At 41.1% G+C, this 144,179-nt stretch overlaps 1 protein-coding gene across 1 annotated transcript; it reads right to left on the bottom strand.

The window, feature by feature from the left end:
• Window positions 1–984: 984 nt before the first annotated feature.
• On the bottom strand, window positions 985–87,165 carry SLC7A11 (solute carrier family 7 member 11; the record flags this gene model as incomplete). Its single annotated transcript, XM_080698050.1, has 12 exons — window positions 985–1,052; window positions 5,753–5,930; window positions 8,051–8,200; window positions 10,344–10,440; window positions 11,241–11,344; window positions 13,939–14,062; window positions 49,647–49,691; window positions 60,129–60,228; window positions 66,902–67,027; window positions 76,495–76,610; window positions 80,365–80,491; window positions 86,886–87,165. 12 exons carry the CDS (start codon window positions 87,163–87,165, stop codon window positions 985–987), a joined length of 1,515 nt encoding a protein of 504 aa, XP_080554176.1.
• Between the last annotated feature and the right edge of the window lie 57,014 nt (window positions 87,166–144,179).

Raw genomic sequence — 144,179 nt, forward strand, 5'->3', positions numbered from 1 at the left:
TATGAAAAAGTATAAAGGAAATACACAAACTGTCAGAATTCATCATCATCTTTAAATGGCCATGAAGTAAAAACGTTGCTCAGAATTGCTAACACCTCATAAAGATATCATGACAGGAACGGCTCTAGCATTTTGGATATTGTCTTCATTGGCGATTCCTCTTATGTTGATATTCTGACTTGGTGCAAATTATTTGTAGGAGAGGTGGTAGCTGTTCATTTAATGCCAAACTGGACACAATCTCCCCATCTAAGGAACTGAGGTGAAGAATATGAGCGGCAGAGTTTCCAGAAAATGAGTGAAGAAACATCTGACATCATAAATTCCCAAGGACTGTTCTTCAAACACAGAGGATTTGCCACAAGAACAAGAGCCCCCTACAAATTCTAATGCCATAAATGAAATCAGGCATGCCCCCCTCTGTCTTTTGTTCAAATGCTCTGGGTGTAGTTCAGGAAAGGACGAATGATATCCAAGCTGATACCAAGAAGCAGCAAAGCAATGCCAATATAACATTTCTGACCTCTTTGCCGCAATAATGACATGAACTACGTTTTTTTTTTCCAAGAAAATAGAAAACGCTTTTCACAGTATAGTCATCTACAGTATATAAAACCACTTTTATAAAACCCTTATATATACAGAAAACATCTCAGTCATCAATTTTGAAGGCCCTTAGTCATGGTAAGAGATATTTTAGAAAATGACCACTATGTTAGTAGTCTGACTCATTAGTTTTTTTCCTTATCCCCAAAAGGTGGGTACCAGAGACCCGCTAACTGTGTGAATTCATGCTACAGTAGGCTTATTAGTTTTCCTCAGCTACATGGAGTTATGACCGATTTTCTTAGAAACTAGTTTTAACACATGAAGAGATGTGAATAATAACTGGTTCCTTTAGGCCATGACCACAGTTACAATTCTCTGGATGGGCAGAAAATGAAGATCCATACTGCACCCCTGCCAAGATTTCAATGCATTAGTTCATAATTTATGACAGTCTTCTTCAGGTACAACTTCCAGTATTATCTGTAATGTTCTGGTTATTCTATCTATAAAGAAACAAAAAGGAAAAATTTAAATACGCAGGAATCAGAAGTGCATAAAAACAGCAAACATATGAATTCTTGGGGGTTGAAGACTGAAAACACGCAACCACCTATTTCATAGAGCACTTTCAAGACTTAGCTACCTCATTAGAGTCCTATCATGCTCAATTAATTTACTTGTCACTTCTGTAACTCCCCTTGATGGTTTCTCAGCACGAATACATTAATATTTTGTATTCAAATAAGGACTTTTATTCATGAGCCAGGAGATTGAAAATATTTTGAGGCAACAGGTCCAAGATATAAACAAATGCTCAAGAACATACTTCTGATGCGGTTTAAAACTGGTTTGTTCTTTAGGCACCTGTGACAATACAGCTGATTCATCTGAAGTATCAAGAGAAGAATCAGAATACAGTTTGCATTCTTGAACGTATAGTTTATTGTATTGTGGACAAATCACTGTATCTCCCAGGGCCTTTTTGTCTCAAATGTAGAGTGAGATATGTAGACTACATACTACATAGCAGTTCTCAAGGTGTGGTCCCTGGACCAGCAATATTAGACATGCATGTTTTCAAGCTCAGACCTCTCTCTACTACTTATCAGAGGATGCTGAAGGTAGAGACCAGCAATCAGTCATTCTGATAGACCCTAAAACTAAGAGCCTCTGTGACAGATGATTCCTAATGTCATTTCATCTTGACGATCCTAGAACTCTGTGGCTCCAGATTAAGGGATGCTATTGTTCACCATCTTCTCATCAATCCCTATAGAACCTTCAAGTCTCTGGGGCTCCTGGAGCAGTCTAGAGCCTACTCTCTTAGTGGGTTTAAGGCCTGGATCATCTGTCATTTGGATAGTCTTTCTCCTCCTTCATGACTTATTATCTGTAACAGTCCTTTGCAAACAATATTTAACAGCACTTAAAGAGAGATACTCTTCTCTCTTTTGCTTTATAACCATATCTCTAAAACCCAAGTTGTGTTCCTTAGCACATTCATTTTTTTTTAGTCTATATTAATTGTGAAGGGGCCAACGCAGTGCTGGCAAGTGGTAAACTCTTTGTAAATCTTTCTTGAATAAATTGTACACTTTCACAACCCACTCATTACTTGAGATCACAAGGGAACACTTGAGAGCAATTAAACAGTAATTTACAGTAAAAGGAAATGGTAAAATTATCCTATAAAATAGACTTTTATGGGAAAAGGAAAAATTCATCAATACGAAGGGAGATATGGCTTTGGTAGACAGACAAGGGGCTAAATCTATCGGATAATAGGTTAAATCCAAACAAGTCAACCACCAAAATAAAGTCTTAAGCATCTATGATGGTCAAAGAAAGCCAGGGGTTAAGGGGACATGATGCGCCAGCCCTTCCTCCCTGGAGAGGTCCTAGGCAGCCTCCTAATTGAGGTGTGGTCCCTGGACCAGTAATATAGACATGCATGTTTTCAAGCTCAATCCTCTATCTACTACTTACCAGAGGATGCTGAAGGTAGAGACTAGCAATCAGTCATTCTGATAGACCCTCTGTGACAGATGATTCCTAATGTCATTTCATCTTGATGATCCTAGAACTCTGTGGCTCCAGTTTAAGGGATGCTATTGTTCACCATTTTCCCATCAATCCCACACCACTGTTCTTGTCCAGCTTCTGGACAAGGGCATCCGGCACTAAAGCCTTGACCAAACATGTTTTGTGTTTTCTACATTCTGGGAAACCCTGTCCTTTACCTCCTTAGACATCCCACTCCCCATGTTGGAACATTCACCTGTTCCAGACAAATGGGAAGCAACTTAGAAGGGACTGCTTTGCTGGTGCCGTTCCCCTTCCCGAAAGCTCAACTTGGATTCTCTGTTCAGCACAGCAGCACATACATCAAAGGCCAAAGTCCCTCTTCTGGTTCTGTCTGCTCAATCCTTTCTCATCCTCCATTCTCCCCTCCCTAGCAATCTCAAGATTAGAATAATTTTCATCGTAATGAAATGTCCATTGGTTTGGGCCTTGGGTACCTATTGGTGTCCCACAACTTTTCTTCTAAAGCAGTGGAGTCAGATGAGCACTCCACTGAGCCAACCTAACCTCTAAGAAAAACTTCTCACCTACCCGAGAACCCTGCAGAATGTGCAGCTGTCTACAGCCATGCTTGCAATAAGGTTTATGAATTTGGATTAATCAACCTCATGTTACTACTTCTTTAAATAAAGGTAACAAATGAGTCTACAAATAGACTTTTCAGTAACTGCAACCTACAAGGCCTAATAGCAGTTGTAGTAACTTTTTGGCTTTACCTTTTATGATCAGTTGCTATTCTTGAAATGAATTGAAACAACTCACCTTGCAAAATCTAATTCACCCAGCCACACCTGGGACCAGCAAGGGAGCTGGAACCAAACTTGAGTAAATTTGTAAAGTAGTTAGTGCAAAGCCAACCTGCCCTTGAAGTTATCTTAAAAGCAGTAATGAGCTAGGTGTGGTGCTGCACGCATGTAATCCCAGTATTTGGGAGGCTGAAACAGGAGGATTGCAGGTTCAAAACCAGAGTCATAAACTTAGTGAGACTATCAGCTATCTAGCAATAACCTGTTTCAAAATAAAAAGGTCTGGGAGTGTAGCTTAGAGGTAGAATGCCCCCAGGTTCCATCCCAGTGACTCATATACACATAGAGTAACCGTAATTTCTTAAAGGCTTCCAAACTTTTTATATGCATAATCTTATTTTTTTTCCCTACAGTGAAGATCATTCGCCCCCCCTAAAAGGTGTAGGCAAGCTTAATTCTTTGAAAATGTTGCACTGCTGTCTGCCTGGAGTCCACAAAAACGTCAGGCATCCTCTAGCTCTTTCCGCACACTGTGGCAGTGTCTGCCTTCCAAGACTCTGGAGTCTCGACTCACTGTCTACAAAGACGGATGACAGTCATTCTGCTGGGGTCGCCCAGAATGATATTTTATAATAAAAGATTTTGTTTAAATCAGCCTGTCCTGTCTCTCCCTGTGCAGGAGGGAACAACTTCCTGACAACCCGCTCGGGCTCAACTGTGACTGGTAAACAAAGGTAGCCAAGTCAAACAGCAGCTGCAAGCCCCAGCACCCAGGGCAGCATCATGCTACCTCTGTGTACCGGCCCGTGTCCATGGGGTGTCCTCTCCTTTTCCCCTGAGTGAGAAGCTCGCATATCGATAAATAAGCAAATAATATAAACCACCAGCCCGGAGAATTAACCACACTGCTGCAGATGGATGGAGAGAGCTCTCTGTGTATCCGACTATCCCCTTAATTGCTGGCGCTCCTCTCACCCTGGAAACGCTAGCACACAAAAAGTGGTTCAATACTGGCATCCGGTGGCCAAAGAGATTCATCAAAACCTCAGAAAAATCTCAGCATCTTCAACTCTGATCATTTCCCGGCTGTCTGTACCGAACTGCTTTGCTCTGTTTTGCAAATGATGTTTGGTTTACCTCTCGATTTTCATGGAAACAGCCCAGGTCAGACAGATTTTGATGGACTATTATTTTCACAGGGCTAATCTACTCGTGCATGTTAGGGTGAAATAAAAGCGAAAGAATTTTACCAAACAAAGCAATTAAACCCGTCAACAAACTGTTGCAAACAAAGCCTCTCCTGGCCTCCAAGTTCACACAGAAGAGTTTTTCCTCTAACAAAAAGTACATCCGTAGGGGAGGGTTGGGCCAGGCAGCAGTTCAAGGCTCTATTGTATGTGTGTCTGTGCGTGTTTTGTTTTGGCCAAAGGCTAAGAAAATACTTGCTATTGCCTCCAATAAATATTATGAATTTTCTCTATTTTAGTGTAAGAATGCTGCCTAAGAGGAAAATCAAACAAAATTACAGAGGACGGTTGCTTTCTGCCGCTCCCTTTCAAGGGGCTATAAAGATAAAGAGTTGTAATAATCGCACTTTAAAGGCAGAATGGCCGTGCTCCCTGGTAAGACTTAATGGCATGTTTGAGAACCAAATACTCATTCTGGGACTGGTCCATTCTGGCTCGTTCCACAAATGGCTAACAATAAATTCAGAGGCCTTGGAGATGTTTAAAACAGTCGAGACAAAAAGATAGCAAAAAAAAAAAAAAGTTTCAAAATTACATGAGCAGGAAAAGACGACTCAAATAAATCCAGCCTGAGAATCATCTGTTGATGTGAGCTGACAAAGAAATGACACAGCCACGCGTGAGCAAGAGGAGAACTGATGGATGCTGATGCGAATTGGCCGACTGCATGCAGGGGGCGGGGCCTGCTTCGTGGGCGGGCCAATGAGTGTGCTCTCAGCAGGTGCGGCCCCTCCATCCCACCAGTCTTTTCTCCGGAAATGTTCTTAGCTTTACCTGGTGATCGGATGCTTTAACTGTCTATAGACACAGAGCTCACAGGGACCAGCATCCATCTGTCCTAAACGTTAGCCAACAAGTCTAACAATCCTAATAGCGAATATTTTTTTTGTTTATGTACTTATGTATTTTTGTACTGGAGCTGGAAACCACGAGTATTTTACCTCCGAGCTACACCCCCCCAGCCCTATTTTTTATTCTTTGTTTTGAAACAGGGCCTCACTGGGTTGCAAAAGGCCTAAGTAGCTGAGGCTGTCCGCGAACCTGCTCTGCCTCCCGATGCTGGGATGACAAGCGCGCGCCACCACGCCCGGCTTCACAGAAGGTTCTAGAACAGCTTCAAAGTCTTACCTGACATTCTTCGAAACCACTTGGGCTTGTTGTCCCATATGATGAAGAGATAGTAGGCGGGGACGCCGGTCAGGGTGATGAGGAAGCCGATCCCCGTGCTGAAGGGGTTCGAGTACAGGGACAGCGCGACCATGAAGAAGCAGGTGAAGGAGAAGAGAGCGGGGATGAAGAGAGGCACCTGGAGCAGAGAAGGAGAAAGAAACCACCTCAGACGCGCTCTGGAGACAGGGTCCAGGGGGGGCCGGAGCCGCCATCTGGCCACATCTGGCCACACGCTTGTCCCATGGCCAGGAGTCAGGCACCCACCTGAGTAGCAAATTCTCTTTCATGGGTCATGGAGAATGTGTTAAAGAGTCTCCTTAAATCTAATTTCACTTTTCTATTTTTTATTTGTGGAGTACCTACCAGAGATGGAACCCAGGTGCATTCTACCTCCGAGGTACACCCCAGCATTTTTTTTTCATTTAATTTAGTTGTAGGGTTTTTTTGTTGTTGTTTGTTTGTTTGTTTGTTTGTTTGTTTGTTTTTTGGGGGGTTGGTGCTGGGGATAGAACCCAGGGGCATTCTACCTTCGAGCTACACTCCAGCCCTATTTTTTATTCTTTATTTTGAAACAGGGTCTCACTGAGTTGCAGAGGGCCTCACTAAGCAGCTGAGGTTGGCCATGATCCTCCTGTCTCAGCCTCCCGAATGCTGGATTACAAGCGTGTACCACCACGCCCAACTTTAGTTTTAGTTTTGAAATAGTGTCTTGCTAGGTTTCCGAGAGTCTCACTACATTGCTGAGGCTGTCCTCAAACCTACAATCCACCTCTCTCAGTCTCCCAAGTACTGAGATGACAGGTGTGTGCCATCACCCTCGGCCAGTTTCACTTGTTTTTAACTTTTGGGATATGACAAAATCTAAAAAAGAGTATTTCATTAAAGATGATCTATTCCGATGGGTGTGGTGACTCACACTTGTAATCCCAGTACTTTGGAGGCTAATACAGGAAGATCGCAGGTTTGCAAACAGCCTCAACTACTTACTGAGGCCCTCTGTGACTTAGTGAGAACCTGTTTCAAAATGAGGGATAAAAAATAAGGATGGGGTGTAGCTCAGAGGTAGAATTCCCCTGGGTTTCATCCCCAGTACCACAAAAAATAAAAATACAAAAAGATGATCTATTCAAATTATTTTACTAAGTAAGTGCCATTATGATTTATGCTTTTTATTTTAAAAGATTGGTTCTTTGACACTTAGGACCAGAATCCACTCTAACGTGGTGTCCCGAGCCCCAGCAGCTGGTCACAGGCTCCAGGCTCGGGGTGAATTGACTTTCTGTTGAGATTCACAAGAAGAACTGACAGGGAGAAAGCAGGCCAAGTCCTATTCAACCGCTAATAAAGATGCTGCCAGTGTCAGGGATGAATATAATTAGAAACAAATTCTGACAACATGACTGACAACATTATCTTTGCTGTTTCTTAAAAGCAAATAAAGAGTGAGGTCAAATCAATCCCTGAGTGTTCAAGGCTGGAGCAGATGACATTTCTATTCTCCAGCCCCTTCACAGGAAGCCTTAGTCATGGTAAATGGTCATTCTATAACCTGATAAATTAATAGATCTCCTCTTTCCTGTGTATTTTACATCTCTTTTCCTTTTAGAGTGTGCAATGTAAGGAATGAGGCCTTAAAATATCTATTTTGTAAAAATCAGACCCTTGTAGTTTTAAGTCCTTCTGCCCCCCCCCCCAACATGGCTATCTAAAGCTATTCAACATGGAGATAGATGAAGTATCCACCCTTTGAACATATCAGGCCACTGGTCCCATTCATAAAAAATGAACTTAAACATCCATTCATACTAAGCTCTTTTCAAAAAGGTGACACCCAAAGGTTAGTGCATCACGTTAAAAAAAAAAAAAATCTGCCAGGCGTGGTGGCACACGCTTGTAATCCCAGCGCTTGAGAGGCTGAGACAGGAGGATCGCGCAGGTTCGAAGCCAGCCTCAGCTACTTAGTGAGGTTCTCAACAACTTAGTGAGACCCTGTTTCCAAATAAAATATGAAATAGATCTGGGAGTATAGCCCGGAGGTAGAAAGCCCCTGGGTACCATCCCGAATACCATAAAAAAATTGATAAACTCTATTTTTTCTGAGTTATATAAAAAAATGAAGGCATCTACTCAAGAGTTAAGCTTTAGACTGTACAGGATGCAGCCCCTACCCGGCCTCCCCATCACCACGGTATGACAGAGGGAGGGCTGGGTGTGATGAGGAAGATTTATGTAAACCCATCAACATGCCGAGGTTACCTTGAAAGGACGGTGCATATCCGGGCGTTTGTATCGAAGATAAATCAGCCCAGCAACTGCCAGCCCAATAAAAAGCCACCTGGCGAAACTGAGGAAATTCAAAAGACTGTCGAGGTCTCCGGTGAAGAGCATTATCATGGTCAAGGGGTGCTGGGGAGAGGAGTGAAAAGACAATCTTGATGAGTTACACAGAACAGGGGTGACCAGCAAGAACACCACCACATCTTATTAATCTTTTTCAAATTACTATATATACTGATAAACCAGCATACTGATCAACACCTGGGCTCAACTAACCTTTCTTCTACAGGCTGCTCTTACGATCCCTTTTATTTAATAATTTTTGTGTGTGTGTGGCACTAGGAGTGGAGCCCAAGGGCTTTTCTACCTTCAGGTTATACTCCCAGACCTATTTTATACTTTATTTGGAAACAGGGTCTCACTAAGTTGCTGAGAGCCCCACTAAGTACCTGAGGCTGGCTTCGAACCTGTGCGATCCTCCTGTCTCAGCCTCCCAAGCGCGGGGATTACAAGCGTGCGCCGCCACACCCAGCTTTACAATCCCTTTTATACCAGGAAAGGAAGGAGAGGGCTAATATTATCATTGGCTTTGTATTCCAGTGGAATTTTACCTGGACATTCTGTTTTTTTTTTTAATTTCCTTTTACAATTAAGAGAAAAGAATGTTTTCAAAAAGTAAAAGACAGAGGTGGCACAGTGGTCTAGAATCCTAGTTCTTGGAAGGCTGAGACAGGAGGATCACAGGTTCAAGGGCAGCCTCAGCAACCTGAGGAGACTCTGTTTCAAAATAAAAAAATAAAAAGGGCTGGGTTTATAGCTGAGTGGTAGAAAGCCCCCTGGGTTTAATCTGTAGTATTACAAAAGAATAAAGAAAAAAAAAGAGAGAGAGAGGAAACTCATTACTCAAAATTGTAAAACTCAGAGGCTGAGATGATGTATAAATAATCAATACAAGCTGGGAGTGGTGGCGCACACTTGTAATCCCAATATTTGGGAGGCTGAGATAGGAGGCTCACAGTTCGCAGCCAGCCTCAGCTACTTAGCGAGGCCCTCTGCAACTCAGCGAGACCCTGTTTCAAAAAAAAGAAGAATAAAATATAGGGCAGGGGGTATAGCTCGGAGGTTGAATGCCCCTGGGTTCCATTCCCAGTACCGCAAAAGAATAAATATGTAAATAAATATAATAATAATAATAATAATAGCAATAATAATAAATACATATTAAACATGCAGCTAATTGGAAAAACCCAAGGACATCTCTGCAAATACTTTCTGATGGGCTCTTGGCTACCCACACACATGAATCACAGCCACTTTTAGGTAGGTTCGCTGTGTCTTGAATGCAAAACCTGACCTTTCCTTCCTCCGCTGTCCCTGCGCGCTTGCCATGCGTGACCCTCAAGATGAGGGGAAAAGACCGCAGCGGGTCTCTGCAGCTGCACAGGCCAAGGACAGCAAGACGGATTGCAGACTCTTAAGAGGAAAGCCCTCCGCACGGAATAGTACATTCTGTTCCCACGAGTGACGTTAACGTGTGTGCTCTGCACACAGGGTATATGCGCACTTAAAAAAAAAAGGCAGAAGGTGAAATTTCAAGGAAACAAATTAAATGCAGGGGGAGAAAAGTGTTCATTGTGGTTCATGGTACTCCTGATGGCAGATTCCAGTTGAGAAAAATGTTAACAAAATCAGAGGTAAGAATGACTGTAACACTGCCCGTGGGTGTCTGAGGGCTTTTACACCTCTCGCAGGCTTTTGTATCCCACGTTTCACAAAAAGCTTCCTCTGCAAAGAGAATTCTACGACTGAAATTTTAACTGTACGGGCCTTTTTCTTTCTTTCCTGGAGGGTTGCGCTTGAACGCGTCACTTTTAATCAGGGAATCGGCACACTATCTGGGATTTCATCAATTCCTTAAATAGTATTGTGTGCATTTTGTAAAAAGGGAGCTCAGATGAGACGAGACGCTGGGATATTTTTGGACTGTGGCTTTTAGTACTTTCAGTAAGTGGTTGGTTGGAACTTTTTACTCTATATCTTTTTTGAGGCTCACTGTCAATCAAAGGACCCACACTAATCATTTTCCTTAGACACAAACGTCTACGAGGAGTTACAGAAGGGATATAGGTAACGCCCCGAAGCAATGGGGAAACTCTTCCCTTCCAAACCCCACCAATGGAAAGATAAAGCATTAGCTAAGGTCTGTTTGAATTCTTCTCTGCTAACCTGCGATTCGAGGTCACATCTAGATATACTTATTAATATGCATTACCAAAACAATAACAGCTGGCAGAGGAGTGTGCTTGCGGACATGAATCATGGAGAGGATTTCTGGAAGGTGACCCTCTCGAGATGCAACGTAGAATAGCCTAATGGGATAGAAAAGTGAGTGGAGGTGACCGCAGAATTGATCATTCCAGAGGGGGGAAAAATCCCTGACATCCTAAAACAAACCTTCACCTTCCTCCTACCGAATCAGCTGGCATCTCTCAGCCAATTATGTAGGTTATCTTCACTTTCAGAGAAGATAGAGAAATCTGAATTCAAGACTCACCAACATGTTATATAATTCTTCGAAGAGAAGCAAAGATAATGATAGCTATCTGACACTATATAGGTCTCCCGACAGATAAAACAGCAGGAGAACGTTCTAGATTTCTAAGACTACATGTGTCGTCAACCTATTCCAACAAACACACACGCACATGAATGCACACGCACACACACGTACACACACGGCAGTTAGATTTATCCAACTGAGTTTTACTCACATCTAAACAAAAGAAACTTGCACAGCAAATAAAACCAAAGGAGATACAGATGGTGGGGTAGTGATTTCTGGTGCCTCTTACTTTACTTTTTTCCCCCCTTTCCCTTAGAAAAACAAAAGATTTTATCGCCAGTAATAAAATGCAGTTGTTAGACCCTGTAGACATACTATAAAAAATGCCACATGCCGGCCTTCGCAGTAGGCGCTGAGTAGGCAAACAGTGCCCTCTACTGGGCAGAACAGGACACGCGCTTGGTAACTGGCACCAGCTCCAGGCCTGCAGGTCTCTTTAAAAACAACCGACTTGGCGGCACTCTAGCTTTTCCTTTTAAAGTTATCCTTATCACATCCAATCTCAAAACCAGAAATGTGTTTCTGGAAATAGGCGAACCCGCTCACCTGGAGACGGCGAACACACCTCCATTCATGGAACCAAAGCAGGAGAGGGCAACGAAGATCGGAACTGCTGATGAGAAATTTCCCAGGAGCCGCTCCGAGAAGGTCTGGAGAAAGAAAAGCGGGACGTAAATTAATGCTTTGCGAGAAAGTGGAATAAAATGAAACAATTTAGGCCAGATCTGCTCCGTGACTCTCCATTAGCCCGCGGAGACGTGTGTGTTTTATAATCCTTCCATCTGGTCGGGGTCAGGCAAAGACCTCAGCAAGCACCTTCCCTCTGCCTTCAGAAAGCAGTGATCCATTGACCGAGTTTATCAGCCGGGGGAGACAGAAATCCTTATGCAGAATACCTCTGGTTAGCCTAGCCTGGAAAGGCTCATCTTTTTTTTTTTTTTCTTTTTTTTTTTTTTTTTTTAGTACTAGGGATAGGAACCAGGGGCATTCTACCTCTGAGCTATACCCCCGCCCTATTTTTTATTTTTTATTTTGAAATAGAATCTCACTGAGTTTCAAAGGGCTTCACTAAGTAGCTGAGGCTGTCCTCAAATCGCGATCCTCCTTTCTCAGCCTCCCAAAAGCTGGGATTATAAATGTGCACCACCATGCCCAGCTAAGGAAAGTTTCATCTTTATAGTGAAGTAGATATTTACATTGAGAAGTATTATAAATATCTGTTTTATATACCAACTCCACTGTGGAGAGGATAAATAAGACAATGTATGTCTTGGTCATTTATCGCTTGTCGGATAGCTGGGTGCCATGGCACACACCTGTAATCCCAAGAGTTTAATAAAGGAGGATCACAAATTAGAGACCAACTCAGCGACTTAGCAACCTCGTGAGAGCTCATTTCAAAATAAAAATAAAAAGGGCTGGGGGTATATCTCAGAGGTAGAATTGCCCAGGTTCAATTCCCCATATCAAATTTTTTTTTTTTTTTTTTTTTTTTGCAGGTCTGGGGATGGAACCCAGGGGCATTTGACCTCCGAGCTACACCCCCTACCCTGTTTTTTATTCTTTATTTTGAAACAGAGTCTCACTAAGTTGCAGAGGGCCTCACTAAGTAGCTGAGGCTGTCCACAAACTGCGATCCTCCAGTCTCAGCCTCCCAAATGCTGGGATTACAAGTGTACACCACCACGCCCAGCTAAAAAAGTTTTTAAATATATTTAAGCAACTTATATCCTATAGATAAAAAGTTTTCCCAGAAAAAAAAACAACACACTAGCTGAATCTCGGATTATATAGTCTCCCTCCCCTTCAGGTATCTGTCCTAAAAAAAAATCTAGAACACAAATTTAAATCTGACAAGCCACTGGAAATACACAAGGTAAATAAAATTCTGAGAATTTCTTTATATTCAGCATTGAAAATGTTCATGAATTTCTTTCCTAAAACTACATGGGGTTTATAGGCTGCCCTTGATGTAGCTGGTGCTGTGCAATTCATGGACCAAATTACGGCCCCAAAACAAGTGCTGTCCTTTGTCTAGGAAGATGAGCTGACTGACCCTAGGCCAGTAAGCTTTGTACATCTGATTGTCTGATAGGATGTAGATCAGCAGACAGTCTTTTTAATACAGTGAACCCCTATGCAGGTTCACACAAAATGAGATAAGTAATTCCCGGTGGATACAGCCGATATGAGGTAATACTGACTATTTTAAAAGGCACTGACATTTGGTGACAGAAAGTTCAATTTTCACCCTCTACTGTTAGGAGGTCATAAGTGAACACATCCTTACAAGCTAAAGTTTTATGCAAAAAGTACATGTCACCAAAGAGCAGCCTTGTCATGTAGCCTTTTGGGGACAAAAAATGGGGCTGGTGTCACATACATTTTGGAAAATGTTGTAAAATTATGTGTATCTGCTTCTTAGGGAGTTGAATGGGCATTAGCATTTTTGATATTCTGAGTGGTGCTAAACATTTGTTTAACTTTTAATCATCTAGTATTTCCCCAGTTTATTAATATCCCAAGACTAGTGTTCAAAGGTATACCAAAAAAACAAGTGTGCACGATCCAGCTGAAAAATTCTAAGTGGTATTTTGAGGAAAGAATTTTAAGTTCACATTTGAAAAGTTTACAAGTAGGAAATAGTGCCAAACAAATTGCAGTCTCCATACCCAAACTGCATTCAGTTTAGATTCACTGTCCATTTGGCCAGTTTTTCTTATTAGAAGAATAATGCCTTAAAAAAAAAAAAAAAAAGCCGGGCGCGGTGGGCACGCTTGTAATCCCCGCTCTTGGGAGGCTGAGACAGGAGGATCGCACAGGTTCGAAGCCAGCCTCAGCTACTTAGTGAGGTTCTCAGCAACTTAGTGAGACCCTGTTTCCAAATAAAGTATAAAATAGGTCTAGGAATATAGCAAGCCTCTGGGTTCTACCCCCAGTACCACCAAAAATAAATAAATAAAAAGGCTTGATGAATTTTCAAGGTACATGTGGAAATGCTTTATAAGAAATTAGAAGCAAAAAGAAATCATATAGGATTGAGTTGTAGCCATTAAGTGAGAAATGCTTGGGTGTGCTCTAAATTTTTTAAATGTTTATTATCATTCAGATCAAGAAAAGATGACTGCGTTCCAAAACACTTCCTCCCGGAGGGACCTGCTATGAAATCGCATCAACTCATTCACCTAAATTCAAATTGGCATTTTTCTTTTTTTGGCATTATTCTTTTCCAACTTGGACTTACCACGGCCACTGCTTTTGAGAGCAGCAGTTCTTCCGCACTAATGGTTGTGAAGTAGGCCACGTTGGTTAGCACATAGCCAATGGTGACGATGACCATGGATATACAGATGGCAACGGGGATGGTTCTGAAATGCACAAGGAAATCACTGATGAGCTACCTGTGGTCAGTCATTCTCTGATACCAAAGAAGATAGCAGACTAGTGCAAAGAAGGACGCCATTGTATCTGCAGTAACTACAGGCTCGGTTGGAGTGTGTAGAAAGACTTTATCAGATTGAAGTACCACAAATTCCTTTGTAATTTAATACGGTCCACGCTGTCTCCTCTACTGCTATATCCCTAGACCGTATGTATGTGTCTTATTCTTACATCCCATAAATGCTACAGCCTTCTTTCTCAAACTTGAGTGTGTGTCAGAATCACTTGGAAGGCATGTTAAAACAAAGACTTTCTGATTTAGTAGGATTAGTATTCCTTGCAAGTCTCTAGGTGATTTCCAAGCTTCTGACCTGGGGACGCCTTGAGAACCACCGTAGCATACACCTTCCTAATACTAATTCTCGATACTAACCACCAGCCCTATGCACCTTCCTAATACTAATTCACTGCCTCGATACCTTTCTAAGACAAGTTTTAAAAAACACTTTTCATAGCCAACATTTTCCCTTCCGGTACCTTCTCTTGCCAACAAATAAGACTTGAAGAAGTCTGATAGCAAGATGCCTCTACCTTTCCAAATGATGGCAGTAATCATTTTGTATGTAACACAGGCAGCAACAGAAGTGTTGGTAATAACGATTTTGCAGTGCCTTGCTGTGAGTTCAAAGGAAGCTCAAATCCTGAGTATCTAATAAAGCCACCGTGCAGATAATCCCATAAAATTAGAGGTGACGTGCTGTGAAGTGGGGGCGGCCAGACGGTGCTGCCAGTGCGCCCTCCAGAAGCACCCACACAAATGTGCTGATGTTACATCTTCATTGAATGCTCTGGGAGAGCCAGGAAGTCACTGACCCTAATAATCTGATTCTGTGTTACCGAAACACATTGACTTGTTCTTCCCACTCTGTCTTCAACTCTCCACACAGAGCTGATCATTTTCTGAGCCCTGGTGTTTATCAGGCCTCATGGAGATTTCACCCTGCTGGGGACCACTAATGAGGACTTCAATATAATTTCTTCCAAGAAGAAAATGCAGTGGAGAACCAGGGGCGGGGGAGGCATGCCGGCCGGGCCTGTTTAGCATGCTAAGTCCCAGCTCATTACGCCCGACAGCAGCATCCCGCGAAGAGCAGGCGGACCCGGCCACTGAGCAACTGCCATTCATTAGGCTGCTTGGAGTCTGACGCGTCCCCTCGTCCCCAAAGCCCTGAGCCTTGATGGGGAGGCACATTGACCTCTAAGTTCTGGTATCCTGATGCAAAAGTAGCAGATGTTGTCCTTCCCCAGTGTGAGGAGGGTCCCGTGGACTTTTCCGTCAGCACTGCAACAGACCTTACTCGTTGTGATTGATGAATGCCAAGCCAAAGTCAAGAAAATCACCGGGCCAATGAAATATGAGGGGTGAACGGCAGGAAGCAGATTAAAGATGAGTTCTGCTTCTTTAAAGAAAAGGTCATATGTAAATGCAAAAGGACAAGAGGGCAAACGTGAAGGGATGTGCACAGCCTTCCAACCACTCACGGGATGATTTTAAAATTAGATTTGTTCAGCTCTTAGGATAGCCCCAGAAGGAGAGTAAACACTTTCCACAGAGGAAAGAGACAGAGGGAGAACAGGAGAGCAGGAGATGCTCTGTTCCTTTTAATCATATAATTTAGGTATGTGAAGTTTTCATTCGTTAAAAATAAAAAATGCCGCTGGGCATGGTGGCCCATGCTTGTAATCCAAGCATTTGGAAGGCTGAGACAGGAGGATCGTGGTTTGTGGACATCTTCAGCTACTTAGTGAGGCCCTTTGAAACTCTGTGAGACCTTGTTTCAAAAATAAAGAAGAAAAAATCGGGCTGGGGGTATAGCTCAGAGGTAAAATGCCCCTGGGTTCCTTCCCCAATAGTGCAAAAACAAAAACAAAACAAAACAAAACAAAAATAATGACATTGTGAAGTACAGTAAATTAACCTAACCTGTCCAGGGCGGACAGTACTGTGACATCATATGGTACTACAAAATATCAAGTCAGGCTCCTACCTCTTTTCTGCCTAGACACCAGGGTCTTTCTGAGGGTCGATTTCTAAGTTGATCTTAGCAGAAGACATCCTAAAAAAGTCCAAACTTCTAGGTTGTTTCCCCCTTTCTCGCTATTAAAAAACATTTATATATAGCAGCAGCTGTTGGTGCCACTGGGGGGTATCCAAACAGCATTTTATTAAGGACTTTATGGGCTTGCCCCATTGTATCCTGGGAAAATCCCTTGAGTTCGGAACATCAGCAGTGTTTCATATATGAGGACATAGAGTCTTTGAGAGTTTCAATAACCCTTCAAGGACACAAAATCATAGTCAAGGACACAAAAATGTAGTTTTACTTAAACCTGCAATCCTCCCATCTCAGGCTCTCAAGTACTGGGATTACAGCACCACCACACCCAGCCAAATCAGGGCATTTTAACCACTAAAGTGTATTTGCTCCGTCTCATTTATGTGTCCCCAAACTATCTTAGTTTTCAGGAAGATCATAGTTATTGGTTCTAAAGTTCACTGGAAAATTCTTATCAAGACTAAGTTCCTCATGGATTCACTGATGGCAGTGTGGTCTAAATGATCATGCTATGATTTTTATGACTTTCTACATCACGTGAAGTGGAATGTCAAGTAGATGTATTCAAATAGTTTCATTGTTTAGGAAATAGGTTATTATTATTTATTATTTAAAAGAAAATAGGGATTCTGTGGGTGTGTTGCCACACTTCTGTAATCCCAGTACTTTGGAAGCTGAGATAAGAGGATCACACATTTGAGGACAGCCTGGGTAACACAGTGAGACTTTCGGCAGCCTACTAAGACCCTGTTTCAAAACAAAACAAAAATTTAAAAAGGGCTGGGGTGTAGGTCAAAGGCAGAATACCTTTGGGGTTCAATCCCTGGTACCACACACACAAAAAAAAACCCAGAGATCCACTCAATAAATTTCCCTAGACAGGTTTTTATACAAAAGGAAAGTAAGTAAGCATACTTGTCAAATAATATGAGCTAGATTATTTTTAAAAATTATAGTATCAGCAGGGCGTGGTGGCGCACATTTGTAATCCCAGCATTTGGGAGGCTGAGACAGGAGAATCGTGGTTCGCAGACAGCCTCAGTTACTTAGCGAGGCCCTTTGCAATTCAGTGAAACCCTGTTCAAAATAAAAAATAAAACCCAGGCATGATGGAGTACACTTGTAATCCTAGTGCTTGGGAGGCTGAGACAGGAGGATCGCACAGGTTCGAAGCCTGCCTCAGCTACTTAGTGAGGCTCTCAGCAATTTAGTGAGATCCTGTTTCTAAATAAAATATTTTTTAAAATAGGTATGGGAGTATAGCCTGGAGGTAGAAAATCCCCTGGGTTCCACCCCCAGTACCACAACAAATAAATAAATAAATAAATAAATAAATAAATAAATAAACTAAAAAAAGACGGGGGTATAGCTCAGAGGTAGAATGCCCCTGGATTCCATCCCCGGTACCGCAAAAAGTAAATAAATAATAAAGAAAAAAGAAAAAAAGAAAGAAACAAAAAAAGAAAGAAAGAAAGAAAGAAAGAAAGTAAGTGATGGGGCTGTAGCTCAGAGTTATAATGCCCCAAGATTCCATCCCCAGTACCACAAAAAAATTATCATATAATTTTTATATATAGTATATAATTTTTATGTAATTTATATGATTTTTAGAGTATGTAATTTTTATATAGTATATAGCCAGATATAGTATATAGGTACTGGAGAGAGGCAATCGCAGGAAATGAAAATAGGAAATCAAAGAGAGAAGCGGTCTAATGTTGGTGCAGGATACGAGAGGCCTGGTGATGCCAATTTGGTCAATGTAGCTATGGGAATTGAAGCCCGTATGGCAAGACAGAGACGCGGCTGCTGCCCTTGGTCTCCACCTCAGTCTGAGGAAGGAAGCGGGTGGCTCCCTTCTCCCTGCTGTGTTGGCATAAACAGCCTTCACTGACAGGGGAGCTCCCTGACTGTTCAGAAGAGCGTGGCACCACACGCTCAGCTCCTGCGGTTCAAGCATCCAAGCCTAAGAGCCACAGCCACTGTGTGAGCTGATCGAAGCTCCGCCTCATGCCACAGAGATCTTTCTGGAGGCTTTAGATGCAGAGGGCAAATAACGATGGTTCGAAACCCAGTATTAAGGCAATGGCGCGGGATAATAAAGGGTTTTAGAGGAGGGTACCTGGAAGTTCTCCTCTTTTTCCAATGTTGGTACATGTCTGTTATGGTTAACAAACAAAACGTATTGAAAAGTCACTCAATCCTGAAGCTCTTCTGTTATGAAATTACGTGTTTTTCTTTTCTTGCAGGTCTGGGGATGGAACCCAGAAGCATTCTACCTCCGAGGTACACCTCCAGCCCGATTTTTTTTTTTTTTTTTTTTTTTGGTGGTACTGGGGTTCCTGGAAGCCCTTCTACCTCCGGTCTACACTCCCAGACCTATTTTTTATACTTTTTTATTTGGAAACAGGGTCTCATAAGCCAGCGCGCGCGGCTGGCTTCGAACCTGCGCGATCCTCCTGTCTCTGCCTCCCAAGCGCGGGGATTACAAGCGTGCGCCACCACGCCCGGCCCTCCAGCCCAATTTTTTATTCCTTATTTTGAAACAGGGTCTCACTGAATTGCAAAGGGCCTCACTAAGTAGCTGAGGCTGTCCGCAAACCGGAATCCTCCTGTCTCAGCCTCCCGAATGCTGGGATTATAAGGGTGCATCACCACGCCCGGCTAAAATTATGTGCTGTCTAATTGACCAGCAAGCCTGTGAGTTTGCCACAAGTACAAATGGTTTGCCTTAAAAAGATCTTGCATGTGGCGAGGGGTAGCTCAGGGCTAGAAAGTACCCACAAGGCCCAGGTTCCATCCCAGTGCTTAAAAAATGATCCCAAATAGTCTCTCCTAGGCTTTTAAAAGTTGGCATCTGTAACTAGTCTGTGTCACACCTGGGTAAATATTTATCTTATTTGAGAAGTCCCTGAAGCATCTGCTTAGAAGCACTTTCATTCTGACGGATGTACCTTCCCAAATGGCTCCAGTGAGGATGGCTGGTGGCTTCTATTTGTAAAATCTACAAAGCACTGGCAAATATATTTTATTTTATCCTCAGATATTAAGGCTGTTCATTTCAAAACCTTTGTAGGCTGAGATGAAAACAAACAAAATCTGCAACAATTGGCTGAAAAAGGAGGCCATACCTACCCTTTTGGGGTCTGGGGGTACTCCAGCAGCAGTCTACTACTGAGCTGCATCCTCCCACAACTATTTTTATTATTTTTTATTTTAAGACTCACTCAATTGCCCAGTCTGTCCTTAAAATTGTGTTCCTCCTGGTCTTGAATTGGCAATCCCAACTCCGAATCACTAGGATGTGTGTGTGTGGGGGGGGGGGGGGGTTTACTGAGGATGGAACCCAGGGGCCTTCTACCTCAGTGATATACCTCCAGACCTATTTTTATATTTTATTTGGAAACAGGATCTCACCAAGTTGCTAAGAGCCTCACTAAGTTGGTGAGGCTGACTTCGAACTTGCGATCCTCCTGTCTCAGCCTCCCAAGTACAGGGATTATAAGCATGCGCCACCACGCCCAGCTCGAATCACTGGGATTAAAGGGCTGCTCTACCATGTCCAGCTAATATGTCTACTTTTTATACTGTCCCTTTATTTGTGCATTATAGCCTCACACCATAACGTAAATCATGTTCACAGTGGCATACATGCACATAGCACTTGGTGCCCACCCCACGACCCTTCCCAATACAAAGTACTGACACTGATACTGGTATGTTCACATAGATACATACATTCGACGGTAGTATTTCCATTAGTGAATCTCAGTCTTCCCTTTCCCCTTCCTTTAGACTCTGCTGAGGTTTCCCTTCCATTATCTGGAGTCCCTCTGCCATTCCAGTTACTCCCTAGTTTGTGAAAACATAGTAGGAAAAACATATGACCCTTCACTTTCTGTGCCTGTCTAACCTCATTAACATAATATTCTCTAGGTCCTTCCCTTTTTTTTGCAAATGACATCATTTTGTTCTTTTTTTAATTGCTGAGTAAAATTGCATTGTTTGCATATGCCATAATTTTGTAACCCACTGTCTGATGATGGGAAACCAAGGCTCAAAGAGGCTCCGGGGTATGACCAAGGTCACAAAGTAGTGAGCCAGAGGCCTGGGCAGGTGTGAGCCTAGATCTTCCAGCTCTTGGTTCCACAAACACGATGCACCTTGGCATGAGAGCCTGGCTGTTTTGTGCCTCCTGTGCCCTAGGCACGAGGCCCCTGAGGATTTTATGTGCTGGCAGATATGTATTATATTTTATAGGAATGATCAAAGATCAGAAGACTAATTGTTCTAGCGGGACACAGTCTCAGCCAACCTTTATTTCTATGCATCTGAAAATCACCACCAATGAACCTGCATATAGCGCAGCCACAACACACACTAGTTTCCTGTGTTTTGCAGCCCTGAGACACAGCGGTGGGACAACTACTGTTTCTAGTGTTTCATTTTGGCTCTAAGTAACTATTGCTGTGAAAGCAGAGTGAAGGGTAAAGGGATTTCTGTTATTCACACAATTTAAGTAATTGTCTTATCACTTGAATTTATGGTTTCTCCAAGACTGTTTTATATCTTGAACAAAGTTTTCTGAGATTGAGATTCACACCATAGGAAGCTCGGTGTGCATTGACCCGACGGCATTTACGTCATCTTTCTGTCCTGAGCTGGGCACCAGGGCAGTCAATTCTGTTAAAAACTGACTCTTGTATATTCTGGAACCTTCTAAGAGTAGTGGATGGTGCTTCACCATTTCTATTTAAAAAGTGTGATTTTTTATTTTATTTATTATTTTTTTTTTTTGGTACTGGGGATGTGGGGATGGAACCCACAGGCCTTCAACCTCTGGCTATACTCCCAGACCTATTTTATATTTTTATTTGGAAACAGGGTCCCACCAAGTTGTTGAGAGCCTCGCTAAGTAGCTGAGGCTGTCCTTGAAACTGGGCAATCCTCCTGTCAGCCCCCATAGTACTAGGATTACATGCATGCTCTACCATCCCTGGCAAAAGAATGTGAATATTTTAACACATGTATGTTGCATTCAGAAAAACAAAAGGAAGGTCATGCATGGTGATGCATGCCTGTAATCCCAGTACCTCGGAGGCTGAGATAAGAGGATTGCAGGTTCGAGGACAGCCTCAGCTAATGGTGAGATTCTCATCAACATAGCAAGACCCTGTTTCCAAATCAGAAATCAAATTAGACTGGGGAGTGTAGCTCGAAGTTAGAATGAATGCCTCTGAGTTCAATCTCCAGTACCACACACACACATACCACACACACACAGGATTAGAAAGGGCAGGAAAATGGTAAAATCTTAATACATGAGATTCAAAAACTAAAAGAAACACCAGGAGGTATTCAGGGATGTTAAAAATTCCATTGGTTAAACTGGTGACTATTTACTACTATGTAATTAAAATACAACTCTGTCATGTCAACACAAAGTATTTATAATTATATCAAGTACCTTTGGGTTCTAAGTATTTATTTTAGAATTATACTTATTTCACATTTTCCTCACAGTGACCTACAGGCACTTTGGAGTTTCTCTACCCATCTGACCCAGAAATGACTCCAACATCTCTTCCTTCCTTTTGATCTACCAGTTGGCTTTTTGGAGAATTACTATTTATTTTACTATTTCTGCTGTCTTTTTTTTTTTTTTTTTTTTTTGGTGGTGGTACTGGGGTTCCTGGAAACCCTTCTACCTCTGGGCTACACTCACAGACCTATTTTATATTTTTATTTGGAAACAAAGTCTCTTAAGCCAGCGCAGCTGGCTTCGAACCTGCGTGATCCTCCTATCTCCGCCTCCCAAGCACGGGGATTACAAGCGTGCGCCACCACGCCCGGCTTCTTCTGTCAATTTTAATCCACCCTTCACTTCGGTCATGTGTTACAGGCATACCCACACACAAAAAGTATATTTCAAAGAAAAAGCTATTCGTGTTTTTCATACACTTGAGTTTTCTCCCATGCATTTTTACTTACTTCTGCTGACTCTTGCTCCTACCAAAGTCTCCAGAGACTTTGTATGTGGAAAAGTCCTATCTGGCTACTCTGCGATTTTCACCATTTCTTTCTAGCTGAAACTGGATTGCAAGTAAATTTATTGATATTTTTCCAAACTTGAAAAAACTAAGACTAGAATTCTAAGACTGGATTTGTGCGGATGTCTGCGGATGTATGTTTTGGTGGCATTGTCTCCTGGCCACTTAGCATGCTGGCTCTATCTCTAGATATCCACGCTGAGTGAGAAGCGAGCTATTAATTGGCTATTAAAAAAGATAAAGAAGGCTGGGTGTGGGGGCGCACGCTTGTAATCCCAGCGCTTGGGAGGCTGAGACAGGGGGATCACACAGGTTCGAAGGCAACCTCAGCTACTTGGTGAGGCTCTCAGCAACTTAGTGAGACCCTGTTTCCAAACAAAATATAAAATAGGTCTGGGAGGATCCCCCAGACATAGAAAGCCTCTGGGTTTCACCCCCAGTACCACCCAAAACAAAACAAAAATTGATAAAGAAGCCGGGCGTGGTAGCGCACACTTATAATCCCAGTACTTGGGAGGCTGAGACAGAAGAATCCAGGTTCGCTTCAGCCTCGGCTACTTAGTGAGGCCCTCCGCAGCTTAGGGAGACCCTGTCTCAAAATAAAGAATAAAAAATTGGGCCGGGGGTATAACTCGGAGGTAGAATGACCCTGGTTCAATCCCCAGCACCACACACACCAAAAAAAAAAAAAAAAAAAGATAAAAGAAACACATGTGAGGAGACATAGCAAGTAATAGAGGGGAAGGTGTGGGTCATCATTGAAAGAAAACAATATAGTAAGAGGAAGAAAAACATTCCCTGAACCTGCTCATGAGCATTCTCACAGCTGCACGGTGCGTGTTGTAACTCAATGACACTTCCTGGCCAAGGCTGAACGCAGCCATGCGAGGAGCACGTTGCCACAACAGTGCACACGGTGAGGGCACGGCTTGCTAGCACTGAACACCACCCTCTCTCTCTGCTCTTCGCCCAGCCAGGGCAAGGCTACTGGCATCTGCACTGATGTAATTCTACCCAGCTATAAAGGAGGACAAAATCATGGCATTCGCAAGAAGTTGGAAAGACCTGGAGAACATTATGCTAAGTGAGATCAGCCAAGCACAAAAAGAGAAGGGACATGTGTTTTCTCTAATACGCCCAAACTAGGGAGTATTAGGAATACCGGAGGGACTCCAGGTAATGGAGGGGAAACCTCAGCAAAGCTACAATGGAAGGGTAGGAGAGGAAGAAGGCTGAGGCTGATTAACAGAGGAGCTACATTCGAATATGGTAAAAGTGTGAATATAACGTGATCAACCTGGACGCTCATTGTTGGGGGGAGGGGATGTGGGGGAGGGGCAGGCACCAAGCACTGGGTGAATACACGCCATTGTCAATATGATTCACATTATGATGCGACACTATTGTTTACCGATAAAAAATTAAAAAACAAATTTAAAAATCCCCCCCAAAAAATAAACTTCAATAACCGTGATGTCTAATCTCTCACCAATTTTTCTTTGTCCATAGATGAAGAACTCCATATAGAGAAAAGAGAAGACAGAGAGACCTGTAGGGAGATGTAAGAAATGAACAGACACAGATTAAGAGACTGCAAAGCTGAAGGAGGCCTGTAAAATAAAAATGCACCAGGATGCATAAAGTGTAGAAAAGTTCTAGTGTAGAAAATTTCAGTAAAGTCACATAAAAAATTGGCTACCAGGATCGCTTTAAAGCCAAAGCCACAGAGAAAAATGGACGAAAATGGAAACTCACGACACAGAAACACGGGGTAATAAGCAATCAGAAACATAAATATAAGCATTTTTATCCCTTAAATACTTAATTTTTTTATTCTGCTCCTAGAATAAACTCATGACTACATAAAATTCTTCAGCAAAATGTTAGCTTGAGCGTAAATTTTCATTTGCTTGCAATTCATACTATCCCCCAAAATTTGCATTGTCTGCATCTCATTTTTTCTCATTTTCTAAAGATTTAGTGTGTGTCTCCCAGATATATTATAGCTATCCATTTTTATCATGGGCAAACACAAACATATTTGTAGGCAAGTTCTAGTGGACAAAGACAAAATTGGTTTCAAATGAAATGTTAGCAATTAAATAAGAAGATTAAATATTTTAATAGTAATAAATTAAATTCCACACTGGGGTTCAGTTCCTAATATTGTCATGTTGTTTTTACGCTGTTTCTCTCAACTTCTCATTATGGTCCACAGGATTTGGTCTAAAATACACGAAGATAATGTGACATTTGTCACAGAAGTGTTTCTGAGTTTCATATTTATGGCGGAAATAACTACCCACCAAAAATTTGTGTTCCTCTTTTCTAGAGTCTAAGTTACTCCTAAGAAGCAGCTTCCCACAGAGGGCACATTTACAGGACCAAGAGAGAGCTATAAACGTGCAGGTAGGGATGTTATTTATTTATTTATTTATTTATTTATTTATTTATTTATTTATTTGTTTATTTATTTGCGGTACTGGGGATGGAACCCAGAGGCATTATATCTCCGAGCTATACCCCCAGCCCTATTTTTTAGCCTTTTTATTTTTTGAAACAGGGTCTCACTGAGTTGCAAAGGGCCTCACTTTGTAGCTGAGGTTATCCACAAACCGCCATCCTCAGATCTCAGCCTCCCAAATGCTGAGATGACAAGTGTGTGCCACCACGCCCAGCTTGTTATTCGTTTCTGCCAACAGAATGTGAGCAGATGTGTCAACTAAAGGCTAAGAAGTTGCTTTGTTAGCCTTGCCCTGACTGGAAGTTAGAAAGCTTCTCATGACTTTAACAAAATACCTGAGAGTCAACTTATAAAGAGAGAAGGGAGATGGGCGTGGTGGCGCATGCTTGTAATCCCAGCATTGAGGAGGCTGAGACAGGAGGATCGCGGTTCGCAGACAGCCTCAGCTACTTAGTGAGACCCTGTTTCAAAATAAAGACTAAAATAAATAGGGCTGGGGGTGTAGCTTGGAAGTAGCTCACTTATCCCCGGGAGCAACAACAGACTGCTACACAAATTAAGAAATTGAATTATTTAAGGCCATTGGAATTTTGTGGTCCATCTTTTGCAGCAGATAGCATTCCCCAAATGAATCCAAGAATGAAGGACCACAAAGTATGGTTGTGAACACCTGCAATCCCAATACTCACGAGGCTGGAACAGGAAGATCACTGGTTCGAGGCCAGGCTCAGTAATTTAGCAAGACTCAGCAACTTGGCAAGACTCTGTTTCCAAAACAAAAACAAAAAGGGCTGGGGGTGTGGTGTGGTGGCAGAACACCCCTGGATGTAATCTCCAGTGTCAAAAACAGAGGGGAAAAAAAAAAAGCTGGGCATGATGGCACATGCTTGGAATCCCAGTACTTGGGAGCCGAGACAGGTGGATGGCAGGTTTGCAGCCAACTTCAGCAACTTGTGAAGCCTTCTGTAACTTATGAGACCCTGCTTCAAAATAAAGAATAAAATTGGGCAGGGAGTGTAGGTCAGAGGTAGAATCCCCGGTACTGGGTTTGATCCCCAGTACAGAGAGAGGAAGGGGTGAGTTGTATTTTTGTGTGTGTGTGTGTGTGTGTGTGTGTATGGTACTGGGGTTCCTGGGAGCCCTTCTACCTCCGGGCTACACTCCCAGACCTATTTTATATTTTTTTATTTGGAAACAGGGTCTCTTAAGCCAGCACAGCTGGCTTTGAACTTGCACAATCGTCCTGTCTCTGCCTCCCAAGTGCGGGGATGACAAGCGCGCGCCACCACGCCCGGCTCAGATGAATTGTATTTATAGTGTTGGCTTGTTAATGGTTATATAGGTCTGCATGTCCATATTTACCCTACGAGTTAAAATTTTTTCACCAAAACAAATCCTTATTTTTACTCTTACAGTAATTGAAAAGGATATAATTTTAGCAAATAAATCTAATCTTAGTAGAAAAAGTACAAAGCTAATGAAGGAGCCAATAGCTATGGCCCAGCCCAGGAATCAAAGCGGACAGTCCACACAGCGGGGCCACAGAGGGCCTGGCACGGCAGCCTCCTGGAGCCCAGGAGAAAATGGAAAAGAGAAAATAGAGCTGATGGCTGAGCACCCTGCCAGCTCAGAGAGATAATATGTCATTATCAAGAAAGTGATGGTGAGGACTCTGGAGTGGAAGAGTTGAAGGCTCCCTGGAAAGGTCAGAGGCTGGCAGAATAGTAGGGCCCATCCCAGCCCTCCTGGTCCTCTCCTCTCCTCCCATCTCCTCTCCTCTCTTCTCCTCTCCTCTCTTCTCCTCTCCTCTCCTCTCCTCTCCTCTCCTTGGGCTATCCATTTACAACGATCCATATTCCCAGCAGAAACGGAAATGTTGTGATCTTTTATCTTTCAGCTGAAAAGCAAAACCTTTTGAGGGAAAAAAAAAAAAAAGCTTCATGCATCCATTTTGTATTTACTAATGTCTTTTCTTGGACTATAAAGATTCCCAGGCAAATGTCTCTCTTGGGATGCTTTTCTCAAGTGAAGCTCTCTGTCTAGTGGGTCAGGGAATGTCTGCCTGTCACGCGCAGTGACGACTCTTACACGATCTTCCTCAAGCAGTTTTATTACCCCAGGTTCTTATACAGTTACCATTCCTCTTTAATGCTCTCTCAACGCCCTCTCAGGTAAAAACAACATCAGTCTTCTATCTCCTCCCTCATCACTCCACCAACCCTCCTTCTGGCACTCTATGTCTCTGCTGCGGCACACACCGGTCACAATGGTGGCTTTGTGAACATGTCCGTCCCAGCTCGGAGCCCAGAGCAGTCCGCCAAGGAACCGCTCTTCCTGTCCACCAACCCTCTTCTTCTCCTTCCTTAGCTCCCTTAGCTCTCGCCCGCTAGGGCATGCGCGCTTTTTAACCTTCTCCTGGGCGGGCAGGTGGTAGCACGAGGCGTTGCATCACTAATTATCCGTAAGGCGCCTGATAGGGCTCACTGCGCAGGCTCAGGGCACCGCCAGCCTCGTGAGCCTCGTGACTTGGCTGCAAGCCCAGGCGCCATCTTGAGTCCACGCTGGCAACAAGCCTGGGTGCCACCTCGGTCCTGCCGAGTGGGCCCCAACATATCTCCCTTTTTGTTTTATTAAAATAAGGCTCGGGATCGTGCCTGTCTTAGGTTGCCGACCCTCAAGGACCATTCTTACCCGTCATTGGGAGAACAATAGCATGATTGTTTCCCTGTCTTAGGTTGAAAGGTCCCGGGGACGATCTTACCCGTCACTGACTACCGATCCAGCATACTGAGCCATACATGGGGAGATAAGCCAGCTTCTAGGGCTGCCAGAGCTTGCACCAATATGCGCTGTTGTTGCAGTGCGCGTTGTCGAGTTCGCCTGATATATCCAACCATGAAACATCATGCTACCACCAACAAGAGTGCCCAGAACGCCATGCCACCCCAGTCTTTTAAAAAACCCAATGTTCCGTGTATTAAGTCCATTCATTGTTGTACTGCGGCGACTTCCACGCGGGTAGAATTAATTGCAGCGATGGATGCTCATAGCTCAATCATGGTGTGTTCAAATTCACGGCTCCAAGTTCCTAGAAGCGTCTTGCTTAATTGACGAAACAAATTGCCTGCATGGGAGAAATTCTGATACTGCACATACGTTATACATATAGTCCAGATAATTGAGCTTACTGAGCCATGCCAGCAGCCACATGTGAGGATAGAGCATTCATAGTGGTTGCAATAACTGCCACGGCCACAGAGGCCACAATTACAGCAATAAGAGCAGAAATTCCAAAGTCTCCAAGGGTGCATAGAAGCATAGCAGAAAGTCAGAAAACAGGTATCAATAAAACAACCTAAACTATCATTAACCAAGGTAAAGGAAGAGGGAAAGTAGAAATAATTCCCCAAAGATCTTAAAGAAAACAACTCATCTCTACGGTACCGAGCAGCAGTTTACAACTCTTACGTTAGGAACTAATCTTCTGACCTATCCTTTACACATTAGGCGCCTTTTCCAACTAACCTCAGGTGTCTTCCATCTATGGTGGCGGATTAGGAGAGGGAGTCGAATCAGGACCAGCCCGATTCTCTAACTTGCTTACACTAAAAAATATCCTCCTTAATGGAGCCCCCTTTGATCGGGGAAAATACAGCGCTGTCCCTCGCTTTTCCGCGAGCCTCGCTTATCCGCGAGCCTTATTTACTAAATATCCTCCTTAATGGAGCCCCCTTTGATCGGGGAAAATATCCTCCTTAATGGAGCCCCCTTTGATCGGGGAAAACACTAAAAAATATCCTCCTTAATGGAGCCTCCTCCTCCCTTTTCGGAGTCAAAGGAGTACTTACCAGCCGGCTGCCCGGGACTGCCGAGGTTCTGATCAAAGCGAAGTTCCCCGTACGGGCCACCATTTGTCGGGCGCAGTGACGACTCTTACACGATCTTCCTCAAGCAGTTTTATTACCCCAGGTTCTTATACAGTTCCTCTTTAATGCTCTCTCAACGCCCTCTCAGGTAAAAACAACATCAGTCTTCTATCCTCTCCCTCATCACTCCACCAACCCTCCTCCGTGGCACTCTACGTCTCTGCTGCAGCACACACCGGTCACAGTGGTGGCTTTGTGGACATGTCCGTCCCAGCTCGGAGCCCAGAGCAGTCCGCCAAGGAACCGCTCTTCCTGTCCACCAACCCTCTTCTCCTTCTCCTTCCTTAGCTCCCTTAGCTCTCGCCCGCTAGGGCATGCGCGCTTTTTAACCTTCTCCTGGGCGGGCAGGTGGTAGCACGAGGCGTTGCATCACTAATTATCCGTAAGGCGCCTGATAGGGCTCACTGCGCAGGCTCAGGGCACCGCCAGCCTCGTGAGCCTCGTGACTTGGCTGCAAGCCCAGGCGCCATCTTGAGTCCACGCTGGCAACAAGCCTGGGTGCCACCTCGGTCCTGCCGAGTGGGCCCCAACATCTGCCCAAGGGGAGAAGAAGGGAAAACATTCAAACGGCCTTTAGCTTCATTTCTGACACATTTTCCCCTTGGCTCTTTTCTAGATTTCTGCAGCTAAAAAAGGTTCCATTTATACCATCGCAGATGTAATTTTTTTTTTTTCTTTTTCTTTTCTGCAGTACTGGGGATGGAATCCAGGGGCATTCTACCTCTGAGCTACATCCCCAGCCCTGTTTTTTATTCTTTATTTGGAAACAGGGTCTCACTGAGTCACAAAGGGGCTCACTAAGTAGCTGAGGCTGTCTGCTAACCATGATCCTCCTGTCTCAGCCTCCAAAATGCAGGGATTACAAGCGTGCGCCACCACACCTGCCTCATACTATTTTTAAAAAATGTCTTCGGACTCCAAATCTAAAGGCTAGATCCAGTCATGTCCCCATGCCTAGCAGAAATACAGGAAATCGCTGGTCCTTCCTGGAATCATACTTTCTCAGCCGCTGAAGAGGGCACTGAATTAATGGAATCTAATGTCCATTTCCTGGAAAGCTCATTTTTAATCATTTCGGCCACTATAGCTCATCCATAAGGATTGTAGAGCAGAGTTCTTTGAGCGCTCGCTTAAGTACTTGCTCAAGTATCAGAGCTTCCTGAGACGATTTCTCCCTTTGCTTTATTACGTCTTTCAGGGAGAGAATAGAGTGCTAACTTTACAATCTCTTCTCCCATCCTCTCAAAGATGGGCTTCCGGCCTCAGCCTGGAAAGCAGCACATCAAAGCACTTTCCATTATCACAACTTCAAAGTGTCGGCCTGGCTGAAAGAAAGAGAACGATCATTACAGAAGCTAATGCAAAGGATAAGTGATCCGTCTGTACTTCCGGCATCCTAAGAAGGCACCTGTGATCAGGACAGACCACTGGGCGGCCACATACATTGACCACACTGTAACAGATGCTCCGGGAGTGCCTTCATAGGTCCCTGTGTGTACACATCTGGCTATTATAGACACTTTATTGGCTGTTTCTTTGATTATATGAATTTCATGAGAATATCTATAGTTATTTTTTGGAAGTTACTGTGGATTGCATCCATCAGCCTCGCATACACAGAGCTCGTTCACTTAGCGCATGCACACAGAGCTCATTCACTTAGTGCATGCACACAGAGCTCGTTCGTGTCCGCTTAGCGCGTGCACACAGAACTCATTCGCTTAGCGCGTGCACACAGAGCTCATTCGCTTAGCGCGTGCACACAAAGCTCGTTCGCTTAGCGCTTGCACACAGAGCTCGTTTGCTTAGCGCGTGCACTCAGAGCTCATTCATTTAGTGCGTGTACATAGAGCTCATTCACTTAGTGCGTGTACACAGAGCTCATTCATTTAGTTTGTCAAATACCTTCTATAAACTGGACATCATTATACGTAAAGGGATAAATAAGCCAGGTACAGTGGCCCGTGTCTGTAATCTCAGTATTTGGGAAGCTGAAACGGGAGGATCACAAGTTGGAGGCCAGCCTCAGCAACTTACTGAGGCCCTGTTTCAAAATAAAGACAAATAAATAAAAAGGGCTGGGGTGGAGCTCAGAGGTGGAATGTCCCTGGATTCGGTCCCCAGCACACAAAAAATAAATAAAAGTATATAAGTAAAGGTACCAAGCATGCACAAAATTCATCCTCCCGTGCCATCTAAAATTGAAACTGGGCAGCCAGGTGTGGTGGTGCACACTTGTAATCCCAGCATTTGGAAGGCCTAAACAAGAGGATCTCAGTTCACCAACAGCCTCAGCTACTTAGTGAGGCCCTTTGCAACTCAGTGAGACACTTTTTAAAAATAAAGGATAAAAAATAGGGCTGGGGGTGTAGCTCAGAGATAGAATGCCCCTGGGTTCAATCCTGAGTGCTGTAAAAATAAATAAATAAGATGGGCATGGTGGCGCACGCTTGTAATCCCAGCATTTGGGAGGCTGAGACAGAAGGATAGCAGTTCACGGGCAGCCTCAGCTGCTTAGTGAGGCCCTTTACAACTCAGTGAGACTCTGTTTCAAAAAATAAAAAGACTAAAAATTGGGGCTGGGAGTGTAGCTTAGAGGCAGAATGGCCCTGGGTTCCATCCCCAGTACTAGAGGGAGGGAGGGAGGGAGAGAGAAAGAGAGAGAGAGAGAGAGAGAGAGAGAGAGAGAGAGAGAGAGAGAGAGGGAGAGAGAGAGAGAGAGAGGTCTTTGGAAGATGTAATTTGGGAATTTTTTAATCAATCAATTAAAATATTGTTTCCAATAATGATGGGAAGAAATAAAACTGGTCAAATTTAAGTTACTTCAGTCAGACTAAGCCTCATGTTGACTCTTCCTTTCACATTATTTTTACAGCCATGAGAGAAATCCATACACACCTCCCACAAGAAGACTTTTAAAAAAAGTAAATGAAAGCTATAAAGGGGCAAGTTAAGAGACAGCTTTAACAGAAAAAAAGAAATGTTTATTCCGCCAAATCCTCGTGTGAATTTTAAATTATTAAATCTCTAAGAACACCTGATTTATGGACAGGATAACACTGCCTCTAGCCAAAATCATTTTTAATAAAAAGCAGGAAACCTCCTGAAGTTCATCTCAGATTTAATATCAAACACAGCAGCCACACATGAACATTTCCTCATAAAACACAGAAACAGCAAGGTGCAAACAGCTGGTGCCGCCAGTGGGAAGCCGAGTACAAACAAACAGTGCGTTGGGGGATTGGGACTTGCAAACCTGGGGAACCAGCCAGTGAGAAAGAGCCAGAGACAGAAAGGACATCTCTGCCAAGAAGGGACCCAAGGAAGACTCATCCCTAAAGGACCCCAGGGGCCACGCGGCACTCCCTGTCCAAATACAGCATGTCCTTAGTGACTACGGAAGGAGTCGCACGATAGTGCTCTGTTTGAATTTTTATGCATAATTTAGAGTACACCCAGTGATGGGAAAACACCAAAGTAAACAAAAGCAAGGAACGAAATAAGGTAACATTGCCATTCTCTCTCATTGTTTTTAAGAAAGGCAGCAGATATCTAAGGGAGTCCTTAAAAACACAAATCACATGTTTTTCCTATAGCCATTTTGATCAGAGAAAAAGAAAGGTGTCAAAGAGGAAAATGTGTCTAATGTATATTAGAATCTGTCTTCTGATTGTTCAGGAACTGTGTTTATTATCATTTTATAAACATAGGTGGTGGGCCGGGCGTGGTGGCGCACTCTTGTAATCCCCGCGCTTGGGAGGCAGAGACAGAGGATCGCGCTGGTTCGGAGCCAGCCGCGCTGGCTTAAGAGACCCTGTTTCCAAATAAAAAAATATATAAAATAGTTCTGGGAGTGTAGCCCGGAGGTAGAAGGGCTTCCACGAACCCCAGTACCACCAAAAAATTAAAAAATAAAATAAAATAAACATAGGTGGTAAAAGATTATGTCTCACGATTACAAATCCAAGTAGCTGGATACATTTTATAGAACTAAATTTATCACGGGTAACCCCTTGTAGGGCAATTTCAACAATCACGAGGATCATAAAGAAATATCTGGGCCTGCTTCCACTGATCCTCAGTTGCTATTTTGTCATTTGTTATTTTGTTAAAAACAGTCTGAAAAATAGCAAGTCAATTTTTGAAGGGGATGAAAAGGGTAAAAAAAAAAAAAAAGAAAGAAAGAAACCTAATGTCATACACAGGTGTTTTGGAGGCCACTGTGATTAGTTTACAGTTTCTAGGTGTGAGAGAAGAAAAAGATGCCAAGTTAATAATTAAGCATAGTACACAGAAAAAGATATTTCTGCACAATAAAGATATCGGCCACAGGCCTAGCGTATATCTTTACATGATGCAGGTTTTATTGCGGGCAGTAACGCCATGATCTTCAACTTTCAAGGAGTTGTACAGATGGTCTTCACATGCTTGAAAAGCAAATCGTGAAACTGCTTCCATGCTAGTACACTCTACTGAGTATTGATTTATTCATTAAAAAGTAATATCATTGATAAAGTGCAATAATTCATAAAAGTACAATAATATCTCTATTTTTTGAGGCACTGGGGATTGAACCCAGGGGCATTCTACCTCTGAGATACACCCTCAGCCCTATCTTTTTATTCTTTATTTTTGAAACAGCGTCTCCCTAAGTTGCAGAGGGCCTCACAAAATAGATTAGGCTGGCTGCAAACCTGTGATCCTCCAGTCTCAGCCTCCCAAGTACTGGGATTACAAGTAGGTACCACTAAACCCGGCTTTGAGTATCCTAATTTATAACATAAATATAATAAATTAAGCATCATTAAAAGGGGTAATATGACCCTTCGATAATGTTGGGGTATTGGGAAATTTGAGGAAAAATCAGGAGCCTATATTGCATCATGCTAGAAAAATCCAGTAGAGATAAAAAGTTGAATGTGAAAAAACTGGAAAAACACTTGGAAAACATGAGTGAGATTTAAATGATCTATGAAAGTAGAAAAATTATAATTATGAAGATAACACACAGCCAGGTCTGGTGGTGCACACCTGTAATCCCAGTACTTGGGAGGCTGAGACAGAAGGATCTCAGTTTCAAGACCAGCCTCAGCATCTTAACAAACCCTCAACAACCTAGCAAGACCCTGTTTCCAAAGAAAACATAAACTAGGGCTGGAGGTGTAGTTTGGAGGTAGAATGTCTCCAATAGGGCAAAAATAATTCAACCTCTAGTAGTACAAAAATAAATAAAGACAATATATGCAAATAAAAATACCGTATTTAATTATACTTAAATGTCCTATAAGCCAAAGTCAGAGAAAATTAAGATGAAAAACTGGAACAAAACACTTTGCACACAAAGAATTAATTGATATCCATAATACCCAAGGAATTCTACGGAATCACCAATATTTAATGTTTCAAATGGGAACCGCATGTAGTTTCTAAACATGGGGGGAGAATAACACTGGATAACACTGGAGATAAATAAATGCTATTAAAAATTAGATAAGTCTTTTTTCCTTTTAAATTAGAAAACTTAGGCTAGGCGTGGTGGCGCACGCTTGTAATCCCCGCGCTTGGGAGGCTGAGACAGGAGGATCGCACGGGTTCAAAGCCAGCCTCAGCTGCTTAGTGAGGCTCTCAGCTACTTAGTGAGGCCCTGTTTCCAAATAAAGTATAAAATAGGTCTGGGAGTATAGCCCAGAGGTAGAAAGCCTCTGGGTTCTACCCCCAGTACCACTAAAAGAAAAAAGAGAAAAGAAAAGGGAAAAAAAGAAAAAATTCACTAGCTTTGATAGAATAGATCTTTCCTAGTAATTTATATGTATGAAAAAAATAGTATGTACAGATTAAAATATGAAATGAATAATCCAGCATTGTTAAGAAAACATAGAAATATTTTCAATGCCTTAACACGAAAGATGAAACATTTTTATGTCTATCCAAAGAAATATGGCTATTCTAAAAAACTGTATTTTCTTAGATTTTAGTGATACAGGAAAATCCAGTGAAGTGGTAGGAAATGAAGAAAACAGGTTAGACCTCTAGGCACATAAGCAGAGTTAGAACTGAGTGTGGGATGTAGCCAGTCTACACAGCTAGGGTACACTTCATCAGGGGACAGAGCAGTGAGGACACAGCCACTATCCTGGCCTCTTTCATGGGGAAACAGAAAATAAATAAACAGGTGCACAGTCCAATGTCAATGACAGGAAGAGAAGCCTTAAGGAACATACTGCAACACATAGATGAACGGGAGCATGCCTGCTCACACAGAGAAGAAACAGTGTCCAAATTGTAACTGTGAGTACTTTCATTTGATGTGATGAAAACTCTAAGTAATTTTAAATTTCTTTTGCATGATTTTTTTCTTTTTCTTTTTTAGATAAAAAAAAGCCCTAGTCTAGCCAGGCATGGTGGCTCATGCTTATAATCCCAGATCTCGGGAGGCTGAGACAGGAAGATCATAAATTTGCCAACATCTCAGCTACTTAGTGAGGCTCTCTGTAACTTAGTAAGACTCTGTTTATAAATGAAGAATTAAAAAATTGGTCTGGGGTTATAGCTTGGAGGTAGAATGTCCGAGTTCAATCCTCACCACCACACACACACACACACACACACACACACACACACACACAAAAGCCTTAGTCTTTATTGTTGGTCCGCCAAAATATGTCATCTTTTTTTAAATACACTTTTATTAGTGTACTGCATTTTCCGGTCATAATATAGATCAGAGTTACACAGCACACACCACTTGGTGACTTTCCCACAGCACAGTTTTGGGGCCCTTTAAATTTTGGCCATCGAAAGTAAACAAAAAGAGTACAGCAAGTGCTATGGGCACAAATGTTTGCATCACTTTGAATCTCATGATTGTGTAACCTTGTAGGAGCTTATATTTTTGTAAAGGTAGCACTTCCTGAAAGCTCTAGGTGCCAGCCCCTCCCCGGCATCCCCTTCAGCCAATGGCGTAAAGATTGTGAGGCCACGCTTCCGCCAATAGGAGTCCAGCACTGAAAACAAACTCTCCAGCTCTTTTCTGCGCGGTTGTTCTTGCCTACCTAACTTTCCTGGTGGCGGGACCCCTTCACGCAAAAAGTAAGGTCACCTTGCTGAGCCCCAGTATGGCCTTTTATTACAACCCCATAGAAATTTATTTCTAACACAGGCTTCCTTCATAAACGCGAAGGTTTAATAAGCATCCAGACCTAGAGGGAAGCCTTCCCCTTGCTGCAGCTTATAGCTGAGGTCATGACTTGGCGTGAAGACACACACTTCCGAGGCTCAGAGAGCGACATCCCTGATTTCAATATTTAGTTACTTTTCCCCAACATACAGGAAGTAGAAGTTGGACTGCTTGACAATACCGCTAACAGAAAAAATTATTGTCCCCCAAAGAGATATCAAACCAATTTAGAGGGCCAGTGTATCTGTGAAGTTATTAGCAACAATAAAAAGCAGATATTTCCTTCTAATAAAGTAATATTTCAGGATTTCCTAATCATAAAGTTTCTGTTTTAATCTCGCAACCAAATGACCTTCCATAAAGGACTAGAAATAGATGACTTCCTTCCACTGGGCTAAGACCCTCTTTCATTATCTGTTTGAATTACAGCTTCAGAAAGTTGAATGCAGGCAAATGTTAATGCTTTTCCACAATTTTAAAAGCAGTCTCAAATGACACGCAGGTCACTCCTAATGATTACATTTTTCCCAGCTAATTTCAAGGCTAAAATCTCTCTCTCTCTCTCTCTCTCTCTCTCTCTCTCTCTCTCTCTCTCTCTCTCTCTCTCTCTCTCTCTCTCCCCCTCTCCCTCTCCCTCCCTCTCTCCCTCTCCCCCCCCCTCTCTCTCATTCAACAACACTAAGTGTTTGGAAAGATACCAGAAAATGATCAGGACTATAACTTGTAAACATGGACCAATTAATCTTTCTCCATGGTTTCAACTTTTTCTTTGTCTTTACAAAGAAAGGGTTGGGGAATTTGATGGTTACTTCCCCATCTAACACTAACAGTCCCGGTCTTTGCGATTCATTTCCTCAAGGTTAAATTCACTGTGGTTTTAACTATGACATGCAAGAGTTTAATAAACAACTAAGAAGATGGAAAGACCTGGAAAACATTATGTTAAATGAGATTAGCCAAACTCAGAAGGAGAAGGGACATATGTAATGCACGCCTGTAATCCCAGCATTCAGGAGGCTGAGACAGGAGGATCACAGGTTCGAGACCAGCCTTAGCAACTTAGCTAGGCCCTCAGCAAGTTAGCAAAAATTTGTTTCAAAATAAAAAATAAAATAGGACCAGGGCTGTAGCTCATAAAAAGAATGCCTGTGGGTTCAATCCTCAGCACCACTAAATAAATAAATAAATAAATAAATAAATAAGCAAAAGAAGATTAAGCCAAGCCTGGCAGTGCTCATTTGTAATCCCAGCACTTGGGGGCTGAGACAGGAGGATCGCAGGCTCTCAACCAGCCTCAGTTACATAGTGAGGGCCCCCCACAACTTAGTGAGAACCTATTTCAAAACAAAGAATAAAAAACTAGGGCTGGAGGTGTAGCTCGGAGGTAGATGCCCCTGGTTCAATCCCCAGTACCACAAAAAATAATAATAATAATAAATTGAAATATGTCTTAAAGCACTACAGGTATCTTTATACTTACATGTGTGTCACAAATCTTAAGAAAATCCCCTGAATCTACCATCAAATTAATATTCTTCAAGCACTGATGCTCATACATTAAAAACAACACAGGCCAGGCGTGGTGGCGCACGCTTGTAATCCCAGGATTTGGGAGACTGAGACAGGAGGATCGCGGATTCAGAGCCAGCCTCAGCAGCTTAGTGAAGTTCTCAAAAACTTAGTGGGACCCTGTTTCCATTAATCAACCTCAGGCTTCTTCCTCCCCTACTCTTCCTTCCTGGCTTCCGAACTAGGTCTCCATCAACAGATGAATGGATTACAAAATTATGGGAAATACACACAATGGAATTCTACTCAGCAAATACAAAATACAAAAAATACAAAATAGGTCTGGGGGTGTAGCCCAGAGGTAGAAAGTCCCTGGGTTCCATCCTCAGTACCACACACACACACACACACACACACACACACACACACCAACACCCGGTGCATGGTGGTGCATACCTGTAAGCCTAGTACTTGAGAGGCTGAGACAGGAGGATCATAGGTTTTAGGACAGTCTCAGTAACATAGCAAAGCTTTCAGCAAACTTGCAAAATGCTACTTCTAAATGAAAAAATAAGAAGGGGGGTGAGGTGGTAGCTAAGTGGTAGGATGCCCCTAAGTTTAATCTGTAGTGCCCAAAGAAAACAAAAGCAAAACATCCAAAACCTCAACATAGCTTCTGATCCCAAATCCCATTGGCTACTGGATACGATCCAAAATTCTTGTCCTGGATGCTCAGGCGCACCATGTCCCAGCATCTACATTCTCCCACCACCTGCCTCCAACTCCTTTCTAGGCCCTCCCCTTAACAGGAACAGTTCATGCATTATTCCTCCACACCAGTTCTATGGGTCTGCATACATCCACACCCTGGCTGACACATCATCTTCTTTCTGTTCCTCTTTTCTAGTTTCTACTCTTCCTCTAACTTCCTCTTCTATAACAAAGTCACTTTCTTAGTCAACCAGTAAACTCCTTGGTGTTACTCATGAGTCACTTCTGTTTCACCTCCTACAGAGAGCATAGGAGCGCGGGAGCCAGGCAGACATGGATTACAAAACCTAATCTTCTCATTCCATACGTTCATAAGACTTCGGTCAGGTGTGGTGGTGCACACCTGTAATCCCAGTACTTGGGAGGCTGAGGCAGGAGGACACGGATTCCTGGCAAGCATTAGCAATTTAGCAAGACCCTCAGTAACTTGGTGAGACTGTTTCAAAACAAAACAAAAAAATAAGACAGGGCTGGGGTGTAGCTTGGAGGTAAAATGTCCCTGCATTCTACCCAGTATTGAAAAAAATAACTTCACTCTTCTGAGCTTCAACTTTTCCCACTGCAGAATGGAGATGATATATATCATGTTATTCAAAAGAGAACGGAGCACCCCTTTTGCCCTGAAATCCATCTATGAGTCAGATTAAAAATACTGTTGACATTTTAATAAAGTCTATGTTTAAATTAGGTGAAATTCTATAAAAGCTATCTAGAAGTAAACATGTGCTTCTAGTCTCCTGTTTTGTACCAACTCAAGTAGTTTTTTTTTTTTCCTGGGAAAAGTAAAAACAACCTGTTAAAATACATGACACTGGCCACTCAGATCAAGACCTTGTTTGTCAGATTTCATGAAAACATTTCTTGGTAAGATAATGAACCTAAAAATAAAGGACTGCAGTAGAAATACAAACAGTCCATCCATTATATCAGCACAATCAGCCAACTGTGTCAGTGACAATATGGGTGTGGGAACACAAATATTGGGTTCAGAATGGGAAAAAAAATGCCAAGAAATTCATTCTGATTATGATGCATGAGCATATTGTCACCAGAGGATGGTTGGAGACGATAAAATAAAAAGCAATTCTCATCATCTTCTGAACCTTCTAACTACTAATAATTGAGTACTTCTCTGATGATACCAAACAAGTTTCCAAGCTGATTAATAGGTCATGTGTGCAGAAAAGGCCCTCCCTGCTCATGCAACAATTATGATAATCCCCTCTTTTTTTCAAAGATTAGAAAGACTTCCTAATCTTGGAAGAATATAGGTTTTGGTTGCAGATGGTGTTTGCATATTACCTGTAGAGCTCATTAACATTTTTAAATCTCACATATTTTATCCTCACAACCCCAAGAGAACCATTATATAGGGATTATTACCTTTCATTTACAAGTGATAAACAAAGATTCAGAAGCAATTTAGAGGTCTGTCCAAGGTCAAGCAGCTAGTTAAGAAGGGACAGGATTAGAATTTTGATTTCCTAAACCAGTGCTATATTGAAAGACTCCGTAGACAACCATATAGACAGAGTTCACAAGAGTGACAGAAATCTTTTCTTCACTCTAAAGTCTCAGCTTTCTTTGTTTCATAGTAGGTGATTATATTGATAATACAGTTTTGACTATGTTTATCTTTTTGGGGGGTAATGGAACCCAGGGGCATTCTACCTTCAAGCTACAGCCCTAGTCTTATTTTATTACTCTTTATTTTGAAACAGGGCCTCACTGGGTTGCAAAGGGCTACACTAAGTAGCTGAGGCTGGCCTTGAACCACAATCCTCCTGTCTCAGCCTCCCAAATACTGGGATTACAAGCATGTGCCGTGTGCCACCAGGCCCAGAAGACTTGTGTCTGTTCAAATTAAAAAGCAACTGAGTCAGTGTTTGAATGACAAGAATAAATGTATCTGAATGATTTCCGGGCCTGGCTATGATTTGGATGATCACCTGGGTGCATCTTTCTCTGGCCACAAAGATCAGCATGAGACATTATCCTACCGCAATGAGAATCTTGTGTGTGTGTGTGTGTGTGTGTGTGTGTGTGTGTGTGTGTGTGTTACTGGGGGTGAAACCCAGGGGCATTCTACCTCCGAGCTACACCCCCAGTCGTATTTTTTATTCTTTATTTTGAAACTAGGCCTCTCTGAGCTGCAAAGGGCCTCACTAAGTAGCTGAGGCTGTCCCGGAACCGCGATCCTCCAGTCTCAGCCTCCCAAATGCTGAGATTAGAATGCTGGGATTACAAGCATGCGCCACCACACCCGGCTTGCAGTGATAATCTTAACAATGAATTTGCATGAATGTCCAAGCATTAGCAGGCCACACACTAGATTTTAGTGGTCTGTCTTTTCACCAAGCATGGTCCAGAATGTAAAAACTTACTCTGAATCATCTTTGGGGCACAGTCACCTGATGTTCAAAGAGAAACATAGGGGAGTTTATTTGCATAAATGAGAACATAGATAAGGAGAAATATGAAAGTATGAATGGGGAAGTAGAAAACAATCTAAGGATCCACTGATACTTGTGACTATGGAAGGTATTTTCTTTCAGAGAAGAGCAGATCAAAAAGCTGAATCAGCCAAGTGTGGTGGCCCACACCTATCATGCCCAGATTTGAGAGGCTGAGAAAGGGAGATCACAGGTTCGAGGCCAGCTTCAGAAACTTAGTAAGATCATCAGCAACCTAGTGGGACTCTGCTTCCCAACAAAAAAAGAAAAAGTGCTGAGAGTATAGCTTGAAGGCAGAATGTCCCTGGGCTCAATCCTCAATAAAAACCAAAACAGAACAAAAGAGATGGTAACTTGGGAGTCTTCTTCTAGGGTGTAAGTTATCTAATTCTTCTTTTGGGCTATACCTATTATAGTCACAAAATTTGACCACCCAGCTTAATCCACCCAACCAATAATTTATCTAAGCTAGAGATGAGTGGCAACAACCAGAAGGGTGTTCACTGACTTAAGCAAGAGGAAAATATGGAGCTGGGCATGGTGGTGCAAGCTTGTAATCTCAGCATTTGGGAGGCTGAGACAGAATTGCAGGTTCACAGCTAGCCTCGGCTACTTAGTGAGACCCTGTTTCAAAATAAAGAATCTAAAAAAAAGGGCTGGGGGTATAGTTCCAAGGTAGAATGGCCCTGGGTTTGTTCCCAGTACTGGAAAGAAAAAATAAATGAGGAAAATACGGGCAGCCCAGTTCAAGGTGTGTGTGTGTGGGGGGGGGGGGGTATAGCCAGTTCCTTATCTTGTGTAAGAATTACTGCTGTTTAAAGAGATTGCAAATCCAGATGTGAGTGGCACACATTTGTAATCCTAGTACTTGAGAGGTTGAGATAGGAGGTTCAAAGCCCACGTTGGCAATTTATGAAGGTCTCAGCAGCTTAGTGAGACCCTGTTTCCAAATAACAAATAAAATTGGACTGAAGGTATATCTTGGAGGTAGAAAGCCTCTGGGTTCAATTCCCATTGCCAAAATTAAAAATAAATTAATTAATTAAAAGAAAGATATTGTAAAGGAAATGTGTGCCTCTGGTTAAAAAATTGGTTAGAGGATCTCTAAATTTCTCTCAAATTCTAAAATTTTGTGATTTCATCAATTCAACTCACACCCCCACTGGGGGGCTTTTATTTTTGACTTAAGGGGAAAAGATACAGAGTAAAATTTAATTATCTACTGTCGGTGCTTCTAAAATATGAGTTTATTATTATGAGCTCAAAATCAAGACTTCAACAAGAATAAAATTAGAACTCAGAAACAACTAATATGGGGGAGTGGTTAGTCGGCCTGGGCCACCCCACCCCCATGCCATTTTGGCATGGGGCTATAACTGCTTTCTGTGTTTCTATTTTCTGTATTTCTATCTTTTTAATAAACTTCTTTTTAAAAAAAGAAACAACTAATATGAAAGGAAGTAGGTCTTCTAAAAGCATTGCCCTTCAAATGTTGTCTCATAATGGGATTGGAATCCTTAAAACTAAAAAAAAAAAAAAATCTAAATGGCTCCTGCAAAGCACTTGGAGGATTAATATCTGTCTTCTTTGATTACCCCATGATAAAATATTAGGATATAATCCTATAATTTCTGCACCACTTACTTGACACTTGGGCCTTCCATGAGCAAACTGTCTTGGAGCCAAATGTATTTTTTATGCATATGCGAAGCTGAGAAATGCAAGAATTTTGATCCCAAGGTAAATCAACCACGGGTGCCATTAGTGAGACATTTTTAGACGGAACAAAAGCCAACCGGTGACCTTGTTCTCTGAACATAGCATCACCTCTTCTGTGTGGTTCCTGCCTCGGTGGCCACACCAGAATAAGAATGCTCCTGCAGCAAAACACATTTGGAAGTAAATTTGCTAAACTTTATGTCTATTTCCAGAAGAAAAGCACAAAGTCAAGTGGTTTTTGATTTGGGTGTCCATTATGTCAAGGGCTGATGAGAAGCTGTATATGTTTACAGATAATTCCAGTGATGCCTGTTTCCATTAATAAAGAGAGGCGTCCAGCTGATGTGGTGACATAGACCTATAATGTCAGTACCTGGAATGCTCGCAGGTTCAAGGCCAGCCTCAGCAATTTAGGGAGACCCTTACCAACACAGTGAGAGTATTGAAATGAAAAGTGGGCTGGGGTGTCGCTGAGGAGGAACAATGCCCCTGGGCTCAATCCCCTGTCCAAGAGAGAGAAAGAGAGGGGGGAGCTCATTTTACCAAAAGAAAATCTTTGTAAGCTTGGCTGAAAATTCAGTTTTACAATTTATATTACTTGTCAAGCTCATTAACATTTTTAAATTTCGTATTCTCTATCCTCACAACCCCATGAGAACTATAATATAGGGACTATTCCCATCCATTTAAAAGTGGTATGTGCAGATTCAGGAGCACTTGGCTTCATAATGTGGCTGGAATCTTTAAAATCCTCTATTAGTACACCTCATCTTTTAAAAGATGCATTTGAGCTGGCTTGGTGGCACACACTTGTAATCCCAGCACTTAGGAGGCTGAGACAGAAGGATCGCAAGTTCACACTCAGCCTCACTAAGTTGCACAGTCTCCCTAATTAGCTGAGGCTGGCAGGGAAGCCAGTATCCTCCGGTCTCAGCCTCCCAGATATTTACGATTTGCGCTACCATGCCCGGCTTAAATTAAATCTTGGTAATCCAGTTTTTCTATGTATTGATAGTGACTATAATTTCTGTAATAACTAGTTTACATAGGTTAAGAACATATATTACATGAATATTTGTCATAAGAATTTTGGAAACATCCTAAAAATGCAGGCTCATTTATAACAAAAAACATGAAATTTTGCTGCCATCCATAGGTATATGGATGACAAATATACCCAAAATATTATAGACTATTTTCTAGTAAATTAGAAATCTATAGGTCATATAAAGAGAAAGCTTTGTCTCTCACTGAAAGTTATAGTCTTAAAATACCAAATTGTTTGTGGTGTGTGGTACACACCTGTAATCCCAAATTGGGTGTGGTGACACAGTCCTGCAGTCTCAGTCCTTGGGAGGCTGAGACTGGAAGATCTCAGGGTTCAGGGCAGCCTCAGCAACTTAGCGAGACCCTGTTTCAAAACATAAAATAAAAAAGATCTGGAAGTAAAATGATTCTGGGTTCAACCTCCAGGACCAAAAACAAAAGCAAATGCAAATTACGAAACAAACAAAAAAAGACTTCAAAGCAACCTTCAGTCTTCTGCCGTGTAACTTTGACTACAATGCATTAGGCAAGATTTTTTCTTAATTTGTTTCGTTTTGCTGTGATTTTAGTCAGTTTAGCTGTTTTACTTGGCCTATAATAGGTGATATGAAGCAACAGTATAAAAAGGAGTTAAGTAGCCACTACACTACACCAAAAACTTAAGTCTGAGTCTTCGGAACTTCTCTCGGCCCGATTATTTGGGGATCATCGTGGACCAATCCGATGGGTCCAGCTGCTTTAAGGATTCTGGGTATTTTCCCCAAACCCAGTTTCTCTCCTTCTGAGTTATCATCGGTACAAGGTATGATGACTTTGAAGCATCAATTAGTCTGAACTAGAAGCAGGCAAAGTATTAATTACAGGTGACACTCCGATTATCTAAACCTTCTATTAAAGTTGATTATTCAGAGCATGTAGATAGCCTGTTCTTAAACAATGACTGATGAGATCGAGCCTCGCTGACTTTGTCGAAGTCTACCACTTCCAACTCTTCAGAACAGAAGGAATAAATGAACTGAGAAGAACAGAGGGACGGGTCTAGTCAGCAAACTGACGGATGGCCGAACCCAGGGTCACAGCAAAGCAATTCATTTCTCAGCCTTCATCAACACAAGGCATGATTTATCAATCCAAGAATAGCATTGCAAACATTACACATCTCAATGATATGTTCTTTGTACCATGGAACTTTTTGAATGAAAGGTTTGTATTCCCAAAAGGTAAAACTCATTGTATGGGGGGGGGTGTTTTATTTTTAAAAGTATGTATTTTTTTCAGTTATTACTATACATGTCATTTTGAACAAAGTAATATTTTAAAATTCAGATATTCCTTGGGGATTCTATGACCTTCATGGTACAAACTGTAGACATTCACATCCCTCAAAATATTCTTCTCCTCTTATTCTTTCTTCTCTTTCTTTCTTTCTTTCTTCCTTTCTTTCTTTCTCTCTTTCTTTCTTTGTGTTTTTTTCTTAAGTATTTAGGGATTAAACCATTGAACCAAGCAACAAAAAATTATTTATTTGTCTATCTAGCTATTTATTTATTTATTTATTTATTTATTTATTTTGTTGTTTTGAAACAGGATCTCTCTAGGTTGCTGAGAGCCTCACTAAGTTTATGAAGCTGTCCTTAAACCTCTAATCTTCCTGTCTCAGCCTCCCAAGTAGGAGGATTACAGGTGTGTGCCACCACACCCAGCTAAAACATTATTCATTATTTATAATAATATAAATAATAGTATAGTCATTTGTAGAGCTAGCCACTATGCTATAGATAATTGTTAAAGGCAATATTTTCAGGTTATTATAAAAGTTTAGTGACAATTAATATATTTAAAAGATTACAGCCGGGTATGGTGGTACACGCTTGTAATCCCAGCATTTGGGAGGCTGAGACAGGAGGATTACAGTTCATGGACAGCCTCAGCTACTACTTAGTGAGGCCCTTTGCAACTCAGTGAGATCCTATTTCAAAATAAAGAATAAAAAATAGGGCTGGGAGTGCATCTTGGATGTAGAATGGCCCTAGGTTCCATCCCCAGTACTACAAAAAAAATTTGCTACTTTCATAAATCCAAATCTACTCTTAGAGAAGAAAATAAGAAAGGCCATGGGAAAATTCAGAATATTATACATGAAATCACACACACAGAGGTTCCGTCCAAGTCTCTCTCTCACTTGTTAAACACTTAAGGCATGCCTTTAATAGCAACTTGGAGATTATTCAAAGAGTCATGTGAGGTAGTTTGAAAGATTCCTCCAAATGAAATTACCTGCAAAGCAGGGTGAGTTGCGATTATGAAACTCGACTCTGCACTTGTGTATTTTAAAGCATGTCGCTACTTTCACCGACCTTAATTAATTATCACCTTTTCCATTAGGTCACGGTGTTAGGGAAATTTTACTGCCTGCATAGAGGAGGTTAGTAAGAGGTATTGTATCTTCAGCTGATGAATCACCTCGCCAGCTGCCAGGAAGTTGCAGGCCGCTGCACACCTGGGCACGCGCACCCGTGACTGATGGGGAAACACATTTATCTTGGCATGTCACAAAGGGGATGGGATCATAATTATTCTCCCTCGTTGCTAAAGGTATTTGGGAGCTGGGTCTACCTACAAAATCATACAAATTACACATCTGGATGAGATCCACATCACCGTACCATCTGTTCTGGATATTCAACCCTAAATGGTTCCCAACGTGTTTCTCTGTATTTTAAAAATAAAATTCAGTTTTAAAAGACGAAAAGGAAACTGATCGTCCACATCGCCAGGAGATGTCATCTTGGAAAAATTAAGATTAGTGAAATTGCTGGAAACCCTGAATTGCTTCAGTTGATAAGTATATAGTACAACATTACCTTCTATTGTACACTAAGGAGATTTTTTTTTAATTTCTCATTTTAATTTTGAAAGGCAATAAATGTGTTGGCCAAGTTTTATATAGAATTTCCCATGTTAAAAAAATGAATATCTGGGTAATAGAGAGAAGGTATCGAAGGCTATCTCTTTGACTTGTGTTAGAAAAAATCTGATGAGTATTAATATCTCTTGACTGGTGCCTTTGTTTATGACCTTAAGATATCAATTTAAAAGTATTCTATATAAGCCACACGTGGTGGTGCACACGTGTAATCCCAGCATTTGGGAGGCTGAGACAGGAGGATTGCAGTTCGCACCCAGCCTCAGCCACTTAGTGAGGCCCTCTGCAACTCAGTGAGACCCTGTTTCAAAATAAAAGAATAAAAAATAGGGCAGGGGGTATCACTCAGAGGTAGAGTGCCCGGGGGGTTCATCTTCAGTATCGCAAAAAAAAAAAAAAAGTTCAAAGGTATGCTTAGTATAAAAAAATAAAATATAAAAACAATAATAATGTATGCAATACAAATGCATACTTTGTTTAAAGTACTAAATAACATTAAGAGAGAATGTAAAGTATATCTACACCTCTGATGTACCATATAGTAAAATTTATGTTATAGGTCTACAAACCTACAACTTGGTATTTTTTCATAAGAAAATAACCTCTTACATTAGAATTTAGTAATTGGTCTCTTTTAAAAATGTTTTGAGATTTAAATTTCAGTCATAACCCCTAGTTATTTCTTTCACATAATGGAAATCCAATAAATGTTTTAAGTAAAATCCAGTATGAGCTGTCTTTTCTATGTGTCACCACTTATATATTAATTATTTTCCCAAACTGGAAAGACAGGCCAACCAATTTATCTCTGTCATCAGTGGTTTTGTGGACACCAGGTAGCTTATCATTTCCAGGTAATGTTAGAACTAGTTCCTAGTAAATATGTGTTCTCTGCCTCCAATTCCAGTTGTCCATATGGCAATACTGTTAGAAGCTGGTCATATTTCTCAATAAAATAGCTTCATTCATGGTGAACTTACATATTAATCCACATAGGGGTTGAACCAGATATGTTGAACCAACCATCATTTTAGCATCCATCACTGCCCTGTGTGTTTACAATTCATAATAACCAAAATATGGAACCAACCCAGGTCCCCATCAACAGATGAATGGATTGCAAAATTATGGGAAATGCACACAATGGAATTCTATTCAGCTATAAAGAAGAACAAAATCATGGCATTCGCAAGAAGATGGAAAGACCTGGAGAACATTATGTTAAGTGAGATCAGCCAAACAGAAAAAGAGAAGGGACATACGTATATGTTTTCTCTAATATGCCTAAGCTAAGAAGTAGTGTACCAGAGGGACTCCGGATAGTGGAGGAGAAACCTCATCAAAGCTAGAATAAAAAGGATAGGAGAGGAAGAAGGCTGAGGTTCATTAATGGAGGAGTTACATTCGAATATGTGTAAAAGTATGAATATAAGCCAGGCGTGGTGGCGCACACTTGGAATCCCAGCGCTTGGGAGGCTGAGACAGGAGGATCGCAGGTTTGAAGCCAGCCTCAGCAGCTTAGTGAGGCTCTCAGCAACTTAGTGAGACCCTGTTTCCAAATAAAATATAAAATAGGTCTGGAGGTGTAGCATGGAGGTAGAAAGCCCTTGGGCTCCATCCCCAGTACCACACACACAAAAAGTATGAATATAAGCCGGGCGTGGTGGCACATGCTTGTAATCCCCATGCTTGGGAAGCTGAGACAGGAGGATCACACAAGTTCGAAGCCAGCCTCAACTGGTTTAAGAGACCCTGTTTCCAAATAAAATATTAAAAAAAAATAGGTCTGGGAGTGTAGCCCGTAGGTAGAAGGACTCTGGGTTCCATCCCCAGGATCACCAAAAAAAAAAAAAAAAAGTATGAATATAGCATGATAGCATGGTTAACCTGGACATCATTGTTGGGAGGGTAAGGGGAAGTGGGGAGGAGAGGGCACCAGACTCTGAATGTATGCTATTTTCAATATGATTCACATTAAAAAATAAATTAATAAAAATAAATAAACTCCGATGTCTCTCATACTTGACCAAATCTCTCTCCTGGTAACCTACCATCTCCCAAAATACCTGGCACCAAAACTTCTCAGTCCATCTTAATTTGAATTGTCAGCCTGTAGGCATATTCTCTTATCTCCAAGTATTTCAAATAGACTTGACTTTGCCCTTATTTGTTTCCATAGAAATCAAGTCAAAGCTGGGCGTGGTGGCGCACGCTTGTAATCCCAGCACTTGGGAGGCTGAGACAGGAGAATCGCACAGGCTCGAAGCCAGCCTCAGCTACTTAGTGAGGCTCTCAGCAACGGAGTGTGACCCCGTTTCCAAATAAAATATAAAATGGGTATAGGAGCGTAGTCTTGAGGTAGAGGGCCCCTGGGTTCCATCACCAGTATCACACATACACACACACACAAAATCAAGTCAACCTCTTTCCCTCCCATACTTATCTGGGGAACACTTTGGTAAGTGTTCAAGACGATATATATTTAAACAACATCTCCCTCGATAGAGTTAAGTACCATCTCCCTAGATAGTGTTAAGTACTTCCTCCACTCTTCTCTGCCAAATTGAATAATATACCATGGATCAGCCATGCTGTTACATTACATTCTATTTATACCATTGACTCACTGGCTAGGCAATGAGAAAGAAACTCAAAGACAAGTCTTATTCATCATGCAGGATGTTCCTGACATAATGGTTGGAATACAGCCAACGTTGCACAAAAGTGAGATGAATTAAACACCTTTATAGCTCATATTTTACATTTAACTTCTTAAATTTTCCCTCTTTTGCCCATGGGTTTTCTATTTGTCTTTCTGTACAAAGTCAAATATTTGTGCACAAATCATAAAATAATTCATTTGTCATGGTCTGTTTCAGAAAATTTATACCAAAGCATCTAGTTAACACATGGTTATTTGAAAAGACAAGGTGTAAAGAATTATTCAGCTCTCAAAATGTTTAAGTTCCTATAACATTCTGCATGCATGTTGATGTCTTCATAATTCTTTTTTTCAGTAATTATATTATTCTTCTTAACTGGACATTTTTGAAAAAATTACATGTATTATTAGAAATAATCAACTTTTTGAGTTCAAGCTACATTTGTGCATAGCTGAGAACCCATATTAAAATAAATGTATATGCTTATGTGAGATGGGTTACCTATAACATAACTGTTCTTTCCTGCTTTCAGGATATAAGGAAATTTATTACTGAGCTTATATTATACAATTAACTTATTTACACATAATTTGTGATGATGTTAAGTAAAATTTTTCTGCCTAAGAGAATAGTGATGATGATTAAGTTGTTTGTTCACGCTGAATTTCTTCTTCAACTCTACTTTTTCAATTAGGCAATCTTAAATTTGATTCCTCATAAAAAATGCCAGAGTAAATACGGCTACTTACTTTTCAGGGTTTTCAACTTCTTCAGTAACAAAATTGAGGTAAAACCTAAAAAGACGCAAAGGAATTACCTATTAATAATTTCAATCTCTAATTCAAAGTTTCACATGTTAAGTACTTAAAATTGAACTCAGAATTATGAACACCTAATTAAAAAACACTAATAATAAAATGAAAATATCCAGCAACAAAAACTCCCACCAATCATTTCTCTTTGTGTGTGTGTGTGTGTGTGTGTGTGTGTGTGTGTGTGTGTGTTATTGGGGATTAAACCCAGGGGCATTCTACCTCTGAGCTAAACCCCAAACCCTATGTTTTATTCTCTATTTTCAAACAGGGTCTCACTGAGTTGCAAAGTGCCTCACTAAGTAGCTGAGGCTGTCCACGAACCTGCGATCTTCCTGTCTCAGCCTCCCGAATACTGGGATTACAAGCATGTGCCACCACGCCCAGCTCCACCAATCATTTTTCTATTAAGCCATTATTGTGAAGGGGCTGAGACAGGAGCATCTGAGTTCAAGATGACCTCAACTACTACTTAGCGAGGCCCTCTGCAACTCAGTGAGACCCTGTTTCCAAATAAAGAATAAAAAATAGGGCTGGGGGTGTAGCTTGGAGGTAGAACGCCCCTGGCTTTCATCCCCAGTACCAAAAGAAAGAAAGAAAGAAGAAAGAAAACAAACGAATGAACAAAAGAAAGAAGAGAGAAAGAACACAGAAAGAACAAAAAGAGGAAGGAAAGAAGGAAGAAAAAATTATTCCTCATATTCATAAACCACGTCACTTTGTACCCCACAAATATATATACAACTATAATTTTTCAACTTAAAATTAAAAGTAAGCCGGGCGTGGTGTCACACACTTGTAATCCCAGATTCAGGAGGCGGAGACAGGAGGATGGCAGTTCATGGACAGCCTCACCTACTTAGTGAGGCCCTTTGCAATTTAGTGAGACCTTGTTTCAAAAAAATAAAGAATAAAATATATAAGGCTGGGGGTGTAGCTCAGAGGTAGAATGTCCCTGGGTTTCATTCTCAGTACCAAAAAAAAAAAATTAAAATTAAAAATTAAATTAAAAGCTGGGCGTGGTGGTGCACGCTTTTAATCCCAGCATTCAGGAGGCTGAGATCGGAGGATCGCAGTTCACAGACAGCCTCAGCTACTTAGTGAAGTCCTCTGCAACTCAGTGAGACCCGGTTTCAAAATAAAGAATAAAAAAAAAAAAAATAGGGCAGGGGGTGTAGCTCAGAGGTCAAATGCCCCTGGGTTCCATCCCCAGACCCGCAAAAAAAAAAAGAAAAAAATTTAAATTAAAAATAAAAGTATGATGAATCCTCAATTCACACTGCTTCCTTTCAGGCCACTGTTGTGCAACCTGATTCCATCATTTCTCATTTTTGTGTAGTTAAGCAGTTCATTTTGGGCACATTGTTCACCATTACACTCTACATCAACAACTAAGGAGCAGGACGTTTTGAACACTTATCACGTCCACAATACTTTTCTCGATCTTTTATGTGACAAGAAATATTCTGGGCACACAATATTTCACTTTTAAGCTCTGCAGGATTACAAATACTATCCTAGCCGGGCATGGTGGCGCACACTTGTAATCCCCACGCTTGGGAGGCTGAGACAGGAGGATCGCACAGGTTCGAAGCCAGCCTCAGCTACTTAGTGAGACCCTGTTTCCAAATAAAAATATAAAATAGGTCTGGGAGTATAGCCCAGAGGTAGAAGGCCTCTGGGTTCCACCCCTAGTACCACCAAAAACAAAACAAAAACAAAAACAAATACTATCCTAATGTCAGGATGATGTCAGGGCCCAAGAGAAATGTAGATTTTTTTCCCTTTGCTCTGTGATTCTTCCAATCCCATGCAGTAAGTTCTAGAGCTTTGCATCCTTGACTTTGTCTTCCAACCTAAAGGGACCGATGAGCACCCTGTAAACTCTCACCGTTCTTAAGTTTGCACCATGTGAGACTGAGACAGATTCCCTTCTCAAAGAAGCACAAGTAGATTAAGGGATGGTAGACTTGGGAAAATGAAGGTATTGTTATGAACAGAGCTAAACGAAGAGTTTCTACCTCCTCATATCATAGGCTTGGGACATTTTCATCAAGAGTAAAGTCCCATTTTAGCCAGGCGTGGTGGCACAGGCTTGTAATCTCAGTGCTTGGGAGACTGAGACAGGAGGATCTCAGTTCGCAGACGGTCTCTGCTACTTAGTGAGGCCCTTCGCAACTTAGTTAGACCCTGTTTCAAAATAAAGAATAAAAAAATAGGGCTGGGATATAGCAAGGAGGTAGAATGCTCCTGAGTTCCATCCCCAGTACCACCAAATAAATAAATAAATAAATAAATAAATAAATAAATAAATAAATAAATAATAGGGCTGGGGGTGTAGCTTGGAGGTAGAATGCCCCTGGGCTCCATCCTCAGTACCGCAAAAAATAAATAAATAAGCCAGGCGTGGTGGCGCACGCTTGTAATCCCTGTGCTTGGGAGGCTGAGACAGGAGGATCTCACAGGTTCGAAGCCAGCCTCAGCTGCTTAGTGAGGCTCTCAGCAACTTAGTGAGACCCTGTTTCCAAATAAAATATTTAAAAAAAGGTCTGGGAGTATAGCCCGGAGGTAGAAAGCCTCTGGGTTCCACCCCCAGTACCACCAAAATAAATAAATAAATTAATAATAATAAATAATAAATAATAATAATAAATAATAAAAATAAATATAAATGAAAAAAACAATCTCAGTATTGCAAAAAATAAAAAAGAAAAACATCCCATTTTTCAATATCTTTTTTGTTATCTATTCCTTGGAAGGTAAAAATAACCTGTTACATAGGTAGAGAGCAGTACAGATCTCTAAGTGCAAATTCTCTATAATTTAAAATCAAATGGCTAGAATATCAGCCTGTAATATACTTAAAGTATTTCATAGCCCAAAAGAAAGATGAGGAAACCTATTTTCCTCCATCTTCATAAAAAACCACCTAAATTCACAAACAGGCTGTTCTCGAACCTTGATCCTCCTGTCTCAGCCTCCCCAAAAATTGGAATTACAAGTGTGCACCACCACACCCGGCCAGCCAATGTTCAAGGTGAAGTTGTCAGCAATTTTAAGAACTATGCCTTAAATAGCTACATTTGAAATGCTGAGAGAATGGTTGCTAAAAATGTAATATAAAATGTTAGCAGCCAAGGATTTTTTTTTTCTTTTTTACCAGAAATTGAACCCAGGGGCATTTTATCTGTGCTACTTCTCCCACCCCGGCCTTTTTAATTTTTTAAATTTTGAGACAGGGTCTCTCTAAGTTGCTGAGGTTGGCCTCAAACCTGGAATCTTCATGACTGCCTTTTCCCTTGTACTAGGATTATAGGCATGTTCCACCACAGCCACCAAGGATTTTTTTTTTCATGAGTAGAAAATTAAGTTTCTAAAAATAGAGTTTGTCCTTATACTAGGAAAGCAAGCAACAGTAAGTACTCATATCCGGAAGGTGCTCTTTGAAAGAGATTTGATGTGTTTGTTAGAAGCCCGGGGCAACAGGAAGAACAGGAATAAAGTGCACACAGACACAGAAATATACAGAGAGAGAAAGAAAGGATGAAAGAAAGAAAGGGGGGGAAGAAAGAGAGAGAAAGAAGAAAGAAAGCAAGAGAAAGGAAGAGAGAGAAAAGAAAGAAAGAAAGAAAGAAAGAAAGAAAGAAAGAAAGAAAGAAGAGAGAGGAAGAGAGAAAGAAAGAGGGAGGGAGGGAGGAAGGAAGAAAGGAAAGAGAACAATCACACGTATTAACAATTATTTAAGTATTTCTAGGCTTCTTGTGTCAAAGAGACCTAGTTGCTGCCAGGTGTGGTAGCACACGCTTGTAATCCCCGCGCTTGGGAGGCAGAAGATCACGCAGGTTCGAAGCCAGCGATGCTGGCCTAAGAGTCCCTGTTTCCAAATAAAAATATAAAAAATAGATCTAGGAGTATAGCCCAGAGTTAGAAGAGTTTCTGGGAACTCCAGCACCACAAAAAAAAAAAAAAAAAAAATTATATATATATATAGTTGCTCCTTAACCGTTGTTTTGAAAACTGCTCTTTTCCAACAATATTAAAGCAGAAAGAGATAGAGATATATTTACTGAAAAGGAACACAGCTTCAAATATGTTTCATGGCTCCAGAAGAAAAAAATGAAAAGCCGGGCGTGGTGCACGCTTGTAATCCCAGCATTCTGGAGGCTGAGACAGGAGGATCGGGGTTCGCGAACAGCCTCAGCTACTTAGTGAAGCCCCTTGCAACTCAGTGACACCCTGTTTCAAAATAAAGAATAAAAATAGGGCTGAGGGTGTAGCTTGGAGGTAGAATGTCCCTGAGCTCCATCCCCAGACCCACAAAAAAAAAAAAAAAAGGAAAAAGGAAAGGACTTTGGGCCAGGTATGGGATAGAAAGGAGAAAACTTATTTTAGTCCAAACAGTCACCTGCCATGGAAACATCCCTTTCCTCTAGCTCTCCTGGCCTCCAGCAGGGAGGCCCCAGCCTTCTCTTTGGCTCCCATCTCCTCAAGGACCCTGGAGAATGTTCACAGAATCTACTGTTCTAAGCTTTCCACGATTGCGCATAAGATGGAGTGCAGTGCTGGAAGTGTATTCCAGTCCCCAACCATGTGAATTATTTTAAAAGAAGCTTATTCTTTAGATTAGATTCTACACAATAATACAGGATAATCCCAGCAGGCGCTTTAGAAAGATCTAACTCCGTTGAGGATAAGATTTAAAAGAGAGGGGGGAAAAAAAAGGAAACTATTTCCTGGCACACAATATTAAGAGAAAATAAATCCCACCAAACAATATTTTGCTTTGGATGTGGGTATGGGATTGAAATTGGCTGGGCTCCCCAGGGCCACAGGGGGACGGAGAGATGAGATTCTCTGAATGTAGGCACTGGTAATAGCCTGAAAGTTGTGCTGACCCAACTCTGTGACCTCGCTGGGTTAATGAGATCTCTTCCTCTAATCGTGTTTCTGTGAAGGAGTTTTCATCATTCTGGAAAGGTTCTACACTTCTCGGAGCCAAAAGTTGACTGCACTCAGGTTCCCCGAGGTGCCTATTCAACCGCTAAGCGTGAGATTGCGCACAGAGCAAGATCTCTGGGACAACAGGGGTCTTGCTGCTTGTGGCCAGGACTCGCTAAGGGCTGGCCAGTAAGTCCTGGTGACAATAATGGCTTTGTTTTTGTCTCATTCATCAGCAGTGCCTTTATTTATTTGTTTGTTTGTTGTTTGTTTGTTTATTTATTTATTTATTTATTTGCAATATTGGGGATGGAACCCAGGGGCATTCTACCTCTGAGCTACACCCCCAGCCCTAGTTTTTCTTCTTTTTTTTCCTTCTTCTTCTTTTGTTTTTTTTTTTTTTGTGGGTCTGGGGATGGAATCCAGAGGCACTCTACATCCAAGCTACACCCCAGCCCTATTTTATTTGAAGCAGGGTCTCACTAAGTTGCGGAGGACCTAAGTAGCTGAGGCTGTCATCGAACCTTGATCTTTCTGTCTCAGCCTCCCAAATGCTGGGATTACAAGCATGCGCCACCATGCCTGGCTTTATTTATTTATTTATTTATTTATTTATTTATTTATTATTTTGTCAAACATTGTCCGCATTGGCTATATATATATATATATATATATATATATATATATATATTTTTTTTTTTTTTTATGGTACTGGGGATGGAACCCAAGAGCATTCTACCTCCAAGCTAAACCCCCAGTCCTATTTTTTATTCTTTATTTTGAAACATGAGTCTCACTGAGTTGCAAAGGGCCTCACTAAGTAGCTGGGGCTGTCCGGAACCCGAACTGTGATCCTCCTGTCTCAGCCTCCCTAATGCTGGGATTATAAGCATGCGCCACCACACCCAGCTACACTGGCTCATTTATGGCCCCCTCAATTTTAATCCTACAACTGGGTCATGAAAGTTGGAGAATCAGATAGTGGGGGTCACATTGGAAAGTGAATTAATGTCCCTCTCACTGGGAATTCTTTCCGCTTCTACCTGGGGAATTTACATTCAGATAACTTTTCCTCTGCAACTCCACACAAACAAACTATTTCTTTCCCCTAAACACAATATTTTTTTTCTAAGACTAATGATCATAGATTAGCCACCAGATTATTTCTACCTCTTCATAAAACTGCATTCAGCAGGGTAACAACCTCTTAGAAAAGCAGTTACTGATCTGTCTCCTACCTAAGCCACTTGTATCAGATAACTTTCCATTTAAAATCCAGGACTTTTTTTCCTCCTATTTCTAGGGATGGAACCCAGGGGCACTCTACCTTTGAGCTACACCCCCAGACTTATTTTTTATTCTTTATTTCAAAACAGGGTCTCACTGAGTTGCAAAGAGCCTCATTAAGTAGCAGAGGCTGTCCGCAAACCGCGATCCTCCTGTCTCAGCCTCCCAAAGGCTGGGATTACAAGTGTGTGCCACCTCACCCAGCTTCCCCAGCCATATTTTAATTTTTATTTCAAGACAGGATCTCACTAAGTTGCTAAGAGCCACACTAAGTTGCTGTGGCTGGCCAGGAACCTGAGGTTCCCCTTGGCCTCTCAAGTACCATGCTTCTAGGCATGCCCCCATGCCCAGCTAAAATATGGTGCTTCTTTTCCAGTGCTGAGATTTAGCCCTTCAGAATACAAGAAAATCAGTAGTTTCCTGTTCTTCAAAATAGAATAGACTTAGCCGGGAGTGGTAGCACACACTTGTAATCCCAGCATTCTGGAGGCTGAGACAGGAGGATCATGGTTCGCAGACAGCCTCAGTTACTTAGTGAGGCCCTCTGCAACTTAGTGAGACCCTATTTCAAAAATAAAGAATAAAAATTAAATCAAGGGGTGTAGCTCAGAGGTCAAAAGCCCACTCACACACACACAAATAGAAGAGACTTGGAGTATGTGGGTAAAAGCGTAAATAAAGGTTCATATAAACACCTTTCACCCTGTAAAGAGAGTAACATTTGGAGTTCATCATTAATAAAATTTGATATTAGTACGATAATTCAAAATGAAAAGAGTCTAAGCTGGTCATGGTGGCGCACGCTTATAATCTCAGCATTTGGGAGGCTGAGATAGGAGAATCACGGTTCACAAACAGCCTCAGCTACTTAGTGAGGTCCTTTGCAACTCAATGAGACTGTTTCAAAAATAAAGAATAAAAAATAGGGCTGGGGGTGTAACTCTGAGGTAGAATGCCCCTGGGTTCCATCCCCAGGACTACAAAAAAAAAAAGAAAAAGAAAAAAGAAAAGAAGAAAAGGAGCCCTTATTTATGGAGAAATCCATCAGCCCTAAAAAAGGGAGAAACTTGGCTCCATCAGCAGCAGGTGACCTGACTATTTGGTGCTGGGGAGGGGAGGAGCTGGAGGGCAGAAGTATTTGAAATTCTGTGGGAACCAATGCTTGGAACTCACAGGCCAAAGAAATTCCATTCAGCAGAATTAATCGAATCTTTTCTTGTTATGATCTGCACATTCTACATTCCTGATGGAGTCTCACCGGGTGCCCAGGCTGTGGCTGGAAGCCTTTGCCACCTCCCGGCTCTGCCCCGGCTCCCAGAGACCCTCGCAAGACCTTGGCAGCCGGCCCGGCGTGCAGAGTCCTGACGGGGCTGAATAGACACAGAAGAGCTGACTGGGTTCTTTGCTCTGCCTAGCACCGCATTGTGCTCCGGGCAAAAATAAGAAGAAAAAAAAGAACTTCAAAAACACCAAGTGATTCAAGACTAATGCTCACACGCAATGGCTGCAAAGGTATTCTGGCAGTATACAAATATTTTACACTGATCTCCGAGTTCCAGTCTTCTAACCACCTTCAAACATTATTTTGCTCCAAAGCCCTGCAAAAGTCTATGCTGCAATACTCAATATTTTTTTTCTGATGCCGTATTTACAAAATCCAGTGAAATGAATAGGGTAAACATTCTATTTGTTTTGAAATATAGCTTCATGGTCCCTGAATTAACTAGGAGGTAAGATTCTAAAAATTAATGAAACAAATAGATGTTGTATTTGAATTGCATTTATGTAATTTTGAATTTGTGAAGTTTTCCAATGCTATTTTCCCCCCTTTGGCTTATAGGACATTCTCATAGCTAAAGCACTACAACTCTCAGTTTCATAAATAAATAATGCCATTATTTACCCCAGAATAAATAATAAATAAGCTAATTAATAATGTCATTATTTACTCCAAACAAGGAAGTAATCTTGCCACAGTGATTTTGATGTTTACATAATATTTCTTGTACCTAGTGGCCTTTCTTGAAACCCATCAGGTCAGCTGAATCTTACTAAGACAATAAAAGATACTTAGAAAAAGTTCTACTTTTAACCAAGATTACTGTTATTCAAGGTGCTGAAAGAAGCCGGGCCACTTGCAATCCCAGCACCTGGGAGGCTGAGACTGGTAGATTACGCAGGTTCAAAGCCAGCCTCAGCTACTGAGTGAGGCTCTCAGCAACTTAGTGAGACCTGTTTCCAAATAAAATATAAAATAGGTCTAAGAGTATAGCCCAGAGTTAGAAGACCCCTGGGTTTCATCCCCAGTACCACCAAAAAAAAGAAAAAAAAGAAAAAAAAGAAAAAATAATGCTGACGGAAGCAAGACTTAAGTACAAACTTTTAATGCCTTTACCAGAACAGAAAATTCATCAGATGAACATACATCAAAGAAAATGTACTACGGCCTAGTGATTTTTTTTTTTTTTTTGCAGTACTGGGGATCAATCCCAGGGACATTCTACCTCCGAGCTACACCCCCAGCCCTATTTTTTATTCTTTATTTTGAAACAGGGTCTCACTGAATCCAAAGGGCCTCACTAAGTGGCTGAGGCTGGCTGGGAACCGCGATCCTCCTGTCTCAGCCTCTCAAATGCTGGGATTACAAGCGTGCGCCACCACGCCCGGCTTCCCAGCCCTATTTTTTATTTTGAAACAAGGTCTCACTAAGTCACGGAGGGCCTCACTAAAAGAAGTTAAGGCTGGCCGTGAAACTGTGATCCTCCTGTCTCAGCCTCCCAAGTACTGGGGATTACAAGCGTGCGGCACCACGCCCAGCTTTGCATTGTGATTTTAATAATCTTTGTGGCATATTTTTGTTTTCAGATGTTGAGGAAATTTTGATGGACTTATAAAGTTTTTTTTAAATATTGCATATTGTCTGGTGCAAGTGATTTCATCTTATTTTCTTCATCCCTGCCTTGAGAGCACCATTATAACCTCCGGGGCATAATCATCTATATCTTAATTATTCTTTTCTTATGTGAAAGTAGAAAAAAATTCATTAATCACTATTTGTAAATACCCTTGGCCTTCAGTTGAAAGCCCTTTGACAAGCCAAGGACTAATCGTTAGTACCTTGTGGTACTATTCCATACCTACGGATGCACAATTATATGTGATTTATATGCGCTCTTAAGACCTAGCATTTGTTTTTTATAACACTGGGCTAAATCCAGTAGTGATCTTGACCTTGTGGAAGCTTAAAAAACAATACCCCAAACTGGCACCTTGAGTACTTTGAACTAAAGGAAGCAGAATCTGCCCCAGAAGCAAGATCTACCTCACCAGAATACTCCTCTCTCCCTGCCAAGGGAAGCCTTAGACATCAGAATTCTCAGCTGAGCAAGGTGGCGCACGCTTGTAATCCCAGCGTTTGGGAGGCTGACACAGGAGGATCGCAGAGGTTCAAAGCCAGCCTTAGCTACTTAGTGAGGCTCTCAGGAACTTAGTGAGACCTTCTTTCCAAATAAAATATAATATAGGTCTGATAGTGTAGCCTGGGAAAGAAAGGCCCTGGGTTCCATCTCCAGTATAGATTAAAAAAAAGAAGTGGAGACCTGCTGTGCAACCCTACCCACCCCTCAAGCGGGCTCTATACAAACTCTCCAACTCACTTTCTCCCTCTTGAGAAGGCCCGCAGTTTCCCTCCAATATATCCTTCATTTTCCTAAATAAATCTCCGCCTTTGTCACTGACTGCTGTATGCAAAAAATTCTTTTCTTTCCGGTAGACAAAGACCCCACCGGTCCTGAGTTGTGGAATCAGCTCTTCTCCAGTGACATTTCCATGACATCACACTCTCACCCATAAAATATAGCTTTCCTTGGGCTTTAGGATCTTCCATTTCTGAGAGCTCCCGCATCACAGAAAACATTGGTTAAATAAATTTGTTAGCCTATCTTGTTATAGGGGTATCACATGATCCCTGTAACTGGGGAGGGCAAGTTTACACTTTTCCACCTCTACAGTGTTACGACGTGCACAGTGAGGCCTGGCAGAGGGCACCACACCTCGGATGTTCTCATTTCAAATACAGCACACTACGCTGTATTAAAGCTACCTGCATTTGCCTAGCACCTTGCTTTTGATAATCTAAACACACCAAGGAACTAATAAACCATACAGACCACCAGATTAGAGATATCTGCTTACCAGCCAGCATAAGCATACATTCCATAATAAAACGCCAGGGGCAACCGCATAATGCTTGCATCTCTCCCTGAAAAGGCATCCTTAAAGTGTTGGGTCTGACCTGCAATTAGAATGGAAAGATGTTAAGTTGTGCAAAGAATTGGTTATTATTTGCTCTAACCATAAACATGGGATTGGGGCAATGAACCCTCCTGTTCTAGGTCTCTTCTCATTGACAACTTTATCTACTAATACTGAACCAACGTCATTAACATCGTACCTCTACTAGGAGTCCCAAATATATATTGACTACACCCCCATTCGATTTCACAATTCTCTTTTGGAAAGTTATAACCAAGATGAAGATGACATTTAAAAAAAAAAAAAAAAAAAAAAAAAAACAGAGCCCGGTGTGGTGGCACACACTTGTCATTCCAGGACTTGGGAGTCTGAGACAGGAGGATCGCAGTTCAAGGCCAGCTTCGGCTACTCAGTGAGCCCTCTGCAACTTAGTGAAACCCTGTTTCAAAATAAAGAATAAAGAATAGGGCTGTAGGTGTAGCTTGGAGGTAGAATATACCCGGGTTCCATCCTCAGTCAAAAAAATAAAATAGAATAAAATAAATGAGTCTACTTTAACCATGAAAGAAGACTTAAAATTTTTCTATAAACTGTAGCTTTTAGGAATATAAGAGAATTCTTTATCAATGAAGTTAATGTCTTGTTTGACAAGAGTAAGAACTGCAATGGAATACCCAAGGATATACCTTCAATGAGGAGGTAGTGAGAAACTCCAGAACCATCTTCCCACACCATTTAGCTTCCTGGTTTCTGTTTGTTCTTGAGGGTCATTGGACACCTGCCTCCTGGTACAAAAGTTGAGAACTCTGCCTTCCAAATCCACCCCAACCCACAAGGCTCTTTTTCTAAAAAATAAGCTTATTTTGTTTTTCCTTTGAAAAACATGAGCATTCTACCTCCAAGCTACACTTCCTGCCCTTTTCGTTTTTAATTCTGAAACGGGGTCTCTCTTTAGGTTGCTGGAAGTCTTGTTAAGTTGCTGAGGCTGGTCTTAAACCTGAACTACTCCAGTCTTAGCCTCCAAGTACTGGATCACAGGCATGTGCTACCGTGACTGGTGCAAGATCACAAGATTCTTTAAATAAACTTTCATCGAAGAACATCCATGCCCATTCACTTAAGCAATTGCTTGTGGCTAATTTCACCCTGGAATAGCAGAGCAGAGTAATAGCAACAGAGACCATACCGCCCAAAGTTGACAGTATTTACTCACTGGTCCTTGACAAAGGACGTTCACTGACGCTGGCACCTGCCATCATTTTCTTCTAAGAACACTGAAATTATACTGCATTCTAGACTAAGTTTTTCATTCTTTTATAATTTTTTAACTTTTTTATTTTATTTGGGGATTGAGCCCAGGGATAATCTACCTCTGAGCTACACCTTCAGCCCTATTTTTAAATTTATTTTTTATTATTTTATTTTTTAATTAATTAATTTTGTGTGTGTGTGTGTGTGTGTGTGGTGGTACTGGGGGTGGAACCCAGGGGCTTTCTACCTCCGGGCTACACTCCCAGACCTATTTTTATATATATTTTTTTTTTGGAAACAGGGTTTCACTAAGTTGCTGAAAGCCTCACTAAGCAGCTGAGGCTGGCTTCGAACCTGTACAATCCTCCTGTCTCAGCCTCCCAAGCGCGGGGATTAGAAGCATGCGCCACCACGCCCTCCTTAAATTTCTTTTTTAAACAGTCTCACTAAGTTGCAGAGGGCCTCACTAAGTAACTGAGGCTGTCCACAAACCTTCAATCCTCCCGTCTCAGCATGAAGGCACCAGCTTATAATCGCAGTACTTGGGAGGCTGAGACAGGAGGATTGCACAGTGAGGCTCTCAGCAACTTAGTTAGACCCTGTTCCAAAATAAAATATAAAATAGCTCAGAGGTAGAAAGCCCCTAGGTTCCACCCCCAGTACAACTAAATAAATAAATAAATAAATAAATAAATAAAACAGAGCAAGGGATGTAGTTCAGAGGTAGAATGTTTCTGGGCTCAATCCTCAATACCACCGAAAAAAAAAAATTTAATGACATTTATAAGCCGGGTGTGGTGGCGCACGCTTGAAATCCCAGCATTTGGGAGGCTGAGACTGGAGGACTGCGGTTCGCGGACAGCCTCAGCTACTTAGTCAGACCCTCTGCAACTCAGTGAGACCCAGTTTCAAAATAAAGAATGAAAAATAGGGCAGGGACTGTAGCTCAGAGGTCGAATACCCCTGGGTTCCACCCCCAGACCCGCAAAAATAAAAGACATTTATAATGCTCTAACATGGATTATGGGGACCCTCAAAATGTAGAGTTGTATACGAAATTATTATTTCTTTCAAAGTAACTAATTTTGCCGATAGTTCATTTAAAAACTGATACGGTAGATTAGAAATGCTCGTTTTACTTTAAAACATCTCTACGTTCTCCTAGAAGGAAAATATAAATATCGGAATTCAAATAAAAGCATCTTTTGAATATTCTTTTATCATGATTGACCTAAAGGGAAATACTCCTCAGAGCACTGCATCAAGAAAAAAATCTGTAAAGACTGAACCACAAACGCAGATCTTCAAACAGGCCTCTTTGAGAGTATTACCAAAGAGGCATTTTGTCTCTAAACTTCAGGAATATTTTGGCTGCGTAACAGAGGTCTTGGGAAGATGAAAGTCATAATATTCAAAAGAAAGATCAACAAGCCCTCATAGGCAAATACACACTATTCAACTATTTCTAAAATCTCATTCGAGTCAAAGTAAATGCACAATATGTATTAGCAAAGACTTTCTCTTTGATAAGCCTCAGATTAATGTGAAAAATATGTGATCCTAGCCGAGTGTGGTGGCACATGCTTGTAATCCCCGCACTTGGGAGGCTGAGACAGGAGGACCGCACGGGTTCGAAGCCAGCCTCAGCTGCTTAGTGAGGCTCTCAGCAACTTAGTGAGACCCTGTTTCCAAATAAAATATAAAATAGGTCTGGGAGTATAGCACAGAGGTAGAAGGCCTCTGGGTTCCATCCCCAGTACCACCAAAAAAAAAAATGTGATCCTGTCAGAAACAATCACAATGTTGTATAATTTTGTAGAAATGTAAATTCTTTTAGAACTTTATTGATGCAATGTAATTATACATTGTCGTGCAATTCAAAATGAAACGTTCGGAGCCGGGCATGGTGGCGCACACTTGTAATCCCAGCATTTGGGAGGCTGAGACAGGAGGATCGTGGTTCGAGGACAGCCTTAGTGAGGCCCTTTGCAACTTAGTGAGGCCCTGTTTCAAAATAAAGAATAAAAATAGGACTGGGGGTGTAGCTTGGAGGTAGAATGCCCCTGGGTTCCATCCCTAGTACTGCAAAAAAATAAAAATTGAAACATTCATATATGCACATGACATCTCTTGGTGTATTAACCTCTATACCCCACCTTACTACCTCCATCTTCTCTCCCTGTACCTGACAGTGATATTGGTGGTAATAGCTTCATATATAGATATAATATTATTTAGTCTCTTTCTTCCTTCAAGCCTCCTTTATCCCCTCTCATTATTTATTTATTTATTTTCAGTATTAGGGAGAGCTCCACACTCAGCCCTATTTTTTATTCTTTTTTTAATTTGAAACAGGGTCTCACTAAGTTGCAGAGGGCCTCACAAGTAGCTGAGACTGGCAGCAAACCTGCGATCCTCCCGACTCAGCCTCCCAAGTCCTGGGACTCCACGCATGCGCCACCACGCCCAGCTTCGTCCTCTACCATCCTCCCTCCCCCAAACCCTCCCATAATACTACTGCTCTCGCTCCTCATTCTCATGATGACCCTTTTCTCTCTTATTTTCTTTCTAGTTTTCACATATGAGAGAAAATATATGATCCTCGATTTTCTGACACTGGCTGATCCTGCTTAGCATGGCCTTCCATTTTCCTACAAATAACAAAATTTTCTTCTTCTTATGGCTGAGTAAAGCGCCATTGTGTGTATATATTACATTTTCTTTGTCCATTCATCTGTTGATAAGCACCTGGATTGGTTCCACAATTTGGCTCTTGTGAACTGCACTGCTACAAACAGGAGTATTCATGTATCACTATAGTATTCTAATTTCAATTGTTGTGGAAATGTGCCAAGAAGTAGTATAGCTGGGTCATATGGTGGTGTCTTTTTGTGTATATGTGTGTGTGTGGCAGTGGGGATGGAACCCAGTGGCATTCTACCTCTGAGCTACACTGCTAGCCCTATTTTTATTCTTCATTTTTTGAAACAGGGTTTCATTGAGTTGCAAAGGGCCTCACTAAATAGGACTGAGGCTGTCTTTGAACCGTGATCCTCATGTCTCAGCCCTCCTATGCTGGCATTACAAGCGTGCGCCACACGCCCAGTTTTATTGTTTATTTTGAAACAGGGTCGCACTGAGTTGCAAAGGGCTTTGTTAAGTAGCTGAAGATGTCCTCAAACCATGATCCTCCTGTCTTGGCCTCCCAAATGCTGGGATTATAAGCATGTGCCACCATACCCGGCTTGCTGGCATTTAATGTTTGTATTATTTGATGATTGCCATTCTAAATCGAGTATTTTTTCTAGCTACTCCTTTGATAAAGGACTAATATCGAGAATATATAAAAAACTACAAAAACTTAAGACCAAAAGTATCCTTCAAATAATGGGCAAATAAACTGAATAGACAACTTTCAAAAGAAGAAATACAAATGGCCAACAAATACACTAAAGAAAAATTCAACATCATTAGCAATCAGGGAGATGCAAATCACAACTACACTGAGATTCTTTTAACTCTGTATTTTTAGTACGTGTTCTTAGCAAATGCATATGCTAAGAAGGCTCTCCAAGATATTAAAATTTACTTTAAATGCAGTAATATTCTCAAGCAATTTTTCTGTTGGGTGAGAACTAAGAAGACACCTGGTCATATTAAACATTGATCTCATAAGTAGTAAGTATCATTCTATTGTAACTGCAAAAAAGACTCCAAAAGCCATATCAAACCACTGCTTTCAAGGAATGCCCAACCCCATCTCATGAGCACATATAAATATGTGGTCATATTTATACATAAATATGTAAGGTCAACAATGCTAGCTATAATGTCCTTTTTTTTTTTTTGGAGTACTGGGGATGGAACCCAGGGGTATTCTATCTCCACGCTACACCCCCAGCCCTATTTTTTATTCTTTATTTTGAAACAGGGTCTCACTGAGTTGCAAAGGGGCTCACTAAGTAGCTGAGGCTGTCCGCGAACCGCGGTCCACCTGTCTCAGCCTCCCCAATGCTGGGATTACAAGTGTGCGCCACCACGCCCAGCTCCTATAATGTCTTACATTACACCAAAAAGAAAAAGAATGCATCTTCGCTTCAAGGGGAAGCATATTATCTAAACTAGGACTGAAGAAGGGCGAATGACCAGCCATTTTTTGCACTTTTCCAAATACTGAAGAAACTCTTCACAGCAGACTAAAGTTAGCTTCCAAGAAGAAAACGTTGATGGAACAGATTCTGTCACCTACATTCCCAGAGAAAATGACAGACTGAGCAGGCCAGCTCTGTGGAGGCCAAGAATGAGAAGAGCTAGCTAAAATCTTCTGTTCTGTGTAAGCTCCAGTGTTCAAAGTCTTCATTGTGTTTATTCTGGGTTGGCTGAGGTTGCTGGATTTGATGAAAGCACTTTGCCAGCAGGGCTCTGAGGTCTCCCACTAGGCTTATTAAATGGACAACAGCAGACCCTTTCCCAGCTGCGAGTGGCCGATCTTTCAACATTTGTTACTATTTAACGCCTCCACCAACAGCAATGGTTTTGCTGAACTTTGGTATTTCCTTTGGCCTCTCTGTAATTCTCCTGCAGTGTTATTACCTTTCTCTATAAACTCTTCTCTTTCTCGGCACGGCCATTATAAATGTGAACACTAAATACTTAATATGCCCAAGGTGTATGTCACCCCTTTACAATTTCTTCTCTCCTATAATTTCCTACTATAGGGCTCCATGGTCTCTGCCAACCATTTCGACTGACTCTATCTAAGCAAATGCACTTATCTCCTTTCCTAAAACAACCGAATCCCCAAATGACATGGCTCTCAATTGCTTTTCTTATCAAAAAGTAAACTCTCTAAAACACATAGTCCCAGAGAAATGCTCCATTTCTGCAGAAATGTACACTTTCCATTAAAATAATATAATGATAAAAGTTAAATTGTTGACAACTGTTTTTATCACCACATCAATATGAGGTTTTTAGGAATGCTCTTCCCATACCTGACTCCTCTTCTAAGGATACCGCTCTCAAGATAAACAAAATGAGGCCCAGAAAATGGTAGAATTGTTGACCATCCTTCACTGATTTCCCGAAGTCTCTTTCTTTTCCATCTCTTACTATTATGGGACAATTTTAAAGTCAAAATTATAGAATATATTTATCTGCAGTTAAATCTAATGGCAGATATTTTTTCCCACTTTGAGCGTCCACGCCAAGCAGTTTGTACTAAGGAAATCCACCGAAGCCTGATTATGTTGCTTGACCCAAATCCTCCTGCTGCCGTTCAACTGTAAATACCAACTTACGCTCAAGGAAGCGGCCTTTCAAACCAGTTAGATGACAATGTAGAGTTTACGTTCTACGAGCAGAGACCAATTAAGGGTTCTGCTAGCACAGGCAAAAGTTAATGTGAGAGCAGATCAAAAGCAGATACGTATTTTAAAAAGCATTTACTTTTCAGTCCATACCTTTAATTAGCTGTATAACTCCAGGGACTATAATCATCAGAATTGCTGTGAGCTTGCAAAAGGTTAGGAAAATCTGAATCCGGGCACTCCAGCTGACACTTGTGCTATTTAGAACCATCACTACAGCTGCAAACAAACAGACCAAGTTACAACAGGCAAATTCTCAGGGACATCAAGACAGCTCTGTCCTTATTACCCAAAGCGCAGTCTGCAGACCAGCCATGTTGGTGTTACCTATGAGAGTCTTAGGAATGAAGAACCTAGAGCCCTGCCCCACACCAAAAGAAGGCAAATCTGCATTCTAACAAAATTTCCAGGTGACTGTTGTTTTATTTTTGAGATATTAGGGATGGAACCCAGGGTCATTCTATTTCCAAGCTAAAACCCCAGCCCTACTTTTTATTCTTTATTTTGATACAGGGCCTCACTGAGTTGCAAAGGGCCTCACTAAGTAGCTGAGGCTAACTGCGAACCCAGATCCTCCGGTCTCAGCCTCTCAAATGCTGGGATGACAAGCGTGCACCACCACGCCCGGCTTCCAGGTGGTTATTAATGTACATTCAGTTGGAGAAGCTTGGATGTTACCTCTTGACAGAATTCCTTTCTTGCTCTTTGTATCTGTCAGTAAGAATGGCTGTGTAGTGTAGCACTTTAGGTATCACATCAAACTTACTTTTTGTGTGTGTATTGTAGCACTTTAGGTATCACATCAAACTTACTTTTTGTGTGTGTGTGAGTGGTACTGGGGATGGAACCCAGAGGCATTCTACCTCTGAGATATACCCCAACCCTTATTTTTATTCTTTATTTTGAAACAGGGTCTCACTGAGTTGCAAAGGGCCTCACTAAGTAGCTGAGGCTGTCAGCTGCAAACCATGATCCTCCTGTCTGAATGAATGCTGGGATTACAAGAGTGTGCCACCATGCCCAGCTCACATCAAACTTAGCTTCTCCCAACCAAACCCTTAAGTCACTAGAGAATACAATCCGATTGCTGAATTTGACTTTTTAGTTTAACAGGGCAACAATTTCCTACCTCAGTGATGGCACTTCAGCCAAGGTAGATCACACTCAAAAATAAATAAATAAATAAATAAATAAATAAATAAATAAATAACAAAACAGCAAGGTGAAGAGAAGTTGGCTGCAGTTTTCTCATTCACCCTCAGGTTAAGCCTTAGCCAGCATCTTTCTTTGGGTTTTCCCTCTCCACCGTCCAATTAGCATACGAAAGGCTGACTTTTAACCTAGCCCATAAGTGTAGGCTTCCAACATATGTTTTGGGACTTGAGCAAAATGTCACGAGAGTTTCCAGCTTAGGATGCACACTGGAGCTGATGCCAGCAGAATTCCCCATTCTTAATGATGCTGCCCACAGTCTCCCAAGCGGCCATCATTGTCTACCCTTTCCACCTTGTGGGCCCCAACACTTCAGTGGTACTCATCTCTGTACTGCCGGATTCCAGCTCCATGCCTGGCACATGCAGATAACCAACACATTTTTGTGGAATGAATGAATGGCTGGATCCTTATAAAAAAATCTAAGGCACCGGTGAATGGCAAATACTCAAAGACCTTTCTCCTCTGTTCTGCTGGAATGACTGGGGTGATACTTTTTTCAAAATTGTATGCACCATGTTAACACACACACGCGCACACACACACACACACACACACACACACAGAAACAACAAAACAACTAGCTTTATTCCTGATAATATGCTTATCTAAACTTTATTTTTATAAAAATAAATTCTCCCCTAAAAAAGGCCAAAAATGTATAAATATATTTCTCACATGGAAAAAAAAAACACAGAATTTTTATAGTTAAAATAACAACTGAAGCTGGGCATGGTGGTGCACGCTTGTAATCCCAGCATTTGGGAGGCAGAGACCTGGAGGATCGCAGTTCGAGGACAGACTCAGCTTCTTAGTGAGGCCCTCCGCAACTCAGTGACACCCTGTTTCAAAATAAAGAATAAAAAATTGGGCAGGGGGTGTAGCTCGGACGTCAAATGGCCATGGGTTCCATCCCCAGACCCACACACACAAAGAAAAAAACTGATACTGGGTAGGTAGGTACAGATTTGTAATCCCAGTACTTGGGAGACTGAGATTGGAGTCCTTCCTAGGACAGCCTCAGCAAGTAGTGAGACTCTCTTTAACCTAATGTTTCAAACTTAAAATGAAATCAGAATGAAGGTGTAACTCGGAGATAGAATGCCCCAAGTTCAATCCCTAGTAACACACACACACACACACACACACACACACACACACACACACACATAGCAACTGGAAGTTTTTCTTATATACAATGAGCCATTTTTTTGAGAATAAATACAGACATAAAACAAGCTTTCAATTTTGAGTAAAATTTGAAGATAGGAAAAAAATAAAGGATCCAGAGATCCTCCATTAAGTGAAGTAGGGGGTTAGTAATCAGGAAGCATTTTAAAGGACTCAGGATAAAAGTGATGGGAAAAGCCAGGGCTCTGACTAAGCCCCTGGAGGGAGGGAGAGATCAAAATCCATCCCACCCATGTTGAAGCTGAAACCTTGAAGTCATAGCGGGTTCATGGTCAATGTCAGTGCATTATTTTATCAGAAGTGACAAAAAAAACCCCTATCTGTCCCCAATAAAAACCATTTACATATTGAAGATAATTTAATGTTCTGTTCCCCTGTCATCACTCAGGGATTCCTCTTCTTTCTCTATGCAAATGGCCATGAGATAAATGAACTGTCATAGGAAGATCATTATTTTTTTAATTAAAGAGGTTCGACTTTGGCAGGACAGAGAAAAACAATTGGCCTCATACGTCCACGCTCAGCAGAGGATCACTGTTTTCTTTTACACAGACAGAACTCCTAAAACCCAACACACTCCTCAGCTCTGAAAGACTTAATAGGAAAAAAACTCTTGAGAGAAAAAGGAGAAAGAGAAGAGGAAAGGAGATGGGCAGGTAGAAAGAAAGGAAGGAGGGCAGGAAAGGGGGAAAGAAGAAGAAAAAAACAAAAAGGATTCTTTTTTTTTCTTTCTTTCTTTCTTTTCTTTTCTTTCTTTTTTTTTTTTTTTTTGTTGTTGTTGTTGCTTGTTGCAGTACTGGGGATTAAACGAGGGGCATTCTACTTCTGTGCTACACTCCCAGCGCTATTTTTTATTCTTTGTTTTGAAACAGGGTCTCACTAAACTGCAGCAGGCTTCACTAAGTAGCTGAGGCAGCCTCTCAAGTATTAGGATTACAAGCATGTGCCGCCATGCCTGGCAGGAGTCTTACTTTCAATAGAGTGCAAGTAGCTGGGTGTTGCGCTTACCCTTGTAATCCCAGTAGTTGGGAGGCTGAAGCGGGAGAATTACAGGTTCAAAGCCAGTCTGTGCAACTTAGCAAAACGCTGTTTCCAAAAAAGAAAATGAGGCTGGGGTTGTAACTTGGAAGCAGAATGCCTCTGAGTTCAATCTCCAATACCCTTCGTGCGCGCGCACGCGCGCACACACACACACACACACACACACACACACACACTAAATAAATAACATAGGTAGAATGCCTCTGAGTTCAATCTCCAGTACCCTTCACACACACACACACACACACACACACACACACACACACTAAATAAATAAATAAATAAATAAATAAATAAATAAATAAATAAATAACATAGGTAGAATGCCCTCTGGACTCAATCTCCTGTACCATGGGGGAGGGGGGCAGGAATAGGAAATAACGAGTATTGAGTTTTCTTTATTTTTATTTTTGGGAGCATCTGGGGATGGAACCCAGGGGCATTTGACCTCTGAGCTACACCCCTGCCCTATTTTTTATTCTTTATTTTGAAACAGGGTCTCACTAAGTTACGGAGGGCCTAAGTAGCTGAGGCTGTCTGGGAACCGCGATCCTCCTGTCTCAGCCTCCAGAATGCTGGGATTACAAGTGATCACCACCACATCAAGCTGAGGGTTTTCTTTTATGTTTTAAAAGTTTTCTTAATCAAATGGAAGACCAAATCAAGTGCATATTGTGAATTGATAACCTCACCTTGCTTTTCTCTTAGATAAGTAAAACAAAAATTCTGGTTAAGATTGATTTTCCCAGAGGGTTCTCAAAACCTCGTTTTCTGTGAGCATCCAGACAGTGCCCTCTTTATCTGGTACACCAAATTCCAGCTGCCGGGAGCCTCTGGGACCCTGCAGCTGTAGCTTAATTGGCAACACGGCAGGGGTGTGGTCAGCGGAGGCCCTGCAGGGGCTGTGACTGCTTCTTCACCAAGTGTCCTTACAGAAAAATGGAAGAGTGCATGCTGCCTATCAAACAATATGGAAAAGGGATTTGGTATTCACTAAATGCAAGAGCTCTCTGTGTTTCTAAAATAAATATTTAGCCAGGCGTGGTGGCCACGCTTGTAATCCCAGCATTCGGGTGGCTCACAGACAGCAGTTCACAGACAGCCTCAGCTACTTAGTGAGGCCCTCCACAACTTATTGAGACCCTGTTTCAAAATAAAGAATAAAAAAGTAGGGCAGGGGGTGTAGCTCAGAGGTCGAATGCTCCTGGGTTCCACCCCCAGACCCGCAAATAAAATAAAGTAAAATAAATAAAATAAGTCTCTACTTTTTATATACATGTGATCTATCCAGACTGTAATAATAAAATGAATTTGAGCCACCTCTCTGACCCTCATTTTACTCTCTTTGAGTACAATCACTAATTTCCCACATATAGAAATCATATTATATCAGTTTGAATTTTTTCCTTTTCTTTTCTTTACTTATTTATTTTTTAGCTTGCCTCAAGTTTTTACCAAAATGAAAATGCGGGACCATATACTTTTTATTTACTTATTTATGATGCAGTTTCCTAAGAACTGAAATGTAGCAATGGAAGCTGTATCTATAAATCCCGCAGATAAGAAAGACACATCGGAAGCGAGGTGTATGTGAAGAGGCTGTTTAGGGGCGTGTTCAGGATCGACGCTGTGATTTAAGGACTGGTGAGTATTTCTTTCTGTACTCTTCATAATTCAAGCTGGTTTTGAAGACAGAGATTACAGACTCTGAATATACTGGGTTTTCTCTCAAGTTCAGATTTTTTTTTTTTTTTTTGGCTTCTGACTTCTGACTGCTTTATGCTAAACTGATAAAATACATGAATGCTCTCTCTCTCTCTCTCTCTCTATATATATATGCTGCATGGTAAGATAAAATGGGTAGTTGCATTTTGTAATAGCTTCTTGGGTTTTCTTCTGGTAGTTTTCATTTCTTGGGTACATTAATTTCAGAGAGGATGTTTAACAATATAGACCTTTTTTTTTCTTTTTGTGGTACTGAGGGTGGAACCCAGAGGGGTTCTACCTCTGAGCTACGCCCCAGCCCTATTTTATACTTTATTTGGAAACAGGGTCTCATTAAGTTGCTGAGAGCCTCACTCAGTAGCTGAGGCTGGCTTTGCACTGGCGCAATCCTCCTGTCTCAGCCTCCCAAAAGCCAGGATTACAAGTGTGCACCACCACGCCCGGCACCAATATAGACCTTTAAACAGCAGAGAGCCATTCTAAATTTGCAACCTCACTATTGGAAGGAAATAAAAATAGTGAGCAACAGATATCTGTAAACCATTTTTTATGGCAGACATTGGGCAAACACTTCATATGAATCATGTTATTTAATTCTGGTGTTCATGGCATGGTTTACAATCTCTGGCCTTTTTCCAGATAAGCAGCTGAGACTCAAGATACTATTTAACTTGCCTTTCTTCACTTAGACAGTAAGTGTGAAGATAAGATCAGAACCTACCTAGTCTAACTTCATAACCCATGTTTTTACCATTACTTCATAGGTAGAACAAGGAGGAAGACATTCACAAGAGACCTATGACCTCACTAGTATACCAGCTCTTCCACAATGACAATAGCCCTTCCTCTCCCAAAAGGCCACAGTCCTCCTTAGCTGGGATCTCAAGACACTTTAATTCCACATTTATTTATCATCCTCCTAGAGAATATGCTTGTTTGCAGTCTCTGTATATTTTAATACTATGTATACCTGCTACCTAGAAATTGGCTGTGTTGGCAATTTAGGTACAGTAGAAAATGAGTAGGTCTACACAAACTTTTAGATGCGTCAAACAGAGCCACCCCATGTGCTGTATTTGAAACACTAACACAGAACTAGTCCTGGACTCTTTCATATTGTTTAACGATGCCAGGAGAATAGGGTTTTGACAAAGAAAACTGCAGTGATACATTTGTAGAACTGGCTGTTTTCCACACTACAATACAAATGCTTTTCTTTGTTTGTTCCTCTGAATCACTCCCACAAGGTCTGAGAAGTCGTAGGCAGCTCCTAACTCATCTATATAAATCAAACTAGCAAAGGAATTGAGACTCAGGGAGGGTTGTTAGTTGCTGATCAAGGCCTAGATCTCAGTCTCAAAGAAAGTAATCTCACGATAATATTCTGCCCTATCAAGTGATTTCTTATATAGGGTCTAGTTTTAGGAGACCCAAACAACAGATGAAGCATTATCAATACAGTGGACAATCTATTTCCATGCTCACTGGACCAACAAGAGTAATGAGAATTCATGGTCTTCTATAGAAAGTTCCACAGGAGGTAACGGGAGGTCTGGGCTTCTGGAAAACAGGCTAATGTGAACATACGAGGTTTTCCCATTAAACTTTCACATTCCTAGTGAGTGTGGTGGCACTTGCCTGTAGTCCCAGCGCTTGTCAGGTTTAGATAAGAGGTTTGCAGATTCAAAGACAGCCTCAGCAACATAGCGAGACCCTGTTCCAAAATAAGAAATAAAATAGAGCAGGGGGCGGAGGGATGGAGATGCAGATCAGAAACAGAATGATGGCCCTGGGTTCAATCTCCAGTCACACACACACACACACACACACACACACACACACACACACACACCTTTCATGTGCCTGATGTTTACCAGAATGGAAAGGATTTTATTTAGGTATGCAAAATTTTTTCATCCTTTAATTAGGTAGTAAATTTTAAGTACAGTACTTAAAACAGGAGGGCAGATTAGCATTCAGTTAACTCCAGCCCCACTATCATTTCTCCAAAGGTTGGTTAATAGTTCACAATATTTGAAACTCTTTGTGCTATAACAAGACCCGGCAGGTTTGACCTTTTTTTACACATAACTAGATATTTTAAACTCTGTCTTCCTCAAGGAGCACAGGGTAGCAATTCATGCAATTAAACTGTTTTCTACATCTCAATAACCTTCCGCCCTTAACAGACAGAAAATCACCTATAGTCACTTTGGAAAATAAAAGATGTAAGAGATTTGCCCCCAGGTAAATTTCTCTTTCTGTAACTCCATCTCTACCCCCTGTTGCTGGGTTAAAGCTGAAATCTTCTTAAAGACAGTTTGACTTTGCCAATTAAGCCATTGATTTAAATTACTTCCCACCGAGTTAGAAGAATATTCTGATTGTGGGAACACATTCCCTTGTCAGAATCTCTAGCTTATAAAACGAACATCAGAATTTATAAACTAATATTATAACTAGTGGCAAAAATAGAAGGAAATATCTAGGTTCACATCAGACACACCATTTCTTTGCTACCCATTCTAACACCAGTTTTTACTACAGAGGTTTAAGTTTCCATTTGTTCCTAAAAATATAAATTTTCCCTTTAAAATGTTTAATGAAATTGTGGGGTGCAGTGACACAGTCTTGTAATCCCCGCCCTTGGGAGGCAGAGACAGGAGGATCGTGCAGGTTCGAAGCCAGCTGCTCTGACATAAGAGAGCCTGTTTCCAAATAAAAATATAAAATGGGTCTGGGAGTGGAACCCAGAGAAGGGTTTCCAGGAACCCCAGGACCACCAAAGAAAAAAAAAAAAAAAAGAAAAAAAAAGAAATTGGACAATTAGTCCAAGACACACAACTAAGAAATTGTGACATTAATTTCCAGTTCTAGGTATTGTTGCCTCCAGTGACCTATGCGCACTATACTAAATGGTTCATCTCCCCCAAAACTCAGGATCTTAGATTTAAACAGCTTATCAGACAAACTCTTTTTAAGACCAATTTCTCTGCTACCTGAGGTAATTGAGCTAACTAATCTTCCAAATTTAACAAATATACACATTCCAGTCTTTTCTGCAAGAGGAAAAAAAATTCTCAGACCTATTGCCATAAATCAGTAACAAATCTTTAGTAACACATACAACAAGCTCAGAGCTGAGCCATGAGCTTGGAAATATAGCAGTGCCAACATCTTTAGTCTCATACAAGTTCCAATGACATTTTCCCCACAAGAAAATGAAAACCTATCATTTGCATTGTGTTCCTAATAAATTATCCCAAAAACATTATATATATTGTCTCATTCAATATCATTTAATCTACGCAACACCCTGTAACACTGGCATGACTGAGAAGAATACCCAGGTACAGCACGGTACAGTGACTTGCCCTGACATCTGTAGTGTGTATCAAGAAAGAAATGATTAAGTAGCTATTCCATTACCTCCCCGGAACACAGAAAGATCTACTGTGAGCAATTTTCTTTTTCTTTTCAGAGATTCCACAGAAGAATAATTGTGTGTACATGTTTAGAGGATAAAGTAGAAAAATCTAGAATGAACCTATGAAAATTCAGAAACGTATATACCTAACACCAGAGATAATTTACATGTAATTCCTAACACTTGTCTGCAAACTACACAGCTTTCTCTTGTCAAAAAGTACACTCATTATTCTATTTGGTGTTCTAGCAGAACACTTTAGAACAGCGCGTTAAACATTCTTTCCATGAGTTTGCAATTCGGTTTTTTCTATGTAGCTTTCTATTTCTGAGTGGTTAAAATTTAATCAGATGTGATCATATTATTCTTAAAATAGTGATCCTGTTAAGAATTATTAGCCTTTCCCATAACATTCAAATATTTTTGGTATCTGAAGTTTTATAAGTTAAAGTCAAATTTGGCTTCATTTTTACTTTGGTAATTTTGTTCATATTTCTCCTTTTTTTTTCTTTCAACTTCTAAAATCTATGCCCATTTGGTTAAAAAGAAAACCAAAAACTTCTACTTCAGAACTGTTAGTAATTACCAAATCTTGAAAGAAACTTTTTATCGTGGCCAATAATAATGAAACCTATAACACTGAGACTGATTATAAATTGTATGAACACAACATACACACCTGCCACATAAATATAACTTTATGACCAGAGACAAGTTATAATTTAGTATTTCAGTGAGGTAGGATAATATCCCATTCAAAAAAGTCCACAAAATAACTGGGTTTTCATTCTTGAATCTTTTTCATGTACAATCACCTTAATATTTTACTAATAAAGTAGTCTTTACTGGTCTATTTTGAAAGATTAGCTAAAGTCTCATTCATCCAAGACAAAACGGACATGTATTATAATAGCAGAGACCACTCCAAATCTGTATCCATTTCTATATTTTCCAACACAAATTTGGAACTGTAAGCAAAGGAGCACAATCTACAGAACACTGTTACCACGCAAAATATCTAAAGAAACTTAGTGTCTAATTATCTTTGTGTTGTTTTCTTCTTATTTATGTTTATACTTATAATACTTACTTATGCCCACAGCTGTAATGAGCTTGATTGCGAGTTCAGGAATTTCACATTGAATAAAAAATGGTTCCAAAATGTAGCGTCCAAATGCCAGGGATATCACAGCTGTAGCTGCAGGACTAAAAAAAATACTTAGGTTAACTATAGGGAAAAATTTTTTTTTCATGAAAATATTGTGTGTGTGTGTGTGTGTGTGTGTGTGTGTGTGTGCATGTGTTGTGGTGCTGGGATATAACCCAGGGACTTTCTACCACCAAGCTACATCCTCAGTCCTATTTTTTATTCTTTATTTTGAAACAGGGTCTCACAAAGTTGCAGAGGGTCTCAATAAGTAGCTGAGGCTGGCCATGAACTTACTATTCTTCTGTCTCAGCCTCCCAAGTTACCAGGATTACAAGCATGCACCACCACACCTGGCTTCCTTTCATAAAAATAATTCTATCTTGAGGTATTACTACTTAGTATATGGAATATGTTTAATATGAAAGTCTAAAGTCTATAATCCTCAGAACCCTATATTTAATCAAATTGCCATAGATATGCCAGATGAGATATTCTCTGGGACATTGGTGGCTAGTTTTTAAATGATCTTGAGAGCATGACTGGGAATTATCAAGTTTGCTCTTGTTTTTCCAATATTTCACACACACACACACACACACACACACACACCTCCGCCTTTAAAAACTTAGTTTTGTATGTGAAATCCTAGCTGGGCCTTACAAGAATCAGTCTTCTTTCTCAACAAGTCAATAATTAAACTTCAGTTACAGTCTTAATTGTCTCGATCTAATGAAGTGGCAGGGAGAAGAAAGAAAATAGAACTCAAGATAAAATTTAACATTAATAAAAGCTTGCAAGCTAGTCATAGTGGCCTATGCCCATAATCCCAGGACGTGGGAGGCTGGGATAGGAGGATCACAGGTTCAAGACCAACCTCAGCAACTTTGCGAGACCCTGTTTCCAAATTAAAAATTTAATAGTAGGGCCAAAGCCCAGCTTGGTGGCTCACGCATGTCATTTTAGTACTTGAGAGACTCAGGAGGATCGCAAGTTCACAGTCAGGCTCAACTACTTAGTGAGATCCTCCAAAACTTAGTCAGATCCTGTTTAAAAATAAAGAATAAAAAAAATAGGGCTGAGGGTGTATCTTGGAGATAAAATGCCCTTGGTTTCAATCATTAGTACCATTAAAAAAAAATTAGGGCTGGGGATGTAGCTTAGAGGTAGAATGCCCCTTGACTCAATCTCCAGTACCACATAGATAGATAGATAGATAGATAGATAGATAGATAGATAGATAGATAGATAGATATAGATAGATAAAAGTTTCTTGCAAATATATGCCTAAATACTTGACACTGTTTTGGTCTTATCTTTCTAGTGCAAAACCTTGAAGCCAAGTGATTATTTTTAATTCTGTTAAGATATTTTTTATACAAAGAATATTGTCTTTTTTTTGTGTGGTACTGGGGATGGAACCCCGGGGCTTTCTACCTCCAGGCTACACCCACAACCCTCACTAAGGGCCTCACTAAGAGGCTGAGGCTAGCCACGAACCACGATCTTCCAGTATCAGCCTCCCAAGCGCGGGAATTACAACCATGTGCCACCACGCCCAGCGTACAAACTCATATATTATAAAGTTGTTCTTTCAGAATTAAAGCAGCATTTGATTATCAGCTATTTTGAAGCAGGAATTATGACTCATTCCAATTGAGATTTATCTTGCCACTCACCACTCAGTAGCAGTTTGCGGGATGAATAAGTGAATAATCTCTGTATCTGTGCTGCTGTAAAAGGAATGACCCGCACATGATAATACCAAGCAATTAGTCAAGATTACACAACCAAACACATGGCTGGAGAAGATTCAGGTCTCACTGTATCCAACTCCAAAGCTCAATATCCTTATGGGTTAGCATTCTAAAAGAGTAGTTTATGCATTTGAATGCTGAATATATTGCACTCCAAATAGTATTGACTTTCTTTTTTTCTTTTTCTTTTTTTTTTTTTGTGATACTGGGGGTGGAACCCAGGGGCTTTTTCTACCTCTGAGTTATACCCCCAGACCCATTTTTATAATTTATTTGGAAACAGGGTCTCACTAAGTTGCTGAGAGCCTCACTCAGTAGCTGAGGCTGGCTTTGAACCTGTGCGATGCTCCTGTCTCAGCCTCCCAAGCACTGGGATTACAAACGTGCGCCACCACACCCGGCTTAGACTGAAACTTTTATCACATTCTCAAAAAGAATTCATATCCAGGATGCACAGGACACTCACATAAGTAATATGTGATTACAAAAAGTGTAAGACCTGGTCTCATGTCTTTGACATGCTTATAGTTTGAACAGAGAAAACGACACAGATGCTGAAATAGTAAATAGAAATACAAGGTGCTAGCTTGACGTGGTGGCACATGGTTGTAATTCCCGCGCTTGGGAGGATGAGACAGGAGGATCGCACCAGTTCGAACCCGGCCTCAGCTACTTAAATGAGGCTCTCAGCAACTTAGTGAGACCCTGTTTCCAATAAAAATAGGTCTGGGAGTATAGCTTGGAGGTAGAAGGCATCTGGGTTCCATCCCCAGTACCACAAAAAATGAATGAATGAATGAATGAATGAACAGAAGGAAAAGAAAAGAAGGAAGAAAGAAAGAAAAGAAGGAAAGAAAGAAATACAAGGTGCTGAGTTCAGTGTCAAATGAGAAGCAGGAACTGCACCTTTTCGAAGAATTTAGACATAAAGAAATACCACATACTAGATTAAACAGGGAATTAACGTGGAAAAGATAAGGTACAAGTTGACCTTTGAAGAGTATGTGAGATTCAGATCATCAAAAAGGAGAAGAAGGTACATTCCAGGTAAGGGGATCTTAGAAAGAGAATAAAATATTCCTTTGTTATTACTTCATTATAACAAGTTTAAAGTAATGCAGAATTGTTTAAAATGAAAATAGTCTTGACAAAGAAGTGTGTGCTACATTGAAGCTCTCTGTTAAACAAACAAGAAAAAAAGATTTCTAACATTGTAAAAGTCATGAATAGTGCTAATGACTACTTATTAGCTCTGCCTTTGCCACTTATTGTAAACAGAATAAAGGTTCCCCTGAGCTCTGAGCTGTGGAAGTCTGATAAGTATACAGCAAGCAAGTGGTCCTCCTTATTTCTACTTAGCTTTGTAATCAGAAAATGCAAGTCACCTCGTATTGACACCTTAGGGACGTGACTTGCACTTTCTTACCCATAAGGGACTGTGATGCTCTTAAACTGCCCACGTGATGTCATAAGTCCCCTACAAAGTAGAAAACAATTCACTATTCAGAGTGACTTAGCACTATTTTCTGCCAAGAAGATTAGGAAGGGGAACACATTCCTACAACAATAAAATCAAAAGGTTTTCGCAATGGACTGCACTGATTTGTTTATAGGAGGAAATGAGTCATTTATGGGATGTAAACTTGATTTTTTTAAAGGATAAGTCTCGATGACACATGATTTGTTAGGCACAGGCATTCCCTAGTCACAGAAATGGAGCAAAGTTAAAAAACGTAATGACATAATCTGCCATTAGAAAACTCGAAATCCTAGCATAGTTAGCTGCGTTTGGCTTGTCAAGGTGGATTCTGAAAGTTAGCATCTTTCCTAGAAATGTAAAAGAGAATGATTGAAGATTAAGGTTCAGAGCCAATGATAAAAACCACAAGAACATCAATCCAGAAAGGTATTGTATCACAGATAGCATGTCCTGAAGGGTACATGTTTACAACAGTTACATGACATGTATATTTCTGATTTGCTAAAAATAATCCCAGTGATTCAGAAGAATGAGGAAATAAATAGTTTATTTTTCCTGAAATCTTTATATGCTTACCGTATGACGAGCAGTTCCACCCAGACTCGTACAAAAGCTAGTAACGGGCCAAAGACTTCCAGAATGTACGTGTAATGACCACCGGATTTCTTTATGCTTGTCCCCAATTCAGCATAGGACAGGGCTCCTGTGAAATGGTGATGATAAAAAAGGTACAAATTGAATATATTATCAGGTCACCTAGCTGTAGAATGATAGAATGATGTTTCTGTTGGGTGCAAGGTAGGCCTTCCTCTAGTCCAAAAGGCGTCCTTACTTCCAAACAGTCTTCATCTAACTGTTGAGCCCCACCAAGTCCCTCTACTAACTTCTTCATATTTGAGGCCTATTTCATTCTATCGGAACAATGTCATTTTATTTGAAATATCAAATACAACCATATTTATTTATTTGCTTATTTGTTTGTTTGTTTGTTTGTTTGTTTTTGCGATACCGGGGATGGAACCCAGGGGCATTCTACCTCCGAGCTACACCCTAGCCCTATTTTTTATTCTTTATTTTGAAACAGGGTCTCACTGAGCTTCAAATGAGTAGCTGAGGTTGTCTGTGAACCACTAGCCTCCTGTCTCAGCCTCCCAAATGCTGGGATTACAAGCGTGCGCCACCATGCTCAGCTGGCAAATACAAATTTCTAAAACGATATTATATGGTCCAGAATTTTGAATCAGAAACCTAAGACAAAAGGGGGAAAAAGATGGGGGCCAATAATTCTGACCTATTTTTTGATGAGCACAATCTCATACCAAGCCAAGTAATTATTCCAAACCAGCTTCATTATATTCAAAATTCTTTCAGGCAGGTTCAGACCCAGTCTCAGCAGTGTAGTAAGGCTATCAGTAACTTAATGACACCCTGTTTCCAAACAAAATATAAAATAGGTCTGGGAGTGTGGCCTGGAGGTAGAAAGCCCCTGGGTTCCATCCCCAGTACCACACACACACAAAAAAATTCTTTTAACAAATGATGTTTCTGTGGCAAGTCAAAATAAACAAGAGTTGTCTGTTCCTCAGAAAAGTATGAACTAGAAGCCCCACAAGATTTCATTCCATCTGTAGGATATGTTTTGTCAGCAAAATGAATTCTGATCCAGGTATTGTTTCAAGAAAAGGTTATCTTGGATGTTTTTGAAGTGTACGTCCCAGATGGTTGACAAAATAATCTTTTTTAAAAGAGAGGTTATAAAGCCAGGCATGATGGCACACACTTGTAATCTTAGCATTTGGGAGGCTGAGACAGGAGGATCACGAGGACAGCCTCAGCTCTTTGGTGAGGCCCTTTGCAACTCAGTAAGATCCTGTTTCAAAAATAAAGAATAAAAAATAGGGCTGGGGGTGTAGCTCAGAGGTAGACTGCCCCTTCCATCCCCGGTACTGCAAAGACAAAAGAAATAGAAAAAGAAAAAAAAAAAGAAAAGCTATACTGTACATTAGTATACATTAGGTAAAAGTAATTATTATATACTAAATGTTTAACTTTCAGCTGTACAATTCACATGGAAGCAGGCAACTTATATGACCTGACCTCCCCAAACCTCGATTTCCTTCCCTATAAAATTAATATCTGAATTTTTACCTCAGAAGGAAGTTATGTGTATGAATGTAATAATGGGTGGTGGCGCACACTTATAATCTCAGCACTTCTGAGGCTGTGACAGGCGTATCGGCCAGTCTAAGCTACTCAGGGAAGCCCCCTGCAACTTAGTGAGACCCTGTTTAAAATAAAGAATAAAAAATAGGGCTGAGGGCATAGCTCCGAGGTAGAATGCCCCTGGGTTCCATCCCCAGTACCCCCGCCCCGCGCCAAAAAAAAATACCCTAGATCTATTCTCCAAGAAAGTGAGTCCAGTCCTCAAGAGTTCCAAAATGTCCACAGTTCATTCTAAGCTAAGTAATGAGCAAATTAAAATTTAGAGAGCACTGTTTGATTTTGTCCACTTGAAACCAATTATAACCAGCTACCATTCACCCATTCTCTGTTGGGAAACAGTCACCATGTTGGTATGCCGTCCAGAAAAGTGTCCAATATAAACTGTTCTTGGAAAGAGGTTTAAGTACCTCCAAAATTATTGTCAGAGAATCAGTACCTAGGCCTGGTGTGTTTTGCTGAATCCCAGGATGGTTGCCCTAGGTTTAAATTGAGTTCTGGGGTGGGGGTGAGCATTTTATCTCAAACCCTCAAGTTCTGTAACTATTTTGCCCAGATGAAAAACATTCAAAACAGGAGGGGGAAAAAAAATCCCATGTACTGATGCTGGCTAAAAAAAAAAAAAAAAAAAAAAAAAAAAGGCTGTAAATCAAATACAGATGCTACTCCACTTACCTGCTGAAAATACAGTTACATCGAAGATGTATTCGCTATGCCTAAGGTACTGAGCATCAGAGTTTAGCCTCCCCAGCCCTAAATACGCTCAGAACACACGGCATTTCCCTACAGTTGGGCAGAAAGCTCGCTATTGCAGAGTCACCGTTGTAAAAGTCAAAATCCCATAATAAACTACAGGGCCATAGGCAGGGAACCATCTCGACACACGCGGATTCCTGAGCCTTAGTCCCAGAGCACGATTCGCTTCCTGTTACATGGCGCTCCTCACAGGTCACTTAAGTGATACGTAAAATGCAAGGCTAGACAAGTTGATTAGGACCAGCGCACACTCCCTGCAAATAGTAATCAAACAGCGACTCCAGGGGCACCTTCGCCGCGCTCCCCGATGGCTCTATTTTTTTCTTCTTTAAGTGTCTCGACATATTTATGGAAAAAGCATATTTTCAGCATACAGGTCAACATGACTTTAACCTGTTCAATGCTGAGTTTATTTTCTTATACCTGAAAAGCATTCTATGCAGCATCAAAATGGAATCACATATTGGCAACTGAATGTGTATACATAAAGTCTAAGAAATGGTAGTAGCTTTTCTGATTAGATGTCGGTTCATTTTATTTTATTCATACTAGAGACTGAGCCCAGTTCACCTCTGAGGTATACCCTGAGCCTCCCCTTCCCCACCTCACCCCTGCATATATATATATATTTTTTTGGGGGGGGGTGGTACTGGGGTTCCTGGAAGCCCTTCTATCTCCACGCTACACTCCCAGACCTATTTTATATTTTTTATTTGGAAACAGGGTCTCTTAAGCCAGCGAGTCTGGCTCCGAACCAGCGCGATCCTCCTGTCTCCGCCTCCCAAGTGCGGGGAATACAAGCATGCGCCACTACTCCCGGCTATTTATTTATTTCTTTATTATTTATTTTTGTGGTACTAGGGAAAAAATCCAAGGACCTTCTACCTCCAGGCTCTACCCCCAGACCTATTTTATATTTTATTTGGAAACAGGGTCTCACTAAGTTGCTGAGAGCCTTACTAAGTAGCTGAGGCTGGCTTCGAACCTGTGCAATCCTCCTGTCTCAGCCTCCCAAGTGCTGGGATTACAAGCGTGGACCACCATGCCTGGCACCCTTTTATTTTTGAATCTTTGCTATATTCCTCAAATTGTGGAGGCTGGCCTCAAATCTGTGATCCTCCTATCTCAGTCCCCTAAATCCTGGGATTGCAGATGTTTGCCACCATATCCAGCTTGATTTATTTTATTTAGGGTGGGGGTACTGGCCATCGAAACCAGGGACAATCTACCTCTGAGCTACACCTCCAGGCCTATTTTTTTACTCTTTATTTTGAAATGGAGACTCACTGAGTTGCAAAGGGCATCGCTAAGTAGCTGAGGCTACCCTCACACTGCCATCCTCCTGTCTCAGCCTCCCAAATGTTGGGGTTACAAGCGTGTGCCACCAAGCCCAGCTCACAGTTTTATTTAATTTGGAACAAGGTCTCACAGAGATGCTGATGGTCTTACTAAATTGCTAAGAATGTCCTTGAATTTGTGATCCTCTGGTCTCAGCCTCCCAAGTACTAGGATTACAGGCATGTGTCACCACACCTAACTTTTATTTTATTTTATTTATTTATTTATTTTTATTTTTTTTTATTTTATTTTATTTATTTATTTTTTTTTTTGGTGGTACTGGGGTTCCTGGAAGCCCTTCTACCTCCGGGCTACACTCCCAGACCTATTTTTACATTTTTTCATTTGGAAACAGGGTCTCCTAAGCCAGCGCACGTGGCTGGCTTCGAACCCGCGCGATCCTCCTGTCTCTGCCTCCCAAGCGCGGGGATTACAAGCGTGCGCCACCACGCCCGGCCTAACTTTTATTTTAAATATACCAAGTGCTACAGAAAGATTTAAGGCTGAGAAGGCGCACATTAATTTAAGAAGATTACGCCAGGCCTGGTGGTGCGCACTTGTAATCCCAACATCTGGGAGGCTCAGACAGGCAGCCAGCCTCAGCTACTTAGTGAGGCCCTTTGTAACTCAATGAGACCCTGTTTCAAAATAAATAAAAAACAGGGCCGAAGGTGTAGCTCAGAGGTAGAATGCCCCTGGGATCCATCCCTGGTACTGCAAAAAAAAAAAAAAAAAAAAAAAAGAAAAAGAAAGATTAACAAGAAGATTGTCTTTATCTAGACGGGCATATGCTAGGATTATATTAATAATTAACAGTGGCAAAGGGTTCTATCAGGGTTTTACATAACTATATTACTCTACAGGATTCCTCAAAGATAAGAGAGTAACACTGGGAAAATAAGGACATACAACTGTTATGAAATAAATATCTTATAAAGCCCAAGTTATTCAAACAGTACTACAATCTGTAAGAAAACTCACAATAATTTTTCTATGGATATTTCTATCCTAAGACTGTTTTAATGGGCTTTCTTTTTATTATTTATTTATTTATTTTGGTGGTACTGGGGGTGGAACCCTGGGGCTTTTCTACCTCCGGGCATATTTCATATACTCCCAGACCTATTTTATACTTTATTTGGAAATAGGGTCTTACTGAGTAGTGAAGCTGGCTTTGAACCTGTGCAATCCTCCTGTCTCAGCCTCCCAAGCTCTGGAATTACAAGCATGTGCCACCACCCCGGCTTAATGGGTTTTATTTAAAACACTTTCCTAAATATGGAAATCTGAATTTTCTGGGTGGCTGCTTCAATCATGACAGACCTGGGTAGTAGGATGAGGGACCAAGAGTTACTACATGGGCTTGTACCTAGGACAAACAGAAACTTTCAAGTGTGCTTGTCGTTTAACACACACTATGTTCCACAGCAAAGCAAATATATCTTACACATTTATCCCATAGCATAAATCAAATTTAACTTTCATCTTTTTGGACAACTCACCAGTTTGGACCACCTTTACAATTAACTCGGGTAATTTTGTAGTAATTTGCTCACTGGATGAGAGGGGGCATTTATTTGGTCTTTTCTGTTAAACATGAAATCAGTAGAAAAGTTTTAAGTTTTGCAGGACTGGGAATGGAACCCAGGGGCATTTTATCTCCAAGCTACACCCCAGCCCTATTTTTTATTCTTTTTGTGTGTGGATGGGGGTACTGGGGGGTGGAATCCAGGGGCTTTCCTACCTCCAGGCTATACTCCCAGACTTTTTGTTATACTTTATTTGGAAACAGGGTCTCACTAAGTAGCTGAGGCTGGCTTCAAACCTGTGCGATCCTCCTGTCTCAGCCTCCCAAGCAGGGGGAATTACAAGCTTGCGCCACCACGCTCGGTTTAAGTTATAAAAGTTTTAAAAAAGAATAACGATCACACTTCTATCAGTTCTCCTCAGAGTAGCTCTGCAGAGAACAGGTGGTCAAAGTATTTATTTCCCCAAAGACCGAGCAAAACAGAGATAAAAGAAAACAGACGTGCATAAGTGTAGAAAACGAACACCCAGCCGAAGTTTGGAAAGTTATTTGCAAGAGTTGACTGGTGCAAAGGGGGGGGGGACTCAAAATATGCTCAGACTGTCGTATTATCCCCACTTCTGACAGGGATTTGAGTGACGTCACCACCAGTCTTCCTCTGCTGTGCATTTGAAAGAATATTATTTGCTGAGGAGCCTGTGCGGACCTAAAATAATTCAGAAAGGAAAACAGTGGCACACGTGTGTTTCGCTGACAAGAAGCCAGCAAGACTTGTGCCGAGTATCCACCTCGGAGCCCCGCAGGCCAGGCCAGGTTTCACTTCCCAGGTGTTTACCCTGCGTGCCAGCTGCGGGAATGCCCCAAACCCAGGAGCCAGGCAGGGCGGCCCGACCCGAACGCTCAGATCTGCTTTCTGGGTCATCAAAGTTAAATCTTTGTTTTCATAGACCACAGAGGAAAAAGAGTCAGAGGGAAAAAAAAAAATTAAGAAAGTTTGGCTTAGGAAAAAGAGAAAGTAGCGTGCAGGGAACAATTTGAGAAAATCTCTGATGGCTCCAGCAACGAACACCCCGTGTGCAGTTCACCCCTAAAAAAAAAGAAAAAAGAAAAAAGAAAAGGAAGGAAAAGAAAAAGAAAGAAACGCGATGCCGACTTTGCATGCAGGAACTCCTCAGGAACTACCCTCTGCTTTCCCAGGGAACAAACTTTCCAGGCTCACAGCCACACCCCCACCCGGAGAAGGAGAGGCACTCACCGAACAGAGACAGGACCCCGCAGACGGTCCAGACGACGAGAGACAGCCCCACGCTGCCCGTGTTCTGCAGCACGCCCTTGGGGGAGATGAAGATCCCGGCGCCTATGATGGTGCCGATAATGATGGAGATGCCCCTCAGCAGGGTGATTTTCTGCTTGAGGACCACTTTCTCCCGCTCCAGGGGCTCGCCGGCCCCCGCCGCGGAGGGCGGCCCCCCGGTCACATTCCCCGGCAGGTAGCCTCCTTTGAAGATGGTGGCTACGACGGGCTTCCTGACCATAGTCGTGACACGGGAGAGGGAGGGGGAAAAATGAAACGGGGAGGAAAAATCAAAACAAAACTTTCAACCTTCTAGTGTCTCTTGGTGTGACTGGCCGGCCGCTTGCACTCGGCTTGCGGGGCGTCTGGGCGCTAGAGCGCGCAGGTAAAAACTCTCAGGTCGATTTTTCTCCTTCCCGGCTATCTAGTTACTCCTGGGGGAGCACCTGTGCGCTGGGGTGTCTCTCCCTCAGCCCTGTGGCTGTGGCTTCCCCGCAGCCCTATCATTACAAACCAGCTCAGCTTCCTCTTGGGCTGGTATTTAAGCTACTGCCTGTCACACCAATTTACTCCAGCTACATGATGATGCAAATTCTCCAGGTTTGCATCAGCCGGGAGAGACCGCTCCGGCATTAGTCAGCTTTTTTTTTTTTTTTTTTTTTTCAAACAGTAGCAGCAAGTTGCTTCACTGACCTAAGCTCTTCCCGAGAACAAAGCTCCAGCGCGCACAGACACACACACACACACACACACACACACACACACACACACACACACACACGCACGCAGGATCGGGATCTTAACCAATCCAGAAGAAGTTAATTCCTAAGAGACCTTCCCAGAGTTTTAAAGCAACTCCCCCTAAGGCACAAAAACCCTTCAAGGGACCCGGTAAATGCAAAATGAAACAGGAAACTTATTCAGTTTCTTGAAGGACTTTCTTGAACGCAGCTGTAAAGAATGTTTTGCACACAATTACTGGGCTAAAAGAAAGTACCCCGAAGTTGCGTTGTTTATAAAGACCTAACTTTAACAGTTTACGGCCAACTTAAAGTTTTTTGCGTTTCCAATCAACAGGATCAAATCTAAAATATACAACGCTAGAAAGATTCCACACTCCAGCGCTGCTGCCGGTGCTACGCAAGTCTTAACAACCGCAAGTCTCACTTAACACTGAAAGACCAAATGATTTCCTAAGACCCACGGGAAGCTGGTACTTAAGATCATCGCGTGAGTGTGATGCGTTGAAAAATCACGGAGACTCCAGAAAACAGTCATTTGGCGATTCTCACCAGCACTCGGTGATTTTCCCAAGTCAGTCAGTGCAAGACACACACCCTTCTTGGGCACCGTGTTCCTTCAAGTTACCAAAGAATTCTACTTTAGAAGTTAAGCAATGATTATCACATAAGAACTTGAGTGGAGTGAAAATTGGAAGGGGAACAGGCAGAACAGTATTTGTAGAGGCAGTGATACCGTGTATGATTTTTTTTTCTTGGATGTCACCAATAAAGAAATGATAGATGTTCCAGAGGTTAGATAATGTTTAACCTGACTTAAACATTTTACAGTATAAGCCAGGCATGGTGGCACACGCTTGTAATCCCAGCACTTGAGAGGCTGAGACAGGAGCATCACACAGGTTCAAAGCCAGCCTCAGCTACTTAGTGAGGCTCTCAGCAACTTAGTGAGACCCTGTTTCCAATAGATCTGGGAGTATAGTCCAGAGGTAGAAAAGCCCCTGGGTTCCACCCCCAGTACCACACACAAAAACATGTAAGCTAAGATCAAAACATTTACACTGAAATAGTCTAATAGGCAAACACTTTAAAACTTTCTCAACCAAATATCTACTAAAACCAAATATCAAAAGGAAACAAAACAAAACAAAACCTAGGTCTCATTTTTGGCTATGGTTAGATGCGGTTTGAAATTTAAAGAAAAGATTTAGAAGCGGGGCGTAATGGCGCACACTTGTAATCCCAGCATTTGGGAGGCTGAGACCTGAGGATCACGGTTCGGGGACAGCCTCAGCTACTTAGTGAGCCCTTCGCAACTCAGTGAGACCCTATTTCAAAATAAAGAATAAAAAATTGGGCAGGGGTGTAGCTCAGAGGTCAAATGTCTTTGGGTTCCATCACCAAACCCACAAAAAGAGAAAGAAAGAAAGAAAGAAAGAAAGAAAGAAAGAAAGAAAGAAAGAAAGAAAGAAATATTTAGAAGACATCATTTCCCTAAAGCTACATTTATACACACCATTAAACGTGTTTCTGAACTTCTGAACAAAAAGCAAGAAACAACAAATCTATGAGTGAAAGGATGGATAGGGCTGGAGTGTGTGGGGGAGTGGTAGGGAACTTCGGGATGATACAAAAAGAAATAGCCACTAGAAAAGGAGGCTAAACAATCACAAGAAAGTGAAGGACTGAGCCTGGCACACTTGTAATCCTAGCATTTGGGATGCTGAGACAGGAGGATCACAGTTCAAGGACAGCCTCAGCTACAACTCAATGAGGCCCTTTGCATATTAGTGAGACCCTCTTTCAAAATAAATAATAAGTCAGGCGTGGTGGCACACACTTGTAATCCCAGCATTCCAGAGGCTGAGACTGGAGGATCGTGGTTCGTGGCCAGCCTCAGCTACTTAGTGAGGCCCTCTGCAACTCAGTGAGACCGGGTTTCAAAGTAAAGAATACCAAATAGTGCTGGGGGTGTAGCTCGGACGTCAAATGCCCCTGGGTTCCATCCAGAGACCCACAAAAAAATAAAATAAATAAAATAAATAGGACTAGGGGTGTAGCTCAGAGATAGAATGTCCCTGAGTTCCATCCCCAGTACCAAGAAAAGAAAAGAAAAGAAAAGAAAAGAAAAGAAAAGAAAAGAAAAGAAAAGAAAAGAATAACTAGGAAGTAATCAGGATACAGAAGGGACTTTAGAAAATAGAGGAGAAACTCAGTGGAGCAAGGGCAGTGGTCCAAGGAGGGTTGGTGGTGGAGGGGGGAATTAACAACAAAGGCACTCCCCTTCCATTGACATTGTATACAAGTGTGAGAATACTAACACCAATCTCAGTATCCTATATGGGGAAGGGGAGGGTACAGGAGGGAGCCCAAGTCAAGAGGAAGCTCTCCAGTGCTTATCACTCTGAATTAAGTAATGTTGTGAGACTACAATGCACCATAAAATGGGTATTTAAAAAAAAAGTAAGTGGGGTGTGGTGGCTCAGGCTTGTAATCCTTGCCCTTGAGAGGTTGAGATAGGAGAATCACACATGTTCAAAGCCAGCCTCAGCTACTTAGTGAGGCTCTCAGCAACTTAGTGAGACCCTGTTTCTAAATAAAAATATAAAATAGGTCTGGGAGTATAGCCCAAAGGTAGAAAGCCTCTGGGTTCCACCCCCAGTACTACAAAAAAAAAAAAAAAAAAAAAGAAAGAAAAAGAAAAGTAAGCCGGGTGTGGTGGCCCTTGCTTGTAATCCCAGCATTCAGGAGGCTGAGACAGGAGGATCTCAGTTCCCTGACAACCTCAGCTACTACTTAGTGAGGCCCTTTGCAACTCAGTGAGACCCTGTTTCAAAATAAAGACTTAAGCTGGGTGTGGTGGCGCACGCTTGTAATCCCAGCATTCAGGAGGCTGAGACCTGGAGAATTATGGTTTGCGCTGACAGCCTCAGCTACTTAGTGAGGCCCTCTGCAACTCAATGAGACCCGGTTTCAAAATAAAGAATAAAAAATAGGGCAGGGGGTGTACCTCGGAGGCCAAATGCCCCTGGATTCCATCCCCAAGCCCACAAAAAAAAAAAAGAAAAGAAAAAAGAAAAAAAAAAGAGGGCTGGAGGTGTAGTTTGGAGATAGAATATCCCTGGGTTCCATCCCAGTACTGCAAAAGAAAGAAAGAAAGAAAGAAAGAAAGAAAGAAAGAAAGAAAGAAAGAAAGAAAGAAAGAAAGAGAAAGAAAAGTGAGCTGAAAAATGTTAGAGCCATTTTTTCTTAATACCTGAGAAAATTATACCACATCAATGCTTTACCATTCAAGTAACTGGGGCTACATAATATGTTTCTGCATTATTCATCTAGAGTCTACCTGGTTTTGGATATACCAAGTGAGGGTCTTTATAAAGTCAAAATTAATAAATCCTCTCAGCTGTTACATCTTCCAAAACATTTAAAATGGAAGTGGTGTATGCCTGTAATCCCAGAATTTGGAAGGCTAAGACTCCTGGACCACAGGTTGAAGGTTAGTGCATCTTAATTTTTTTTTTTTTTTTTTTTTTGCGGTATTGGGGATGAAACCCAGGTACATTATACCTCTGAACTGCACCTCAAGCCCTATTTTTTCTTTATTTTGAAACAGGGTCTCACTGAGTTGCAAAGGGCCTCACTAAATAGTCAAGGATGTCCGCAAACCAGGATCCTCCTGTCTCAGCCTCCCAAATGCCGGGATTACAAGCGTGCACCACCACTGCCGGCAGTGCATCTTAGTTTACTGAGACTCTGTTTCGATATAAAAGGGGAAAAATTGGGCTGAAAATATAGCTCAATAGAGCACCCCAGGGTTCAATCCTCAGTACCATAGCTAGATGGATAAAAGATTAGATAAACCGGGCATGGTGGCACAGGTTTGTAATCTCCGCGCTTGGGAGGCGGAGACAGGAGGATCGCGCAGGTTCGAAGCCAGCTGTGCTGGCTTAAGAGACTCTGTTTCCAAATAAAAAAGTATAAAATAGGTCTGGGAGTGTAGCCCAGAGGTAGAAGGGCTTCCAGAAACCCCAGTACCACCAAAAAAAAAAAAAAAAAAAAAAAGAGAGAGAGAGAGAAAGAGAGATTAGATAAAAGCTGGGCTGGTGGTTCATGTTTGTAATCCCAGCATTTGGGAGGCTGAGACAGAAGGATTGTGGGTTCGAGGACAGCCTCAGCTATTTAGTGAGATCCTTTGCAACTCAGTGAGACCCTGTTTCCAAATAAAAAAAAATAAAAATAGGTTTGGGGGTATAGCTCAGAGGTAGAATTTTGGGTTAAAATAGGAAAAGAAGAACTCAAACTCTCACTATTTGCAGATGACATGATACCTAGAAGACCCAACAAACTCAACCAAAAGACTTATAGAACTGACCAACAAATTCAGCAAAGTATCTGGATACAAAATCAATCTTTTCTGTACACCAACCATAAATCCACTGAAAAAGAAATTCAGAAAACACTTCCACTCAAGATCTCCCACAAAAAATTAAAACACTTAGGATTAAACTTAACCAAAGAAGTAAAAGACCTCTACAAAGAAAATTATAAAACACTGAAAAAAGAAATTGAAGAAGATCTTAGAAGATGGAAAGATCTTCCATGTTCATGGATAGGCAGAATAAATAACATCAAGATGGCTAAACTTCCAAAAGTTATCTACAGATTCAACGCAATACCAATTAAGTTACCAAGACCATTCCTCACAGACATAGAATAATCAGTCCTTAAATTTATTTGGAACAACAAAAAACCCAGAATAGCCAAAGTAGTTCTCAGCAACAAAAACCATTCAGGAGGAATCACAATACCTGACTTTAAACTATACTACAAAGCTACTGTAATAAAAACAGCATGGTACTGGCACAAAAACAGATACATAGACCAATGGAGCAGATTAGAAAATTCAGAAACGAAACCACACACATGCCAACTAATATTTGACAAAGGGGCCAGGACAGTCTGTTCAACAAATGGTGTTGGCAAAACTGGTTATCAATATGCAGAAAAATCAAATTAAATCCCACCTTCTCACCTTGCACAAGAGTCAATTCAAGATGGATCAAAGACTTGGAAATTAGACCAGAGACCTTGAAGCTCCTCGAAGAGGGCCTAGGTCCAACACTGCAACACATTGGCACAGATAATAATTTTCTCACCAAGACCCCAAAGGCACAAAAAACTAACAGACGAATCAATACATGGGACTGCATGACACTAAAGAGCTTCTGTTCAGCAAAGGAAACTGCCAAGATCCTCAAACAAGAGTCAACAGAATGGGCAAAGATCTTTGCCACCTATTCCTCAGACAGAGGACTAATATCCAGAATATACAGAGAGCTCAAGAAAATCAACACCAAAAAAAATACTCCAATTAAAAAAAACGGACACGCGAACTTAGTAGACACTTCAGAAAAGAAGAAATTCAAATGGCTAATAATTGGCAATCAGAGAGATGCAAACCGGAATAAAAAAAAAAAAAAAAATAGGGCTAGGCATGTAGCTAGCAGGTAAAATGCCCCTGGTGTCCATCTCCAGTACTGCAAAAAAAAAAAAAAAAAAAAAAAAAGATTAAAAAGAACAGAAAACTGGCTGGAGTGGTACAAGCTTGTTATCTCAGTACTTGAGAGCCTGAGGCAGGAGAATCTGCACTTTCAAGGCTAGACTTAGGTGATTGGTGAGGCCCAATTCGTATTGGGTGTGTAGCTCAGAGGTAGAATGTCCCTGGGTTCCATCCCCAGTTCCACACAAAAAATAAATAAATAAAAAGATTAGCAGGGCATGGTGATGCAGGTTTAAAATCCCAGCATTTGGGAGGCTGAGACAGGAGGGTCGCGGTTCACAGACAGCCTCAGCTATTTTGTGAGGCCCTTTGCAACTCAGTGAGACCTTGTTCCAAAATAAAGAATAAAAAATAGAGCTGAGGTTGTAGCTGTGGTACTGGAGGCGAAACTGGGGATGGAACTCAGGATCATTCTACATCCAAGCTACAACTCAGCCCTATTTTTTATTTTTTATTTTGAAACAGTGTCTCACTGAGTTGAAAGGGCCTCACTGAGTAGCTGAGGCTGTTAGTGAACCTCGATCCTCCTGTCTCGGCCTCCCAAAAGCTGGGATTACAAGCGTCCACCACCACAAGTGGCGTGGATGATAGATAAATTTTAAAGAAGGAAAAGAGCTGGGCGTGGTGGCGCACGCTTGTAATCCCCGCGCTGGGGAGGCTGAGACAGGAGGATCGCACGGGTTCGAAGCCAGCCTCAGCTACTTAGTGAGGCTCTCAGCAACTTAGTGAGACCCTGTTTCCAAATAAAATATTAAAAAAAGGTCTGGAAGTATAGCCTGGAGGTAGAAAGCCTCTGGGTTCCACCCCCAGTACCACCAAAAAAAAAAAAAAAGGAAAAAATGTTTCAATATTAAATAGCATTCTTCTTTGTGGATATATATATATATATATATATATATATATAGAGAGAGAGAGAGAGAGAGAGAAAGAGAGAGAGATGTCCCCATAATATTCTTCATATATATATATATATATATATATATACACATATATATATACATATATATGTGTATATATATATGAAGAAACATTGTTAAAGTTAGCCTAATGGATAACAAGTAAGACACAGTCACCCTCCAAGTTCTTGCAACACTTCACAGAGCTACTGAAGACACCAAGAGATTTCCTCCAACCACCCAGAAATGTTCAAAACAAAATGCATGTCTAAAAGAAAATGTTGAGTTGCTTTAAATGCTAACGATTCCTTTTAATCACCAATCCTAGACTTATAAGATCGGAATGGTTTTCGGATATATGTGCATCATAAAAATAAATTTGAATCAAATAAATTATATTCTCTGCTTTTGACCCTATTTTAAATATCCCTGTCAAGCCGGGTGTGGTGGCGCACGCTTGTAATCCCCGCGCTTGGGAGGCTGAGACAGGAGGATCGCGTAGGTTCGAAGCCAGCCTCAGCTACTTAGTGAGGCTCTCAGCAACTTAGTGAGACCCTGTCTCCAAATAAAGTATAAAATAGAGTATAGCCCAGAGGTAGAAAGCCCCTGAGTTCCACCCCCCAGTAGCACAAAAAAGAAAAAAAATATATGTACACACACATATTATATATGTACACACATATTATATATTATATATTATATATTATATATTATATATTATATTATATATTATATATTATATTATATTATATTATATATTATATTATATTATATTATATATTATATATTATATATTATATATTATATATTATATATTATATATTATATTATATTATATATTATATGTTATATATTATATATTATATATTACATATTATATATTATATTATATATTATATTATATATTATATATTATATATTATATTATATATTATATTATATATTATGTGTGTGTGTGTGTGTGTGTCCCTGTCAAATTAAGAGACTATTCAGTAATTACTTTGGTGCTTAATGTGCCCAGGCAATAGCCCCAGTTCCCTAAAAACATCTCACAGATGAAAAAGACATGATATACCGTGGCACCTACCACTCTGTGGGAACAATTTCTGTCCCATGGTGATAAATTTGGTCATACCTGGCCCAAAATAATCATCTCTCTGCCTGTAGTCTATTGAAATGTGATCTGAGCTGATGCATTCCTAAAGAGAATGAGAATTACCCCTCCTTGTCCGTTGGAGTAGGAAATACGTGACCCTGGAACCACTGGCAGCCATGTCTCCAACCAGGCTGCCAATCTTTGTGAAACAAGAGAGAACACGCAGAGACCAGACGTATTAACAGAGTCTGGGATGGTGGAGCCAGGCTGGTGTGGATCTTCTTTTTTTTTTTTTTTTTTTTTTGGTGCTACTGGGGGTGGAACCCAGAGGCTTTCTACCTCAGGGCTATACTCCCAGACCTTTTTTTAAAATATTTTTTATTTGGAAACAGGGTCTCACTAAGTTGCTGAAAGCCTCACTAAGTAGCTGAGGCTGGCTTCGAACCTGCGCGATCCTCCTGTCTCAGCCTCCCAAGCACGGGGATTACAAGCGTACGCCACCACGCCCGGCTGGCTGTGGATCTTGAAAGTCTCTCTTTGATTCTCCTGGCTCCCAGCTTTTTTTTTTTCCAGGCACACTGCGTCAAACCACACGCACAAATTGGTTGCACACGGGAAGGGGTGGGATAAGAATGGACCTCAGCAGAGCGCTGACAAGTAGGCTGCTAGCCGGGTGTGGTAATCCCAGCATTCCGGAGGCTGGGACCTGAGGATCGCAGTTCGCGGCCAGCCTCAGTCACTTAGTGAGGCCCTCTGCAACTTAGACCCTGTTTCGAAAAAAGAATAAAAAATATGGCAGTAGGCTGCTGCACGTGATCGCCATTAGATGCACGTGGTCAGCAGCACTTGAAAAGTGTGGTTAAGATTTGAAATGCTATGAAATAACTCCCTTAAGACAGGGGTCAACGGGGAGGGGTGGTGCATGCTTGTAATCCCAGTACCTGGGAGACTGAAACAAGAGGATCACAGGTTCAAGGCCAGCTTCAGCTACTTAGTGAGGCTTTCTGCAACTTAGTGAGACCCTGTTTCATAATAAAGAATAAAAAAATAGGGTTTGGAGTATAGTTCAGAGATAGAATACCCCTGGGTTTAATCCTCATTCACACAGACACACAGACACACACACACACACACACACACACACACACACACACAGACACACGACAGATAATATTTTTCATAAAATTTTGGTAGGGCTTACTTATAGAACAGATGAGACCTACTTCTGATTTGACTTCAATCAAAATATTCTTTTTTTTTTTTTTGCTTTTTTGCAGTAATGGGATGGAACCCAGGGGCATTCTACCTGAGAACTACACCCCGAGCCTGATTTTTTATTCTTTTGTGTGTGAGGGGGGTCTGAGGATGGAACCCGAAGGTTGAGCTATACCCACTGCCCTATTTTTTATTCCTTATTTTGAAACAGGGTCTCACTGAGTTGCAAAGGGCCTCACTAAGTAGCTGAGGCTGTCCGAGAACCATGATCCTTCTGTCTCGGCCTCACAAATGCTGGGATTACAAATGTGTGCCACCGCACCCTGCTGAAGATATTCTTGATATCGTGTGTGTGTGTGTGTGTGTGTGTGTGTGTGTGTGTGTGTGTGTCTTTGTGTGTGTGATGATGCTGGAGGTTGAACTCAGAGCTACACTATCTCTGAGGTATACTCCCAGCCTTTTCTTTCTTTATTTTCTTCTTTCTTTCTTTCTTTCTTTCTTTCTTCCTTTCTTCTTTCTTTCTTTCTTTCTTTCTTTCTTTCTTTCTTTCTTTCCTTCTTCTTTCTTTCTTCTTTCCTTCCTTCCTTCCTTCCTTGCTTCCTTCCTTTCTTTCTTTCTTTAATTATTTATTTATTTTCTGGTACTAGAGATTGAACCCAGGGGCATTCTACCTCCAAGCTACACCCCCAGCTTTATTTTTTATTCTTTATTTTGAAACAGGGTCTCACTGAGTTGCAAAGAGCTTCACTAAATAGCTGAGGCTGGCCACGAATCGTGATCCTCCTGTCTCAGCCTCTCAAATGCTGGGATGACAAGCGTGCGCCACCACATCCGGCTGGTTACAACACTTTAAAAATGTGAAAAGCATTCTCGGATCCTGAGTAGTTTGCCGACCTTCTGTCTGGTAGTTTCTTGATTAAAGCTGGGATAAAAGCAATATAAAGTTATTGCAGTGGCTTATGATAGGGGGTTCTGTAAGTAGTCTTATTAGAGCACAGTTTCGCATATTTGTTTGTTTGTTTACTTACTTGTTTATTTGTTTACTGTCCCTGGCTGCTTTCACAGTACAACAGCAGAGTTGCGTAGCTGGGACAGAGACTGAATGGCCCACGAAGTAGAAAATATTCACTCTCTGCCTCTCCATGGAACGTCTGTTCACCCGACTGAAGGGAACACAGACGGGTTTTCTTTCTTACTAATGACTCTTCTCACAGGGTCATCGCCTTCCATCCCTGCACGCTCCAGCCTCGGGCGTCTGAGATGGTCATTTCATCTGCCTGCAATTCTACTCCCCTTAAAGCTGCATTCGACCTCTGAGCTACACCCCTAGCCCTATTTTTTTTTTTTTTTTTTTTTTTGAAACCGGGTCTCACTGAGTTGCAAAGGGCCTCACTAAGTAGCTGAGGCTGGCTGCAAAGCATGATCCTCCTGTCTCAGCCTCCTGAATGCTGGGATCACAAGCGTGCGCCACCACACCCGGCTTCTATTCTCTCACCTCTTATACTATAGCCTGTCCCCTTGGCAATTATTCTAAAAAAAAGTCATTATCTATTAATCGTTTCTGGTCTTATTAGATTGTGAGCTTCCTGATCTGGGATTACATTTTATTTATTTATTTATTTTTAGGGTTCTTTTATTTGAAAAATGAGAGGGCAGAGAAATTATTTCATTTGATTGTGTAAAGTTACTCGTGTTAATAACTTTAACAACGTAATAAGATCCTCAGTAATCTAACAAGATCCTGTTTCAAAACAAAAAACAACTTTTTTTTTTTTTTTGGTGGTACTGGGGTTCCTGGAAGCCCTTCTGCCTCCGGGCTACACTCCCAGACCTATTTTTACATTTTTATTTGGAAACAGGGTCTCCCAAGCCAGCGCGCACGGCTGGCTTCGAACCTGCGCGATCCTCCTGTCTCTGCCTCCCAAGTGCGGGGATTACAAGCGTGCGCCACCACGCCCGGCAAAAAACAACTTTTTTAAAGGGTGAGGGGTGTAGATCAAAAGTAGAATGCCCATGGGTTAAGTGCTCACAGGGAGAAAAAAAAGTTAAAATTAAACAAAGTATACCTGATTTTTAGATGCAGTAACATAAAACAGGAAGTGATCAAAGCAAGATTTTTAGGGTTTTTTTATTTGATGATAGGAGAGTAGAGACCTTGTTTCATTTGATTATGTAAAGTTGTTTATTAAGCCAGGCATGGTGGCACATGCTTGTAATCCCAGTACTTGGGAGGCTAAGACAAGAGGATCACATAGGTTCTAAGCCAGCCTTAGCTACTTAATGAGATCCTGTCTCATAAAATATAAAATAGGTCTGGGAGTGTAGCCCGGGGCTAGAAGGCCTCTGGGTTCCATCCCCAATAACAATAACACACACAAAAAAATAAAGTTATTTACTCTTGTTAATAATGTAAGAATAATCACAGTAAAAGAAGAAAGGAGAAAAAAGAGGAGGGGAAAGAAATGAGAAGAAAAAAAGGAAAAAAAGAAAAAAGAAAGGAAAACAGGAAGAGAGGAAAAAACAGGAAAGAGAGAGAAAAAGATAAGGACAGAGAAAAGGAAGGAGGAAGGGGGAAAGGAAAATAAAATAGACAAAGTAAGCCCCGAGCGTGGTGGCGCACACCTCCTAATCTCAGCAGAGGTGTAGCGCAGAGGTAGCATGCCTCTGGGTTCCATCCCCAGTTCCTTAAAAACAACAACAACAACAAAGAAAAAAAGTAAAAGAATACAGATGAGCTGGTGGCCCAACCCTGTAATCCCAGACCATGGGAGGAGGATGTTTGAGGCCAGCCTTAGCAACTTAGTGAGACCCTTACTAACTTAACAAAACCTTGTTTGGAAATAAAAAATAAGAGCCGGATGTGGTGGCCTACTCTTGTAATCCCTGCCCTTGGGAGGCTGAGACAGGAGGATTACATAGTTTCCCACCAGCCTCAGCTACATAGTGAGGCCCTCTGCAATTAAGTGAGACCCTGTTTCCAAATAAATTATAAAATAGGTCTGAGAGTATAGCCCAGAGGTAGAAAGCCTCTGGGTTCCACCCAGTACCACACACACACACACACACACACACACACACACACACACACACACACGGCGAGGCATAATGGCGCATGCTTGTAATCCCAGCATTTGGGAGGCTGAGACAGGAGGACCAAGGTTCGTGGACAATCTCAGCTACTACTTAGTGAGGCCCTCTGCAACTTAGTGAGACCCTGTTTCAAAGAAAGAATAAAAAATCAGGCTGGGGGTGTAGCTCGGAGGTAAAATGCCCCTGGTTTCCATCCCTAGTACCACACACACACAAAAAATGTATAGGAGTACATTTTATGTTTTCCAAATAGTGTATGTGTGAGTTTTGGGGGAGGAAGAGGGAGAACCTTAAGACAGAAGTCTACATGGCTTGCTTTCTTGCTTAAATTATCTGTTTTAATGTTTCCCACCCAAAAGGTTTCCTTTGGCACCAGATCTGAGTGGCTAGCCCCCACACTTACTGCTTACCGCGCTCCAATCGTTGCTTATTTTACGTTTCTTTCCAACAATAATTATCCCTGCTGTGGTGAGAGCAGGGGCTTTGTTTCTTGTGTTTGATATTGTATCCTAGCGTTTAGGACCTCCAACATAGTATTTTCTGAATAAAGTTAGAAAAATTGCAATAATGCCAAACAAGTTAAACTAAAAAGGAAAGCATTAATAAATTAATGGGATTAAACTACATTTTTCTATACACGAAAAATTGCTAGATACGTAGAAATAGGCCATGCTGGAAAGATTCTACTGGCTTTGCACTTAAGATGCCGTAGCAGTAAAGCTCAGAAAGAATAATCAGACATACGCAAAGGGGAATTAAAAGCGAACAATTCAAGAGACAAAGGTTTTGGTCAGATTACTCCCAGAAGAAAACACATTTTAAAAATGACTTTATTAGGTACATAGCCACTGTGTTGACATTTGTCAATAATCAACACTGAGTCAGATTTGCTTGTGAAATCAAGTGTGGTTTCCCAACCTACAGCACGGAGAAGGAAGTGCAGGCAAGTTATACCACAGGGAAATCGGCCACATCCTTGGGTACCTGGGCAGGTCAGGGTCAGCAGCTGCAGACTGTAAGACATGAATGGGATGAGCGGGGTCGCTGGGCTTTCTGTTCACAGACCCCATCTCGCTAGCTCTCACCTGCCATGCAGAACCCTGTAGCATCTTGGAGATAAGCTGGTCTGGGTGTATTCCAGCACCACCTCGGCGGGTCCTGTTAACTCATCAATCTCACAAGTGCACAGTCTATAACTTGATTATAAGTTATACTCATTTATACCTAGATGTGGGCAAAGCTCTCATCTGACCTCCTCAGACTTCCCAGGTAAGGTATCATTATCCAAGACAGAACTAGAAGAAAAAAATCTTCTCAGACACACATGCAGTTTAGCACAGTAAACCACGTACTATGACATCAGTCCTAAAATTCTTCAGTGAGGAATACCACAAAGAGTATGGTCTCTAGCCTGTAATCCCAGTACTTGGGAGGTGAACACAGGAGGATTGCAGGTTTTAAGCCTTAGCAACTTAATGAGACCTTGTTTCAACATTAAAAATAAAAAGGGCTGGGATTGTAGCTCAGAAGTAGAATGTCCCTGGGTTCAATACTCAGTACCATAAAAAAAAAAAAAACTTGTCCTTTAATCACAACACAATTTAGAAGTTGGAATTAGGCCATCAGAATTCCCACAAAATACTCTATTGGTCAAAAACTACATGGGCAGAAAATTCAAAATTACTTAGTGATTAATAAACAAATTAATATTACATCAAAATTTATGGATAATAATTAAGGCTACACTGAGATTTATAGCCTTAATCTGCTCTCAATAGAAAACAATGAGCTGGGTGTGGTAGCGCACACATCTAATCCCAGTATTGAGGAGGTTGAGACAAGAGGATTGCAGGATCAAGGACAGCCTCAACTACTTAGTAAAGCCTTCTGCAGTTTAGCCTTCTGCAGCTTAGTTAGACCCTATTTCAAAATAAAGAATAAAAAATAGGAGCCGGGCATGGCGGCGCACGCTTGTAATCCCAGCATTCAGGAGGCTGAGACACAGGAGGATTGTGGTTTGCGGCCAGGCTCAGCTACTTAGTGAGGCCTTTTGCAATTCAGTGATACCCTGTTTCAAAGCAAAGAATAAAAATAGGGCTGGGGTATAGCTCAGAGGTAGAACACCCCTGGATTTTATCCCTAATACTGCAAAAATAAATAAATAAATAAATAAATAAATAAATAAATAAAATAATGCTAGGGGTATAGAATGCTCCTGCTTTTCATCCCCAGTACCACACACACACACACACACACACACACACACACACACACACACACACATCAATGAAGCCCAATATTTAAAGAGTGTCCAACATAAGCAATTGGAAATAAGCCCAAAGAAAGTTTTAAAAAGATAAAGATAGTGAAATAGAAAACAAATATAAAATAGGGAGGTTCAATGAACTAGTTCTTTGCAGAGTGAAAAAGTAAAAGTAAACCTTCAGTAATACCAATGAACAAAAAGAGATCTATTGCCGGGCGTGGTGGCACACGCTTGTAATCCCCGCGCTTGGGAGGCTGAGACAGGAGGATTGCACAGGTTCGAAGCCAGCCTCAGCTACTTAGTGAGGCCCTCAGCAACTTAGTGAGACCCTGTTTCCAAATAAAATATAAAATGGGTCTGGGAGTATAGCCCGGAGGTAGAAAGCCCCTGGGTTCCACCCCCAGTACCACCAAAAAAAAAAAAAAAAAAAGAGAGAGAGAGAGAGAGAGAGAGAGAGAGAGAGATCTATTATATTATAAATAATAAGGGAAACAATACTAATGATTCAACTGAAATTAAAAAGTAACAAGTAAATATTATAAAAATTAAAAACAGGATAAATGACAAGTTGGTAAACAGTTGAAAATGAACAAAACTGACTCAAGAGGACAGAACACCTGGAAGGCACAATAACTATTTGTATTTAATTGAGTTGTTAAACCCATAACAAAAAATTAATATGAGATCCAAATGTCCTTATATATAAGTCTTGTAAAAAACTTTCAAATGTCAATACAGTGGAAATTTACATACACTAAACTCACCAGTATTCTTTTTAGCAATTATTTGGTTTGGTCCTGAGAATTGATTTCAGGGACATTCTACCTCCAAGTTACATCCCTAGTCCTTTTTATGTTTAATTTTTTTTTTTTTTTTTTTTTTTTTTTTAGGTCTGGGAATGGAACCCAGGGTCATTCGACCTCCGAGCTACAATCCTTGCCCTATTTTTTATTCTTTATTTTGAAACACAGTCTCACTAAGTTGCAGAGGGCCTCACTAAGTAGCTGAGACTGTCCACAAACCACGATCCTCCTGTCTCGGCCTCCAAAATGCTGGCATTAGTGCCGGGCGTGGTGGCGCACGCTTGTAATCCCCGTGCTTGGGAGGCAGAGACAGGATGAATTGTGCAGGTTCAAAGCCAGCCGCATGCGCTGGCTTAGGAGACCCTGTTTCCAAATAAAAATGTAAAAATAGGCCTGGGAGTGTAGCCCAGAGGTAAAAGGGCTTCCAGGAACCCCAGTACTACAAAAAAAAAAAAAAAAAAAATGCTGGGATTATAAGCATGCGCCACCACACCTGGTTTATGGTATTATTTATAAACGAAGTAAATAAAAATATGGCCATGAATAGACTGATTTTGTGTCATGATGCTAGAAATATAATAAATGAAATTTCTGGTCCTAAAGAAAATAAAACATATCTTCTGAGCCGAGGGTTCTGGCGCATGCTTGTAATCCCAGCTTTTGGGAGGCTGAGACAAGAGGATCACAGGTTCGTGGACAGCCTCAGCTACTTAGTGAGGCCCTCTACAACTCAGTGAGACCCTGTTTCAAAATAAAGAATAAAAAATCGGCTGGGGGTATAGCTTGTAGGTAGAATACCACTAGGTTCCATCCCCAGTACTGCAAAAATAAATAAATAAATAAATAATATAAATTATATAAATTATATATATATATATAATCTTCTGGTTTATAGTAGCAGCTATTTTACACAGGGAAAGAAAGAAAATTTAAAGTTTCAGCTCTCTCAAATTGATAAGTATTTAAGATGGATAACACCCTCATGCTTGTGAGGATATAAAGAAAAGGAAACCTCTTAACCCAGGAGTACAAATTTCTCCAAAGACTGTAGGAGTTAATCTTGAAATAGCTAGAAAAATTAAAATGGCACTTGAGCTCTGCATTAGAAATTTCACAGGGAAAAAAAAAAAATTCACAGGATCATTGCCTTAAAGAAATCCCCATACAGGTACTCTGGAGACATTCACAATATCCTTCTTTGCAGTAATATTTCTAGAGCAAAGACACACAAACACTGTAGGGGAATAGGTAAAACGGGGCTTATTTCTAATGCTAAACTCTATGAAAGAAATTTGCACCCCAGGAACATTAGGTTAAGTGATAGGAGCAGGCTGCACGGTGCCCTTTATGGAAAGCTTGAAAGTACACACCTGCACCTCTGTACCCTTTCATGAATCTGCTCTGTTTGTAGTAAAAGCAAAAACAAAAATAAAAAACAGACAAACAAAACCTATGCGATTTACCAAACCCTGCACACTGGTTGGTCATCATAAGAAAGCAAGAGGGCAGAGACTTGCCAACCTAAGTTGTGCTGGAAACGTTAGTCCTAGATTTATTTCTTTTTCTTTTTTCAGTACTGGGGATGGATCCCAGGGGCATTCTTACTTCTCAGCTACAACCCCGGCCCGATTTTTAAAATTCTTTTTTCTTTTTTTTTTCTTTTTTCAGTATTGGGTATGGAACCCAGGGGTATTCTACCTCTGATCTACACCCTCAGCCCTATTTTTTATTCTTTATTTTGAAACAGGGTCTCACTAAGTTGCAAAGGGCCTCACTAGGTAGTAGCTAAGGCTGTCTTTGAACTGAGATCCTCCTGTCTCAGCTTCCCAAATGCTGGGATTATAAGTGTGCACCACCACTCCTGGCTTTAATTCTTTATTTTGAAACAGGGTCTCACTTGCGAAGGGCCTCACTAAGTAGCTGAGGCTGTCCACAAGCCTAGATCCTCCTGTTTCAGCCTCCCAATTGCAGGGATTATAAGTGTGCACCACCATGCCTGACTCTAGTTCTAGTTCTTTTTATTATTATTATTATTATTATTATTATTATTATTATATTGATTGATGGTACTGAGGGTGGAACCCAGAGGCTTTCTACCTCCGGGCTATACCCCCAGACCTATTTTATACTTTATTTAAAAATAGGGTCTCACTAAGTTGCTGAGAGCCTCACTAAGTAGCCGAGGCTGGCTTCGAACCTGTGCGATCCTTCTGTCTCAGCCTCCTAAGTGCGGGGATTACAAGCGTGCACCACCACGCCTGGCCTAGTTCTAGTTCTTTAAAATAAAAATAATTTGTGAGCTCAAGAAAATTTGGCAAAATAATAACTGCTAAATTTGAATTTGTCTCCTGTGTGTGTTAAGTTTTCTTTCAATATTTTTTCCTCTAGGGTATAATTTTTTCATCAACAGAATGGTATTAAATAGGATGATGTGACTGACTAGTCTAACCTCTCTAACTGTACCTAAATCCTTCTGAGACCATCTCTTCCAAGAAAGATTCAAGTTACATACCAGCAGGGAATCATTGGCCTCTATGGGATCTTTAGATGTGTCCAATCTTGCCTGCAATAATTTCATTTAGCTAAGCCTAAATTTCGACACAAAAGAGTAAAGAGATCTGGGGAAGAATCCTCAGCTTCCTGTGATACAAATTTTTACCAATCATCCAGGAATGTGGAAAAGCTCTCTTTTGTAACAGATTATTGAGATTATGTTAAACAATCTAAAATCACTCAAGAGTGAGCAATTTCCAAACACCTCCAGTAAGTAGAGCAACGAAAGTCTTGAGTTTTTTTGGACTATGATTTCTTGAAAAGATGCATCAAGTCCTTAGAAAATATATAGACCCACACCGTAAGAAAATCACGAATTTAAGTAGAAATGCGGGTCTTGTGGGCACCTCTGATGCTCTAATTCTCTTGGGGTTTGAATTAAAAACACAAAACAAAACGAAAGCTACTCGAGAATCCTGATTTGATTGCAATCACCAGGTTGAGTCATTACAAAAAACCGCAAACGCGTCTCAGCTTGGATTTTCATTCCTTGTTCTTTTGAGAAGCAGGAAATCTCATAATCCCTGGAGAGGATCCGCCCTTCACGAATACTCATAGCATATGTAGATGACTGATGCCAGCATCCGCTGGAATCTGTTGGAGGCCTTGTCCTTGATACTCAGTACTGGTAAAGTGTTTATTAAAGGAAGTTGCCAGAGGAAATAGCTACAAATAAAATCAAAGCATTACTGAAAGAGGGAGGAAAGGGTAATTTTAGTCTCTAATAAAAATAAATTCATATATCTCATGTATTTATTTACTTATTTTATGCAGTACTGGGTATGGAATTCAGGGCATTCTACCTTAGAGCTACGTCCCCAGCTCTATTTTTTATTTTTTATTTTTTTTAAGTTCTGGGGATGAAACCCAGGGGCATCCTACCTTCAACCTACACCCAGCCCTATTTTTTTATTCTTTATTTTGAAACAGGCCTCACTGAGTTGCAAAGGGTTTCACTAACTAGCTGAGGCTGTTTGTGAACCCAGCTAGTTGCAATAAATGCTGAAAAGGAAAACTATGGGAGTCTATATAGCAAAGAAATTGTCTGAAAACTAAGACCATTTTTTTTTTTTTTTCTAACTGAAAAGTAAAAGTCTGAGCCAGGTGTGGTGGTACATGCTTTTAATCCCAGCATCTGGGAGGCTGAGACCAGAGGATCACGGTTCACGGACAGCCTCAGCTACTTAGTGAGGCCCTCTGCAACTCAGTGAGACCCTGTTTCAAAATAAAGAATAAAAAATAGGGCTGGGGTATAGCTCGGAGGTAGAGTGCGCCTGGGTTCCATTCCCAGTACTGCGGGGGGAAAAAAGAAAGAAGGAAAGAAGAAAGAAAGAAAGAAAGAAAGAAAGAAAGAAAGAAAGAAAGAAAGAAAGAAAGAAAGAAGGAAGGAAGGAAGGAAGGAAGGAAGGAAGGAAGGAAGGAAGGAAGGAAGAAAAGTGTAAGTACTCTTCTAAGAAACACCAGGAACATGGCCAGTTCCCATCAGGATCTCTTCCTTATTCAGTCCCAGTTGCCCAGTACAACTCTACTCTGAAAATCAGTGCTATAAAATTTTTTATATATACTAGGGATGGAACCAAGAGGCATTCTACCTCCAGTCTACACTCCCAGCTCTATTTTATTTTATTTACTTTTTTTATTTTTATTTTATTTATTTAGGGTTTTTTGTTTGTTTTTGTTTTGGCACTGGGGGTGGAACCCAGGGGCATTCAACCTCTGAGCTACACTCCCAGGCCTATTTTTTATTCTTTATTTTGAAACAGGGTCTCGCTGTGTTGCAAAGGGCCTCACTAAGTAACCGAGGCTGGCCGCAAACTCTGATTCTCCTGTCTCAGCCTCTCAAATGCTGGGATTACAAGCATACACCACCACATCCAGCTATATTTATTTATTTTTTTTAATACAAACTTTTTGCTGGGCATGGTGGCACATGCTTGTAATCCCAGTGCTTGAGAGGATGAGACAGGAGGATAGCACAGGTTTGAAGCCAGCCTCAGCTACTGAGTGAGGCACTCAGCAACTTAGTGGGACCCTGTTATAAATAAAATATAAAATAGGTCTGGGAAAGCCAGGCGTGGTGGTGCACACCTGTAATCCCAGAATTTGGGAGGCTGAGACCTGAGGATCGCGGTTCGTGGACAGTCTCAGCTACTTGGTGAGGCCCTCTGCAACTCAGTGAGACCCTGTTTCAAAAAATAAAGAAAAAAATTGGGCAGGGGGTGTAGCTCGGAGGTCAAATGCCTCTGCGTTCCATTACCAGACCAGCCAAAAAATAAAATAAAATAAAATAAAATAAAATAGGTCTGGGAGTATATCCCAGAGGTTGAAAAGCCCCTGGATTCCACCCCCAGTACCACAAAAAATAAATAAAAATAAAAGATACAAACATTTTTATTTCTTATTTTAATGAAAGCCTGAGGCTTATAGAGTTGGTAACAGTTTGTTTGTTTATTTATTTATTTATTTATTTATTTATTTTGTGGTGCTGGGGATTGAACCCAGGGTCATTCATTCCTCAGAGCTACATTCCCAGCTCTAGGTTTTATTCTTTATTTTGAAACAGGGTCTCACTAAGTTTTGGAGGGACTCCCTTCGTGGATCCTCAAGTCTCAGTCTTCTAAGGACTGGAATTACAAGTGTGTGCCACCATGCCTGGCTAAGTTGATAAGGGTCTAACTAAATTGTTAAGGCTGACCTTGAACCTATGATCCTCTTGTCTCAGCTTGTCAAGTACTGAAATTACAGGAGCCTAGCACCATGCCCCGGAGGTCCCACCTCTTAGAGGGCCCACCACATGAACATGGCCACACATGGCCACAATAGGGGTTAAACTCTCAAGACAAGAGGACAGACTACACCTAAATGAGAAAGCATGTGTGCGTTTGCATGTGTGTGTTAATGCTTTTATTGGTGTGTTATAGTCTCATAATATAAATCATGTTGACAATGACATACATGCACACAGTACTTGGTGACCCCCAGTCTTCACTCCCCTCCTTCCCAATACCAAGTACCCAGATTGACATTGGTATTTGTTTGTTTTTTGTTTTTTGTTTTTTGTTTTTTGTTTTTTGTTTTTGTTTTTGTTTTGCGGATCTGGGCATGGAACCCAGGGCCATTCTACCTCTGAGCTATACCCTATTTTTTATTCTTTATTTTGAAACAGGATCTCACTAAGTTGCGGAGGGCCTCACTAAGTAGCTGAGGCTGTCAAGAACTGCGATCAACCTCCTGAATGCTAGGGTTACAAGCGTGCACCACCACGCCCAGCTAACATTCGTATTTGACATATTCACATGTATACACAAGGTCGATGGTAGTATTTATGGGAAATACAGTGGGATTCTACTCAGCAATAAAGAAGAACAAAATTACATCCTTTGCAAGAAGACATAGGACCTGGAAAACATGTTGAGATTAGCCAGTCACAAAGAGTGAAGGGTCATGTGTTTTCTCTATGCTCCTAGGGAGTAATTGAGATCGCAGAGGGATTCAGATAATGGAGATAAATCTCAGCTCGTTGGAGCCAGGGGGAAGGGGAGGCAGGAGGTAGACGGAGGTTCATTAATGGAAATATGGCAGGTGTCTTAAGGTCTTTTAGCTATTCTCCCTACTGGAAGCTTTGGCTTTATTCTTCTGTACAAAATGTGAAGCATTGCTGATATTCTAGTCTGTCTTTTTTCGTCCACTTCTGTCTTCTCTCTCACTCTCAGACTACCTAGAGTAGCTCAGATTCTCCCTGTTTACCAGCCAGAGGCATCTACGGGCATCGGCCTCACTCCTGGCCCCACCTATCCCAGCACTGAGAGACAATCTTCCATCAATAAAGCGGGCTGTCGTGGTGCTGACCCAAGAAGCACATTTGTTTCACCTAAGAGGAATTCTTTCCCTGTTCTCAAACTAACAGTTTTCTTTCCCCCCTCTTTATTATAATTTTGAAAGCATAATTGAAAAATAAAGCAAAAGCAAGCAGAACAAAGTCTACAGGGTATAATGTTGAAAAGTAAAACATGTTATAATAAATTGTTTGAAAGTCCTGACTAGTGACTCACAGTAACAGTGCTTTATTGAAACTACTGTAATGGAATTCTTTCCAACAAATAGCTTTTAGAGAGGGTGGAGGTGTGTGTGTGTGTGTGTGTGTGTGTGTGTGTGTGTGTAGTGTGTTCTCATCAGTTTCTGGAATAATAGTAAAAAATTATCCTAGTAAATAGTATAATACAAGCACTTGGGAGGCTGACACAGGAAGATCGTGGTTTACGGACAGCCTCAGCTACTTAATGAGGCCCTCTGCAACTCAGTGAGACCCGGTTTCAAAATAAAGAATAAAAAAGCCGGGTGTGGTGGTGCACACTTGTAATCCCTGTGCTTGGGAGGCAGAGACAGGAGGATCACGCAGGTTCAAAGCCAGCCTTGCTGGCTTAAGAGACCCTGTTTCCCAATTAAAATATAAAATATAGGTGTCTGGGAGTGTAGCCCAGAGGTAGAAGGGTTTCCAGGAACCCAGTACCACCATAAATAAATAAATAAATAAATAAATAAATAAATAAATAAATATTTAAAAAATAAGGCAGGAGGTATAGCTCAGAGGTCAATTGCCCCTGGGTTCCATCCCCAGACCAGAAAAAAAAAAAAAAAATAGGGCTGAGGGTATAACTCAGAGGTAAAATGGCCCTGAGTTTCATCCCCAATACTGAAAAAAAAAAAATATATATATATATACACACACACACACACACATATATATATTATGTATATACTATATATATATAAATATATATATAGTATAATACTTTATGAGTACAAAGAAAAAGAATCTTAAGATGTTAGCTAACAAAGCCGGGTGTGGTGGTGCACGCTTGTAATCCCCGCGCTTGGGAGGCTGAGACAGGAGGAGCGCACAGGTTCGAAGCCAGCCTCAGCTACCTAGTGAGGCTCTCAGCAACTTAGTGAGACCCTGTTTCCAAATAAAATATTAAATAGGTCTGGGAGTGTAGCCCGGAGGTAGAAAAGCCCCTGCGTTCTACCCCCAGTATATATATATATATATATGATGTCGGCTAGCAAGCCAATGATAGCAGAAGCCTCAGAAACACAGGCATAGTCGTGATCCCCGAAGGTCAAGCACTTGTTTCTCCTGTGAGCACACGTGATGGGGGTGAGGGCAATGCATGTGAGTGATGAAGAGATTCTCCAAAGGATCCTCCAACGATACTCCACACCAACGTGGTACATCTGTTCTGTCTCCCATTAAAACTCGCAGTTGATCCACCTGCAAACTGACAGCCGGCAGTCTATGCTATCCATCCCCACAGCGATCAAGCACACAACAGCTTGCGACAGAACTAAAAATAGAAAGCCAGGCTGGAGCCAGCCAACGACGTACATCAGGTGCTGGGACATCGGCAAAGATGGTAAAAGATGGTACAGGCCCAAAGGCTTGACAGCTGTTCATGAGAAGGCTGGGGAGGGAGGATGATTCAGAAAGAGCACAGTTGACGTCCCCAATTAATTTTTTTTTTTTTAAACGGGTCTGGGGATGGAACCCAGGGGCATTTGACCTCTAAGCTACATCCCTTGCCCTATTTTTTTATTCTTTACTTTGAAACAGGGTCTCACTAATTGGCTGAGTCTGTCCATGAACCGTGATCCTCAGGTCTCAGCCTCCAAAATGCTGGGATTACAAGTGTGAGCCATTACGCCCAGCTTACTAGACCACATTTTTCTGGCTTAGGTTTCTTGCAGCTTTTAGTTGTAATTTCTAGTTATTAGACCACATTTTTCTGGTTTAGATTTCTTTCTTTTTTTTTTTTTTGGTACTATGCATTCTTTTTTATTTTTTTAAATTTTTTATTTTTTTGCAGGTCTGGGAATGGAACCCGGGGCATTCTACCTCTGAGTTACACCCCCAGCCCTATTTTTTATTCTTTATTTTGAAATAGGGTCTCACTAAGTTGCAGAGAGCCTCACTAAGTAGCTGAGGCTGTCCTCAAACCGCTATCCTCTGGTCTCAGCCTCCCAAATGCTGGGAGTAAAAGCGTGCACCACCACGCCTGGCCAGTACTGGGCATTCTGCCTTTGAGCTACACCTCCAGCACTATTTTCCATTCTTTATTTTGAAACAAGGTCTCACTGAGTTGCAAAGGGCCTAACTAAATAGTTAAGGCTGTCCAGGAACTGAGATCCTCTGGTCTCAGCCTCCTAAATGTTGGGATTACAAGCATGCGCCACCACACCCAGCTAGATTTCTTAATAAGAAGATAGTATTGGGCCAATTATACCTCTGAAGTCTTGGTTTGACAGCCCAATGAACCAAGGCTTCTTAAGTATATCTATGAGTCATGGATCTTTTCCTAGAAAATGGAATTCATACTAGTTTGCGTTCTAAAAAAAAGGAAATAAGAAAGAGAAAAAAAGAAGGGGAGTCATGGAAGAGAAAAAGGAACCGTGATGCTCCTGTCTCAGCCTCCTCCTGTCTCAGTCTCATGCTGGGATGACAAGTCACGCCTGACTTCCTGAAATTCTCATGTTGACAATTTCATCACCAACGTTATGTGGGTGGGCGGCTTTGGGAGGCAGAGCCTCATGAATGGATTAATGTTCTTATAAAAGAGGTTTGGGGAGGGCTGGCTTGACCCTTCCTCCATGCAAGGACATATAGAGAAGTTGCCAGAAACATACCTCCCAACTTGCCAAACCCGCCAGTCTCTTGATTCCAACTTCTTAGCCCCCAGAAGAGTGACACATATGTTTTTGCTATGTATAAGGTACTGTCTCTATGATATTGTGTAATAGCAGCCCAAATGGAACAAAGCAGTATGCCACAAGAAATCATCCAATTATAATAACTCCTTGGTATGACACATTTTTACGTATGAAAGGAAGAAACTGGACCCAACCATTTTTGTGAGTTTGATAAAACTGACACTTTTTTTTTTTTTTTTTTACTGTTTTAAAAGATGATGTATAAGCCGGGTGTGGTTGGGCACGCTTGTAATCCCCGCACTTGGGAGGCTGAGACAGGAGGATCGCACAGGTTCGAAGCCAGTCTCAGCTACTTAGTAAGGCTCTCAGCAACTTAGTGAGACCCTGTTTCCAAATAAAATATAAAAAAGGTCTGGGAGTATAGCCCGGAGGTAGAAAGCCTCTGGGTTCCACCCCCAATACCACCAAAAAAATAAATAAAAATAAAAATTAATTAATTAATTAATTAAAATAAAAGATGATGTATGCAGCCAGGCGTGGTGGCGCACGCTTGTAATCCCAGCGCTTGGGAGGCTGAGACAGGAGGATCGCACAGGTTCGAAGCCAGACTCAGCTACTTAGTGAGGCTCTCAGCAACTTGTGAGACCCTGTTTCCAAATAGAGTATAAAATAGGTCTGGGAGTGTAGTCTGGAGGTAAATATGCCCCTGGGTTCCACTCCCAGTACCACACACACACACACACACACACACACACACACGATGTATAGGCAATCTGGGGCACACAAACTCAGGAAAATAGCAAATCAGAAAAACGTCATGATTGGCATTCTGGGACTACCCTCTCCCTCCTTTGCAGCTGAATATTTTTGTTACGTTTTGGACTATTCAACGTTTTCAAAGAAACCCACTGTTTCCAAATGCCCTGTCACACAAAATATTTTTATTCTTCAATGAAAACACTTTTACTTTTACTTATAACCACAAAAAGAGTATTATACTGAAGAAAGTCACAGTAAGAAAGTATGAATGGCTGATACAGACCTTAAACTCAGGAGGTTTTTTTTTATTAGTACTGGTGATGGTGCTCGGGGGCATTCTACCCCCAGCCCTACTTTTTATTTTTTTTTTATTTTGAAACAGGGTCTTACTGAGTTGCAAAGGGCCTCACTAAGAAGCTGAGGCTGTCCTTGAACTGAGATCCTCTTGTCTCAGCCTCCCAATACTGGGATTATAAGTATGTGCCACCACGCCTGGCTTCCATAGGCTTTCTTGTGTTTATTTATTTTTATTTTATTTATTTATTTACTTTTGTGTGTGTGTGTGTGTGTGTGTGTGTGTGTGTGTGTGTGTGTGTGGTACTGGGGGTGGAACCCAGAGGCTTTCTACCTTTGGGCTACACTCCCAGACACATTTTATATTTTATTTGGAAACAGGGTCTCACTAACTTGCTGAGAGCCTCACTAAGTAGCTGAGGCTGGCTTCGAACCTGCGTGATCCTCCTGTCTCAGCCTCCCAAGCGTGGGGATTACCAGCCTGCGCCAGCTTTCTTATGTTTAAAGTATACTTTTATTGGCACATTGTAGTCTCACAGCAATGAGCAGTGAAGCCCCGAGTGATGGGAAAGTACTTGTACATAGCACTGTTGAGCTTCCCCGGACCCCACTCACTCCCTCCCCTTCCCTGTACATGATATTGAGGTCAGCGTTGATAATTTGATATATGCTCATAACATCAATAGATGTATTTCTGGCCTCAATTCTCACCCCCCACTATGACCATCAATAGGCTTTCCAAGAAGGTGCCCACACTTGCTAAAAATTGACAACTTATCATTCTATTTAGAGCATAGTGGCCTCCTCTTACATCCAAAGCAGCTTCCTTCTGTTTCTGGATTTCTCCACAGAACTTCTTTCCCGGTTTCTAGACTTACCATCACCAGAAGGCTCATTTCTCCGAGGTCCTCAACTAAAGAACTGCCGAGGGCAGGCAGTAATGAATTACCTGCCTCACTCATCACGGTTCAGACTGACAGACTTGACCCTGATAGCCCATGGTAGCCAGCGTGTCCAGCTTCAAAGCCACAACACAGTAACCCAGCCCCTGTGGATAAATGTCTGCCTTGGTCTTCCTATACATTTTCTTCTGCTTTGATTATTGGTTATGGGGAAAATGGTGACATTTCTTCAGGGCCTTTACCCTAGTTCTTTTCTCGGTCTGAAATACTTTGGCCCCAGAAATCTACTGTCTCCCTTCCTCTCTCAAGTCTTGAACGATGAGGTCATCTCTGACTGCCCTGGATAAATTAATCCTTTACTCCACAGAGCATTTCCAATCACTCTGGGCTTGATTTTTCTCTAACGTACTCATTTCCTTTCTATTATGTTATAAATTATCCATTTATTGTCTTTATTACCTGCCTTTCTTATCCATATATAAAGTCTAAAATATCTGGACACTTTGTCTCTTTTATTCATGGTCCTATCCCCCTTGTTTTTGTAAAACCATGCCATGGAGATATAAGATATTCCGGTGGCCTTGTCTGAATTGATGTCTTCACTTTACTCTACATGGGGACATCCAGACCAGGACCTATTATTCATTGCAAACCTTCCTACCATCCTTTGGACAGCATGCTGCCCTCCATTATTTTTTATTGTCAGAAACGGGTAGTTTATGGGGCCTCCCTTCCAATAATTTTTATACATCCCTGACTCATATACTTTACTTCTCAGTTTTCACAGGGTAAAACCAGGTGATGGGAACAGCTCTGAACTCCTCCTCGGAATCTGATAAGCTTTTCTTTCCCCGTATACTTGTCATCTCTGGCTATGGCTGCTTTACTCTGCTAATCACACATTATGCCACTTAACACTCGCGATAACCCTGTGGGATCTACACCGCGATCCCTATTTTAGAGATAAAGGGACAGAGGCGCAGAGAGTTTAAGGGAGCTGACAGATGGTGAGTAGGTCCCATGAGGAGTGTTTTGAACTTAGAGCTGTCTCTCTCCAAAGTCTAGGCTCCCAGCACTCTCTACACCGACTCTTTAACTGTGGCAACTGTGACATCAATTTCCAAACGTCTTGAAATCTAGAAACCACATTCTTTTCTTGAATCCCTAGAGAAAAATTAGTAGTTGAAGTCTGTGTAAAAATACATCTACTCTACAAATTCCAATATTTTTTTTTTTTTTTTGCAGTACTAGGGATGGAACCCAGGGGCATTATACCTCTGAGCTACACCCTGAGCCCTATTTTATTTTTTTTAAATTTTGAAACAGGGTCTCACTGAGTTGAAGAGGGCCTCACTAAGTAGCTGAGGCTGGCAGTGAATCATGATCCTCCTGTCTCAGCCTCCTGAATGCTGTTTACAAGCGTGCGCCACCATGCCCTGCTTCTAAGACAAATGCTTTTTCTATATTTTTCTAATATGTGCAAACTATACATAGAGTTTTGCAGCAAAACGTTTCCTGTGTCATTGTAGAAGGCAGTCATCACTTCTGCTGCTAATGGGATGGCTTAGGAATCATCAGCCTACCTACTGAAGATTTAAGTCAGACCTGAGAAGAAACTCTAAAAAGGTAATAAGTAATGAACACAGAAGAGTGGAGAAAAGTAAGAAAAAAAAATTGAGTCAATGTAAGTTCTCTGTGCTAAGAAAGAAATTTAAAATGGAGAAGACATTCTCTGCTTGACCAATAAATAAAATAAATAAATAAGTAAATAAGGTCTCTGGATGAAGTAAATCAGGTCACATATACTGCGTTCAGAAGTAGAGTTAAATTGCCACTACTGAAAGCTGGATGTGGTGGCCCACACTTGTAATCCTAGTACCTGGGAGGCTGAGACAGAAGGATCGCAGGTTTGCAGCCAGCCTCAGTTACTTAGTGAGGCCCCCCGCAACTTAGTGAGACCCTGTTTCAAAATAAAGAATTAAAAATAGGCCTGGAGGTATAGCTCAGAAGTAGACTACCCCTGGGTTACAGCCCCAGTACCATAAGTAAATAAATAAATAAATAAATTGGTACCACTGGGTCCTAAAGAAAAAAAAAAACTCACACAGAAAAAAGATCACTTGGAGCCCAGCCAAGGAGGTTTATTAACCTATAGAAGCATAGCCTATATTTTATTCCTGCGCTTTTATTGAGATCATTATTTTAGACTCACAAATATTTTTTTCAAAATCTATTCCCACCTTTATTATTTTTATTTCGGCTATCTGAAAATTATTAGATCTCAGCTCTTCCATTTTTATAATATGCTTTTCAGTTTCACATAAAAAAATTATATGGCTGGGCGTGGTGGTGCACGCTTGTAATCCCAGTATTTGGGAGGCGGAGACAGGAGGATCACAGTTCTAAGACAGCCCCAGCTACTTAGTGAGGACCTTTGCAACTCAGTGAGACCCTGTTTCAAAAAATAATGAATAAAAAGTAGGATTGGGGGTATAGCTCGGACATAGAATGTCCCTGGGTTCCATCCACAGTACTGAAAAAAAATTATATGCCAAAGATATATGTGAAAAATATACATTTATGTATAAAGATATATATGTATATATATAAACATATATGTTATAGAGTTATAACAATTATATGTAAAAAGTTGCAACCTAATCATAACAGAAAAACACAATGAAGTCTGGCATGGTGGCGCACGCTTGTAATCCCAGCATTCAGGAGGCTGAGACGGGAGGATCGCAGTTAGTGGACAGCCTCAGCTACTTAGTGAGGCCCTCTGCAACTCAGTGAGACCCTGTTTCAAAATAAAGAATACAAAATAGGGCTGGGAGTACAGCTCAGAGGTTGAATGCCCCTGGGTTCCATCCCCAGTACCATAATAAATAAATAAATAAATAAATAAATAAATAAAGACTCTAAATCATGTTCTTGTCCGCAATTCTGTTTGGTTTAGATTTTATGAAATTAAAAAAAAACATACATAAGAGGGAGAATACTCATCTTTAATATTAAATTATCATCCCACGAGAAGATATGTCTTAATCTCATTTCTCACTAACCTCCATTTCATGCCCTCAGACAGGATGTTTTCTTTGTTTCAAAGTGACCACTGAGTCTCAGCAAAGGTCATTTTTTTTTTCTGGAACAATTGCCAAGAAAGAATATTGCATGCAATGTCTAATTGTTTATTTCAAGGTCTACCTATTTCGTGAGGCTTTCTTCAGCTCACTTCACCTCCTTTCAGTCTCTAACCTATGGATTACATCCCTGACCTCTTAACATTTTTTCCTTTCTATTAAGAAGCATGCTTAGGAAACATCCATTATTTTGTCTTTTGGATTTGGGGGAAGTGGCAACCCTATCTGACCTCTTAGCGCTGTTCTTTGCAATAACCCAATTTATTGAAAATTGTAAACTTTTTTGTGTAAACTTTTTTGTGTCTGTGTGGTACTGAATATGGAACCCAGGGGCTTTTCTACCTCCAGGCTACACTCCCAGACCTATGTTATGTTTTCTTTGGAAACAGAGCTTCACTTAAGTTGCTGAGAGCCTCACTAAGTAGCTGAGGCTGGCTTCGAACCTGTGTGATCTTCCTGTCTCAGCCTCCCAAGTGCTGGGATTACAAGCGTGCGCCACTATGTCCAGCTGAAAATTGTAAACTTTTTTTTTTTTTTTGGTGGTACTGGCGTTCCTGAAAACCCTTCTACCTCTAGGCTACACTCCCAGACCTATTTTTATATTTTTATTTGGAAACAGGGTCTCTTAAATCAGAGAGGCTGGCTTTGAACCTGTGTGATCCTCCTGTCTCCGCCTCCCAAGTGCGGGGATTACAAGCGTGCGCCACCACGCTTGGCTGAAAATTGTAAAAATTTTAAAAGCACCTACACCAAGGAGCTGAGTCTTTGCCAGCATATACCAAAGAATGATGATCTCATATCAAACAAAATTATAGAAATAACTTAGTAACAGAATTAAAATTTCTTTTTCTTTCTTTTTGTTTTTTGCAGTCCTGGGAATGTAAACCAGGGGCATTCCACCTCTGAGCTACATCTCTGGCCCTATTTTGTATTCTTTATTTTGAAACAGAGTCTCACTGAGTTGCAAAGGGCCTCACTAAGTAGTTGAAGCTGTTCTTGAACCTAAATCCTCCTGTCTCAGTCTCCCGAATGCTGGGATTACAAGTGTGCACCACCACGCCCGGCACTTAAAATTTCTAAGTGTGATAATTTTGGCCTAACTGCAAAGCATATTCCCAAGACTCAAAATTATTCTTTTCTTTCATTTAACAGGTCTAAGTTTGTTTGCTCATTCATTCATTCATTCATTCATTCACTCATGTGTGTGTGATACTGGGAATGGAACCCAGGGGCACTCTACCTCTGAGCTACAGCCTCAGCCTTATTTTTCATTCTTTATTTTAAAACAGGGTCTCACTGAGTTGCAAAGGACCTAAGTAGCTGAGGGTGTCTGTGAACTGTGATCCTCCTTTCTCAGCTTCCCAAATGCTGGGATTACAAGCGTGCCCCACCATGCTGGTCCATTTTTATTTTTATTTGCAAAAATAGTCTCTTTAAGTTTCTGAGGCTGGCTGATAACTTGCTTTTCTCCTGTCTCAGCCTCCTAACTACTGGGATTACCACCACATCTGGCTAATAGGTCTGAATTTAACAAGCAAAAACATACTTTCTATTCGTTAATGAACGGTACGCTGTGTGTCTAACAACCAAAGTAAAATGTGCTGTCACAGAAGGAGCCCACACTCATTGTTAAAAAAAAAATCACCTCAGGATTCAAACAGTAGTGTTCTATGAATTAAAAACTAGATTAAAATCAAGAGATAAGATGGGGGTAGTGGTGCCTGCTTGTAATTCCAGTACTTGGGAGGCTGAGACAGGAGGATCTCAGGTTCTAAGTTCAGCTGGACATAGTGGTGCATGCTTAATGAGGCCCTCCACAACTTGGTGAGACTCTGTTTCAAAATTAATAATAATAATAATAATAATAATAATAATAATAACAACAACAACAACAACAGAGCTGGGGTGCAGCTCAGAGGTAGAATGCACCAAAAAAAAAAAAAGGAGATACTTAACTTAGATTACATCAGAATGACCATGAAATATTACACAGGTTTTCTGTATGACAGTCTTACATTGTAGAGAGATGCCTACACAAGAGCATGAATATGGTGGGTTAAGAATAGTCTTTTAGCTGGGCGTGGTGGCGCACGCTTGTAATCCCTGCACTTGGGAGGCGGAGACAGGAGGATCACACAGGTTCAAAGCCAGCCTCAGCTGGCTTAAGAGACCCTGTTTCCAAATAAACTATAAAATAGGTCGAGGAATGTAGCCCAGAGGTAGAAGGCTCCTGGGTTCCATCCCCAGTACCACACACACACACACACACACACACACACACAACCCTTTATACCAAGCCGGGCGTGGTGGCGCACACTTGTAATCCCAGCACTCGGGAGGCTGGGACAGGAGGATCACACAGGTTCAAAGCCAGCCTCAGCTACTAGTGAGGCTCTCAGCAACTTAGTGAGACCCTGTTTCCAAATAAAATATAAAATAGGTCTGGGAGTATAGCCCAGGGGTAGAAAGCTTCTGGGTTCCATTCCCAGTATCACCAAAGAAACAAAAACAACAACAACAAAAAAGCCTTGTATATCCATTCTATACCAACGATTAATGGGATATTAGACAAACAATTTATCTTACCTAGGTCTCAGTTTTCTCATCAGCAAAATATATGAGTTTACACAAACCCGACTTGATTTAAATTTTTATCAAAAAATTCTAATTATCTCATATACTTTTTAAAGATTGGGAAACATTATTCATGAGAATTCTTTAGTTTCCATATTCAGTATGAGAAACCTATGGCATTTATTTATTTATTTATTTATTTATTTATTTATTTATTGCAGTACTGGGAATTGAACCTGCCTCCCTGTCTCTCTGTGCGCCTCTCACCAATGGGACCTTTTAAACGGGTTTTCTTTCAGAATGCTCTTTGTAATGGGGAGGAAAATAACAGGGAGAATAGAAATCAAATTGTGTTTTGCTCCTCCCTCCTAAGCATTTTAAAACAGATGCAGAGGTTGTCTGGATGAGGAATTTGCTAACAAAATACAAGTAAACTGCACAAGGATGGCGTGCCCATAGACGTGTCTGCTGCGGTCCTGGGTTTGCCCTGCTTCATCTCTTCCCCCGGTGTTTATTGCTTGACACGAACCTGATGATTCCTGTTCAGCTCTATTGAAGGAAAGCATCCTCTGAAAGGGGAGACCAGAACAAAGATCCAAGTACTGGCAGAAAACCTCCATTTATCTGCTCTGCTTTTCTTCTTAGGATATTGATTTTTCTTTATAGTTACCTACAGACTTTTAGGGCTAGACCAGAGATGATGCAATTTTCCAGCTCATCTCCCCATTTTTATTATTATTATTACTGGGGATTGAACCCAGGGGCATTCAACCTCAGAGCTACACCCCCAGCCGGATTTTTATTCTTTATTTATTTTTATTTATTTATTTTATTTTTTGCGTCACTGGGGATGGAACCCAGGGGCATTCTACCTCCATGCTGCAACCCTAGCCCTATTTTTATTTTTTATTTGGAAACAGAGTCTCACTGAATTGCAAAGGGCATCACTAAGTAGTAGCTGAGGTTGTCCTCGAATCCTGTCTCAGCCTTCCAAATGCTGGATTACAAGCACGCACCACCATGCTGGGCTTATTCTTTATTTTGAAACAAAGTCTCACTAGGTTGTAGAGGACCTCACTAAGTAGCTGGGGCTGGCCTCAAACCATGATCCTCCTGTCTCAGCCTCCCAAGTACTGGGATTAGAAGCGTGCACCACCATTCCCTGCCACCTTCCCATTTTATTTATTTATTTATTTATTTATTTATTTATTTATTTATTTATTTATTATTTGCCGTTCTGGAGATGGAACCTAGAGGCATTCTACATCTGAGCCACACCCCCAGCCCTATTTTTTTTTTTTTACTTATTTTGTGCATGTGTATGTGATACTGGGGGTGGAACCCAGAGGCTTTTCTACCTCTGGGCTATACTCCCAGACCTATTTGATTCTTTATTTGGAAACAGGGTCTCACTAGGTTGCTGAGAGCCTCACTAAGTAGCTGAGGCTGGCTTCGAACCTGTGCGCTCCTCCTGTCTCAGACTCCCAAGAGCTGAGATTACAAGCGTGCGCCACCGTGCCCGGCTGGTCACCTTCTCATTTTAAAATCCAAAACTTTTTTTTCATTAGTGAAATGCCCAAGAACACTGGCACTACAAGAACATAATATTTCCTATTATGAACATGCCTCGATTCCATCTCTAATATTATATTTATTCTCTAAACAATCTTTTTAGCAAAGCAAACCTCACAATTATGTAGCAATTGGATACTTTATTTTCAAATATATTTGCAAGTGTGGTGTCCAACATTGAAACGCTGGACTTCGGGACATATGGGCAAATGTTTCAAGTGAACCCAAAACCTCAGGACAGGCTAACACCTCATCAAACTGGTTATATTATGTGCTGGTCGCTGCCAGTTCTGCTAAATCAATTAAAAAAGACAAAAGCTGAAATATGGGCTATGACTTATGAGAATGAGAAATCAGATGTTATGTCTGTTTTTGATTTTCAACTGTCAGAGATACTTCAGGTGTTATGTTTTTTATGGTTTAAAAAATATTTTCGGGTGTGAGACCACAATTCCTTTCAGCAAAGAAATGATTTCTTTACAAGTCAAATAATCCAATAAAGTAAATACTTATCATCTTATTATTACCAGTGGCATTTCACATCACAAGGTAAAAAAATGAGAATCTTTTATGATCAGACATTAACATAATGTGCATGTATATGGAGATATTTAATTAGATGTTTGTCTATATCCGCTACATTTGAACATGTCTTAAATCTGAATTACACAGCTAAGCTGGGCGTGGTGGTGCACGCTTGTTACTTGGGAGGCTGAGACAGGAGGATCGCGGGTTTGTGGCCAGCCCAAGCTACTTAGTGAGGCCCTCCACCGCTTAGTGAGACTGCTTCAAAATAAAGAATAAAATCATGGGCTGAGGGTGTAGCTCAGCAGTAGAATGCCTCTGGGTTCCATTCTCAGTACCACACACACACACACACACACACACACACACACACACACACACACACAAGTTATACAACTAAAAATTAATATATTGTATGTAATTTAAATCTTTATTCAAAGTCTATAAACCAAACATAATGCTTGACATCTCTTGGGGTTAGAGACCACAAGTAAGTCTATATAATGACAAGGAATGGAGACCTCTTTTCCTTTTATTTTTCTGATATTAATTCTGTGGAATTCATTCAGAACATCAAAGAGGACTGGAGAGAATGAGGAACCAGGAACTACCAACACCTGTGACCTTTGTCAATATTACAACACACCAGTAGAAAAGACGGGACAAGAAAGTAACACAAGCTAACACTGTGTTTAGTTCTGCCTTGGATTTTATTTCACTAGATTTATTTAAGGCTGCCAAAGAATATACCTTTACTAGTCCCTTTTGTTTTCCTCAATAAAAAAAAGCCTTCAAACATATTATTTGCTAAAATACTCAGTGCCCCAAAGTGAATTTCTTTTAGAAAACTACATACTACTCAATGAATATTCTCCCCCAATTTTCTATTTTTTTTATTTTATTTTTTGTAGTACTAGGGATTGAACCCAGGGGCATTCTACCACCGAGCTACATCCCCCCACACTTTTTTGGGGGGTTCTTTATTTTGAAACAGGATCTCACTAAGTTGCAGAGAGCCTCACTAAGTAGCCGAGGTTGTCCACAAACCACCATCCTCCTATCTCAGCTTCCCAAGTACTTGGATTGCAAGCTTGCGCCACCACGCCAGGCTACCTCAAGTTTTTAGAAAACTACTCTCTCCCCAAATTTTTAGAAAACTCTATATTCTCTCCCAATTCTAGAAAATCTCAGCTCTTTATGAATTGTTAAAATAGAAACTTCTGCCACGCACAGATTATTGGCTTACTACATGTCATTACAGAGAAGTAGAATGAGAAAACACAGTCTAATCATTCTTGGCTGTAGGATTGTATGTTCTCCAGTGTTTTAATGTACCGACCTTATTTGGTTGTCACAACAACCCTACTCATAGTAACTTAGTTATTATACACCCCAGTCATTTCCTGCATACTGATTTCTCTCCCTACATTCAAACTGTTGTGTTTTGTACTTCTCCCATGACAACAAAAAAAGAACTTAAGCTTAATAAGGTATGTAAGTCATAATTTATTTTATAAGCATGTGTGTCCCTAGTCATAATTGAAGTATTAACAATCTCACATAGATTCCTACTAAACAATCTGAACCCTAGCATTTTTTTTTTTTGTATGTGTGTATGGTACTGGGGGTGGAACCCAGGGGCTTTTCTACCTCTGGGCTATACTTCCAGATCTATTTTATATTTTATTTGGAATCAGGGTCTCACTAAGTTGCTGAGAGCCTCACTAAGTAGCTAAGGCTGGCTTCGAACCCGTGCGATCCTCCTGTCTCAGCCTCCAAAGCGCGGGGATTACAAGCGTGCGCCACCACGCCAGGCTGAATGTTTGGTTTTTTAATGCCTGAAGAAAATAGGAATATTTTACTTGTATTTCATATATATAACATACATCTATGTGTACAAGCAATTATCATTTAAATTATAAATCAAAAGTGCAAAAGAATTCAAAGAGATGAGAAATATTTTATTTCCATACTCAAAAAAAAAAAAGTCTCTTTGACTTGCTCTTCTACTCGCAATTTAACAAAAAGGAAAAAAAAAAAAACAAGAATCTTAAATTCATCTGGTGCTGGCTTCATTTTAAATTACAAGCATCGCCAGCTCATTCAAGTGTCTGGATATTAAAACTGTCAGTAGTTCAAAAGTAATTTCAAGATTTAATTCTTCATCTAGATGATTAAAAATATTAGCATGTGAATGCAGAGTTTCCTGAGCAGTTTCAGCCACCATTATTCTAACTGTCCTTTCTGCAAACTTCCAGGTGAGCAGAGCCGGTCCCAGGGGCCCTGGCTTGAGCCATCCCAAGCTTTCCTCTGGTTCATCGTCACAACAGAAGACTGGAGCTCAAACATTTGTAACAGATCAGAGTCCTCACCCCCAGATACCTGGTCATACCTGTTGATTTACCAGGGGGATGAGATGTTTCCTGGAGGAAAAATGAAACTCACACGTTTGTCTTTCTAAATAGTCTCAAAAGCCTCTGGGGCTGTGGGAAAGAGAACTTAAGGACCCAACAGGTCGTGAGGTGAAGACGCTGGGCTTCACAAGTAAACTCAAGCATCAGAGAATCGGCCGTGTCCATCAGAGAATCGGCCATGTCCATCACGCAGGGAGGCTCAATTTGTCCAGGGCAAACAGTGTTGGGAAGCAGAGGTGGGTTTATCATGAAGCTTAAGCTTCAGGGACACTGGATGTGCAAAGAGGGTCTAAAAGAAGTGTTTTCATAAACTTTGGGAAATTTAGTAAACTTTGTATACTTTTCCTGGTACATTATAGTCTCACATCATTAATGTAAAAATCACAGTGATAGTGACATCCATGCACACAGCACTTGGCTGGCTTTCCCCAGCTCCCTTCCCACGCTCTCCCCTTATACAGGGTACTGAGATTGACACTGCTGTTCTCACATAGGTATACAATGTTAATGGAAGCTATTCCTTCATCCTCCCCTATTCCCCTAAACCACCTTTCTGGCTCTACCATGGTTTCTGCTCTGTTATCTAATGTCCCTTTTGTATCCCAATTACTTTCTAGTTTCTCTCTCTCTCTCTCTCTCTCTCTCTCTCTCTCTCTCTCTCTCTCTCTCTCTCTCTCCATATATATATCCCCCCCCCAGTACTAGGGATGGAACCCAGGGGCATTCTATCTCCGAGCTACACCCCCTGCCCTATTTTTTATTCTTTATTTTGTAACAGGGTCTCACTGAGATGCAGAGGGACTCACTAAGTAGTTAAGGCTGCCTTCCAACCACAATTCTCCTATCTCAGCCTCCCAAATGCCGGAATTACAAGCATGCGCCACCACGCCCAGCTTATTGATACTTGTGAATCCTTCTCCTTAAAGTATCTTTACAAAATCCTGCAAGCTGCAGGCCCCACAAAACCTGCCTCTCAATGTATTGATAACAATTTTCATTCATTGATACCTGAATCAAGATGCTCAGCCAGACTCTTCCAATGGTCCAGGCATTGCTACTGAACTCCCAAGCTGCACCTGGTTAAGTACGAAGCATCACACATCTTCTAGAGGATGCCAAGAAACTGGTCTCCACAAGGGAATGACCATCACACACCCTGCCCCAGATTTCTAGCCCTATGTCAAGACAGATTTAAAAATTCAAGGGGAATACACAAGAACAGAGAGTCATTATCTAGAGATAGAATGCCATGTTGCAGCCGGGCGAGGAGGTGTACGCTTGAAATTCTAGCGTTTGGGAGGCTAAGACAGGAGGTTCCTGGTTTGTGGACAGCCTCAGCTACTTAGTGAGGCCCTTTGCAATTCAGTGAGACTGTTTTTTAAAAAAAAATAGGGCTGAGGGTGTGGCTCGGAGGTAGAATGCCCCTGGGTTTCATCTCCAGTACACACACACACACAAAAAAAGTTCAGGAATATTATGCAATCACTTTGAATTTTTCTATATTCTTCCTGTACCATTTTATCTTTCTTTCTTTATTTATTTACTTATTTATTACAGGACTGGGGATGGAATCCAGAGGCATTTACCTCTAAGCTATACCCCCAGTCCTATTTTTATTTTGAAACAGGGTCTCACTGAGTTGCAAAGGGCCTCAGGAAGTTGCTGGGGCTGTCTGGAAACCGCGATCCTTCTGTCTCAGCCTCCCCAATACCGGGATTACAAGCGTGTGCCACCACGCCCAGCTTCTTCCTATGCCTTTAATTGTTCCCTTTTAAAACTTTTGAAACCTTGCCTCATTTTGATTCACTTTGAATATGATATTTGCTTTTTATTTTCACCCAAATATATATGTCACCGTGGAAATTACTTAGAGATTACAGTGTCTGCCACCCAGAAGGGGAGCAAGGCCTTCAAATTCACTGAGCCAGCCAAGAGTGGTGGCGCACGCTTGTAATCCCAATGCTTGGGAGGCTGAGACAGGAGGATCGCACAGGTTCGAAGCCAGCCTCAGCTACTTAGTGAGGCTCTCAGCAACTTAGTGAGACCCTATTTCCAAATAAAATAGAAAATAGGTCTGGGAGTGTAGCCCAAGGGGACTTCTGCCAACTGCCCTCTGCACCAGGCCAGAAGCTGAAGGGACCCGAGAGAGGCCCCAGTTCCTCCCTGGAGCCAGGTATCCCCAAGAATACACAGCGTCCCCAGGAGGAGGCCCCCCTGCTTGAATTGTTGTAACTTATGACAACAAAGCAGAGACCCAAAGAAATAAGCAAGAGGGCGATGCTTATCAGCATGTGTTCAGTTGCACAAAAGGTGTTTATTTCTCTTTTTCCTAAACCCCAGCTCCAGCATCCCAGGGGGATCTGGAGGCGGTAAGAGTAGATTTGCCAGATAAAATACAAGATGCCCGGCTTACATTTGAATTTCAAATAGACAACAATAACAAAAAACTCATTCTAAGTATGTCATGTGCAATAGTTGGAAAATACTTAGAGTGAAAAACTTGCTGTGTATCTGAAATTAAAATTTAGTTTGGCAACTCTAGTTGTTCTGATTTTTTTGTTTGTTTGTTTTTGGTCTGTTTGCTAAATCTAAGGGAAAAGAGACAGTGTCTCAAGCTTAGAGCTTTCCCACCTCTACTCAAGGCGGATCACCCCTTCAAGGCTGATCAGTGAGGAGAAGGAGAGGCAGGCTTTATATAAAAATGAGGCTGAAATTTCAAACTAGTTTAAACCAGACTGGATTTCTTTTTTCCATAAAAGAGTGACAGGAAATTCTAGGTCTGCTACACATCTCATTAATGGATGACAGGAAGAAGAAGTAAAACAATTTATATTCCTGTATCCCAAGGATTTTAGGTTTTCTCAATAAGACAATGGACTGTTCAGAGCATGACAACCAAATCCAACCACCAATGTGGGGGTGCACACTTGTAATCCCAGTACTTGGGAGGCTGAGACAGGAGGATCACAAGTTCGAGGCCAGCATCAGCTACTTAGTGAGGCCCGATGTAACTTAGTGAGATCCTGTTTAAAAATAAAAATAAAAACTTGAGCTGGGTCTGTAGCTCAGAGGTAGAATGCCCCTGGGTTCAATCCCCAGTACCACACTCAAAAAAAGAACATTTATTATACCCATTTACAGAGGAAGAAACTGAAGCTTAAACAGATTAAAATATATGCATGAAATCATAAAAGTAATGAGATGCCAATGTGAGATTTGCTTTTTTTTTTTTTTTTTTTTTTGCAGTACTGGGGATGGAACCCAGGGCCATTTTACCTCCAAGGTACACCCCAGCCCTATTTCTTTATTCTTTGTTTTGAAACAGGGTCTCACTGAGTTGCAGAGGGCCTCACTAGGTAGCTGAGGCTGTCCATGAACCAGGATCCTCCTGACTCAGCCTCCCAAATGCTGGGATTACAAGCGTGCCCACCACGCCCAGCTTCAGATGTGAGATTTGAATCCAGAAAATATGAATCCAGAACTTATATCATGCCACAGTACATCATAGCAAGTAGATAGGTAAAAGTGAGAAAATTATTAGCCTTTTACAAAATATTAGTCAGTGCTTAATAGTGTTTAATCAGTCTATTTTAGTGTGTGTGTGTGTGTGTGTGTGTGTGTGTGTGTGTGTGTGTGTGTCTTGTGTTTTAGTATTGGGTATTGAACCCAGGGACATCCTACCTCTGACCTATATCCCAGGCCCTATTTTTTAGCTTGCTTTCTTTCTTTCTTTCTTTCTTTCTTTCTTTCTTTCTTTCTTTCTTTCTTTCTCTTTCCCTCCCTCCCTCCTTCCCTTCCCCTTCCTTCCTTCCTTCCTTCCTTCCTTCCTTCCTTCCTTTCTTTCTTTTTGTAAATTTTTTATTGAGGTACTGGGGATGAAACTCAGGGGCATTCTACCTCTGAGATGTCCCCAGCCCTATTTTTTTCTATTCTTCATTTTGAAGCAGGGTCTCACTGAGTGCAAAGGGCCTCACAAGTGCTGAGGGTATTTGTGAACTGTGATCCTCCTGTCTCAGCCTCCCAAGTACTGGGATTACAAGTGTGCGCCACCATGCCCGGCTCAAGTAGAGAATTTCATTTATTTATTTATTTATTTATTTATTTATTTATTTAGGTGGTACTGGGGATGGGACCCCCCTACCTCCAGGCTACACTCCCAGACCTATTTTTTATTTGGAAACAGGGTCTCTTAAGCCAGCACGGCTGGCTTCAAACCTGCAGGATCCTCCTGTCTCTGCCTCCCAAGCGCGGGGATTACAAGCGTGCGCCACCACGCCTGGCTCAAGTAGAGAATTTTAGTCTAGAGTCCTGATCAACCAGGCTTCAAACAGAAAACCTCAGGGCTACAATTTAGAGGAATTCATAGTAAATACTCCAGTCCTTGCAGGGCTTAAGGTTCACTGAAAACAAAATAAATGTGATTCAGTTGCTTAAGATGGCTAGAATTGTTATCCACCAGCCAGAGGCCAAGGTTAATTTTTTTAGCAATGATAATTATATCTTAAATCCCAAATCACTTCTACTTACTTTTATAGCTAATCTATAACACTCATAGATAGTCATATGAGCAGACAGATTAGCTTGATCAAAAGCAAAATAATAAACAGTAGAAAGAGACCAAGTAGGGGAGGAGCCGACTTCAGACACAGAAACGGAAACGGAAGCCAGAGAGGGAGAAATTACTGAAGATTCAGCAGCTTCCAGTCAAATGCCATCAGAACCTACTACTGGTAATTGATGGTTATGACAACTTGGCAGATTCTCCTAGACCTTAAAGAATCCCTCCCTTGCTGGACATTTCTGGAATCTCAGTGGCTTATTTCTACCCTAAACCCCATTCACCTTTACTGTCTCCATCCTTAGTTGACCCAGAGTTCACAGAACTCTCTAGTATATTATTTTTAAGTAGCAGGTTCCTTGTTTTATACCTGAAGCTGTACTCACATAAAATTTCTGATTTTTTTAGAATGAATCTCCAAGTCAAGTGCTCTGAGCGCTCGCCCAATTCCTCCGGTCCGAGTGGACTCTAGTTCAACCTGTTCCGCAGCTCACATTTGCTGGTTAAAGCCCCAAGCGAGGCATGAGCTCCGCAGGCTAGTGGTTTAAAAGTACACGGAGTTCAAAAGCGCGCCATTGTGAAGTGAAACTGGAACTTCCCATTCTAGACATGCCCAACAACATTTCCTGCTGGTAATTTCTTCCCAGTCCACATTCTTCACACTACCAGCTCCCGCCCTGCCCAGCCCTTAGCAGGCAGAAAATTTTATATATACATATATATATATATATATGTTATATGTATATATATGTATATATATATGCATATATATATATATATTCTTGTCTTTATTCTAAAAGGTAATGTGATGTGAAGTACAAAGTGGTGTTTTGTCTAGTATTTTTCTTTTTTTTCACTTCAGGCATGTCCTGGTTCTTTCATCCTTTATATAAATAAGTTAAATGAGCCGGGCGTGGTGGCGCACGCTTGTAATCCCCGCACTTGGGAGGCTGAGACAGGAGGATCGCACAGGTTCGAAGCCAGCCTCAGCTACTTAGTGTGAGGCTCTCAGTAACTTAGTGAGACCCTGTTTCCAAATATAGTATAAAATAGGTGTGGGAGTATAGCCCAGAGGTAGAAAAGACCCTGGGTTCCACCCTCAGTACCACAAAATAAATAAATACATAAATAAATATAAAGACTAAAAAGTAGGATCGTGGGTGTAGCTCAGAGATAGAATGCCCCTGGGTTCCATCCTCAGTACCGCAAAAATAAATAAATAAGTTAAATGTCACTCCATTTTAATAAATCAAATTTTAAAAAATCTTCAGTGCTTACACATACTTATTGATGGGATATCTTTGATGGAATTTTTTACCCTTTAAGAAATAATTTCTCATAAAATTAGTATTTCTAGTCAGCTCTGTGAAGTCAGCTGTATTTTTCAGACCATTTAGCTGCAATAAAATGCATTTGTTTGATATTCAGCTCCTATTTTCTAAAAAAAATGTTTTCATAATGAGAAATCCTAGTGTAAGCAAGTAGCAGCAATAATTATCTACGATTTAATGCATATTATCACTTAATTAAATACTAGTTATTGAGTGCTACCATATGCTTCATATGCTAGGCATTATAGAAGATCCAAAGATATACAGGATAACTTGTCTATTTTCAGAAGTTTACTCTATTACAAACTTACAGAAATAACCAGAGCAAAATGCCGAAAAAGATGAGTTATGATAGTTACAAATGAAACAAAAATTCTCTTAATGAGAAACCGGCATAAACATATAAATCGTTAAAAAAGAAAAATAGCTAGTTAATATAAAAATATTGAAACTGCACTTTCAATCCAAAGGAAAATATCTCTGAATGTATCATTTTTATCCTTTCGAATTAGCAAAAGAACTCATTTTAATTATGTTATTCAATGGTGTATAAAGCTGGGCTGCATTGACGTGCTGGCAAATGATTAACAGCCTGTTCTCTGGAGGGGAGAAAAAGAAGCACCTATTTGTACCGTTTTCTAGTGGTATAAATCCCCGTCATGGCTGATTTCAAGCTATCAGTTGGATGCCACTGATGGCCGGGCTGGGAGGAGACATCCACCAGACGCTTTCAGCCTGGGTCTGAGTAAGCTCCAGAATACTTCGGATTGTGTGCACTCCTTGAAGGAATATGAATTAGGCAAATCTTTTGTGATAGAAATTTGGCGTTATACTTCACTTGCCTTCAAACTTGTCATGTCATTTGACTTGATAATTTTACACCTCGAACCTATCCTACATAATCTCACATTTTTAAAAAAATCGATAAATTTTGATAATTATGACAGTATTATAATTATAATTATGGTAGCACCCAATGATTAAATAGTATATAGATTGTAATATACCACAGTATATTGTAATATACTAATATTAGCAATCATTAAAGTGTGTTTAGCCAGGCGTGGTTGCGCACGTTTGTAATCCCAGCATTCAGGAGGCTGAGACCAAAGGACTGTGGATTGCGGACAGCCTCAGATACTTAGGCCCTCTGCAAATCAGTGAGACCCTGTTTCAAAATAAAGAATAAAAAATAGAGCTAGGGGTGTACCTTGTAGATATAATGCCCCTGGGTTCCATTCCCAGTACTGCAAAAAAAAAAAAAAAAAAAAGTGGGCTTTTGAGTGATTTTTTTTTATAAATTTATAGCCTGACACATAAGAAATATTTTGAGTATTAATTAGTCTTGAATATTTTTCTGCTGTTTTATATTTCTCAAATTTGATCTAATTAATAAGATTTATAATAAAAATACTATAGGAATTTTGTACTGTGCCAAGTAGAAGAGAAACAACAAAACCAGGTTTTCTGGCTAAAGAGATTTTGGGGCAACAAATATCTGGAACATTGGGGGATAGTAGATGGTAGAAAGAGAAGAAAGAAGGTAGGTAAGATGAGGCCTGAGCTAAAAGTAGCATTGGCTCAACTACAAGATGGTTTCTGAGACTGAATGATCATATATACCTCAAGACAGACAAAGAGAGAAAGAAGTGTTCCTGGAAGAGGATAAAGTCAAAAGCAGGAGCCCCCTTGACATGTCAAGAGATTAGTCTAAATCACATGAAGGGGCCTGAGGCTGGCAAACCACGGGCTAGAGCAAATTCATAAATAAAGTCAGTGTCTACTAATGTAGGTACTGAGCAATTAGAAGCTTATGGACATGTGCTATCTGGCCCTTCACAGACAGATAAATTCAAACAACCCTTATTATAAAATTCTTTGGAATAAAGATTCACCTAATTATTAGAAAATGTCTTTTGACTTACACAGACTTTACTTTTTATTTGCCTGTGTGTGTGTGTGTGTGTGTGTGTGTACATGTGTGTACTTGTGTACTTAAAAACCTCAGGGCCACTACTGTTAAATTAGAATTTGAGGTTTAGATATAAAAATTCTCTAAGTAAAAATAGAGATTAACTACAAATTCAAACGATAACATTATGAGAACGCTCAACTAAGTAACTAATTATGTTGAAAAATGAGCTGGCTGCTTAAGTGTGTCCCCACACTCCACCACATACTCCTGGTCCCATGCAGGCATTCCACACTTTCTACCTTCTCAGCTCATTCGATGTACATACTTGGTGACCGAAATATATATCAACATTTGTGTTTGTGTGTGTGGTACTGGGGATGGAATCCAGGAGCATCCTACCTCCAAGCTATACCCTCAGGCCTATTTTTTAATTCTTTATTTTATTTTATTTTTTGGGGGGTCTGGGGATGGGACCCAGGGGCATTTGACCCCTGGGTCAAAAGTAGGGCTATAACCCCCTGCCCTACTTTTTTATTTTTTATTTTGAAACAGGGTCTCACTAAGTTTTGGGGGTTGTCACTAAGTAGCTGAGGCTGTCTGCAAACTGCAATCCTCCTGTCTCAGCCTCCCAAATGCTGGGATTACAAGTGTGCGTCACCAGGCCTGGCCCACATTTTTGTTAACACGCAGTTATCTATTCATCCTACAAGCATATCATCCTTGACTGTTGTGTGTCAAAAACTACATTAGCATTTAGGAATATAGTAAGAAAAGATGGTTTCTGATGTCAAAAATCTAATGTCTTCCTCTACTCCCCCCCTCTTCTCTATTATATGTTTATCAGCTCAGTCCAAAACTTGCATAAGGTTTGGCTTATGAAAAATTTGCCTATTGGTTCTACACATGCTTGTTCCCAGGATGGTGTAGAGAAGGAGAGAGGATGAAATTAAAAGAAGCAAATCTATTTCACACAACTCAATATCATCAACTTTGTGTTTTCCCTGGTGACTTAGGAAGTTTTCCTTAAAATGTGGAAGGCAGAAAGGAAAGTAGATTTTGTTGACGGTGAGGATCTGCAACTGGAAGAGATACCATTATGAACGAATGGTTTCCATAAGCAGAGAAGGTAGGCCTAAGTGAAGATTTCAGAATAACATCTGATATTCAAGAGTAGTGAGTCTCAGTGCTACAATGGATTCTCGTTGTCTCTAAAGCTTCAGAAGCTCAACATGAGTGCCTCGTGTTACTGGTTCTTAGATTAGGAAATGGAGATGTTCCACACTTGGGGTAAAGCCCTAAGAACCAGGAAGAAAGAGGCAGAGTGATGACATGTGACCCAGAATGGAATTTGGAGCAGAAGAATCAGGCAGGCACCCACCAGGAGGCTGTAAACACCACCAGGCAGGAATGATCAGACACATTAGCACTGACCCCCAACTCCTCAAGGGTGTGGGGCAGGACCTCGAGCTGTTTTAGTTGGATAGAACAGGAACCTTGAGAACCTGCGGACTTTCATCTAGTTATTATGAATCTGATTTCTGATTCCTGCCATACTTACCTACGCATCAACCTCTCTCAGGAATGTGGCAGGTGTTGTATTTACCTGTGTATTCTTTCTGTATCAAGCTTAGTTTATTATAGAGTAAGAACTCATTAAGTTAAGGATAAAAATATTTCGCAAGCAGCAGGAAGAGATCATCTTTGTTTCTACCATAGGAAAGAACATAGAAATGACTTAAGGCTAAATAAGCTCTTTTTGTCCAGCTGGGTGTCTCCAGCTGGAAATAGTTTTCTCTCCTAATAAGAGTGGAGGGAGGAGGAGGAGGGACCTGTCAGGATGGGGGAGGGGACATTCCGGCAGAATTTCTTCTATAGCAAAACCTCAAACTTGAAAAATAAATACTTATAAGGGAGAGACTTATGTTTTCCTGTCAAGTAAAGAGAAAATAGGTGTCCCTAATGCCGATTTTATTTATTCTGTGGATCAAATACAATATGGGCCAGGAATTTGTAAGCGTGGCAGTACAATAAAATCACTAAAACCAGATTTGTAGGTTTATTAAAAACATCTGCTCAGGTTCAGCCTCTTGAGAGTCTAATAGTCTCAGTCTGGTTGGAAGTCTGAAATCTAAATTTTTATTTTATTTCCCACAACACATTAAAATCCTAGAGGAAAGTCTCATTCTTAATGGTCTTTTAACCTTAGGTTGTGCATACTTACTGAATTAATTAATAATATATCTACCAAGCAACCTCTCTCTCTTTTGCCTTCATGTGTCAGAAATTTATGTTTTAATTTAATCTAATTCTCACTTTATTTTGCTTTAAATGAATCTGCATGAAGTCCACGTATCTCATATATTCCTTTTCTTTCCCAATAAGTAGAATACTTAGGGGATGGCTAAAATGAAGGCCCGTGGCCAGAAAAATATCAGTAGCAAAAGAAAAAGAAAAAGAAAGAGTACTTAACAAATAACTTTTTACTATGTTATATTCATGGCCAAGAAAATAGCACAATATTCTAATACTATTTTCATGCTTCAGAATTTTAATCTAGAGTTGTGCAAATTCAACTTAGGTTGAACAATACTCTAATCAATAGATAGAAAGACGGATAACAGAAAAATGTAAGGAATTTTGGAATATAATACATGCCACACCAAAAAAGCTCAGCTACAGAAGAGAACAGGAGAGATTTTTCCATGCAAATCTTCCATTTGCTGTTTTACCTTAAAGATAGTAGAGAATGTCAATTTCTGGCACACAGTCATGAGATAAAATAAGGAAGGAGGTGGTTTCAGGACATCCACTCAACTGTTGTTGAGATTCTAATTTGGAGCGTCATCTTTTTTAGCAATTCAATTGGAGGGGCTACAATTTGTTGTTACAGAAAGTTAGAGGACAGGACAAAAATGATTGCAGAGGTCATCTTCTGATAGGAGGCAGTGTAAATGTTTGGAGTTCACCCTGGACCTACCAATGTTGTGACATATTGGTTCCAATGATCTGAAAATCTTAATGGGGGAGAAGTCCCTCTCCCTCTCATTGAAAGAACACAATCGTCAGCCAGGGTGGTACATGCTTGTAATCCCAGCATTTGGGAGGCTGAGGCTAGAGGATCACAGGTTTGCGGACAGCCTCAGCTACTTAATGAGTCCATTTGTAATTTACTGAGACCCTGTTTCAAAATAAATAATAAAAAATAGGGATAGGGAAGCAGTTTGGAGGTAGAATATCCCTAGGTTTCATCTCCAGTATCACACACAAGAGAAAAGAGAGAAAGAGAGGGGGGGGAGGGAGGAAGGAAGGAAGGAAGGAAGGAAGGAAGGAAGGAAGGAAGGAAGGAAGGAAGGGAGAATATCCCAGGAAAGGTGTAGGGCCACTACTCCAAATCCTACAAAATTATTCATACTCCATTACCATGTTTATTTTTTTATAACATGTATACTCTTAATTTTCATGCACACAAACACACACACACACACACACACACACACATATTCACACACATGAACACATGAGCACACTTCTGATTTTAGAAAGAGAATGCATTCCACCCGGGCGTGGTGGTGCACGCTTGTAATCCCAGGGAGGCAGAGACAGGAGGTTCCAGGTTTGTGGCCAGTCTCAGCTCCCTAGTGAGGCCCTCAGCAACTTAGTGAGACCCTGTTTCAAAATAAAAGAATAAAAAATAGGGGTGGGGTTGTAGCTCAGAGGTAGAGTGCCCCTGGGTTCAACCCTAGCACCACACAAAAAAAGGAAAGAAAATAAACTTTCCAATGATCAATATGTTCCGTGTGGTTTGTTTTCCATAAAATTTTCTATTAAACAAAGGTATATTTTGCAACTAGTAGCATTTAAGAAAATGAGAAAATACTGAATTCAAGCCCCCAAGTTGATTAACATTCATTTTTCTGGGTAACAGAAACTGTGCCACACTGATTCTGTGCGCCTAACTCAAGAGAGAGAAGATTATTTGGAAGGCAAGAGAAGAACTGTGGCTGGGCGTGGTGGTGCACGCTTGTAATCCCAGCATTCGGAAGGCTGAGACAGGAGGATCACCATTCGTGGACAGCCTCAATTACTGAGTGAGGTCCTCTGCAACTCAGTGAGACCTTGTTTCAAAATAAAGAATAAAAAATAGGGCTGGGGGTGTAGCTCAGAGGTAGAATGCCTCTGGGTTCCATCCCCAGTACTGCAAAAAAAAAAAAAAAAAAAAAAAAAAAAAACTAGGGGAGAAAAGAAAGATCAGGAGAATATCTACTGCCCACTTACACCGGGGGCCATTAATAAAGCAATTTGCAATTTGTTAGCCCATCCAAGGTTCAGGGCTGTGCCATTACTTCTTACCGTTCCCCTAAACTCAGAGGCTACTGCTCTACCCTTGGTAGAATCATGAAAACTGACCAAGATCAGAAAAGCAATAAGAAGAAATATGAAAAGAAAAAGTTCAGACGGCTCTACAAGTAGCCACATAGGTCCCATATGCGTGCTTTTCCAAAGAGGATAAGCACTTTCTAGGCATATTGGAACCTACTCATATTGACTTGCTAAATTTAATTGATTTGCTAAATTTTCAGAGGTTGCAGGAGCCAGTTCTTTCATTGTTGGTCCTTTGAAATTGGCCACAGTTGGATTATAAGCAATATAGAGAGTAACAAATGCGACAAGGTCCTCCACGGAGCTAATTTGTTTGCTTGGCACGTGTTATTGTAGAATGCTTGCATTGTAGAAGGAGGGAATAATACTCCTTTTTGAAAATATTAGCTTTGGGGTGACTATCTTTTTCAAAATTTATAATTTTTATATCTCCACCTATAGAAATTATGGAAAACATGTTATGGTTGGCTAGTGCTTTGAGAGCATCCTCCAGAGGTTTGGGCGCTGGAAGCCTGGTCTCAACGTGGCTATGTTTAGGTGGCGTACCCCACGCAAGGTTGAGTCTAGCCGGGCGTGGTGGCGCACACTTGTAATCCCAGCATTCGGGAGGCTGAGACAGGAGGATCACAGGTTCGTGGACAGCCTCAGCTACTTAGCGAGGCCCTCTGCAACTCAGTGAGACCCTGTCTCAAAATGAAGAATAAAAAATAAGGCTGGGGGTATAGTTTGGAGGTACAATGCCCTGGGTTTGGATAGAAGATAAGAAAGACCATGTTTGCTGGAGCACCCTCGAGGATCCAGGAACTGTACCTACATTAGGCGCCATCCCACGGCAATCTGTTCAGGAAATTCAGCTTTCCCACTTTTGTAGATTAAAGAGACACTAATGAACAAAAGTACTAGGGATTTTGCATTGAATTAATGTTAGTGTATTCGGAAAACATTTGGATTCCTTTAGACCCTGTGGTTACCTTAATGCATTGAACATTTATTAATTTAATTGAGTTGTCATTTGCCTGCATGCATTGCTTAGAAGCTCGTCCACGAATTAAAGAGATTGTGCTCCTTACACAAATAATAATTTTAACTTTTGTCATGCAGGGGGCTGAACCCAAGGGCTTTGTAGCTCTGAGCTGAACCCTCAGTCCTTTTTTTTCTTTTATTTCGAAACAGGGTCTTGCTGGGTTGCTGAGGGTGACCTCCAACTTGTAATCCTCCTGTCTCAGCCTCTCAAATTCTGGGACGTGCCACTATGCCTAGCCAAACGACTTGTTGAAGAAATTAATAATGCGAGAGGCGGCATCTCTCGCTAATCAAGGAATTCTGAATAACTTGTATAAACATTCCCTTTTAAGGATGCACAGCGTGACTCTACCTTTGTCCAAGGATGAAGCTCATTGGTTTCTTGGTTTATTGATTTCCTTCTGAGGAGTAGAGCATGGAAAAGTGAGAGAGGAGGAAGAAGGGCACGTTGGCTTTGTAATCCTCCTCCCCACACCACATAGCCAATTCTAATAACGAGAAAACGCCTCGGATATATCCAAATTGAAGGACAGTAGACTGAATAATCAGTATTCTTCATAACCATCAAGTTTATCAAAAACAAGGAAAGCTGGAGAAACTGTCACATAGGAAGAAGATAAAAGACCCGATAACTAAATGGCGTACGTGGTGTCCTGGGTGAGATCCTGGAACGGAAAAAGGACATGAGGGAGTAACAGGTGAAATCTAGATCAAGTGTGGGATTGAAGTAATACTAAGATGAAAGTTGGTTGTGACAAATTCACCACAGTTCCATACAGTGTTAACTGCAGTGGAAACTGGAAAAAGGGTAGGCAGGAATTCTCTGTACTATTTTACAACTTCTCTGTAAATCTAATATTAAAAAAAAATTTTTTTTTTTGGTGGTGCTGGGAGTGGAACCCAGGGGCTTTCTACCTCCAGGCTATACTCCCAGACCTATTTTATATTTTATTTGGAAACAGGGTCTTACTAAGTGGCCGAGAGCCTTCGAACCTGTGAGATCCTCCTGTCTCAGCCTCCCAAGCATGGGGATTATAAGCGTGTACCACCACGCCCGGTTAAAATCAAATATTTTTTAAAATAAACGAAAATACACACACACACACACACACACACACACACACACACACACACACTCAACCTCTTGGACCAAAATGCAAAGCGGATATACTTCCATCCCTGATCAAACACATCTACTCACCCCCCCCAAGACATATAATGCAAGATGGGTTCCTCCTCCCCTAGATATCTGAATGGAGCCACCACGAGGGATGGTGGTTCACCTTGGATGTATGGGATGACTCCACTGACTACGCGGAAGAGAGAGACTGGAGACTGTTAATACCTGGATGAAAGATTGGGGCTTTTCTAATTTCAAAGGATGGATGCAAGCTTCACAATCTCAGCTGAGCACTGGAGTGGCGGGAAAGCTTTCCTTCTTATGCAAGAGAAAAGGCTCATTAAGGATTTCTGTTACTTGAGGTGAAATTCAGAAAGGGCAGCTCTGGAGATATTGGGAGTAGACTCCAAACTAGAGTAGCAATGAGAGCAGTAAACCACAGGAAAGCGAGTGCAAGGGACCCTGTGGAGCGCAGAGGCAGAGAAGCTTATCTGCTCGGTAGGATGTGATTGATCAAGGGAGCGATTCCTTGGCTTACTGACTGGGGGAGACTCGGGTATCCAAGAAACCTTGGTCTCCAAGATGCTATATGCGCACTATAGACTTCAAGCGTATGGAGTTTTGTTGTGTTAATTAAATGTCTCCCTAAAGCCCATATTAAAAATGTTTACTAGTTAGGATACATATTTTTCTCCTCTAGGACAAACCAGTGAATTTTTATATTCTCATAAAGTAAACTTGCAGCCTCCGTCAATGAAATTTTGAGTTTAGTAAGGGTTCAGGTCTAATTCTCAACTTGAGAGAAGCCCAAGCAAGAATATGAGAAAAGGGCAAGGGGAGGAGAACATTCGATTCTCGCCTTGATTATTTTTTGTCTCTTGTCATATCTATACTGATCCAAAGAGGAAGGGATTTTTTTCTTTTCTTTTTCTCTTTTAAAAATGAGATCTGAGCCGGGCGCAGTGGCGCACGCTTGTAATCCCCGCGCTTGGGAGGCTGAGACAGGAGGATCGCACAGGTTCGAAGCCAGCCTCAGCTACTTAGTGAAGCTCTCAGCAACTTAGTGAGACCCTGTTTCCAAATAAAATATAAAATAGGTCTGGGAGTATAGCCCGGAGGTAGAAAGCCTCTGGGTTCCACACGCGGTACCACCAAAAAAAGAGAGAGAGAGAGAGAGAGAGAGAGAGAGAGAGAGAGAGAGAGAGAGATCTGGCCAGGCATAGTGGCGCATGCTTGTAATCCCAGCATTTGGGAGCCTGAGACAGGAGGATCGCAGTTCGAGGACACCCTCAGATACTTAGTGAGGTCCTCTGCAACACAGTGAGACCCTGTTTCAAAATAAAGACTACACACACACAAACACACACACACACACACACACACACACACACAAAATGAGATCTGTCGTGCTGAAAAAGAATCAAAAGAGACACACACTTCAGGCAAAATAAAAAGGATATACCTTCCTATGGGGCCTTGACCATTTACTTCTCTCCTATATTATGGCTTTCTACTGGTGTCATAATTTAGTGCTTATTGGTTCACTATTTTACAGCCTCCCTTTCCTCTCTTTGGCTGCCTGGGTGACTCCATTAACACCAATGAACTGTGTCATGCGCAATCACACCATCAAGACCCATCTACCTTAAACACCAAAGGTTGAAACCTTCCCAGCTCTCAGTCCTGCAAAGATAATAACCGGCAATGACCTGCAAAAAGAGACCTGAGAACTCCTGGAGATATTAAGTTTAAGCTTAATAGTGAGTCATTAATAAATAAGATGCGGTACAATTATCAATATGAAGCACATTTAATAATTAATACCTCGCAAACAAAAGGGAAATGAATACCAAGTGGAATTAGACAGAGGTTATATTCAGTTCCCCTTGAGAATCTTGCCTTGAAGGGGAATTTACAAACTGTTTTAACATTGAGAAAGAGCCACTTCCCCAAAGCTCAAGCGGTAAGCCATGTAGCAAGCAGAAATCTTAACATCCATCTGTGGTCTTACAAGCTTTCCCCATGCTTGATTATAAACGTACAGCTCCCATTTAATTATTACTTTTCACCTTTCAATGAAGTGCCAAAAGGTTTGGGTACATGTGTGTGATGAATAAAAATAAAAGTACTTCTAAGTATGGCCTCTTTGAGCTGTCATTCTGTTATCTGGAATTTGTATGCTAGTATTCACTGCCAGTAATTTCCACTTTCTATGGACAATCCTACTTTTCAACGACCTATGTTTTATTGAGTATGATAAGGGAACTAATATTTATTGAGCATTCACCAGGTGGATGGATTAATGTACTGGTCATCTCATAGAATTCTCTTAACAAGCAGCCCACACCATCAAGTTTATTAACCTCAGTTCATAGGCCAGGAATTTTATCTTAAAAGAGGCCAAGTTGCTTACCCAAGTTCAAAAGTAGTAGACTGGGAATTTCATTCCTGATCTTTCTGATACCTGAGGCTGTCAGTTTTTAGTTATGACTCCAAAATCTATTTGCAAATAGAATATGAAAGCTGCCTTGTTCCTTTGAAATGACCGTATCTAACGTAATATTTTTCCTTATATAACACTTTTATCTGTCCCCCATAATATTTAACAGTTACAGTTTGTCAACAGCTGGAAGACCAGTTGACAAGAGTACTTTGCAAGTCACTGTTTCGGAAGATAATCAGTTAATACTTGGCACTGCAGGCCAGTCAAGATTCTGAAAAAAGGTTTGGAGAAGCAATTTCTCCCCAACACTCATACATGTGGTCTTTCCCAGCTGTCCCCACCCTACCACCCATCAGCTCGACTGAACTTTTGGAAGGAAGGGCTACCATATTTTTCCATTGCTTTCAGCCTAGCATGAGCAACTAACCTTCATCATAAAATATGTTTGCTAAGCCAGGTGTGGTGGCGCACGCTTGTAATCCCAGCATTTGGGAGGCTGAGACCAGAGGATCACGGTTCACGGACAGCCTCAGCTACTTAGTGAGGCCCTCCGCAACTCAGTGAGACCCTGTTTCAAAATAAAGAATAAAAAATAGGGCAGGAGGTGTAGCTCAAAGGTCGAATACCTCTGAGTTCCATTCCCAGACAAATAAATAAATAAATAAATAAAATGTTTACTTTAGACTAGTGTAAAACCAGAGAGGTAGCCAGGCGTGGTGGCGCACACTTGTAATCCCAGCATCTGGGAGGCTGAGACAGAAGGATCATGGTTCTCTAACATCCTCAGCTACTTAGTGAGGCCCTTTGGAATTCAGTGAAGCCCTGTTTCAAAATAAAGAATAAAAGATAGGGCTGGGGTGTAGCTCCGAGGTAGAATGCTCTTGGTTACATCCCCAGTACCAAAGGGGGGGATAAAAAAGAGAGGTATCTGAGGACATGCTTCAAGGATGCCAACTCTAATGTGTCTGTGAGTGTTTTAATCCCACTGTCTTCTTCTAGAAGAACCAAATAATCAGGGCCCGAGACTTTTCCTTAGGAATGTACTGTCTGCTTGGTCATGTCCACACTTTTTCCAGCTATAATTTCAGGAACTCCCAAACTCTCACCAAGCATCTTTCCACATGCTGTCAGCACAGTAGTTATCCATGTTTTTAAAAATCGAATACATGGGCATATATTTGTATTTTAGATTCTATTCAAATGACTTATTATTTTTATTCACATCACCTAAAACATACTTAAGTTATTTTTATGATAGTAATAATTATAGTAATGATTGATAGTCTAATGATAGTAATAAAATAAACTCACTTGAAATTATTTGGCAATAATCAAGATATTTGAACCTCAAGGCTTCTTGGGATCAGAGCCTACCCTTTTGATGAACTCTTAATAAAAGTCCTGGAGACTAGAAACAAGATAGTCTATAATATCTATTCCTCCTCAAAGCTAAAGTATATTTTATTACAAAGAAAATATATGATGTTGTATGTTTTTTAAAGGTATATATATAACACATACACACATACATAGTACTGGGGATTGAACCCAGGGGCATTCTACCTCCAAGCTATATCCCCAGCCCTATTTTTTTAGTCTTATTTTGAAAAAACAAGGTCTCACAAAGTTTTGGAAAGCCTCACTAAGTAGCTGAAGCTGGCCGTGATCCTGCAATCCTCCTGTCTCAGCCTCCCAAGTACTGGGATTACAAACATTTGCCACCAAACCTCGCACAAACATAATTTTAAAATGGAAATAAGTGTAAGTAAGTAAATAAATAAATAAATAAATAAATAATAGAGTAAATACACTCTCTTAAGCAAGTGGTGTTACTCAACAAGCTTTAATACCTAGACAAGTATTAGAGAAAGAACATAATGCTTCTTATTAACAATGATTTCTTCCCCCTCTGAGTAAAAACATGAAGAAATCTTAGATTTCAGAAATTCCCACAGCTCAAGGGTCAGACAGGGTCAGACAGGCAGTTGGTATTATCTTCTGTAATCAGAAGGAAAGTGAAAGAGAAACAAAATCACCATGGGGAATACAAACCAGGCATAAATTTATCAAAAAAGAAGCCATCTAGCTGGGCATAGTGGCACAAGCTTGTAATCCCAGTGCTATGGAGGCTGAGACAGGAGGATTGCGGTTTGTGGAGAGCCTCCGCTACTGAGTGAGGCCCTCTGCAACTTAATTATACCGTTTTAAAATAAAGAATAAAAAATCGGGTTGGAGGTGTAGCTCAGAGGTAGAATGTCCCTGGGTTCTATCCCCAACAACACCTCCCCCCCGCCCCGTAATCAATCAGAAATAAAATAAAATAGGGCCGGAGGTGTTGCTCAGCTCAGAGGTAGAACACCCCTGTGTTCCATCCTGATACCACACACACAAAAAAAGCCATTTATTGAACAGAATTAAGTTTGCATGCCCTATAGACGAGATCTCCCTTTAGATTAGCCATGATCTATCACATACAGCTAATTTCAGCAAATGTCCTCTCTGTTTTTTGTGGTGCATACATGTTCCAAAGTTAAAGCCATCAGATTGCCTTCCTGAAGCTTCTGGTTCTTACCCTGTCCCTTTCTCCATATCCTCAGTTCTACGGATGTACCACACGGATGTAGGGCTGCCCCACGCAAATTAACATAGGACACGGCTTCTATGACATCGGAAGGTAGTACAAATAATTTAATGAGGCACTCTCATCTCTTACTGAGAAATGGAGCCCCTTAAGTGCAGAAATTTCTCCTTTGCTTCTTTTTCAACAGTAGCCAGCAATGAGCTAGTCACGGATTGCTCACAAAAATGCCCCTAAACTGGGCGTGGTGGAGCACACTTGTAATCCCAGCATTTGGGAGGCTGGGACAGGAGGATTGCAGTTCAAGTACAGCCTCAGCTACGTTGTGAGACTCTGAAACTCAGTGAGACCCTGTTTCAAAATAAAGAATAAAAAACTGGGTCGGAGGTATAGCTCAGAGGTAGAATGCCCCTGGGTTCCATCCCCAAGCCTGCAAAAAAAAAGAAAAAAAAAATAGGGCTGAGGATGTAGCTTGGAGGTAGAATGCTCCTGGGCTCCATCCCCTGTACCACAAAAATAGAAAGAAGAACAAAAGAAAGAAAGAAAGAAAGAAAGAAAGAAAGAAAGAAAGAAAGAAAGAAAGAAAGAAAGAAAGGTAAAATTTTGTGATTTTTTTAATGTACTTTATTTGGTTGTGTTTTTTCCATTATAGATAACATGTTTAGATAAATTTAATTATGTTTATATAATTAAAATGAAGGCATTCATCTCTGGGTTACTGTACACTTTTGTTCTCTCCTTGGATAGAATCACTTTCTCTCTCTCTCTCTGCAGGTTTTAGAAGCATTCCTTCCAGCAAA

The sequence above is a fragment of the Muscardinus avellanarius genome (genome assembly GCF_963383645.1).
Source record: "Muscardinus avellanarius genome assembly, chromosome: 6".
NCBI lineage: Eukaryota > Metazoa > Chordata > Mammalia > Rodentia > Gliridae > Muscardinus > Muscardinus avellanarius.